We start from the raw sequence: 144179 nt of genomic DNA on the forward strand, positions 1-144179 counted from the left end.
CCGCGATGCGGCAGCCACGAGTGCTGCACTAGAACTCCAGTACTAGAGATAGTTTACGGATTTATAGTTTTAGCTTGACGATGTCCACTATAGACAAACAATAGATTCTGTTATTCTGAGGAAAGTTGGGTTATCCTGACAGAAACCCAGGTAAATTATAGGTAAACGGTGCAACTGAGGCTGTTCATAATTAAAATTAATATTTATACAGTTGCTGACAGGCCGCGAAATGTTGAAGATATTTATACTCCTTGATTGGTCAGGGGTGCACTACACACAGAAAGCAGCTACGCCGGTAGCAGGGTACTTGTGGGAGGCCCATTCTCTTCCTTATGGACTACGAGGTAGTTTGGGGTCCTCTGATGAACGCTCGCTAGTAGATAAGCAAGAGCGAAATCAAATCGCGTACAAAGTAAAGACATTTCGAATGTCAAGACTTCAATAGTAAACTGACAAATCGTTCTTAACGAAGTCCCTGAATTCACCACCCTCCAGAAAAACTGTCGCGCTCACATTATACTCGGAACAGAGAACTGAATGAAACACGAAGTAGAAAGCTCCAAACCATTTAGTGACATATTCTCGACATATGTCTCGTGTCGAGGAGGCAGGTGCGGCGTGATGGGAGGAGAAGTGTTCATTGCAACATACAAAAATACCGAGGTCGAAAATGAGACTGACCCCGCAGTTATTTCAAGGCGAGTAAAAGGCCTAACTGAACTCTAGACAATCATCGGATGTTTCTACAGTCTCACACCGACGTAACAGTTGTAGAATCATTCAAAGAAAATCTATGATCAGTAGTGTGGATGTACCCAGGTCGTCCAGTATGAGTTGGAGGCGACTTTAATCTCCCGGGTATTAAACTGGGACGTCTGCAAATTCATTGCAGTTGGTTTGGGCAGTCAATAATTCCAAACACTTCTTCCGCAAATGCTCCTGAGCACCTGGTTCGACAACGCAAACGCAACGGCAATATTTTAGACCTTGTAGCTACAAACAGGCCTATCGTTATTGACAGTATCAGCACAAAGTCAGGGATTAGTGATTATAACGTCAACATAGTTAAAAAATCTATCATAGCGAGAGGAGTTTCTATGCTGGAAAGAGCAGATAAGTAATAGTTCAAATCCTGCTGAGAAAACCGAGCGAGGTGGCGCAGTGGCTAACACACTGGACTCGCATTCGGGAGGACGACGGTTCAATCCCTCGTCCAGCCATCCTGATTTAGGTTTTCCGTGATTTCCATAAATCGCTCCAGGCAAATGCCGGGACGGTTCCTTTGAAAGGGCACAGCTGACTTCCTTCCCCATCATTACCTAATCCAATGAGACCAATGGCCTCACTGTCTCGTCTCCTCCCCCAAGCAACCCAACTCCTGCTGAGAAAAATGAATGGAAATAATGTAGTTCCGGTATGATGACGAAGAGAAATTATAGGCAAAGTTCCAAGTGATTGTAAGAGTTGGAGATGGAGCTCAGTGTGCGTAGGTTTTGTAGTGGACTGACAAGACAGCCAGTCCACAGTGACGGGTAACCGAAAGGCACGCGTTTACACACGCCGGCTGGTGTTAGGTCTGAAACAGGATACGTAATGAATGCTATAAAGAAAAGTACGTAGCTGCTGGAATACTTAACTTTAATCCATCATTTGTATACAGCATTCTTGATGATACAAGTGAGACTCTCTCTAGAAATGGTTAATGGCGCCTGGCTAGGTCATAGCCATGGACTTAGCTGAAGGCTATTCTAACTGTCTCTCGGCAAATGAGAGAAAGGCTTCGTCAGTGTAGTCGCTAGCAAAGTCGTCGTACAACTGGGGCGAGTCCTAGTACGTCTCTCTAGACCTGCCGTGTGGTGGCGCTCGGTCTGCAATTACTGACAGTGGCGACCCGCGGGTCCGACATGTACTAATGGACCGCGGCCGATTTAAAGCTACCACCGAGCATACGCACTAAACCTGTGGTGTCACCACCAGACACCACACTTGCTAGGTGGTAGCTTTAAATCGGCCGCGGTCCATTAGTACATGTCGGACCCGCGTGTCGCCACTATCAGTAATTGCAGACCGAGCGCCACCACACGGCAGGTCTAGAGAGACGTACTAGGACTCGTCCCAGTTGTAAGGACGACTTGCTAGCGACTACACTGACGAAGCCTTTCTCTCATTAGCCGAGAGATAGTTAGAATAGCCTTCAGCTAAGTCCATGGCTACGACCTAGCAAGGCGCCATGAACCATTTCTAGAGAGAGTCTCACTTGTATCATCCAGGATGCTGTATACAAATGATGGATTAAAGTATTCCAGCAGCTACGTACTTTTCTTTATAGCATTCATTACGTATCCTGTTTCAGACTAAACGCATGCCGGCGTGTGTAAACGCGTGCCTTTCGGTTACCCGTCATTGTGGACTGGCTGTCTTGTCAGTCCACTACACTCGGACCTGGGTACCCGTCCGTTCTCTTGAATATTATGCACACAATGGAAACAACTCTGCAGAACACCAGGAAGTACACCATGAAGAAGTCACGTCGAGAAAACATCAGGGGCTAAAGTAGCGGCGTCACATGTATACAGCGCCATATAGCGATCATTTGTGAACACGGAAGACTTGCACCAGGACCAGCTGAGTGCGTAGGCGGCGTGTGTGTGTATGTGTGTGTGTGTGTTTGTGTGTGAGCTGTGTCACGGGCCATTGTGCCGCTCACACGATCCGATCGCAGCCGCTCGTTGCATAAACAGCTGTGCGCGGGTCAGCGGCCGGCGGACCGGCCACCCGATCCGCCGCTGCCGGCCCCGGCCAGTGCCAGCTGCGGCGTTCGGTGTAATGCGAACCCGGGACCGCAGCGCGGGGCGCCCGCTCGCCGTTACGACACCGAGCGACCGGGGCAGCGCCTTCCGCATCGCCAACCGCCTCCCGCCTCCCCATCCCTCGCCTCGCAGGTTTTCATTTGTCACAAACCTGCAGCTGGCGGTGCCTGAGGTGTGTCGTTGCCCCGCAGATGTTGCCGAGTGAGCATTCGACAAGGTAATAACCGCGAAGTGAAATTCTTAGCGCTGCAGCGGAGGTTGTGCTCCTGTACACATTCCTGAAAACTGGTAGAAGGCGACTTCGGGGAAGATCAGTTTGGATTCCGTAGAAATGTAGGAACATGCGATGCAATACGGACCATTCGAGCCGGCTGTGGTGGTCTAGCGGTTCTAGGCGCTCAGTCTGGAGCCGCGCGACTGTTACGGTCGCAGGGTCGAATCCTGCCTCGGGCATGGATGTGTGTGATGTCCTTAGGTTAGTTAGGTTTAAGTAGTTCTAAGTTCTAGGGGTCTGATGACCATAGACGTTAAGTCCCATAGTGCTCAGAGCCATTTGAACCATTTTGATCCTTCGACTTAATCTTACAAGCTGAGTTAAGGAAAGGCAAACCAACATTTACAGCATTTGTAAACTTAGAGAAAGCTTTTGACAATGTTGACTGGAATATTCTCTTTCAATTTCTGAAGGTGGCAGGGGTAAAACACAGGGAGCGATAGGCTACTTGCAATTTGTACAGGAACCAGAAGGCAGTTATGAGAGTCGAGGGGCACGAAAGAGAAGCAGTGGTTGAAAAGGGAGTGAGACAGGGCTGTAGCCTATCCCAGACGTTACTTAACGTGTACATTGAACAAGCAGTAAAGGAAACCAAAGAAAAATTTGGAGTAGGAATTAAAATCTGGGGACAAGAAATAAAAGATTTGATGTTTGCCGATGACATTGTAACTCTGTCAGAGACAGCAAAGACCAGGAAGGGCAGTTGAACGGAATGGACAGTGTCTTGAAATGAAGATATAAGATGAACAGCAACAAAAGCAAAACGAGGATAATGGAATGTAGTCGAATTAAATCAGGTCATGCTGAGGGAATTAGATTAGGAAATGACACACTTAAAGCAGTTGATGAGTTTTGCTATTTGGGAAGCAAAATAGATAATCTTCGAGGCAGAGTGGATATAAAATGTAGACTGGCAATGGCAAGGAAAGCGTTTCTGAAGAAGAGGAATTTGCTAACCTGGAGTATACATTTAAGTGTCAGGGAGTATTTTCTGAAAGTGTTTGCATGGAGTGTAGCCATGTATGGAAGTGAAATACGGAGGATAAATAGTTTAGACAAGAGTGCAATGGAAGCTCTTGATGTTGAGTCTTCCCCAGTCGTCTCGATTAGGATGCCTACGGGATTCTGCGTTCTCGAAATGCTATACACCAATTCGACAAATAGCATTAATAGATTTATTTCAATAAAGCAAAGTGACAATACTTAACTTTGGAGTTACATCAGTGTCGCAAGTAACATGCAAACAGTAATGTTCGTCGCTATAGACAAAGTGCAAACAAGCAACTGATAAGGATCACAACTAGCTGTTCTTGCAGCACTCTCTGTTAGGCCGAGCTATGCTCCGCGAATATACTCCACTAATGTCCGGCCGAGGCTGGAAGGAGCGGCGCAAGGTTCATGAGTAAGTTATGTACCTCAATCCTACAGTTTGAAAATATATGGCACATAGTTGTAATATATAAAAGGAGTGGGCTAATTTTCACATTTTATAGGAGATGCTATGAAATCAAAGTAATGTCTATTTTTTAATGCAAGTGGATCATTCGACAAATCTTTTGAATTTACGTGAGAATATTTTTACATTTCAGATTCTTATGAAAGGTTCACTTTATAGCCTTTGCGAACTGTATGCAAAATTTCTTTGTTGAGCTAATGCCCAGGAAAGCGGATCTTAAATGCTCTCATTGCCCCTCCTATATAAAAGCTCGAACATATACCGCACTGTAGTTTATATAACGCAGATTTGAGAAATTTGTCAGTTCGAGGTTTTGTATAAAGAGCAACTTCGTGACCTTATTGGTGGCAAAGGACACAGTATCTCTTAATTGGTTGGTTTTATTTTTATGAAGTTTTTGTACGGGGCTTGCTTGATATGAGTTATTTCTGTAGGCTGCTGAAGATGACAAACTAATTTATCGAAAACGGGAAAGCGAAATAAAAATATATCTCCAACTGAGGACTGAATTTTATTCCGAAAGATGAGGAAGCATTGATGGTTATCCACGGTACCTGTTCCGTTCACCGCTACCACCTGTCGTCATGACGCACATGATCTGAAGATGGTCGCTACTTGATCGAAACCGCTTGACACTTTTATAAATGTTCTATTGCTATCCAGACCGTTTTAATTTTAATTTTAAAATATTCCATTAAGATCGCTGTTTTGTTCTCTAAAAACGATTTCGAAAATTACAACTTCAAAGGCGTCTATGGTGGACAGAAGCTCGACAGGGTATGGACAGGGCAGAGATACCAGACCAAGAAAAAAAGAATTCGAAGATTTCGAGCTGGGAAGAAGACGTCCTGTGAGGTATGATTGTTAGTTAAAGCGGCCTTTCATGGCCATTACGGAATAATAAAGAAAACACTTTAAGGCATCGAGGTGACAAAAGTCATAGGATAGCGATATGCACACGTACAGATGGCGGTAGTATCACGACGCAAGATATAAAAGGGCAGTACTTTGGTGGATCTGTCATTTGTACTCACAAGGGAACCTCCCCATCGCACCCCTCGCAGATTTAGTTATAAGTTGGCCCAGGGATAGGCCTTGAAAAACTGAACACAGATCAGGAAGAAGTTGCGTGGAACTATGAAAAAAATAAGCAAAATATACAAACTGAGTAGTCCATGTGCAAGATATGCAACATCAAGGAGAGCGTAAGCTTACGAGCGCCGTGGTCCCGTGGTTAGCGTGAACAGCGGCGAAACGAGAGGTCCTTGGTTCAAGCCTTCACTCCAGTGAAAAGTTTAATTTTTTATTTTCAGACAATTATCAAAGTTCAGGCACTCACACATAATCAACTTCGGTCTCCAAAACTCCAGGACATGTTCAGATTTGCTTGGACATACGCAGGATTTGACGGTCTACACACGGAAACATTTGAAAACGTAAAGAAACGTTTTGACAGAGCACAGGGAAAACTGTGCGACTGTGAAACTGTTGCATTTATTTGTTGCAGTTTATGTGACAAACTCTTATGTTTTCATCACTTTTTTGGGAGTGTTTATCACATCCAAAAGAAAACCTAAATCGGGCAAGGTAGAAGAATCTTTTTACCCATTCGCCAAGTGTGCAAGTTAGGTGGGTCGACAACATATTCCTGTCATGTGACGCACATGCCGTCACCAGTGTCCTATAGAATATATCAGACGTGGTTTCCTGTGGAGGAATCGGTTGACCTATGACCTTGCGATCAAATGTTTTCGGTTCCTATTGGAGAGGCACGTCCTTTCGTCTACTAATCGCACGGTTTTGCGGTGCGGTCGCAAAACACAGACAGTAAACTTATTACAGTGAACAGAGACGTCAATGAATGAACGGACAGATCGTAATTTTGCAAAAGTAAAGAAAGTAAAATTTTCACTCGAGGGAGGACTCGAACCAAGGACCTCTGGCTGCGCGGCTTCTCACTCTAACCACGGGACCACGGCGCCCCTCAGCTCAAGTTGTCCATAATGTTGCTTATGTTGCGCATGGACTACTCAGTTTGTATATTTTGCTTATATTTTCATAGATCCCTACAACTTCTTCCTGTTTTCTCGATTGATCTGTGTTCAGTTTTTCAAGCCTATTCACTGTGTCAATTTATAACTAAATCTGAGGGAGGTATGATGGGGAGGTTCCCTTGTCAGGTGATTCATGTGAAAAGGCTTCTGATGGCAGCACAACCGGAATTAACAGACTCTGAACGCAGAATGGTAATTGGAGCTAGAGACATGGGACATTCCATTTCGGAAATCGTTAGGGAGTTTAATATTCCGAGATTCAGAGTGTCAAGAGTGCGCCGGAATCGCAAACTTCAGGCAGGGTCTCTCACCACGGACAACGCTGTGACTTAACGACCGACAGCAGCGGCTGTGCGTAGAGCTGTCAGTGCTATCAGACAAGCAACACTGCGCGAAATAACCGCAGAAATCAATGTGCAACGTAGGACGAACTTATCCTTTAGGACAGTGTGGCGAAATTTGGCGTTAAAGGGGTATGGCAGCAGAAGACCGACGAGAGTGCCTTTGCCAACAGCCCTTCGCCTGCAGCGCCTCTCGTTGGCTCGGAACCATATCGGTTGGACCGTAGACGGTTATGTTCGGCTACTTGGATACCATTTTCAGTCGTTCATGGACTATCGAATTTTTATTGATGACAATGCGCCATGTCATCAGGCCATAAGTTTTCGCGATTCGTTTGAAAAATATTTTGGACAATTCGAGCGAATGACTTGGCCAGCCAAATCGCCTGACATGAATCACATCTAACATTTATGGGACGCAATCTAATGGTCGGTTCGTTTACAAAATTTTCCATCGACAACACTACTGAATATGTGGAGGGCTATGGAGACAGTTTGGCTCAGTATTTCTGCAGGGGCTTTCAACGAGTTGTTGAGTCCATGCCACGTGGATTTGCTGCACTGCGGAGGGCAAAATGAGCTCCAACACCATATTAGGAGGTACCCCATGACCTTTGTCTCCTCATTGTATATCCCAAATAGCAAAACTTCTCAACTAGCTGTAATATCCCATTTCATAAACTAGTTTCCTTAGCAACACCTGGTTTAATTTATCGCCATTCCTCTACTCTTGTTTTATTTTAATTGACAGTCCGTGTAGCGTTTGTGACAGAATTACACTATCATCAGCAAAAGACAAAATTTTATTTTCAGTATCCAGATCAAGTAACGTCGGGGACGGGCTACTATGTCGGTCTCTGTAGCCGAGGGGTGCCGCTTCTGATTCTCATGCTGAGGACCCTGGTTCAGGTCCAGGTGAAACCAGGTATATCTCCGTGGTGGGAGGACTGGACGGGGTTCACTTAGCTTCGTGATGTCAATTCGGAAACTACTTGATTGAGAAGCAGCGGCTTCAAGCTCAAGGAAGCCTACAAAGGCGCTCCATAACGCATTTGTATGACGCCACATGTCGGAGGATGACATCGAGTGATCTTCAGGAGATTTTTGAATGGGCTACCGCCCTTGTCTGATTCCATTCTCAAGTACTGCTTCCCTTTTCGTTGTTCGACTCTTCTGACTACAATTTGGTAACGATACAGTTTGTATACAATCTTCTGCTCCCCTTATTTCATCTCCCCCATCGCCTTATTTTCAAACAGTGTATTATAGTCAACATTGTCGAAACCTGTCTCTATGTCTACAATTGCTGCAAACGCAAATTTGCCATTCTTCAGCCTATCTTCTGGACAAGTCGTGCTATTCCATTTCTCCGGAACCAAAATGATCTTCCCCAAGTTTGGATTCTATTAATCTTCCCGTTCTTCTGCAAATACTACGTGTCACTATTGGACAACCATGACTTATCAAAATTGATCGTTCCGTTATACGCCTACCAGCACCTGCCATCTTTGGAACTGGAATCATTACGTCGTTCTTCAAATCTTGGCGTATTTTATATGTCTCACATATCATTCATGCCAGTTGAAATACTTCTGTCATGATTTTTTATCCAATAAACCTAATAATTCGTTGAAAAGCCCGACTGCTCCAGGTGCCTTGTTTCAACTTTAGGTGTTACAGTGCACTGTCAATTTTTTCTCCCACTGTTATACCTCCAATCACATATTCATCGACTTCCTCTTATTTTTCCATAGTAATATGTTCACGATCATTTCTTATGCACAGTCCTTCTACATATTCATTCCAGCCTTCAGCCCTGCCTTCGTGCGTAGTGCTGTATTGCCCTGATATTCATACAGGTACTGTCCAAAGCTCTCTCCAGTTTTCCTACTTGCAATATCTATGTTGTCACAGTCATTAATTATTCTAAGTTTTGCATTTCTCGTATAGCCATTTGTGCTTCACTAGTTTGTCCTTTTTGTCAATTTAATTTTTTTGTATGCTACACTTACTGTATTTCTTCTATTTTGTCCTTTCATTGATTAAATTCGGTATCTCGTGAGTTGTCCAAGGGTTTCCACAAGGCCTTGTCTTTTTGTTTATTTGATTCTTAAACCAAGAGTTAACAGTGACAAAATCGTGCTCTGTGTAATATTCTACACATCCTTTCATCATCGCATCTCGTGGTCGTGCGGTAGCGTTCTCGCTTCCCACGCCCGGGTTCCCGTGTTCGATTCCCGGCGGGGTCAGGGATTTTCTCTGCCTCGTGATGGCTGGGTGTTGTGTGCTGTCTTTAGGTTAGTTAGGTTTAAGTAGTTCTACGTTCTAGGGGACTGATGACCATAGATGTTAAGTCCCATAGTGCTCAGAGCCATTCACATCCTTTCATCCCTTTCCCTCAGTCAATGTTCTCCTATCAGTTTCCCTTGTCTTCCTTTTCCTACTTTGAACTCCAGTTTCCTCCATGATTAAATATTCATTTCACTTAAATATCTGAAGAAATTCTTTTATCTCATCAAAGAGTCTTTCAATCTCCTCAGCTCAGAATATTGTAGGCATAAAAACTAGTGCTGCTGTGGTGGATCCTGGCTTTGTTCCTATGTTGACGACGTCCACTATGTGCTTCGCACTAGCCATTATTAAATCTCAACATTATATACTGCGTTCTACTTCGGACTGTGTGTTTCCCATACTCGATATTATTCCACTTCAAGCAGCAAAAGGCTAGTCATACGAAGGCTATCCGGATGGTGACCTCCGTTTCCAAGTGGCATGGGAAGCAGTGAAGGGAGCAGAAAGTCACCACACTGACTCTCGTAGAAGGTCAGCGTGCTTATGAGCTACGATAGTGTCGAAGTCTCGTCGCTTCTCTTTCGGAGGCAGTAGCCGCTCGAAATCAAATATGTAAGTAAAACTCCCGCCAAATGTAAAATACATCGGGACATTTGTGCTGTGTACGGACCGACTGTGATGAGTGAAGGTACTGTAAGCCAATGTCGTTCACCCTTTAGATAAGTGTAAAAAGACGAATGTCCATGATGACAGCAGTGGACGTCCAGATGTAGTCAACAAGGAACCGTCTAAGAAATGTGTCTAAACAGACATCTTAACTTGCTGTTAACTTTCCACCCTAGAATAGCACAAGTTCTGTGCTCTTTTGTTTCCGAAACCTGTGAGAGAAATTTATGAAGAGGGAATTTACTAACTCGTTAAGAGATATGATAAACGCTGAATTGCTGTTACGAGAGGGACTAATTCAAAGACACCGTCCACAAATTTTTTCCTATAAATTTCCTTGAACTATTCCAGTATTTGTACCCTATGGGAGGCTATTTTTCCGAATAGCTCTCGTAGCGTAACATACTGTTGATGGCAAGGTCGCCAGAGACTGCACAACTAGATAAGATAGAGGAGCCGGGAAAAAAATCATGTTGGTAATCATCCGAGCATTCATACAATCACGTTCGGATAACGAACAGAAATGTTATTGCTATTGTTGAACCGCTGTCAGTATCTAACGTGAGATCATTGCCCTAACCGTCGCTCTTTTTCTTCAGGTGAAATGCCGTGTAGACAAAACGAATAGCATTAGGTTAGACCACTGTTTCCCAAATTGTGCTCTGCGGAACTCCTGTGTTCTGTGGTAAGTAAATAAGGGCTCCACAAAGAATTGTTGATGACATGACGTTTTCCTCGATTTTTGATTATAGTAATTACCTGTTTTAATTTTATTATGGCTGCTGAGTTACTAGTCACTGAATAAAACAAGTTTTCTCATTTTTTAAAATTTTATCATCATTCAAAATCTACAAGGTGTTCCACTAAAGTGCCAGTGGTCCGCTAGAGGGAAAGCTTCGGAACTCCTGGTTTATTTGAAAGAGTCTCCCTTGAAGGCCACATGCTTTTGCATTCACTTCTTTTTTCTTTTTGCCTCGCTATAACGCCGAGTAGGTAACAGAGACCGTTGTTATGGAGTACTTGTTTAGTTCTGCTAAGGATGGGTGAAGGATTCGTACTTTGCAGTATACGAGTGTTTGTTTGAATGATTTATGGAAACAGTTAAAATCGGATGGGAATTTTACGATTCCAGCATTTAACTCCCACCTCACACCATTGTGTTCCGCCGTTACTCTTGCAACGACTGGATTTTACGGCGAGGAAGGGTACCGCCTCACTGATGCAGTACTGAGATACATGAAACGATTCGCATCTTCCCACTGCTAACAGTGCGCGCTCGATCTCGTGTTACATAACGATTTGGTTATCATAACGAAACATGTTTCGACAGCTATGAGTCATATTCCGGGGTGTAAGTTATTTATGACTTTCGTTGCATTAACTTAATGTTCAGCTGTGCATGGAGGCCTGCTGTTACGCGTTTTCTGGACCATATAGCATGTACATTGTTTGTTGATATTGTTCATCCTTTGTAGTTGCTTTTAGATTGGAAGATCTGCGTTAGACTTGGCCACTGTTTCTATGTTTCGATACAGTGTATCGATACCTGAAACTGTTTCAGTGTTTCGGAACGGCTATGGTTCACTGTTTCGAAACAATGGTGTTTCATTCCGCCCCTGTCTAGGATCTCGAGCCAGACACAGAAACTGTATCGTTGTTTCAAAATAAGACTGTTTCAGTCCATCTGCGCCTGGAACGGACTGTTCGTATCGAAACAGTGATGTTTCGTTCCGCTCTGTGTCGGACGAGATTCGGGCTCGGCACAGGTACTGAAACACAACATACCACTTCATGAAACACTTTCAAGAGTGTCGAAATCTTTTGACAAGCAATAGCATGAAGCTCAAGATATCCGAAAATAAAGCTTCGTTTCTAGCTGACTGTCCTATTCCGAAATGGCGTTACATCTGCTTTATAAACACTAACCAAACAATAAAACAACGCATACTATTCGCATTCAAAATAATAAATATGTGAAAATCATTCAGTTAAATTACACTTTTTTTTTATAACATACGCTTCTCTGCTCATGTACAGTAATCATATTAAGAAACGCAAGTAAGACTACAACATTTTAAATAAAAAAAGGCGTGTAGAGTGACAGTTATTAGACATGTATATAAATTTGATGTAGGTATAATTCCAAGCAATCTGTTTGACATATCACTGATAGTGTAATGGTGAACGGGAAGCATCGTAAATTCATAGTAACGGTTCGAAACACCTTGAAACACAATATTTTCTGTTATATTTTGTTATTTATTCGAATTATTTGGCGTTATTTGTGAGTCTATAGTCACTGTGTCTATTATCCACAATGATTCCCTTTGTGTGCATGGAAATTAGCAGGATGGGTATATTAGCCATACTAATGGAATGTGGAAATCCCAGTAGCATATCTGTTGTTTCTGCAGTTTGCTCCCACCTCCAGTTCCGTTCGTGGTGGTTCTTCTGTCTTCAGCTAAGGCTTTCCTCAGCCAATTGAAAAGTATGAAAGTCACATGACACAAAAGCAGCGCTTTTGCTGCAGGAAATACGAAACTGCCAAGACGCCTAAGTGATAGTTTCATACTTTCTGCGATATGATTAGCGCTCTCGCACCTCATTTGTGTTTATATGGACATACTTATACAGTAGACATTCAAGATGATAAAATGTGTAGGTTTATTAGATTACAAAACACAAACTGTTTCGAAACACCGTATCGAAACATTACATAGTACTGTTTCATATGTTTCGAAACATTTACGTGTTTCAGTTTGCCCATCTCTAATCTGCATATTGTTTTTAAGAGTTTTTATTGTTACCTGTTGTCGTAGTTCTAATTTGCAAAGTTTTACCAACTCCACTCGCCGAGAGATGGTACGTAACTGTCCGAATCAGAGACACTTGAGTGCACCGTTGACCGAATGTGACTGCGAGTTGATGTACGAGGGTTGGCCAGAAAGTAATACCTGTTTTTCTTTTTTTTTTTTTTTGCAGCCGAAAAGAACGCTACGAATGCGAAACGTTACGTATGTATTATCTGAAGTCTCCTGAGTGAGCACGCCATGTTTCCGTCACTTCCGACAGCTGCAGGACAGTTTCAAAACGGCGTCTATAGGTGATGTACGTTACAAGCAATGTGCTGTCATTGCATTTCTTACGGACAACCTAAACCTATATGGCCACGTGATGGTTTGAACGTCTTCTCCTCTCAAATGCGTGTCCCGCGTCTCCTTACCCACTCCACTAGAGGAAAGAGGAGTCGGCAAGAAAAACATTCCGGCTTAACGAGCCGTCTACGAGAAGGTCGCTATAGTTGATAAGAAAGGTAAGTCTGAGCAAGGGTGAGACAGAGAATCAGCTATTAACTTCTTTAAGAAACTTCACCGGCTTTACGTTCAAGTAGTTTAGAGAAACCACAGAAGCCCTCACTCAACATGGCCAGCCGCGGTTCATCATTCCACTGTCTGAGCCACTGCTCCAAAAAAAAGATGAAGGTATACCCCATATTCCAGCAAAAAATCCAGCAGGTCAGTATAGCCACGTTACCCATCGCGCAGTTCATACTGGGTCTAATGAAAAAGCATCGCAAATTTTCTGGACACAAGGATCACATAAAGAAGAACATACGATGTTATTTGCATAGATGTCCGGAGAAACTTCATTTTAATGTTGGAATTCACGTCTCACAACTCTTCATATTACATTAACAAATGCATGAACAGATGAACTTCAACATTCATTTTCACGAAATCGGTAGATGGGATGTACGTGATCAGACAAACAAATGAACAAATGATTACAATTTCAGAAAATCTGGGTGATTTATTGAAGAGGAAGAGCTCCACAAATTGAGCAAGTCAATAACACGTCAGTCCACTCCTGGGCCTTGTGCAAGCAGTTATTCGGGTTGGCACTGAATCACACAGTTGTTTGATGCCTCCTGATGGATATACTGCAAAATTCTGTGCAACTGGCGTGTTAGATCGTCAAAATCACGAGACGGTTTGACGGTCCTCCCTGTAATGCACCAAACGTTCCCATTGGGGAAGAGATCGGGTGAACTTGCTAGTCAAGGTTGTGTGCGGCAATTCCGAAGAGAAACGGTAGAAACTCTTACCGCGTGCGGGCGGGTATTATCTTCCCGAAATGTAAGCCGAGGATGGCTTCCCATGAAGGGCAGCAAAACGGGGCGTACAACATCGTCGACGTACCTTTATGTTGTAAGGGTGCCACTGATGAGAACCAAATGGGTCCCGCTGTGGTTGTCGTGCCATATGGCGGACGACCCCTTCCTGATCATCTCGAACTGCGTCGCAGTCAGAAGTGCTTTCAGCCACCAACTGGACATTTCACTAGGACCTAGTCACATGTACCTATGGCTCCGCATTTGCAGCCGGTTTTTTTTCCCCTCTGTTCCACACAAATAATTCATGGCCTGTCAGATAGCACAAAACACCAGTAGCTGGTTCAACGTGGATCATATAGAGTAAACCCGCTTCTGCCACAAATCCATAATGCGCTCTCTGATGGACATACGATGCTACTGATGAATCGCGAGTATTTCATGTCCAGTATGTGGCCTGTTTTTCCTCGTCCAGTAGACGCCTTACGCTGACATGGGAATCAGGAGGAACATGAAGTGTCACATTAAAGTCTTTCTTACAGAAATGTTCAAAATGCTCTCGCACTGATACATACGAGTGTTGCCCAGAAAGTAGCGCACTGCGATATTTTTTTCTTTAACAGTCTTTTATTGAACGTCATCTGAGTTACACACACGAAAGAATTGTGTTTTATCTTACATACCCTATTTTTCCACGTAATCTCCATCCCGTCCTATGGCCTTCATCCAGCACGAAACAAGGGCGTGTATGCCCTGTCGGCACCAATCCTTGTCCTACTGGTGGAGCCAGTACTTCACTGTGTGAATCACCTCCTCATCGTCCTCAAAATGTCTTCTACGGATGGCGTCCTTTAATGACCCAAACAAGTGGAAGTCCGAGGGGGCTAGGTCAGGGCTGTAGGGTGGATGGGGTAACACTGTCCAACCCCGTTTTGCGATGTGTTCAGCGGTCCTCAGAATAGTGTGCGGCCGAGTGTCGTGATGTTGCAGAAAAACGTCTCCTGGTTTTCTGTCGCGCAGATGTCGCCTGAAGCGCGTCTCGACTTTTGTTAATGTGTTGATATACCCTTCTGAATTAATGGTGCCGCCTCTTGGCATCACATAAATGAGAATCACAGTCCCAGAAACACAGTGATAATGACCTTACTGGCGGAAGCAGTTGCTCAGAATTTTTTCTCCGGTGGGCAGTGGGAATGAAGCCATTTCATTTGTTTCGGGCTCAAAATGGTGAATCCAGGTTTCATCACCTGTCACAGTTCGGGACAAGATGGCCTCTCCCTCAGAACCAAACGTTGCAACATATCAGGACAAATACAGAGCTATTACAAATGATTGAAGCGATTTCATAAATTCACTGTAGCTCCATTCATTGACATATGGTCACGACACACTACAGATACGTAGAAAAACTCATAAAGTTTTGTTCGGCTGAAGCCGCACTTCAGGTTTCTGCCGCCAGAGTGCTCGAGAGCGCAGTGAGACAAAATGGCGACAGCAGCCGAGAAAGCGTATGTCGTGCTTGAAATGCACTCTCATCAGTCAGTCATAACAGTGCAACGACACTTCAGGACGAAGTTCAACAAAGATCGATCAACTGCTAACTCCATTCGGCGATGGTATGCGCAATTTAAAGCTTCTGGATGCCTCTGTAAGGGGAAATCAACGGGTCGGCCTGCAGTGAGCGAAGAAACGGTTGAACGCGAGCGAGCAAGTTTCACGCGTAGCCCGCGGAAGTCGACGAATAAAGCAAGCAGGGAGCTAAACGTACCACAGCCGACGGTTTGGAAAATCTTACGGAAAAGGCTAAAGCAGAAGCCTTACCGTTTACGATTGCTACAAGCCCTTACACCCGATGACAAAGTCAAACGCTTTGAATTTTCGGCACGGTTGCAACAGCTCATGGAAGAGGATGCGTTCAGTGCGAAACTTTTCTTAATGGTGAAGTGAACAGACACAATGTGCGAATCTGGGCGGTAGAGAACCCTCACGCATTCGTGCAGCAAATTCGCAATGCACCATAAGTTAATGTGTTTTGTGCAATCTCACGGTTTAAAGTTTACGGCCCATTTTTCTTCTGCAAAAAAAAAAAAAACGTTACAGGACACGTGTATCTGGACATGCTGGAAAATTGGCTCATGCCACAACTGGAGACCGACAGCGCCGACTTCATCTTTCAACAGGATGGTGCTCCACCGCACTTCCATCATGATGTTCGGCATTTCTTAAACAGGAGATTGGAAAACCGATGGATCGGTCGTGGTGGAGGTCATGATCAGCAATTCATGTCATGGCCTCCACGCTCTCCCGACTTAACCCCATGCGATTTCTTTCTGTGGGGTTATGTGAAAGATTCACTGTTTAAACCTCCTCTACCAAGAAACGTGCCAGAACTGCGAGCTCGCATCAACGATGCTTTCGAACTCATTGATGGGGACATGCTGCGCCGAGTGTGGGAGAAACTTGATTATCGGCTTGATGTCTGCAGAATCACTAAAGGGGCACATATCGAACATTTGTGAATGCCTAAAAAAACTTTTTGAGTTTTTGTATGTGTGTGCAAAGCATTGTGAAAATATCTCAAATAATAAAGTTATTGTAGAGCTGTGAAATCGCTTCAATCATTTGTAATAACCCTGTATTTTTTCTTTGCGATTTGTGATCCAGCGTTAGACACAGCAGGCAGATGAGTCCAGAAACGCGAATATTGGTTGACGAAGGAAGTATCCCAATTCCCTCATCTGTCCCTGTCGGATATCGATAAAAAGTTGCACTTCTCTCCTACACAGTTTGAAAGCATGCAGCAACTAGATTATCTGCGTCCGTCGTTTGAATGTCTTGGGTAGCTTGCCGGTCTTATTTCACGTTTGCAACGGCCGTATGATGCGACATAGTCTGTTGTTCTGCCTGCAGACAGGTGAACTGTTTCTTCGGTAGCGAGAAACACAACGGCCGTCCAACGACCAGAGGGGCCACGGTGGCGGGGGTTCGATTCCAAGGAGACGGGCCCGCCACTCGAATACTGGTACGCACTGCATGGATCCCGGTGGCAGAGGGACCAATCACAAAAGTGGTGTCTTGTTTCCAAAACAAGTCTGGAAGGATACCAAGCAGAAAAGCGCCAAAAACTGTAGCAATTTCGTTGTGGGGAGAGGGAACTTTAGCAAGCAATGTGCCTCCAGTGCTTGAGCTCAAGTCTTCACAGAGCTGAGTCGTTTTGCCCTTTTTCTAGCGTGCTTGAAACGTGAGAAATGGGATACATAGGACACGACCAGCTCGAAGTACTAGACGTCGAGCACATTCATGTCGTCACGACCTAGTTCAGTTAAGCTGTGAACGTCCAGCTCCAAGATACACATTTCAGAAATAGGCATAGATTGACTTGCACGTGAAGAAGTAATTACTACGCGTGCGACTTCAGGTGTAACGATAATTTATAAACCCTTCAGGCAACAAATGAGAAAACTGATAAACAGTGCGAGTACTCATTGAAAAACGGAAATTATCACTTATTTAATTTGGTCATTAGTGTATTGAAATAAATATGGAAACAATGAAACTTAAGTTCAAGGTCTAGTATGTCATTAAGTTGATTTTAAATTGAAACCTTTTTGTATTTTCTTTCTTCAGGGCTCCAAAATTATGGAAATCGCTTGGGTAGAGACTGGGACTGTATGGAGGATGTGTAAGGACTTCCAGACGAAACTTCTGCAGCGTACTCAATCTTGGCAACGTGTGGGGCCGCCCACAAGCTGCCAAGGTTGTTTCGCTGGGAAGCCCTTACACGTCATTCCCCATACGGTTTCCATATTTTTGGAGCCTTGAAGAAAGACATTAATGGCCTTTGGTTTGCTCCGGACAGAGAGGTGCACGCTAGGGAATGCTCATGGTTCTGTAGGCAGCCGCAAATATTAATTCATGAAAGCATTGGCTCATATTGGTTTAAATGTATTAACAGTATGCTTTTGTAGTAATACACAATTTACTTACTTTTTTCCATCTGTCTCGTTTTCATTTGACTACTCCTTGAAGCACAAGCCACATATGTGCCTCCTACAAGAGGTGCAGTGAATTTTCCCCCGAACAACGTGTGTGGTGAATCATGAAACACAGCGGAAGTACACCATACAACAATAAATAAAGCTGGCGAGTTAAAAGTTCTTTCCCACGGAGAAAAGCAATGTCGAACTATCTTTCAAACAGGACGTAGAACTGACACTTCTCAGCGACAAAGCCACGGTACATACCTAGTGATTTCTTTTTCCAAAAGTGTTGTTGTATTTATGAGGCGTACAGATATTATTCACACGAACCTCAGCAATCAAAGACTGCGGATGATAATGTAAACACACCGTGGTAGAAATGATCTGACTTATCTGAGCGTTGCGTTAGCTAATATGTGAGGAGAATTAATCTATGACAGATCGCAGTATAACGATTAAAATAGATATCTTAATCTTCTGAGAGAGCACACGAGTTTTGGGACAGACACAGTGTCTGGCATCGAGAGGAGATTGTCGAAAGGGGTGTCCCTCGTGAGGCATCTGATATGCATCTGACCTTCTGCGGAGATGGCGGAAGGGAAGATTCTCGGCCACGACTCGACGTTGCGGAATTTCCAGATCGCAGCATATCAAACAGCGGCGTGTTACGAAAGCAGGCGGCTGCTTTTTATTTCTGCACGTGCTCCGCGCCTCTTGCCTGCCTTCTCCTCAAGACCGGAGCGGCGCTGGCTGTGTTGTCTGAAGTGATGTCCACTGACGTCACCTGGGTACCAATGGCTGTCCAAAGTGATCACCTTGTGTGAACGCAATAATAGAGACATTTATGGAGACTTCAAAGTGCGGTTGGTAAACTTACATGCAGTATACACAGAATAACTTACTGAAGAGCCAAAGAAACTGCTACACCTGCCCAATATCGTGTAGGGCCCCGCGAGCACGCAAAAGTGCCGCAACACGACGTGGCATGGACTCGACTAATGTCTGAAGTAATGCTGGAGCAAATTGACACCATGATTCCTGTAAGGCAACGAGAACGAGGAGTGCAGATCTCTTCTGAACAGCACTTTGCAAGGCGTCCCAGGTACACTCAATAATGTTCATGGCTGCCGATTTTGTTGGCCAGCGGAAATGTTTAAAGTCAGAAGAGTGTTCCTGGAGCCACTTAGTAGCAATTCTGGACATGTGCGGCGCCGCCTCGTCCTTCGGGAATTTCCCCAAGTCCGTCGGATTGCACACTGGACATGAATGGATGCAGGTGATCGGACGGGATGCTTACGTACGTGTCACCTGTCACAGTCGTGTCTAGACGTATCAGGGGTCCCATATAACTTCAACTGCGCACGCCCCACACCATTACAGAGCCTCCAGCAGTTTGAACAGTCCCGTGCTGATATGCAGGGTCCTTGGAATCATGAGGTTGTCTCCATGCTCGTACTCGTCATTCCACTCGATACAATTTGAAATGAAACTTGTCCGACCAGGCAACATGTTTCCAGTCATCAACAGTCCAATTTCAGCCAGTCATCAAGGATAGACCAGTGGGCCTTCGGCTCCGAAAGCCCATATCGATGATGTTTCGTTGAATGGTTTACACGCTGACACTTGTTGATGGCCCAACATTGAAACATACAGCAATTTGCGGAAGGGCTCACTTCTGTCACACTGAACGATTCTCTTCAGTCGTCGTTGGTCCCGTTCTTACAGAATCTTTTTCATGCCGCAGTGATGTCGCGGATTCGATGTTTAACCGAATCCCTGATATTCACAGTACACTCGTAAGTGGTCGTACTGGAGAATCCACACTTCGTCACTATCTTGTAGATGCTGTGTCCCATCGCTCGTGCGCCAACTGTAACACCTCGTTCAGACTCACTTAAATCTTGATAATCTGCTATTGTAGCAGCAATAATCGATCTAACAACTGCGTCAGACACTTGTTGTTTTAGATAGGCGCTGCCGACCGCAGCGCCGTATTCTGCCGGTTTACATACCTTTCTATTTGAAAACGCATGCCTATACCAGTTTCTTTGGTGCTTCAGTGGAGTGGAAGCTAGAAATCTGAACTGTGTAAATCAGAAATAGTGGGGAACGTTAGAACCAATTCTTTCTCTCTGTGTGTTCACTTTGGGGAACTGTTAAATATGTTATAACATGTATGAGAAATTGTCATCGTAAGCAACCCCAGTTCCCGTCTCGTCCGTCTTCCATTCTGCCGCAGGAGCTCTCCAAGGCTCCATCCTTCCTCCCCTCCGCTACTGAATGTTCTACTCGCTGATGGTAGTCCACGTTACCACTCCCTGTCCATTTCCTGCAGTAGATTACTTTCTCGGCTCTCCACCCCACCCTCAAGAAATTCCTAATGTCTCTCCGGCTCCAACTGAACAAGTCCACTTACTGTTGCGGCCGGTCGCGCATCAAGACAAAACCATTCAAAATCTAGGCAATAAGAACAGGACGAACCGCTCACAACTTCTGGTACCACAATTCTTTTCTAACCATTTGACCCTCCTATCCAATTAAGTAACACATTAAATACTTCAAACTAGCCCTCAACTTCAAACTAAATGGAAGTGCCTGCTGTTAACCCTCCAATAGAAAGTCAACTACAGTCTGAAACTACTAACCAGCCACACAAGGGGAGTGCATCCCTCCACGATGTTCCAATCCTCCAACACCTTAATCTTCCCTAGCCAACGAAGTCTGGACATCCGCTTCGCGGAACTGTGAAATACCAGCAGAATAGAAACGGTGAACCGTCCAAGAACAAGAATTGCAATATAGAGCAACAGGGCAGAGAAATACCGTCGTGGTTACGTGCTAGCCGGCACGGTACCTCAGCGTGTTCGGTCAGAGAGCTGGATGGCATCTGTAATAAAAAGTGAGTGCAGGGATGAACAACGAACTAGTTGATGTCATGTTACGCACGCTACGACCATATACAACGAACAATAACGAATAAAATGCAAAAAAAGTGGTCATGGTGCTAAGACTGCCGAGAGGACGAACCGTGTTCAAACCTCCCTCTCGGCGATAACTCCTTAGTGATTTAAATGTTAATGCGTAGTATTGATACTAGTTCATTTTCATATTGCCATTTCAATGATAACTTTCTTTTTCTTTGTTAGACATGAATAAAGAAAGTGAATGTTGTTGAAGGTTTGGCAGTGCGTCATGTATGGCAGTGCCCAGAGTCTGTTCGTATTTAGCTAGGTGTAGGCCACAGTACAGATGTCGAAGCATGGCTGGCATTTTTGGAATTACTTGAGAATCTGCAAGAATTTGAGCTTGTAATAGTTTTAATCATTATACAATGAAGTGCCAAAGAAACTGGTGTAGGCATGCGTATTCGGATACAGAGACATGAAAACAGATAGAATACGTCGCTGCGATCGGCACCGCCTGTATAAGACAACAAGGTCTGGCGCCGCTGTTACATCGGTTACTGTTGCTACAATGACAGGTTATCAAGATTTAAGTGAGTTTGGACGTGGTGTTGTAGGCAGCTCACGAGCGATGGGACACAGCATCTCCGAGGCAGCGATGAAGTCGGGATTTTCCCGTACGTGTACCGTGAATATCAGGAATCCGGAAAACATCAAATATTCGACATCGCTGCAGTCGGAAATACAGGGTGATTCAAAAAGAATACCACAACTTTAAAAATGTGTATTTAATGAAAGAAACATAATATAACCTTCTCTTATACATCATTACAAAGAGTATTTAAAAAGGTTTTTTTTCACTCAAAAACAAGTTCAGAGATGTTCAATATGGCCCCCTCCAGACACTCGAGCAATATCAACCCGATACTCCAACTCGTTCCACACTCTCTGTAGCATATCAGGCGTAACAGTTTGGATAGCTGCTGTTATTTCTCGTTTCAAATCATCAATGGTGGCTGGGAGAGGTGGCCGAAACACCATATCCTTAACATACCCCCATAAGAAAAAATCTCAGGGGGTAAGATCAGGGCTTCTTGGAGGCCAGTGATGAAGTGCTCTGTCTCGGGCTGCCTGGCGGCCGATCCATCGCCTCGGGTAGTTGACGTGCAGGTAGTTACGGACAGATAAGTGCCAATGTGGTGGCGCTCCATCCTGCTGAAATATGAATTGTTGTGCTTCTTGTTCGAGCTGAGGGAACAGCCAATTCTCTAACATCTCCAGATACTGTAGTCCAGTTACAGTAGCACCTTCGAAGAAAAAGGGACCAAAAACTTTATTGGCTGAAATGGCACAGAAAACGTTCACCTTAGGCGAGTCACGTTCATAGTGAGTTGTTTCCCGCGGATTCTCAGTGCACGCTGAACAATTGTCGTCGTTTCACTTCTGCCGTACTCAATAACACAAAAAGCTTTCTGTAGAGCGGTCGCCATCTTAGCATCAACTGACGCTGACGCCTAGTCAACAGCGCCTCAAGCGATCAAATGTACAACTAAATGAAACTTTATAGCTCCCTTAATTCGCCGACAGATAGTGCTTAGCTCTGCCTTTTGTCGTTGCAGAGTTTTAAATTCCTAAAGTTGTGGTATTCTTTTTGAATCAACCTGTATATCCTGCAGCAACGGGACCAACGACGACTGAAGAGAATCGCTCAGCGTGAGACAAGTGCAACCATTCCGCAAATTGCTGCAGATTTCAATGCTGGTCCATCAACAAGAGTAGCGTGCGAAACATTCAACGAAACATCATCAATTCTGCTTTTGGATCCGAAGACCCACTCGTGTACACTTGATGAATGCGCGGTACAAAGCCTTACGCCTCGCCTGGACCCGTCAACACCAGTGTTGGACTGTTGACTGGAAACATGTTGCCTGGTCGGACGAGTCTCGTTTCATATTGTATCGAGTGGATGGGTGTGTACGGGTATCGAGACAACCTCATGAATCCATGGACCATGCATGTCAGCATCGGACTGTTCAAACTGGTGGAAGCTCCGTAATGGTGTGATGCGTGTGCAGTTGGAGCGATATGGAACTCTTGATATGTCTAGATACGGGTCTGACAGGTGACACGTACGTAAGCATTCTGTCTGATCACCTGCATCCATTCATACCCATTCTGCATTTCGAGGGACTTCGACAATTCCAGCAGGACAATGTGACACTACACACGTCCAGAATTGCTACAGAGTGGCTCCAGAAACACTCTTCTGAGTTCCGCTGGCCGTGAAACTCCGCAGCCATGAAGATTATTGAGCATACCTGGGATGCCTTGCAATCTGCTGTTCAGAAATGATCGCCACTGCTTCGTACTCTTACGGATTTGTGGACAGCTCTGCCGTATTCATGGTGTCAGTTCCCTGCAGTACTATTTCCAACATTAGTCGAGTCCATGCGACGTCGTGTTGCAGAACTTCTGCAAGTTCGCGGGGGCCCTACACCATATTAGGCAGGTGTACCAGTATGTTTGGCTCTTGAGTGTATTAAGCTACATGTATAAAATGTTATCTCACATTGTTGTTTGCCATTTTGATTTTAATGGTAACAGACGAAAACTTCATTAAACAAAATACTCTTCAACCTGGTGTTTTCGAAAATAAATGTGTAATGAAAAGTGCACTCCGTATATAGTCTAGCCCAAGCCACTCCGATATTTCTCCCAAGTACGTTATTGATGCCGTTAATTTTTCCACCCCTAGGACGAGTGGGGAGAGATGTAGGTAGGGCTCACGACGCGCCATTCGTGAGTGGAACAGGAAGAGGGGAGGGGGTGAGTGGCAGAGAGACCAGGAGTACTTTGCGCAACACACTATAAGCTTGCCTGCGGGATTTAGATGTGTAGATGTACGGCAGATGCATATAAACATTTGCTAATGCGTCAGTTGGAAGTGTTCTCGAGGATATTTTTGTTCTGTCATCGCAACTACAAAAATGAGTGACCTTTTTTTCACAAGACGCGTTTCGCATTATTGAGGTAAAGCATTATCAGTCGTCTGTAATTAAGTTATTTACATACTGATTTGCTTTAAGGGGCTCCGGAACGTCCTATACTTGCAATGTTAAAATAACGCTTATAAATTACATCTTTCCTCACAAAGTATTTGAGGTAGGAAGTTGAACTTTTTACAGATTATTTATTGGAATATGGGCTACAACTTAACACAGGGATTTTACAAAATTTTAGTTCAGTCATTAAAGATGATTTTTTTTCAATTGTAATGAAAATTCACAACATTTTTTTGCAATTTTTTATTTATATATTCAAAAATATAGTTTTTTTGGAAAAAGGCTGTGTTAAATTATGCAGAAGGTACTGTGTAACATTTACTGAAAGTTTTAAACAAATATGTTTGGGAGATCCTTAGAAAACATGTAATTAGTATGAGAAAATAAAAGTTTTGGGAATCGAGCGACAAAGATTGGATTAACTTTTTAGTGCATTCCAGGTCCATAGGATGGATTATCTTCATCCTCTGCAAACTCCTCCTCCAGCTTCCTCTTGTTCCTCCTCCTGTTTACACTTGCTTGTATTTCTAGACTCTTTACAGCCCTGTCAGCAGCCCGAAGGCGTTCCTTGTCTAAAGCAAGCATCGCTCGTACCATGTTAGAACCTATCTTCATTCCCATATTTCTAAATACCTTGCACCTTACAATGTTGCCATCATTGAAAGTCGCAACAGCAACTTTACTTTTATTCATTATTATACTTCAACAAAACAGAGACTCAAGAAACAGAATTAATTACGAATATTTTCGAGATAACGACAGAGTAAATAAACATGAAACAATCGACAATCACACCAGCGATATATATTGAACCATCACAGGTTAGCCCCAACACATACTTTATCTCACATCACTAAAATGTACCTGATGAACACGGACGTTAATAATAACACCATTTGACAGTAGTTTAACAGCGCCACAGTGGGTCACGCCCATGTAGAACACATTTCAAAAAAAAAAAAAAAAATTTAAAATAGTTGTAGTCTTCGGAATTGAATAAATTATATATCTATTAAAAGGTATTAGTCTGCAGATTCAGAAAACGCAAAAAAGTAAAAATTGAACTTTTCATGATTTTGAGCCTTTCCGGAGCCCCTTAAGATCGAAAAACAGTTCGTTAAGAATATGTTGATTTGTGCTTGCGGCGATTTTCGCTTGATTTATCACAAAATCGACATATTCTTAACGAACAGTTTTTCGATCTTAAAGCAAATGAAAATGTAAATAATTTAATTACAGACCAGTGATGATGCTTTACCTCAATAAAGCGAAACGCGCCTAGTGAAAAAAAAGTCGCAGATTTTTTTAGTTGCAACGACAGAATAAAAATACCCTCAATAAATGTAAAGTAACTGCGGATAATATGGCAACACAAATGAAGAATTTAATTGGAAGTGTTCTCGTTTTAAAACACGAGGTGCAGTTCAATTTACACATTACGTGCAGGAGAAAATTTACATCTCAAAGGTTCTTGTTTGTCTGTCGTAAGAAACAGTCGTACCTGTGCGAGACTTAAGTCTAAGTGGCACATAATCACCACGAGGTGGATACGAGAGGATGAGTGGAGCGTACCGTAGTCTGGAGAATGTGCGTGTAGCGTTACCACGAGGGAAGGGACAGGGCCCAGGCAGAATGGGAAAGTACAGGCCTGCTCACGCAACCACACCGCAGTTCCCGGGTTACATAGGAGGAACCGCGGTCTCCTGAACCAGTCCCGCATTCTGGCTGCCACTCACTCGGAACTCTTGAGTGTTAACAGGTCTTTCGAAAGCAAACACTGGTTGGGTAGGGTCCAGCACGACACTAACGACCCGTAAATTCGGCTCCATTCCGTAACATCACACTACAGTACCAAAGTTCACGCATCAGGCTTTCTTCAGACAGTTAGGCAGTAGGGTGGATGGTGTTCTACTTTTCTCCATCTCTGTTTTCGTTTGTAGATGTCGGCGTTCTGAATAGTCTGATGCTGTTCTCCAGAACCTCGCTATCAAATGCAAACCGTTCCAGATCCGTGCAGGCGCACCTTCTCGATTAACCTGCCTCACATTCAGTACCTTTGCCATTTCCATTTGTTTTCTGCATCTATTAGTATTTTATGGCACTGACGCTGGGTGGCAAACCGGAGAGGGTTGGGTTGATTTGGGGGGGGGGGGGGAGGGGGAGGAGACCAAACTGCGAGGTCATCGGTCTCATCGGATTAAGGAAGGATGGGGAAGGAAATCGGCCGCGCCCTTTCATCCCGGCAGCCTGAAGCTATTTACGGAAATCACGGAAGACCTAAATCAGGATGGCCGGACGCGAGACTGAACCGTCGTCTCCCCGAATGCCAGTCCAGTGTGCTAGCAACTGCGCCACCTCGCTCGGTAAACCGGAGAGAAATGTGGTTTAGGGGTGCGTAAGGCTAAAGAAGGAAAGTAGCTTCTGCGTGATGTATGACTGACGAGTAATATAGCTCGATGAAACGTAGACCATGTAAGTAGGCTGTTTATGTTTTCTTGTTGGCAACGTTACATAGCGCTCTGTACGAAAATCACTGGCTGTGCTGTGTGCAGTCTGTGGCTAGTTTGCATTGTTGTCTGCCATTGTAGTGTTGGGCAGCTGGATGTGAACAGCGCGTAGCGTTGCGCAGTTGGAGGTGAGCCGCCAGCAGTGGTGGATGTGGGGAGAGAGATGGCGGAGTTTCGAAATTTGTAAGACTGGATGTCATGAACTGCTATATATATTATGACTATTAAGGTAAATACATTGTTTGTTCTCTATGAAAATCTTTCATTTGCTAACTATCCCTATCAGTAGTTAGTGCCTTCCGTAGTTTGAATCTTTTATTTAGCTGGCAGTAGTGGCGCTCGCTGTGTTGCAGTAGTTCGAGTAATGAAGATTTTTGTGAGGTAAGTGATTTGTGAAGGGTATAGGTTAATGTTAGTCAGGGCCATTCTTTTGTAGGGATTTTTGAAAGTCAGATTGCGTTGCGCTAAAAATATTGTGTGTCAGTTTAAGCACAGTCCTATATAATTGTTCAAAGGGGACGTTTTCCACCATACACACACACACACACACACACACACACACACACACACACAGACAGACAATGCTGGACGTACCCTTATACGGTGAGGACACGTTTTGCACGCAGGAACACTGTCGAACGTGATTGTTTTAGTGGTGCGGGTGTTACGGTGTGGGGAGCCATAACGTTGCACAGGCGTACTGACCTCCAAATCTTTTGAGCACGGCACACCCACCGGTCAACATTATTGTGACACTTGAATCCCATCGAGCACGTGTGGGATGCCTAAGGGGGACGTACTGCATCAGTTCCACATGCGCCAATGAACATCGAGCAATTGGCAACTGCTCTGGTAGAGGGACGAAACTCGCTACCGCAAGAACTACTTACCAACAACGTGGCCAGCACGGGAGTACGTTGCAGAGCATGCATTGACATACCCGCTGATGACACAACATATTAAGAGCCATGCACCGCCTATTGTAATGTCCAGGGCACCATCATGAACCTCGGCTATTCCACTGTAATTATTTTCTTTGAATAAAAGTATCATTTTCTCTCAATGCGTATTTCTTCCATTTACCTTCTGTACTGTACTATGCTGTACTCTGCTCCACTGCACTACCGTAGCAATTCTTTCTATGTATGGTCAAAGTTTGATTGAGCTGTGTTACGTGACAGCCACACATCATGCGGAACTTACTTTCGTCCCTACGTTTCGGACACCTGTGTATTTATGCACATGCATACTTATTGTTAAGAGTCAGAATTTGATGACAATATACATCAACATGTTTTTTCCATGTACTTTTTTTCTACGTAGTCGCCTTCACGTTCTATGGCCGTACGCCAGCGTTCTGCAAGAGCATTTATTCCCTGCTGCTGAAAACTGTTCTCCTGTAGCCGTAGCCATGTTCTCACTGCATGATTGACACTCTCGTCATCTTCAATGTGTGTTCCCCGCAGTGAATCTTTAAGCGGCTCAAAGAGATGGAAGTCCGAGGGTTGAATGGATGAGACAATGATGTCCAATCCCATTTGGCGATGTGTCCTCGGGTTTTCAGACTTGTATGTGGTCGTGCATTATCGTGTTGGAGCTAGATTTCTGCAGGAGTCTTGTCCGATCGAATACGTCTGAAATGGTTCTTGAGGTTATTCAATCTTTACGTATGCCTCTGAACTGATGGTTGACCCTCTTGGCATCAAATCCACCAGAATGACGCCATTACAATCCCAGAAGACCATTGCCATGACTTTTCCGGCAGACGGGGTTGTCTTGAATTTCTTCTTTTGTGGTGAATGAGGATGATGCCACTCCATGGGCTGCCTTTTTGTTTTCGGCGCAAAGTGGTCCGGTACATCGAGCTTTCGTCCCCCGTAGCGATCCGTGACAGAAAGGCGTCTCCGTCGGTCTCAAAAGGCTCCAACAATCCTGATGAAATGGTCTTTTTTTGAATCGTGTGGTCCGCTGTGAGCATTCGTGGAACCCATCTGAGCACCTCTTTGAATATCCAAGAGTCTCGATAATTCCAGACGCACATCCAGTGCTGACCGACAACTGTACTGACAATTGTCGGGATGTGATGCGCCAGTCGGCACGAATGATGACATCCGCACGATTCAAAATGTATCGAGCATGTAAGAATTTGGTTACGATATAGATAAACAGGTCTTGTCCACGTCCTATTTTTCTACGTAGTCTCCATCACGTTTTGTGGCCGTACGCCAATGTCGTGGAAGAACATGCATTCCTTGCTGGTAAAAGCTCTCGTCCTGTAGGTGCGGTCATGTTTTCAATGCATTATTGACACTCTCGCCATCTTCGAAGCCATCTGTAAGCGGCCCAAAGATATGGAAGTCCGAGGGTGCCAGGTATGGGCTATAGGGTGATGAGGACAGGACGTTCCGAGCGTGGCTGGTCATGCAGCTCTGTTTCTCTATTTCCTGAGGCTGTAAATTTCTTTACCCATCGCCCAACTGTACTCTTATCAACTGCAGTATCGCCATACACTGCACACAAACGTTTATTGATGTTGACCACAGCTTCTTTTTCTGCACACAAGAATTCAATAACATCACGCTGCCTGTAACGTGAGTCGTATGTAGACGCCATTTTGACGCTATACTAACGCTCTGCCATCTGCCAGAACGGTTCGAAATTTCGCCGACACACAGAAGAGACATTAAATGCGAAGCACCAACGAGGACGTTTGTCTACGTACATAAAAGACTTTCTTTTTTAATGTGGGGCATTACTTATTGAACGACCCTCGTAACACCGTCCCAACAGCCTTTACTTAGATTGTTTTATGAGGCAACCAGTTCCAATCACGTCATCTTCAAGCTTTTCGCATGACTGACACCAAGTACCACTCGTGCATGTTTAAGACAAGTTACTAGTAATCGTGTCTGGTTCCGTAGATATCCGAACTTCATGAGCACCAGATGAATATTGGTGCCTTCTCTTACGCATGCACGAGCGGTACTTGATGTCATTCATGTGACAAGCCTGAAAGTGACGCGATTGCAATGTGGACACTGATTGCCTACTAAAACAATCACAATTACTGCTGTTGGTACAGTATTATTACATTTAATCGACAGCCGCTGCCCCAAGCTTCTGAATCCAAGAGCTCCTGCACCCAACATGGGGTACGTTTATTTCGTCATTTGCTCATTTCTTTCCCTTCCACACTCTGGGGCGCCGACTCCTTTGTAGCGCAGTGGTGCCCGTCGGCGTCCCCAGAGCTGTATCCAGTCGGCAGGTGCGATGTTTTTGCAGGCCCCACCGCAGCTGAACGAGAGGATCAAGCCCGGAGGTTTCTCTTTTGGGCGTGACTCGGTGGTAGCGACCTCCAACCGAGCTACAGTATGCTAACGGCCGCGCCGCGCCGCGCCTCTCCACACTGACACAGCGGGCGCACGATGCAGGGTCGCTGATCCCTGCAGCGTACGGCGGTACTGCACACAGTGGCCCTCCAGTTGTTTCACGCCGTGCTGCAAAATATACTGAGGTGACAAAAGTCGCAGGACACCTCCTGATATCGTGTCGGACCTCCTTTTGCACGGCATAGTTCGGCCAGACTCAACGAATCGGGAAGCCAGACTCAACAAGTCGCTGGAAGTCCACTGCAGAAATATTGAGCCTTGCTGCCTCTTAACCGTCCATCAATGTGGAAGTGTTGCCGGTGCAGGCGTCTGTGCACGAACTGACCGCTCCATTACCTTCCACAAATTTTCGCTGGGATTAATGTAGGTCGATCTGGGTGGCCAAATCATTCACTCGAACTGTTCGGAATGTTCTTCTGACCATCCGTCGTTGTTTGGGAACGTGAAGTCCGTGAGTGGCTCCAAATGGTCTCGGTTGCTTCAGATGGACAAGAGCACACAGTACATTCCGTATAGACACAGCCTACACCGTTATGGAGCCACCACTAGCTTGCACAGTGTTTTGCTGACAACTTGGATCCACGGCTTTGTCCCTTACATCAGCTCTTACCGACTACAACCGGGACCAGGCTACTGTTTTCCAGTCGTCTAGGGTCCAACCGATATGGTCACCAGTCCAGGACAAGCGCTGCAGGCGATGTAGTGCTGCTGGCGAAGGCACTCGCGTCTCGCCGTAGCCCATTAACGCCAGATTTCGCCGCACTGTCCTAAAGGATACGTCGTACGTACTACACTGATTTTTGCTGTTATTTCACGCATAGTTGCTCGTCTAGTAGCAGTAACAACTCTACGCAAACGCCGCTGCTCTCGGTCGTCAAGTGAAGGCCGTCACCCACTGTGTTGTCCGTGGTGGGAGGTAATGCCTGAAGTGTGGCTACTGTCGGCACGCTCTTGTCACTGTGTATCTCGGAGTATTGAATACCCTAACGATTTCCAAAGTGGAATATCCCATGTGTCTAGCTTCCGCGTTCAGAGTCTATTAATTATCGTCGTGCGGCCGTAATCACGTCGGAAACCTTTTCACGTGAATCACCCGAGTACAAATAACAGCTCCGCCAATGCGCTGCCCTTGAATACCTTGCGTTAGCGATACTACCACCATCTGTAAAGGTGCATATCGCTGTCCCGTGAGTTTTGGCACCTGAGTAGATTTACCTTGGGTGGGGGGGGGGGGGGGGTGGGAACAGAATGGCGTCCTCCCGTTTGTTGATGTCCTAATGAAACGGCAACCAGACGAGAAACTGTGACGCAGTATGTACAGAAAAGCTACGCACGCTGATGTATATCTACACCTATTCAGTTGTCACAAGTCCCAACGTAAAGCCATTTTACGCACACTTGTTGACAGGGTGCGATCCATCTGCCACCGAGCCTTCCAACTGAGCTGAAGCACTTGCAGGCCATATTCCCGAAGGAATGCATATAGCAACAAGCACATAGGGCTTGCGTTTAGATAGGTTGTACGTAGGCAATAGCTGCAATAGAGGAGCATGATTCACTATGTAAGTAGGCTGTTTTGATTTTTATGTTGGTAACGGCACGTAGCGCTCTATATGAATATCACTGACTGTGCTGTGTGCAGTCTGTGCATGGTTTGCATTGTTGGAATATTTGCTATTGTAGTGTTATGTTGGTAACGCCACGTAGCGCTCTATGTGAAAATCGCTCACTGTGCTGTGTGCAGTGTGTGGATGGTTTGCATTGTGGAAATATTTCCTATTGTAGTGTTGGGCAGTTGGATGTGAACAGCGCGTAGCATTGCGCAATTGGAGGTGAGCCGCCAGCAGTGGTGGATGTGGGGAGATAGATGGCAGAGTTTTAAGAGCGGATGATCTGGACGTGTGTCCGTCAGAAAAACGAAATTTGTAAGACCGGATGTCATGAGCATATATATATAATGACTTTTGAACACTATTAAGGTAAATACATTGTTTCCAGAATGAGATTTTCACGCTGCAGCGGAGTGTGCGCTGATATGAAACTTCCTGGCAGATTAAAACTGTGTGCCCGACCGAGACTCGAACTCGGGACCTTTGCCTTTCGCGGGCAAGTGCTCTACCAACTGAGCTACCGAAGCACGACTCACGTCCGCTACTCACAGCTTTACTTCTTCCAGTACCTCGTCTCCTACCTTCCAAACTTTACAGAAGCTCTCCTGCGAACCTTGCAGAACTAGCACTCCTGAAAGAAAGGATATTGCGGAGACATGGCTTAGCCACAGCCTGGGGGATGTTTCCAGAATGAGATTTTCACTCTGCAGCGGAGTGTGCGCTGATATGAAACTTCCTGTCAGATTAAAACTGTGTGCCCGAGTTCGAGTCTCGGTCGGGCACACAGTTTTAATCTGCCAGGAAGTTTCAAATACATTGTTTGTTCTCCATCGAAATCTTTTGTTTCCTAACTAGCATATCAGTAGTAAGTGCCTTCAGTAGTTAGAATCTTTTATTTGATTGGCAGTATTGGCGCTCGCTGTATTGCAGTAGTTCGAGTAACGAAGATTTTTGTGAGCTAAGTCATTCATGAAAGGTATAGATTATTGTTAGTCAGGGCCATTCTTTTGTGGGGATTATTGAAAGTCAGATTGCGTTGCGGTGTGTCAGTTTAGTGTTGATCAGAATAAGTAAAGAGAGAAATGTCTGAGTATGTTCAGTTTTGCTCAGCTGTTTGAAAATCATATAACGTAAGAGGTTTACCTGCACAGTCATTTATAATTTTCCAAAGGGGACGTTTCAACTAGAATGCATCCACTTTGGAGGCAGTTCCTCCAGAATGTCAACAGAATCTTGAGGCAAAAGATTGTCAAATATGTACATCCCCATCTCCCAACACCTAGTTTCACTAAAGGATGGATGTAGAGCCTGGGAAACTGTGGTCTAACAAATCCCCTGCCAATGCGACAAGGCATCAAGGCATACATTGCGAGAACTGTATGCATGGTAGAAGAAAGATTTCGCGAATATAGATACCACAGTGAATGACACTACATCAAATCGTCCGTAGTCGGCCGTAATATACAAATCTCGTCACGATATGAGAAAAAGAGAACATGGGATCTTGCTCAATCCGATATTGCGTGGAAAAAGAGACCACTGAGATTACGACTAAAGACGTTTAGCGAAGGCAGCGGCCTACAACTAAGTCGGGCGTGGATCCTTGCACAGAGCCGAGAAAATGTGAAGTGTAGCCGTACAGTGAGGTCCGCACCCATCAGCGACAGCGCAGAGACTGGCGGCCGCAGTTCGAGTTCCACTGCCGCCACACCCCACTCCCCAACTCGGTGGCTGCACCGACTGTGGCAGGGACAGACTGATGGAGGGGGTAGTGGGCAGGCAGCCACGCACGACCTGAGCAGAACGGCAGTCATTAGGAACGCCTGAAGATGATAGAAAGCCTGTTTGCCGAAACACCGTGGAGAACTTAACAACATGACGTGAGCGGACACCTGACAGTTCTACATGTCGTAAAAATTATTATGCTACATGCGTCAGAAACGTGGAGAAACTTAAAGATGACAGAAATACGTTGGACATGAGAGAAATGTGAGAAAAGTTTTCATGTTAAATACTAGCGTGGTGAAATAACAGAGAATGTCAGAGGATGATACGAAAAGAAGAAGCACTATGGAGAAGATAGCTGTCCGGTAAATGAAAAGACCATCACTTTTATATTTTGGTGTCAAGTGAATCTTCGTGGAGACATATGATGCCTAAAGAAGATTTTGATATGTAAGAAAATGAGGAGGGCTGATTATAGACTAGGGGAATCACTGCAGAGATGAACAAGCCTATGAAGAGGAGCAAAAGAGGAATGCAGACAGACATCTCAAGAAAATGATGCGAAAGGTGTCCTAGGCAGCTGCATACGCTAGCTAATGAATATATACCATTTAGAGGGACGCGCAGTTATAGATACAAAAGACCTTTGAAATTTGATCTCTATTTAAATTTTGTCTGAGAAATTAATGGAATGTGTCAGAAACGAGAGTCTTGTGTTACGGTCCTATTTGGAGTCTTTCGATTGTTCTATGACGTCTTCCAGTTCTTAATTTCTTCCGCTAATGCTTTCATCTTTGCGTTCATTCGTGGTTCTTGGTAATCCGTTTTACATGCTCTAGTCTTGGACTATCTCTACAGTTTTCTCGTGCACCGCACCTCCTAAGATAAGGATTCCGTGGAAGGTGAGCTACTAATCTTTCACTTCGTCTTGTAACGGCTTAAAATACATCTTTTTTCGCCACTTAGCTACATCCTCTCCTCATTTTTCCGCTTCGTTCTGAACAATTTTGTATCAATACAACGTGTTAAATATTCCCTGTACTTTTTCTGTGGTTTTTGCACTGGATACACTCCACTTCCAAAAACTGCTATACACCCAGTAAAGAGATTCAGAATCTCCTTCGTCAGTTGTGTTAACGGTCTATTTAAGAAACCTTCCTTCATCTGCGCTAATCTGCTTCTGACTTCTTCCTAGATTCGGCCATCTCCTATATTCTTCCTTGCTTGGGAGTAAATGTGTTTCATTTTTTCTCAAGTGTTTCGTCAAGCATGATGCTAACTTGCACCTATGGTTCTAAGCTGGGCGACAATTTCACTAGTTTTCTTCATTTTCTTGTATTGCTAGTATATTCTTCATCCGAATTCTGTGACAAGTTGCCTGTTCTTTTTAAAGTTTCTTTACATTCAAAATGTCATAGCCATAGACTCTGCAGTACATTACTTAGTAAATTTTTGTGATAAAAAGAGTCGTAGCCGAATTGTTAAATTTCGTCTAGTGGATAAAGCAGTCCTTCACGGCGGACGTACATTCCGATTAGCGTGGTGCGTAGCTTAAATTAGACGCTTACATGATTATTAAACTGTTACACAAGATAATTTCAACTTTTGTTGTCTCGCGGCTATCAAATGCGTGTAGCGTTGACAACTTTCACGCTAGGTCCATTTATATACAACTGAATAAAACCAATTTTATCATGCCATCGTGAACTCAGAAATATGTTAAATCAGGCGACAGAGACTGAACATGTTCACTCTTTCACACTTGAAGAAATCCAATCAGCGCTCAAGAATATTACGCCATGGAAAGCATGAGGATTTGACGACATCAACCCCGAATTCCTAATAAACTGCGGAAAACATGCAAAGCCCTGTCTCGTCAGATTCTTCACCGACTTCATCCGAATTTGTAATCTACCCAGAGAGTTCAAACGAACAAAGATAACAGTCATCCTCAAACCAAGGAAAACAACAAACTAACCTGAAAGCCAGAGGCATATTGCATTACTGTCAGTAACATACAATTTACTTGAAAGGCTCATCTACAACAAGATGTCTGCGAAAATATTTCATGTAATACCAGTTGAACAGGCATGTTTCAGACCAAAACGAAGCTGTGCTGACAACGCTCTCTCGCTTATAACTTATATTGAAGTGGGATTTCAAAGAAAGCTTGAAAGTTCTGTCGAATTCATTGATTTATCAGCCGCTTACGTCACTGTCTGGTGAGAAGGCATGATCTGTAAATCACTTCGTCTGATCCGATGCAAACCAACAGCTCGTTTGCTAAATGACATGCTGGATGACAGAACATTTCAGGTTATCGTGGGGTCCAACGTAAGCTCACCACGAAAACTCAAAAACGGCCTACCATCGGTACTTGCACAACTGCTGTTCAGCCTACACATCACAGAATTTCCAGAGACGAGAACTAAAAACCGTGGCTACGCAGATGACTGAGTACTTGCAACAAGATGTAACTCATTTGAAGAATCAGAGGAGTTCCTTATAGCCGAATTGGAGAAGTTGGGAAGTTACCTCCGAAAATGGAGCCCCCAACCAAACGCCAGCAAAACAGAGGTTACATGCTTTCATCTGAAGAATAAATTTGCCAAAAGGGAGTTTAGATTACAGTTTGAGAACACATGTCTTAATCACAATAAAACACGAAAATATCTGGGTGTGAAGGTCGATAGAACTCTCACGTTTAGAGAGCACATAACACAAACCGCAGAGATATTAAAATCGGGGGAAAGTAGTAGACAAAAACCCTGTGGAACAAGACGGGGAGAATCGGCACCTGTCCTATGCTCAGCTGCTGTGACCCTTGTCAGCTAAACTGCTGAATACTCTGCGCCAGATAGGCTTAATAGTCCTCACATTCATAAAATTGACGCTCAGCTCAATAACACAATGAGAATGATCGTAGGAATAATCAAATCTACTACCATGGAATGGCTCCCAGTAATGAGCCACATACCACCGTCAAATTTGCGCCGTAAACGCACTCACGAGAGAGTACAAGAAGATCTTGAGCAACAATAACCTACCATTACATGAAGACACTGAATACGCCACCCATGGCCCCCTATCAAAATGGCAATTGCAGCCACAGAGGAAAAATTCAGCTTGAGTGAAGCCTGACATCAACAATGGACCACAAAGCAGAGTAACGAAATTCCATGTTATACCCAAAAGCCTTCGGGTTTTACCACGTAAAACCTGGTTAACTCTGCGCAGAAGAGCAGGGTAGATGTGTCTATATCCTGCGTAAGTGGGGTAAGAAACCGACGCCTTCAGCGAATGTGGTGAAATCCAAACCATAAAGCACATCGTAGAAGGATGCTCTCGGACAACTTATGAAGGGAAACATGAAGATTTTCTGATGGCTACTCCAGAAGCAATAACCTATATAAATATGTTAGAGGTTTGTTTATAACAATAATTATTTCGATGTAACTAATTGTATTGTCATTTGTGCCTTACTGACATGAATAAATCAATAAATAAATATCATGCCATATGCTTTTTGTCTTTATTTTTTGAAAGGCAAGTCTGGTACGGGATGCTGTTCTACATGCATGCTGGCTTTACTGATTTTAGGGCTGTTCTTCTGGTTTCGAGTTTTCGCTAGCACAGCATCTTAAACAGCAAGACAAGTCTCATTCGTAAAAATTGTCGACAGTAGAATATTTCAGTACATAAAACACTTTAACTGATTGATTTCACTTCCCACTGTTATAACGAACTAAACTGAGTTTTAGTTCGATTTTGAGAGCGATGTTTTAGGCGAAGCCCTTCGATAGTGTTATATTTCGTCAAGACTAGTGGACAGTACATTAAATCATGAACGCGTCCTTCGCAACGAAGAAGAATTTGCGAAAATATGATAAATAAAGCGAATGAGATTTAAATATCGGTATACACTGGAGCAAAATATTGTTTCTGGCTTGCAGAAGTTAACAACAAAATAATCAGTGTAGAAAGTTTGCCGGCCAGGGTGGCCAAGCGGTTCTAGGCGCTACAGTCTGGAACCGCGCGACCGTGACTGCCGCAGGTTCGAATCCTGCGTCGGGCATGAATGTGTGTGATGTCCTTATGTTAGTTGGGTTTAAGTAGTTCTACTCGTAAGTTCTAGGGGACTGATGACCTCAGAAGTTAAGTCCCATAGTGTTCAGAGCCATTTTTTGTAGAAAGGCTACGAAGCTGTGATTGATCCGCGCTTGTTACAATCTGATTAAGTATAGCAAACAACTGAATCTGATTGAGAAGCCAAAAGAATCGAAACATGTTGGTCGCACACTTACGTCTTTTCTTTGACCTCAGAGCAGAGATTCGCAGATATTTGATTCAAATGGCTCTGAGCACTATGGGACTTAACACCTGTGGTCATCAGTCCCCTAGAACTTAGAACTACTTAAACCTAAGGACATCACACACATCCATGCCCGAGGCAGGATTCGAACCTGCGACCGTAGCGGTCACGCGGTTCCAGACAAGCGTCTAGAACCGCACGGCCACACCGACCGGCTGCAAATATTTAATACCAATTACAATTAGCAGCTCACTTAAACATCACCGCGGTACAGTACGTTCATAACTTTCACTACATCATGAGGTAAGGTAACTGAGTACAAATGTTGTGTTACATACTTCTGATAAGCATGTTAGACACATATTTAAAAGATGTTATATCGAATGACTGCGAAATGATCTCGTGGAATATAGTAGTGCATTGATCTGCATTTACCTTGTGCCTCACAGATTCTGTACGAAAACTGAAAACTGTCAGTAGCAAAGAAGACGTATCAAATTTTGTTTTCGTTCTCCGCGACTTTCTTCACAGAAGGCACACGAAAGGGGGATTTCCCGCAAATGGCGAGTACGTGGCTACTGAAAATTTTCTTCGTGAACAAATAAATGAAAAATATTTTGTCTATCGATTATTCTGCAATGAACGAGCACGAATCTTTTGAAACGCAGTACGGTAAACGTCGAGCTTTATAATTCGTTCCCTCCCGAGAACAGCTTGGAGCACATTTAGTTGATTCGCATCAGTCTCGATGAGCCAGACTAGCTAAATTGTCGTTTGACGAACTTCGGCGAACTGTGAGCACAGCTCGTTTCGCAAGTTCGTCCTCGAATTGTGTGGTTGTGTGCGGTGGTGACGCATTTGCATGCCACCATATAAACTGCCTGTAATGGCTCAAACGACTCCTGTCGCTTTCACCGAGGATCCGGGAAGCGGACTTTTAGTGAAGCGCGGTATCCTTTCTTCATTCGACGATGCGAGTTGTCATTCGGAACGAATCTACGACATGGAGGCGTGGTCCACGCAGCTGGGAAAGCAGGTGGGTGTTTCTTGCGCTTTACGACTCTCATAATCACGGCCTCGCCAGGTTTCTTTTTTAAAACTAGAAGACGTCCATTTGTTGGACAGAGGACTTCGAGAGGAGGACACGTACAAGAGTTGAACAATAGATATGGAAACACGGCGAGAGAGGCGCGCTTGAACACAAATGCGGCTGCCACGCTAGCCACGCCTGCTGGATGCGCTGATGCTGTTTTTTTTTATATTTAAAAAAATATATTTGGTGGGACATCACATATCACAGAGGTAGAGTTATTCATAAATTTTGAATTTTGTCAACAGAGGTGTCACATTGAACTTGATATCACGACAGTAAGGCCTGCGTAAAACTCCCGCTGCATGTGTAAGTTGTAGTGGACAATCTGGATGGGTGCCTCCAGGGAGTAGAGTGCACTCCCTCTCGAATATTGCTGCTAAACCATCCACAAGCTCAATGAATCCAAATGATATTGCAGCTCTTTTCAACCTGTTTAACTCCTCATAAAACTGCTGTGTTTTGTCTGGAAGTTTGCGAGCATGCCGCAAGATCTTTTGTATATCAGACTGTAATCCTGCCTGCCTTATCCAAACCACACAATTTTGTGAGTAACTTCTTTTTTCTAGAGGACGAACTGGAAACTGCGGTGGCGGATCTTCCTCACCATTCACTGCGCGGAAAATTTCCAAAGAACCTAAGTTATTTAAATTTCCCAGCCATGGCACAATATTCGTTCCAGATTCCAACACATTAAATTTGATTTCTTCTTGCTGTCAGCCCAAGAGTAAACAAAGCCAAACCAGTCCTCGGCTAAAAGACACAAGGCAGCCGTATTTTCCGCTTAAACTGCACCAAGAAGTAGTACACAAAATGAGGCGACTTTTCCTTCATCTACACCTGAATCATCATCAGAGTCTCCTTCTGACTTCATCACAGAGGAAATACCATCTGCCTCCTCCAATTTCCCTGAACCAGGGGGTAGCACCAGATGACGTGAAATAGCCAGAGGGCTTCCAACAGCAGTAGCTTTGTTGAAAAACTGAGGGGCAGGTGAGAGAATAATGCGGGAGCCCAAATTTCCACACTTTAGTGTGCCCTGAAAGGATGCAAAATTTGCCTCTGCCAGTTTCTGGAACATTGTAGTAAGTGCTGCTTCAGGTACGTGAACACAGCTATCAAGACATGCCAGTTCAACAAGACGACTAGGTAGCTCAGTGTCCTCAGTATATCGCGAGTGTCAGCAGTGGTGAGAACAGTTTTGTGTGTAGCTGGCAGTCGTAGCTAAATGAATTCGATTGCGGGCAAATTATTTGTGCTCCGTAAACGAGGTAGCCAAAGTTCCTGGTGATTCAAGACGTACCGAATCGAATATTTATACCGCAATAAAGAGAAAGCGGAATAAGATCGCCCACTAAGCAAAACGCGGACGAAAATAAGTGTTGAGTGATGCTGACACACCGTCATTGAATGGGATTTTGGCTAAAAAATAAGAGGACGACAGTTGCGAAAGTCACTGCAGAAATGAGTGTCATACATGCGAACCAAGACATGGGGAGCTCCATAAGCAGGGAATTTGAGGACGAGCTGGAGTCCGTAAACCGCACGTCGGTGATAACAGGTAAACGTGGTGCCGGCGGCATAAAACCTTAGTGAGTCTACGAGGGTGGTTTAAAAAGTGCCCGGAATCGTCACGAGAGGTAAGCGCTTGCGCAGCGAGTTGTTCACGTGATATTAATTGGACTGTTGACTGTAAACACGTGCCACGTCACAGCTCTTAGAAGAGAGCTGTGGCGGTGACGTGGCTCTGTTTTTGTTCCCCCGTAGTGATTTGCGAAGATGGAAAAAATCGAGATTCGAGAGTGATTAATTTCTTCATAAAGAAAGGTATGAAAGCAAAGAGTTTCCCCACAACACTTTCTACGTGTTCTTTCGAATTTAAGTTGTTCGTAATCGTAGTTCCTCGATATTTAGTGCCTGCCCCCACGCATGGATCCGCTGCGTGGGCCACGATTAGTATCACCAGGATTTGATTGATTCATCGTGTAACCGAAGATTAACGGATTCCGGTATATTGATAATTTTTACTTTTTGGACCGCCTGACTGCAACTGAATAAACACAACTTTCGTGCCACAAGATTTTCGCCCTTATTCTCTGCAAGGCATCTTCAGTGGTAGCTTAAGTACACGATTTTCTACATATTATGTTTCTGTTCCATTTTTGGTGCTGTTCCTCTTCTTCTAATTGCCACTTGTGGGTTTTTCTACATTTGAAAACACTTGTTTTGACACAATGATGCAAATATGGAGAAAATCGCCCACGCCACCTGCCACTGAGGGTGCCTAGCAGAGAATAAAGGCGAAACGCGTACGGCACGAAAATTCAGTTGTAGTAAGACGGTCCAAAAAGTAAAAATTGTCAAGGTACCGTAATATTACACGCAATTGAGGAAGACAGCACCACAAAAGTTGAAGATGTTAACGGATTCCTTTTAGCACTCCTGTGTATTACCTCACTCTTTTCATTATTTTGGGTCCATTTCCAATTTTCGCACCATACAGATATCTTTCTAAATCGTTTTGTAATTCGATTTGATCTTCTGATGACTTTACTAGACGATAAACGACAACATCATCTGCAAACAACCTAAGACGGCTGCTCACATTGCTCCTAAATCATTTATATGGATCGGGAAAAGCGGAAGGCCTATACACTACCTCGCGGAACGCCAGATATCACTTCTATTTTAATCGATGACTTTGTATCAGTTACTACGAACTGTGACCCTCTCACAGGAAATCACGAATCCAGTCACATAACTGAGACGATATTCCACAAGCAATCAGTTTTACCGCAACTCGGTTGGGTGGTACACTGTCAAAGCCTTCTGGATATCTAGAATAGAAATACGTGAACGGCACAGCAAGTGTATGACATCATTTTTAAGGGAGCACAGAGCTACGCAATATGTATGTAGGTAGCTTCTCTGTCCTTCTGAAGAAGTTCTTCATTATGTAGCAGGGTCAGTGACTGAATGGGTGGAGAATATTCTGGATTTACTTCGCGCTTGTAACAACCCTGCTTCTCCGGCTCGCTATGTCGGATGTCGCAGACCCTTAGGTTCAAAACTGTATAGTCGGTAGACAGCGAAAAACTGAGTATTCTGTGAAAAGGAACTAATACATCGTGCGATACGAGATCTTTAATTAGCAGTGCGCGTGAGGAAATTTTTTTGGTAACAGTTAAGGTCTGACGTTATCCTTGTGCTCTTGCAGTCCGCAACATGATCGACAATCGTCGTTGGCGATGTGATACGAGCGCGAACTACAGATTTTATCGCTGCAGACCTAATCGCTGCCGGACGCGGTTGTCTCGCGGTTCTAGGCGCTCAGTCCGGAGCCGCGCAACTGCTACGGTCGCAGGTTCGAATCCTGCCTCGGGCATGGATGTGTGTGATGTACTTAGGTCAGTGAGGTTTAAGTAGTTCTAAGTTCTAGGGGACTGATGACCTCAGCAGTTAAGTCACATAGTGCTCAGAGCCATTTGAACCATTTGAACCTAACCGCTGTCGCAGTCGGAAACTCCAGCTTTGTTCAAAGACGTCTCATCTATGAGGCACAAGCTCTCTACAAAGTCAGGTAACGCGGCACTGCTATGGTTAATACATCGACAGAATGGAACTTTGGATTACATATCAGCTGGTCTCATTGTTTGCGTACAATAGGTGCAACGGCTGCAGCACCACACTCCACGTCACCCTCTGTGGACAGGTCGGCAGGCACCTACTGACAAATCTTCTTCCACACCGCACGACATGGTCTCAAATACCACTGTGTGAACGGAACTGTGGACATGTCTCTGTGGCATTAACTGCTCCGCCTGCCGTCAGGTTGTACACACGGCGATAAATGTCTTACAATTTGAACGACGCCTGTTGCTATGCGTTCTTTCGGTTTTTTCCGGGCGCGGCAGAGTGTCGCCCCGTACATTAAATTCATGTCTACCGGTTCTTGTAATGCTCCATTGTCGAGAACCACTCATGAACCGTCAACAGCGGTAGACTCCACTGGGACTCATCACAGATGGTGTATTGTTTTTGAAGATGGCGCCGCCAACGTCGATGCAACAGGTATTTGATTTCTGTGAAACGTAAACTGTTTAGGAAACAGATGTGTCACATACATTGCTTATTCACGACGTCGCCCCGCCTGATTTAACAATGCTGAGTACGATCGGGAGAAATGTGTACATGTTCTGCGCTGGACTCCAGGCAACCTGTCGAGCAAACATCCCTGGAGTACTGGTAACCGAATCTGGGTCCCCTGCGCGGCAGTCAGACTCGCCTACGAGTCAGCTACTGAGACGGACAACTACGAGGGCAGTTCAATAAGTAATGCAACACATTTTTTTTCTGAAACAGGGGTTGTTTTATTCAGCATTGAAATACACCAGGTTATTCCCCAATCTTTTAGCTACACAACACTGTTTCTCAACGTAATCTCCATTCAATGCTACGGCCTTACGCCACCTTGAAATGAGGGCCTGTATGCCTGCACGGTACCATTCCACTGGTCGATGTCGGAGCCAACGTCGTACTGCATCAATAACTTCTTCATCATCCGCGTAGTGCCTCCCACGGATTGCGTCCTTCATTGGGCCAAACATATGGAAATCCGACGGTGCGAGATCGGGGCTGTAGGGTGCAATTCCGCACAGATGGTTCTCCTTTGCTCTTTATGGTGTTCGGTTAGACAACGAGGGACCCAGCGGGAACAAACCTTTGGATATCCCAACTGGTGAACAATTGTGACAGCACTACCAACAGAGATGTCAAGTTGAGCACTGAGTTGTTTGATGGTGATCCGTCGATCATCTCGAACGAGTGTGTTCGCACGCTCCCCCATTGCAGGAGTCACAGCTGTGCACGGCCGGCCCGCACGCGGGAGATCAGACAGTCTTGCTTGACCTTGCGGAGATGATGACACACGCTTTGCCCAACGACTCACCGTGCTTTTGTCCACTGCCAGATCACCGTAGACATTCTGCAAGCGCCTATGAATATCTGAGATGCCCTGGTTTTCCGCCAAAAGAAACTCGATCACTGCCCGTTGTTTGTAACGCACATCCGTTACAGACGCCATTTTAACAGCTCCGTACAGCGCTGCCAGCTGTCGGAAGTCAATGAAACTATACGAGACGAAGCGGGAATGTTTGAAAATATTCCACAAGAAATTTCCGGTTTTTTCAACCAAAACTGGCCGAGAAAAAAATGTGTTGCATTACTTATTGAACTGCCCTCGTACTACCACTGCTCGTCCACATCTCAGTAAACGTGTCCACCTCATTCCTCAACGTTTCGTATGTTACATTTAAGAGGGCATGGTGAAAATTCTGGTTTTGGCATCCAGCATCTAAGTTTTGTCAGGCCTATCCAAAATCAGTATAATGGCGTGACGGTACCGTCATCGCGATGACGCTCCGACCGACCTGGCGTCGACGCAGACGACTCGCTTCGCTCCGGCGCCCCTCCCTGCCTGCCAGTTCCGCCTCCCTGCCAGTGACAGGTGAACGGCTCTGACGGCGCCTGACGGTTGCGTGTATTAATTGCCTAACAATAGAACGCGCCATCCACTGTCACCTCGAAAGTGCCTCCAGCGTAAGCATCAGAAACGTACGGAAGAAAGGCGCGCTTACATTTGTCGCTGTGACTCAGCGAAAGCCGCCTTAACAGCGGTGCTCGTCCGTTCGGCGAAACTGAGCAGCGAGTCGCACAGGTGCGGCGGCTTTTTCACGAATGCTCACGCGTCAGTTCCGGCCGCAGAAAGTTTCCACGCCTCGTCAGCTGTTCAGCCGTCGGGCGCCTGCATGTCAAGAAGCGCGAGCGCGCGCGCGTGCATAACGCGGCGCGGCGGTGAAAGCGCGGTGCGTGTGTGGTGCGTGGTGGGCGTGGCGCCTGGCGGGACCCGCCTCCCCTGCGCGCATACGAGTGCCTCCAGTCAGGCAGTGGCGGCTTCCTCAGTAATATCAGAGACGTAGTAGTAAATAGCTTTTAGGGAATTTGGGAAAGCTTTTGACAATGTTGATGGAATATAGGTGGCAGCCGTGCATGATGACTGTGGCGCGCAAAGCGGCCATTGGGATTCTGGGGCCTACCAGGTGCTAGCACAGCGCGGGAAATGCTGTAACTTATTCTCCCTGGAGGATCGAGTCGCGCAAAGGCGTCTAACCTGTTAGCTGTGCCGCTCCTCAGAGTTATAATACGACTAGCCATTAAAACTGCTACACCACGAAGATGACGTGCTACAGACGCGAAATTTAACCGACAGGAAGAAGATGCTGTGATATCCAAATGATAAGCTTTTCAGAGCATTCACACAAGGTTGGCGCCGGCAGCGGCACCTACAACGTGCTGACATGAGCAAAGTTTCTAACCGATTTCTCATACACATACAGCAGCTGATCGGCGTTCCCTGGAGAAGAGTTGTTGTGATGCCTCGTGTAAGGAGGATAAATGCGTACCATCACGTTTCCGACTTTGATAAAGGTCGGATTGTAGCCTATCGCGATTACGCTTTATCGTATCGTCATATTGCTGCTCGCGTTGGTCGAGATCCAATGACTGTTAGCTGAATATGGAATCGGTGGGTTCAGGAGGGTAATACGGAACGCCGTGCTGCATCCCAACGGCCTCGTATCACTAGCAGTCGAGATGACAGGCATCTTATTCGCATGGCTGTAACGGATCGTGCAGCTACGTCTCGATCCCTGAGTCTATACGCTCTGAGCACTATGGGACTTAACATCTAAGGTCATCAGTCCCCTAGAAGTTTGAACTACTTAAACCTAACTAACCTAAGGACATCACACACATCCATGTCCGAGGCAGGATTCGAACCTGCGACTGTAGCGGTCGCGCGGTTCCAGACTGAAGCGCCCAGAACCGCTCGGCCAGCAGAGGCCGGCCGAGAGTCAACAGACGGGGACGTATGCATCTGCACGAACAGTTCGCCGACGTTTGCAGCAGCATGGACTATCAGCTCGGAGACCATAGTTGCGGTTGCCCTCGACGCTGCATCACAGACAGGAGCGCCTGCGATGGTGTACTCAACGACGAACCTGGGTGCACGAATGGCAAAACGGCATTTTTTCGGATGAATCCAGGTTCTGTTTCAGCATCATGATGGTCGCATTTGGCGAAATCGCGGTGAACACATTGGAAGCGTGTATTCGTCATCGCCATACTGGCGTATCACCCGGCGTGATGGCATGGGGTGCCATTGTTTACACGTCTCGGTCACCTCTTGTTCGCATTGACGGCACTTTGAACAGTGCACGTTACATTCCAGATGTGTTACGACCAGTGCCTCTACCCTTCATTCGATCCCTATGAAACCCTACATTTCAGCAGCATAATGCACGACCGCATGTTGCAGGTCCTGTACGGTCTGTTTTGGATACAGAAAACGTTCGACTGCTGCCCTGGCCAGCACATCCTCCAGATCTCTCACCAATTGAAAACGTCTGGTCAATGGTAGCCGACCAACTGGCTCGTCACAATACGCCAGTCACTACTCTTGATGAACTGTGGTATCGTGTTGAAGCTGCATGGGCAGCTGTACCTGTACACGCCATCCAAGCTCTGTTTGACTGAATGACCAGGCGTATCAAGGCCGACATTACGGCCAGAGGTGGTTGTTCTGGGTACTGATTTCTCAGGATCTATGCACCCAAATTGTGTGAAAATGTAATGACATGGCAGTTCTAATATAATATATTTGTGCAATGAATACCCGTTTATCAACTGTATTTCTTCTTGGCGTAGCTATTTTCATGGGCAGTAGTGTAATTTCTGTTGATTTCAGTTGTCCGTATGTAAGAAAAGTGGTCAGTTTGAAACTTGAACATTAATACTTCTTTGAAGAGTTGACCAATGATTCTGCTGTGGTGTGCAGAGAAAAGTTGTCGAGGGGAGTCGGAAGTGGTCGGGCGCAGGCTACGGTGGAGAACAGCCGCGTGGCATGAGAGGTCGCAGCCTGCCGTGATCGTGCTAGCAGCGCGGGGGGGGGGGGGGGGCGGTCTTTGCTGTTAATTGAGGAATTTTGGTAATGTGCCTTTTTGCTGCAAGTAGTATTGCTTACTTGTGCACTTGAGGGATTTTGTCAGATTAGTGTATGCATACACTCGGAGTAATATTCGTATCTTTCTTGTGGCCAGAGACGTGTTTATTGAGTACAGACATTGTGGAATAATTGAGATTTGTGTAAAGCTTGTCAGTGTTTAAATAACCTATCTTGCGAATATACTAAATTAAAGTCTTTATTGATCTCTTTCATTTTTTACACCGTTTAAGGCTACTTGGCGAAACCCCTCCTGATCATTCAATTCCTATATAAAACGAACATGGCAGAAGTTATTGCAATTCTTTCAATGTTTAGGGTTCAGTGCTCAGGCTGCGTTTCGTATCAGTGGAAAAATGTCCCTCTACAACGTAAGAGTGTGCCGAACACATCTACCACACACCTCAGTTGAGCTTGAGCGACACTGTACGCAATTTCACGCATTTTGCTGAAAATTTAAGTTTTCAGCTGGATGGAGCGTCATCCCCTGTGGCACCTACATGTAAGAGCATTTCTTAGCAGTGAGGCTGCATCCGTAAGGGGCGTATGGATCTATCACTGCACAATTGTCCTCGGAGGTCGCCTCATTTCTTTTTCTTAGTAAGTTCGTGATAGACTCTGTCTATGCGCTTGCCCCTCCAACAATTTATGTGAACTCCGACGGAGTATAACAACAACAGACAATGGAGTAACTGCAGACGGGCTTGTAAAACTTAGGAGAAGGACTACTTAGACGAGATCACTTATAAAAAAATTTATTGTAGGTAACCGGTTTCGGTAAAACTAAGTTGTCATCTTCAGATTCTCATAAAGTTTGTTCCAAATAACTTGTGACAGCTATACATAAAATCTTTCCGTTCAATTTCGAGGTAAATAAAACGTGAAATGAGCGACGCGTTGGCACGTGAAAATTAAAATTACTATGTACATCACAATTTGCCAAAATATCGTTGCCATAACGTAACACGTCATGCCTACCACTGACGTAGTAGCCTTTGTGGGGGATATCTGCAAAGCGTTATGCGACAGAAATGATCATCTTCATTTTCATATTTTATTACAAAAGACTTTTGAACCACATACGTCAGTCGAAGCACAATGTCAGAATAACTCGGTTCTGGTAAATAGTTTCATTTAACCGAGAAGCTGTAATTACTATTAATTAATTAAAACATTGCTAACTCTTGTAATACTTTTCTAGATAAAATTGATTTTCTGTTTCCTAATCCGTCGACCACACGGGATCGCTTGATAGCACATCAGGATAACGTTCTGTTTTTTGTATTGGCATTTTCTATTGATTTTTGTTTTGGTAGGTTTTTATCTTCTCCACCCCATTTCAACCCGATTCATCAACATATTAGAAACTCGATTTGTACACGAACATAACCAGAAATTTGTCAGTCAGCGCGAAAGTCATTTCGATTCGCTGAGTGATCCGTTTTATTTGCTATAAGTACACCTTAAAATTATATGAAGCTCAATTTGGATCACAAGAAATCTCTTAATTCGGACGCAAAACTTGTCTGACGGGGTGGGAATGGAGTGACGAACCACCAGAAGAGAACAGCCTGTACTGGAGATGGGCCATAATCACCTCGGTGATACAAAGGACCTATGAACCTCCAACCCTAATCAGCCAGCGTGACTATAACATACCGTGACTATTGGTGTAAAAATTTTATTTCAGAAACATCCATATTTAGTTGTTGTCACCGTTTATATACTGCTCTCCTCTGTTTCTACAACGCTCAGGCGAATTTGCCATAGACGGAAACCTCTGTGAACTCCTTGATGACGCGTGCCACTTTTTCTTTCACTTCCTCAGCGGTCTGAAGTCTTGTTCCTTTTAATGCAGATGCGACCTTGGGGGAGAGATAAAAGTCACACGGTGCTAGGTCAGGCGAATCAGGTGGGTGGTCTAACACTGGGATGCTGTACTGCGCTAGTATACTCTTAACAGACAGTGAGGTATGAGATGATGCGATCTCCTGATGCAGAACGTATGACTTGTTCTGCCACAATGCGGGTCTTTTTACTTTTTTTCTCACGGAGTTGAGCAAGAATCTCAAGGTAGTAATGCTGATTAATAGTCTGGCCTTCAGAAGCCCAGTGTAGATGTACAATTCCGTGAATATCGAAAAAGAGTCGTCATCGCTTTGGATCTCAATTTGTTCATTCTCGCTGGACCCGTCCAGTGTATGGAGTAGAGCTTAGTCTCGGGATCATAAGTGATGTTATCACTCTTCCCAAGAAATCAGGAACATTTTCAGTGTTATTCAAAAGGTCAGCATAAACAATTTAGCTAACTTCTTTTTGTTTGATCGTCAGACTTTTCGGCACCAGTTTCACACACATTTTTTATGCTAAATCGGTTATGAACAACTTGCCTGACGCATTTTTGTCAGTTCCTACAGTTTCATCGCCAAGGGCCACATCGAGTCGGATTACCTGCTGTTTTCATATTTTCATCTGTTGTTTTTGATATTGAATAGCGTCCCGGGCGTGAGTCATCATCAAAGTCTTTTCGACCATCTTGGAAATGCTTCAACCACACAAAAACTTTCGTGTGCGACAAACGGTCTTCACTATACGCTTCCTTGTGTGAAAGATAGATTTTATCAGTTTTTCCAAGTTTCATGTGAAACTTCACGACAGTTTGCTTTATTATTACACTTATCATTTTTCACGCAAACGAAAATCGCAGCTGGTACGCAAATGAAGGCGACGGTCACAATGATTTGTCTACAGATACATGAGATGCCGCATTCGACTGAGAAGACTTTCTGCTTCACAGCTGTTAGTCGTTCGTCTTTGGTGCATTCGTGGCATGGCAGCATCAGCCCCGTTATTTTATGGCCACGGGAGTTGTAGATTTGGCATTCTTCGCTATTGGTATGGGCTCGCATGAACACCATTTCAAATAAACTATAGGTACATTTCATTTTTTTTAAAATTTTTGAGTCTCAGTCTTCTGACTGGTTTGATGCGTACCGCCAAGAATTCCTTTCCTGTGGCAACCTCTTCGTCTCAGAGTAGCACTTGACTTGCAGCATAAGTCCTCAATTTTTGTTGGATGCATTCCAGTCTCTGTCTTCCTCTACAGATTTCGCCCTCTGCAGATCCCTCTAGTACCATGGAAGTCATTCCCCGATTCCCTGATGCCCTATCATCCTTCCCCTTCTCCCTGTCAGTGTTTTCCACGTATTCCTGTCCTCTCCGATTCTGCGCAGAATCAGTGCACCTAATTTTCAACATTCGTCTATAGCACCACATCTCAAATGCTGATTCTCTTGTGTTCCAGTTTTCCCGGAATCCACGCTTCACTACCATACAATGTTGTGCTTCAAACGTACGTTTTCTGAAATTTCTTCCTCACATTAAGGCCTATGTTTGACACCAGTATACTTGTCTTGTCCAGGAATGCCCTTTTTGCTAGTGCTGGTCTGCTTTTGATGGCCTCCTTGATTTTGCCGCCTGTGTAGTAGAACTCCTTAACTTCATCTACTTCGTGATCACCAGCCGTGATACGTTTCTCACTGTCCTCTTTTCTGCTGCTATTTATTACTTTCGTCTTTCTTCGTTTTACTCTCAGTCGATATTCTGTACTCATTAGCCTGTTCATTCCATACAGCACGTCATGTAATTCTTCTTCACTTTCAGTCAGGATAGCAATGTCATCAGCGAATCTTATCATTGATATCCTTTCACCTAGAATTTTAATTCTGCTGCTGAACCTTTCCTTTATTTCCATAATTGCTTCTTCGATGTAAAGATTGAACAGTAGGGGGGGAAAGACTACATCTCTGTCTTACACCGTTTTTGATCCGAGCGCTTCGTTCTTGTATGTCCACTCTTGGCTCTTGTACATATTGTACATTACCCGTCTCTGTCTATAGCTTATCCCTATTCTTCTCAGAATTTCGAACATCTTGCACCATTCTGAACTGAACTGGAAGCGAGGTGTAGCAAAGCTAATGCAGTGAGTGCTCAGCTACGATCTACTCTCTTCTGCAAGAAGGAAGTCAGTACCAAGACCAAGTTATCTGTGCACCGTTCAATCTTTCGACCAACTCTGTTGTATGGGAGCGAAAGCTGGGTGGATTCAGGTTACCTTATCAAGAAGGTTGAGGTTACGGATATGAAAGTAGCTAGGATGATTGCAGGTACTAGTAGATGGGAACAATGGCAGGAGGGTGTCCACAATGAGGAAATCAAAGAAAAACTGGGAATGAACTCTATAGATGTAGCAGTCAGGGCGAACAGGCTTAGATGGTGGGGTCATGTTACACGCATGGGAGAAGCAAAGTTACCCAAGAGACTCATGGATTCAGCAGTAGAGGGTAGGAGGAGTCGGGGCAGACCGAGGAGAAGGTACCTGGATTCGGTTAAGAATGATTTTGAAGTAATAGGTTTAACATCAGAAGAGGCACCAATGTTAGCACTGAATAGGGGATCATGGAGGAACTGTATAAGGGGGGGGGGGGGGGGGGGCTATGCTCCAGACTGAACGCTGAAAGGCATAATCAGTCTTAAATGATGATGATGATGATGATGATGATGCACCATTCTGCAGTCTCGAACGCTTTTCAGAGATCGACAAATTCTATGAACGTGTCTTGATTTTTCTTTAGTCTTGCTTCTATTATCAATCGAAACGTCAGTGTGGTGTCACCGCCAGACACCACACTTCCTAGGTGGTAGCCTTTAAATCGGCGGCCGCGGTCCGTTAGTATACGACGGACCCGCGTGTCGCCACTGTCAGTGAGTGCAGACCGAGCGCCGCCACACGGCAGGTCTAGAGAGACTTCCTAGCACTCGCCCCAGTTGTACAGCCGACTTTGCTAGCGATGGTTCACTGACAAATTACGCTCTCATTTGCCGAGACGATAGTTAGCATAGCCTTCAGCTACGTCATTTGCTACGACCTAGCAAGGCGCCATTACTAGTTACTATTGATGCTGTAAAACATGTACCGTCAAGAGCGATGTTCACCAATTATGGATTAAAGTATTGCAGCAGCTACGTACGTTTTTGGCTATTCTCATTTCCGTGTCCTGTTCCAGACCTCACGCCAGCCTGCGTGAGTTTAAACGCGTGCCTTTCGGCTTCTTCATAGTGGATTGGCTGTCTTGCCAATCCACAACAGTCAGAATTCTCTCTCTGGTGCCTTTATCTTTCCTAAAGCCAAACTGATCATCATGTAACGCATCCTCAATTTTCTTTTCCATTCTTCTGTATGTTATTCTTGTGAGCAACGTGGACGCATAAGCTGTTAAGATGGTAATTCTCGCACTTGTCAGCTCTTGCAGTCTTCGGAATTGTGTGGATACTTTTTCCAAAAGTCTGATGGTATGCCGCCAGACTCATAATTTCGACACACGCCAACGTGGATAGTCATTTTGTTGCCACTTCCCCAATGATTTTAGAAATTCTCAAGGAATATTATCCATCTCTTCTGCCTTACTTGATTTTAAGTCCTCCAAAGCTCTCTTAAATTCTGATTGTAATACTGGATCCCGTTTCCCTTGTAAGTCGATTCCTGTTTCTTCTTCTATCTACACCGTAAAAGCACTTTGACTGAAGGTACCCCATTCTGTCAACAATTACTTCCGCGTTAATACCACAGCAGAATATTTTATCATTTCATAGTCACCTCTATTAACAGAACACGGAAGATCGTCGTAGGCTAAGCAACAGAAGCAAATAGTTGCTGTATAGTGTGGCGCTTGAGTCGCGACAAGTGTTATTAGTTTCGAGAAGTCGTGTGTGTGTTGGAGAAAGGAGGAAGTGACGGACTGAGACTTGCAGATGCGGGAGGGTGCGGCATGCCCGCCTCCCCACACCACACCGTGAGGCGAGCGGCGGAGATGCGCCGGCGAGGGACAGGTTTCCATGGTGAGCGGTGCCTTACGAGCCCACCTCGTCGCCGAGGAGCGCTCACCTGCGGCGCTGCCGCAGCCGGCACGTCAGACACCGGCTGACGTCACTTGCATTGACGGAGGTCCAGGTACCCTGGGCTACAGAACTAGAGACTGCTGCGGACGTCAGTCACTTCAGGCTGGTAACTGCGGGCCCCAGCTGAGCGTGGCAAGGCTTCGGAAATGCCACAGAAGTGTTTCGAAGCAATGTCTAGTCAGTGGGCTCTCGAGGCCGGCGAAAGCTCGCAGAAATCAGTCGCAGCAGTGTGCAGCGCACACGCAGGCGACTGCGCGAATAATAAAAGCACTCTGATGCGGACACCTCATTTATGGAGCATGTTTTCTGGCATGGCCGAAACACATACTTTGTAAAACACACATACACACACACACTTGTGACGCGGTAATGAAACTACAGAATCGGTGCGGACAGGCATGGGGAGTGACTCCAGAGACGATGCAGACCGCAAGAGGGGAAGTCGACTGACACTGGCGAATTCGACAGATTACCAGAATGAGATTTTCACTCTGCAGCTGAGCGTACGCTGATATGAAACCTCCTGGCAGATTAAAACTGTGCGTTCGATGGACACTCGAAGTCTGGACCTCTGCCTTTCGCCAGCAAGTTGAACTGTGTTGGGGAAACAGACCAAACAGCGAGGTCATCGGTCTCATCGGATTAGGGAAGAACGGGGAAGAAAATCGGCCGCGCCCTTACGAAGGAACCATCCCGGCATTTTCCTGGAGCGATTTAGGGAGATCGCGGAAAACCCAAATCAAGATGTCCGGACGCGGGATTGAACCGTCGTCCTCCCGAATACGAGCTCAGTGTGCTAACCATTATGCCACCTCGCTCGGTCCGCCGGCAAGTGCTCTACCGTCTGAGCTACCCAAGCACGACACAGAATCCGTCCTCACAATTCTAATTCTGTCAGTACCTCGTCTCCTACCCTCGCAACTTCACAGAAGCTCTCCTGCGTACCTTTCAGAACTAGCACTCCTGGACGAAAGGATATTGCAGAAACTTGGCTTAGCCACAGCTTGGGGGATGTTTTCAGAATGAAATTTTTGACTCTGTAGCGGAGTGCAGGAGAGTTCCTGTCAAGGGTGCGAGGCAGAAGATGAGTTACTGGTGGAAGAGAAGGTCTAAGGAGGCTCAAGAGTCGTGATCGGGTAGCTCATTTGGTGAGCATTTGCTCCTCGGAGGGCAAAGGTCCTGAGGTCGAGTATCGGTCCGGCAAACAGTTTTTATCTTCGGAAAATTTCAAAGGGCAGATGGCTACGGCCCTGCGCCTGTCATCTAGCACATCACAAAAGGCGAAGCTATTCGTCTGTTCGCGCACTGGAGTCGTGAGCATCCATGGAAAGTGTTTGAGGACGGGGAACTACAAGTAGGGGACAAAATGTTCAACGCACAACGAGAAAATCAGATTAAATGTGTGCCTCTGGCAGAGCGGTTCTAGGCGCTTCAGTCTGGAACCGCGTTGCTGCTACGGTCGCAGGCTCGAATCCTGCCTCGCGAATGGATGTGTGTGATACCCTTAGGTTAGTTAGGTTTAAGTAGTTGTATGTTCTAGGGGACTGATGACCTCAGATGTCAAGTCCCATAGTGCTCAGAGCCATTTGAACCATTTTTGTGTGCCTTTGCAGCAGACGGGCCCTATGTTGACGTTTGGAGTGGGCACTGGACGATCGACATTGGAATGTTGATCAATGGAAAGGTGTCTCCTGATCGAATGAACCACATTTCTCGTTGCACCTCGTTCAGGTGATGGATCGTTTCCGCGAAAAATGAACCGCGCCACGAACGCAGTCCGCCGGGGACAGTATTATCCGTGGGGAGCTATAAAACTGGAGTAGATGAGCCCTGTCCACTCCCCAAGACCTGTGACTGAGGCGATTCAGGATATTAAGCGTTTTGTGGGTTCTCGCCCTCAGATCCTTTAGGTGTAACCACGACAGTTTATCCAGAATTAGATTTGTGTTAAATGCTGCAAGCCCGTCTGTCACAGAATGGACTGCGTTTCCAAACGTCGAGACTGTAGGCGGCGTCATGGCGGTCTGACCACGAGATATTTGTCGGCCCAGCTCACTGGTAGGTATCGCTCCTTTCACAGCAACCGCTACTCGCGTATGGTTTTCTTCCAGTTCCCAGAAGGGTTCAATGTTAGCCACGTGCCATTGCAAAACTTCGTGAGCTCACCTTAATCAAGTATTTGTATGGCATTAGAGGAAATTACTTGGGATATTGGAGTGTAAATAATGGTGGTAACAGATATTGTAAGGAGGCCGAAGTAACGAGAAAAGTACCTTTGCTAGAAAGTCTAAAACAGAGTGAAAACGATTTTGAAACAGAGAGAAGTCTAAAACAGAGTGAAAACGATTTTGAAACAGAGAGAAGTATGTGTTGTACCACTCGCCGAAAATTAAATCTGGTTTGTGAAGAACTTTATCGCCTGCACCTGAAGATGTCTGTGGTGATACCCTATGATTCTTGGAATTGGATTGATGGTACAACTTGGGCCAAATTAGACTGGATTCGTGAGGTGGACACATCCAGACAGACTGCAAAATTTAGTCGATTTAAGACGACATCGCAGCGAGAAACTGTTATTCGACACCCTGTCATTAATATGACAGGCAGAGATCTGAACGAGGCTACGATGATGGTCTTGAGTAAGGGACTGAATTTTGCACCCACGCCACAGGTTCTGCCATTACCTTCGTTTATTAGTGCCATTGAAGAAGCAATTAGACCACTTCCCTTGGATTCAGCAGAGGAAATAAGACGTGAAACATTCCGTGCAATTATGAAGGCTCGCCCACAGACGAGCAATTTATCTGTCGCAAAGAAGGCTGCACTACGTAAGCTTTGTAAGTAGGCTGTTTATGTTTTCTTTATGTAAGTAGGCTGTTTATGTTTTCTTATTGGCAACGTTACGTAGCGCTCTATATGAAAATCACTGGCTGTGCTGTGTGCAGTCTGTGGCTAGTTTGCATTGTTGTCTGCCATTGTAGTGTTGGGCAGCGGCAGCTGGATATGAACAGCGCGCAGCGTTGCGCAGTTGGAGGTGAGCCGCCAGTAGTGGTGGATGTGGGGAGAGACATGGCGGAGTTTTGTAATTTGTCATGAACTGCTATATATATTATGACTATTAAGGTAAATACATTGTTTGTTCTCTATTAATATCTTTCATTTGCTAACTATCCCTATCAGTAGTTAGTGCCTTCCGTAGTTTGAATCTTTTATTTAGCTGGCAGTAGTGGCGCTCGCTGTATTGCAGTAGTTCGAGTAACGAAGATTTTTGTGAGGTAAGTGATTTCTGAAAGGTATAGTTTAATGTTACTCAGGGCCATTCTTTTGCAGGGATCTTTGATAGTCAGATTGCGTTGCGCTAAAAATATTGTGTGTCAGTTTAAGCACAGTCTTGTATAATTGTTCTAAGGGGACGTTTCAGCTTCGCCTGCATACTCAGACGGTGGTACTCCCAGCGGATAAAGGTAATGCTATGGTTTTATTGTCACGGGACGAATACCATGGTAAAATGTACAATTTATTGAGTGACAGCATGTACCGGATAATCAGCAGGGATCCCACTAATCGAGTGGCGAAGAAAACTGCTTCGCTTCTGAATGACTCTCCCTTCCCATGACAGGTTGTGACGAAATTGAAATCAAGTGGAGCGGTGCCTCCTAGATTTTATGGACTTTGAAAGGTTCACAAGAAAGATATTCCTCTCCGCCCCATAGTGAGTAACATAGGATCTCAGACCTATGACGTTGCTAAACACCTGGCATGGTTGTTGAGGCCTCTTGTGGGAAAATGTGTTCACCACATAAGAAACTCTGCTGATTTCATTAGTAAACTGAAATCATTGAAAATGAACCTTTCTGATATATTACACTACTGGCCAATAAACTTGCTACATCACGGAGATGACGTGCTACAGACGTGAAATTTAACCGACAGGAAGAAAATGCTGTGATATGCAAATGATTAGCTTTTCAGAGCATTCACACAAGGTTGGCACCGGTGGCGACACCTACAACGTGCTGACATGAGGAAAGTTTCCAACCGATTTGTCATACACAAATAGCAGTTGACCGGCGTTGCCTGGAGAAACGTTGTTGTGATGCCTCGTGTAGGGAGGAGAAATGCGTACCATCACGTTTCCGACTTTGATAAAGGACGGATTGTAGCCTATCGCTATTGAGGTTTATCGTATCGCGGCATTGTTGCTCGCGTTGGTCGAGATCCAATGACAGTTAGCAGAATATGGAATCGGTGGGTTCAGGAGGGTAATACGGAACGCCGTGGTCTAACCCAACGGCCTCGTATCACTAGCAGTCGAGATGACAGGCATCTTATCCGCATGGCTGTAACGGATCGTGCAGCCACGTCTCGGTCCGTGAGTCAACACATGGGGACGTTTGCAAGACAACAACCATCTGCACGAACAGTTCGACGACGTTTGCACCAGCATGACTATCAGCTCGGAGACCGTGGCTGCGGTTACCCTTGACGCTGCATCACAAACAGGAGTGCCTGCGATGGTGTACTCAACGACGAACCTGGGTGCACGAATGGGAAAATGTCATTTTTTCGGATGAATACAGGTTCTGTTTCCAGCATCATGATGGCCGCATCCGTGTTAGGCGGCATCGCGCTGAACGCACATTGGAAGCGAGTATTCGTCATCGCCATACTGGTGTATCACCCGGCGTGATGGAATGGGGTGCCTTGGTTACACGTCTCGGTCACCTCTTGTTCGCATTGACGGCACTTTCAACAGTGGACGTTACATTTGAGATTTGTTACGTCCCGTGGCTCTACCTTTCATTCGATCCCTGCGAAACCCTACATTTCAGCAGGATAATGGACGACCGTATGTTGCAGGTCCTGTACGGGCCTTTCTGGATACAGAAAGTGTTCGACTGCTGCCCTGGCCAGCACATTCTCCAGATCTCTCAACAATTGGAAACATCTGGTCAATGGTGGCAGAGCAACTGGCTCGTCACAATATGCCAGTCACTACTCTTGATGAACTGTGGTATCGTGTTGAAGCTGCATGGGCAGCTGCACCTGTACACGCCATCCAAGCTCTGTTTGACTCAATGCCCAGGTGTATCAAGGCCGTTATTACGGCCAGAGGTGGTTGTTCTTGGTACTGATTTCTCAGGATCTATGCTCCCAAATTGCGTGAAAATGTAATCACATGTCAGTTCTAGTATAATATATTTGTCCAATGAATACTCGTTTATCATCTGCATTTCTTCTTGGTGTAGCAATTTTAATGGCCAGTAGTGTAGTTAGTTTCGATGTGGTGTCTTCATTCACAAAGTTTCTCATTCCAGAATCTCTACAACTTACTGAAAGAAGTTTTGACAAAGAGATTTCAACTTTATTCAAACATGTTCTGACCTCTACATACTTCTTATTTAACAACGGATTTTTTGAACAGACGGACGGAGTCGCCATGGGTAGTCCCTTATCCCCTCAGGTGGCCAATTTATTTATGGAAGACTTCGAGGAGAAGGCGCTTGAATCTGCTGACTTGAAACCCACGGTATTCTGGAGGTATGTTGATGACACCTTTGTAGTTTGGCCCCATGGTGAAGACAACTTGCAAGACTTCTTAAGACATCTGAACTCCCTCCACGATCAAATAAAGTTCACAATGGAAATCGAAAAGGAGGGATGCCTTCCATTCTTGGATGTTCTGGTTCGTCGCAGAGAGGATGGCACTTTGGGACATGAAGTGTATCGGAAGCCGACGCACATGGATTTGTATTTACGTGCAAATAGCTGCCACCATCCTGCCCAGACGATGAGTGTTCTCCGAACTTTGACCCACAGAGCGCATATTATTTCTGACGAAAGCAGTCTGCAAGATGAACTTTCCCACTTACAAAGAGTGTTTGAAGACAATGGGTACTCCCCACAGCAAATACAGAAGGCACTGAAAATGAAACCCAAAGAGACCACAACGAAATCAGAAGAAGACGAAGAAACCTTTAAATCTATGGCTTTCCTGCCATATGTAGTTAGCCTCTCATCAAAAATAGGGTGGATTCTCAGCAGACACAAAGTAAAAGTGATTTTTCGTCCTCCACCCAAGACAGCTGTACTCGTGGGCTCCGTCAAAGATGATTTGCTGCTCCGAAAATCTGGAGTTTACAAAATTCCATGTGAATGTGGCCTTTATTACATTGGACAAACGACTCGTACTGTCCCAGAAAGATGTACAGAACACCGGAGGTACACACGACTTTTACAACCTGACAAGTCAGCAGTGGCAGAACACTGTATTGACACTGGTCACAGTATGTTGTATGACAACGTCGAAATTTTGGCAACTACATCATCTTTTTGGGACTAGATAGTCAAGGAGGCAATTGAAATTCGCTTGACGCCGAATTTAATTAATAGGCATAGTGATTTCAACCTTGATAAATCATGGAATCCGGCACTGGCTGTAATAATCTCGCAAAGACGCCGTCACAGTGCAGCTCACAATGATATATCGACATGCCAACACAGATCGACTGCGGAGTCATAGATGTACTCGCGCTTTGTGCACGTCTCTGCCACCAACCAACGTCTGTGGCGCATTTGCATCTGTGGCCGCATGGCAGTTGCGCGGTACACGAGTATAAAGGGACGCAGCGAGCGCTGGAGTGGCAGTCTTTCGGCTCACTCTGAAGATGGCTGAGCGTTATACGGCCGAAATATTAGAAGAAGAAGGAGAATTCTTGCGGCTGCACACCCTAACCTCACTGGAACAGTCTTTGAGCATCCAAAACCTGAAGATTCACATCAAGGTACTTTATCTGTGAAACTCTGTATTTGAGTACAATCGATGTTCGAATGTTATTATGTGGTACTAAGTTAAACGTCTGCTTGAACCAACATACATTAACAGATGTATTACGTACAGAGTCATACTCCCGAAAGTAGAAGTGTAATTGTGAAATTTCAGTGAAGTAATTAGGAGGGTCAAACGGAAAGTAATGACCCCTATTATTTTATTTTTATTTTAAAAGTAAAGTAAATGGCACATACATAGAATAGCAAGAACAATATTCACGATTGATTTGTCACTTTCCAATATAATTGCCATCTTTCTCGACAGTTTTTTCTTTTTTCTAACTTGAAACAAGAGCATGTGTACCTATCCGGTAAAAATCGAGGGCCTGCTTCCTCAGTTACTGATCTCAGATTTTTTTTTTCGAGGTCTGCCCGTCTTCAAAAGGTGTATGCCGCATGGGGCAAGGCTTTCCTACCAATTTTTGCAATTTCGCGAGTGCTGAAGTGACTGGTGTGTGGTCTGATGCATTGTCGAGCAAAAACAGAAAATTCGCAGCAACTTTTCGAGAACGAACTCGCTGAAGACGAGCTTTTAACTTCTAGAGGGTTTTCACGTGTTGGACAATTCGTTGTGCACCCTGTCTCCAAAACAATAACCAGAATCGGATTCTACGAACGTCACCGGCCGGTCCGCCCTCCATCAGCCGACTGCGTTCGCCCGTCAGCTTCTGCACAGCGGCGAACGCATCGTCTAACGCAGCATTTCCACGCACCTTCTTCAGCCATTCATGAATGCCATTGGGCGTTTCACTTTCTACGATAACAGAGCGCTGTCTTATACGTACTTCGATGTCGGGGGTTTTCTAAACTTATAGACTGCCGCCATCTGATGATGCAGGGCGCTTTTACAGCAGTGGGGTGTACAAGGAGCATTCATGATTACTACATTACTAACTTAACAGAAGGAGAAAAAAAGTAGTATGCGTTACTTTCTGACTCGACCTGTAAACCACGACGCAATGAAACAATAAAGTAGTTGAAATGAGCATAGCGGCTCAGATATTTGTAGAAAAATTAACATTGTCGGCTGGGATAAGTGTTTACGGCGTGTATGTAATTGTATGGGAACCAGCAAACTGACAAGCGCTGTCAAGCGGCATCGCATTTGATGTCAGTAGTACAGTGTATAAAAAGTCATCAACGATATGGGTGGTAGAGGGTGGAACTCGGTTTAAAGGCAGTCGGTTCTGTGTGGTGTTAGTGTGTGCGTAAGTGCCTGTACCGCTGACAGGAAGTAGAAACCATTAGTGAGACAGTGCGTGTTGCACTGCTAAGCGGAAAACAGTTATCTCGTGATGAAAATACAAAAAATCTGTGCGTACAAAGAGATGGGACTCTCTGCTCGTCAAATTGCTAAGAATCTGAATTGTTCAGCTACAGTGATAGATAACTGCGTTAGACTGGGTGCACCATATGGACAGAACGTAAAATATGGGCAAAGTAGAAAATTATCTCAGGCATCTTTCGCGGAGCTAGGGCCACAAATCGTTATCCTTTTCCACTTGTTGTTGATTTACAGTGGCCAGAAGCTGCTAGACGAGTACGACGAATTTTGTCAGATGACAAACTTGTCGAATTGAAGAAACGACAGCAGAAACGTGCTCTAACACCCTAACATAAACAGGCTAGACTGGAGTTTGCTCAAAAACATATGTCATGGACTTGGGAATAGGATGAAGTGACCTTCAGTAATGCGAAGTAGTTTAGATGGTCCGAATGGATTTCAATATCATTGACCTCAGAACTGACCTGACATGTAAGAATGAGCAGAAATTTTGGTGCTGGAAGTTTTATAATTTGGGCAACCGGCTGCGCCAAAGTTGAATCACGAACTGTTTGGCTAAGCTCTAGAATGAACTCTAACATGCACAGTGAGACATTATAGTGATATAACCGATTAAAATGCTGAGACCCTAGAGGACGAAAGTCTAATCTTTCAACAAGATAATGCATTTTTGCGCGTTTCTGTCATAAGATATAAAGATATCGATTTCTTGCCCTGGCCTGTACTTAGATGGGACTTGAATCCCGTCGAAATCCTTTTCTGGAATACGTGAAAGGTGTGTTTATCGCAATGGAAGGCAATTTGAGGCCGTCTGTGAGCTGAAAAGAGCGATGCGAGAAGAATGGGCGACAGGTTTGGTGGAACAACTGCAAATTCTTACAAAATCAATGCTGAAGAGAATTTTTGAGGTAATTAGGAAGAACGGAGGCTGGTAAAAGTATGAGGTTCTTTCAAATGAAACATGGTCAGTGTGTCTACCTTTGCCTTACACGTGAGGTGGCGCCACGTAACTGCTGGTATGATAGCGCCATCTATTGGCAGAGAGACCGACGCGTGTGCACTGTTTGATGTTGGATAGCGCCAGTGTGATTTCACGCCGAAGAGAAGGCGATTACGCAAGTTATCGTCCAATACCGAACATGCAGGCAAGCAAGCAGGAACAACGAGGAGTGATTCGACTTTTGGTGGCGGAGTTAGTTGGAGGTCGTGAAATGTATCGACGGATGAAGGCAGTGTGTCCTTCAAGTGGAATGGTGCAAACGATTCTTTGAGGGGCGCGAGTGAGTGGAAGACGATGTTCGTACTGGGCAGGCTCATCGTGTCATCACACAGGTAATGGTTGCTGAGGTGAATGTTTTAGTCTTGGACAACCGCAGAATCACCGTGGACGAGATCCACTGGTTACTCGGTACTTGAAGTGTTGAAAAATCTGTGCGCAGTGGGTTTCCCACCAACTGACCACCGAACAGCGCAATACTCGAACGGCGCTGTCTTTGAGTCATCTGCAGCGTTATCATGAGGAGAAATACAGCTTTCTGTCGCGTATTGTCACAGGTGACGTTAGAGGTGTCACCATACTGAACCGAAAAGCAAGCGTCAGAGCAAGCAGTTGAAACATGCGACCTCACCACCTCCAAAGAAATCAAAGGCCGTTCACACCAGTTCTAGTAAGGTCATTATATCGTTCTTTTTTTTACCAAAAGGCCCACTGATTGTCGAGGTCCTGGAACGAGGAACCACCACCAACGCTCAGCGTTAACAAGCCATTTTACAGAAACTTAGACGAGCCATCAAATCGAAACGCAGAGGCATGTTGTCCAATGGCGTTATCCTCTTGCATGATAACACTGACCCACACACGGCCAATGCGGCGAAGGCGACATTAGAGCAGTTTCGGTGGGAAACGCTGGATCATCCTCCGTACAGTCCCGACCTTTCACTGTATGACTTTCATGTGTTTGGACCTCTAAAACAAACTATTCACGGACATCGATTCGCAACGAACGACGAATTGTGTGCATGGGTCCAGGACTGGATCCGACAGCAGTCTTCTAGCTTCTTCGAGGATGGAATCGACCGGTTAGTGTCACTATGGGATGAATCTGCCAACAGTTTTGGCGACAATTTTTGTGTATGTGTACTGTGTATAACTACATTTTTGAGTTAATAACATCGTTACCGTTACTTCACACTAGTGACCGGGTTTCATTTGAATGCCCCTCATACTAACAATGCAATAACACAACAGGACAGTGGGTAAGTTTATACCAGTTTCCATCTAGGAAATGCGCGCGCCTTTTTGTGTTAGGAAAGGAGCTACCGGTATCTATCATTTTCATAGGAGCGCTGCCTTTACACTGGTCTCCACTACCGTACACACAGTTGACAATGGCGGTGTGTGGGCTCGCTACCTCAGTATCGGTGTGTCCCTACTACAGTACGGAAACCCTAAATGGCCGCGCAGTGGTCAGCACACTGGACTCGCATTCGGGAGGACGACGGTTCAATCCCGCGTGCGGCCATCCTGATTTAGGTTTTCCGTGATTTTTCCTAAATCGCTCCAGGCAAATGCCGACATGGTTCCTGCGAAAGGGCACGGCCGACTTCCTTCCCCGTCCTTCCCTAATCCGATGACACCCATGATCTCGCTGTCTGGTCTCCTTCCCCAAAAACAACCCAACCCAACCTAAATGGCCACGCTGCCACGCACTGGTCTGATCGGCCCGTATAGCGCCGTCCCCGCAGCTGCCAGGCGCTCGTCCGCAGCTCTGCGGCGTTGCCCAAGCGCACGGCCGCGTTACCACCTCGTGCGGCCGTCGACGGGCCGTTTTCTGTGTCGCACTCTCAATTTGCCGACAGCGTGGAAGCGGCTCCGGTAATGCCAGCGGTAGGACTGCATCAGGCGCAACCCGCTGAGCGGGCGGCACACTGGAGTGAAGGCGGAGCCGCCGTCGTCCAGAGTGCTGGACAGCGGTCGCCTCGGCGGTGGTACGCCCTCGCCTTCTCCAACCAGAGACGCGGCTCCTCCGACCAATACTAAGACGGCAGATGTACAGTTTAGTCCGAGATCCTAAGTGTGCAGCAAGCGAAAGAATTAAGGGAAAATCCTAGAACGCTCCCATCTGTGCTACTACAAATATAAAGATAAGTCGTTGCTTAACATTAGTACCAAAAATCTCGAAAAGTTCTCCACCTATTTACTTCAAATATTTACACGGTGCTCTAATAAACAGTTGGACAGACATAAGCTGTACATTGTAATATACAGGGTTATTACAAATGATTGAAGCGATTTCACAGCTCTACAATAACTTTATTATTTGAGATATTTTCACAATGCTTTGCACACACATACAAAAACTCAAAAAGTTTTTTTAGGCATTCACAAATGTTCGATATGTGCCCTTTTAGTGATTCGGCCGAACATCAAGCCGATAATCAAGTTCCTCCCACACTGGGCGCAGCATGTCCCCATCAATGAGTTCGAAAGCATCGTTGATGCGAGCTCGCAGTTCTGGCACGTTTCTTGGTAGAGGAGGTTTAAACACTGAATCTTTCACATAACCCCACAGAAAGAAATCGCATGGGGTTAAGTCGGGAGAGCGTGGAGGCCATGAAATGAATTGCTGATCATGATCTCCACCACGACCGATCCATCGGTTTTCCAATCTCCTGTTTAAGAAACCGGAAGTGCGGCTTCAGCCGAACAAAACTTTATGAGTTTTTCTACGTATCTGTAGTGTGTCGTGACCATATGTCAATGAATGGAGCTACAGTGAATTTATGAAATCGCTTCAATCATTTGTAATAGCCCTGTATACGAGGGTAATCCCAAAAGTAAGGTCTCCTATTTTTTTATAAGTACATAGAACTGTTTATGTCTGCAATTGTTTACATCAGTTTACAGCTTGAACATTTAGCTATTTTTCGACATAATCACCATTCCTGTCGATGCATTTTTGTAGACGCTGAGGCAGTTTTTGTATGCCCATGTCATACCAGCTCGCCGCCATGCTGTTCAGAAAGTTACGAACTTCTTCTTTCACCTCGTCGTCGGAGCTGAATCGCTGGGACCACAATTAAGGCTGACAGGTACTGTGAGACTCTGAGAAAACTCAAACGGGCAATTCAGAACCGGAGAAGAGGAATGCTGAGCAATGGCGTACACATTCTCCGTGACAACACTCGCCCACACATCGCCCGGCAAACAGTTTCAGTGGAACATAATCACCCACCCACCCTATAGTCCTGAATTAGCTCCCAGTGACTATCACCTGTTCCCTAGGTTAAAAGAACATTTGGCCGAAATTTTAACCCTGGATGCCGCACGCTCGGTGGTAGCGCGCCAGCCTTTCACTCTGGCGTCGAATCCATCGCGGTCCCGACACATGCATTGTAGTTTCATGATAAGACGTACCGGGATCAAATCCGTCTACAACTGTTAGTGCGCGTACAGGAAGTCTTTTACAAATTGTGGCGGCCCTGAAAAGGGCCACCATTTACTTAAAGCAGGTGCTTGAACTGGCGACGCTCTGACGCGACACAAGCTCGGTAACGTTGGATGGTGTTTTGCCGAACTCTTTCAAAGCCACCTGGCATTGCTGCGATGTGATTGGCGGCATGTTGAACGCGATCCATTAATTCCTCTTCGTTTCTAGGTGGTTCGCGTCCGGGTCGATAGACTAGAACCTTGAAGAATCCCCACAGGAAAAAGTCAGGTGGCGTCAGGTCTGGAGATCGCGGGGGTCACGTCCTACGAGCACCTCTGCAAATTACCCGGCCTTCGAAGAGTTCATTTAAGTATCCGCCTACAGCACGACTGTCATGTGCGCGCGCCCCATCATGCTGCAACTACAGGGTGTTTCAAAAATGACCGGTATATTTGAAACGGCAATACAAACTAAACGAGCAGCGATAGAAATACACCGTTTGTTGCAGTATGCTTGGGACACCAGTACATTTTCAGGCGGACAAACTTTCGAAATTACAGTAGTAACAATTTTCAACAGTAGATGGCACTGCGGTCTGGGAAACTCTATAGTACGATATTTTCCACATATCCACCATGCGTAGCAATAATATGGCGTAGTCTCTGAATGAAATTACCCGAAACCTTTGACAACGTGTCTGGCGGAATGGCTTCACATGCAGATGAGATGTACTGCTTCAGCTGTTCAATTGTTTCTGGATTCTGGCGGTACACCTGGTCTTTCACGTGTCCCCACAGAAAGAAGTCACAGGGGTTCATGTCTGGCGAATAGGGAGGCCAATCCACGCCGCCTCCTGTATGTTTCGGATAGCCCAAAGCAATCACACGATCATCGAAATATTCATTCAGGAAATTAAAGACGTCGGCCGTGCGATGTGGCCGGGCACCATCTTGCATAAACCACGAGGTGTTCGCAGTGTCGTCTAAGGCAGTTTGTACCGCCACAAATTCACGAAGAATGTCCAGATAGCGTGATGCAGTAATCGTTTCGGATCTGAAAAATGGGCCAATGATTCCTTTGGAAGAAATGGCGGCCCAGACCAGTACTTTTTGAGGATGCAGGGACGATGGGACTGCAACATGGGGCTTTTCGGTTCCCCATATGCGCCAGTTCTGTTTATTGACGAAGCCGTCCAGGTAAAAATAAGCTTCGTCAGTAAACCAAATGCTGCCCACATGCATATCGCCGTCATCAATCCTGTGCACTATATCGTTAGCGAATGTCTCTCGTGCAGCAATGGTAGCGGCGCTGAGGGGTTGCCGCGTTTGAATTTTGTATGGATAGAGGTGTAAACTCTGGCGCATGAGACTATACGTGGACGTTGGCGTCATTTGGACCGCAGCTGCAACACGGCGAACGGAAACCCGAGGCAGCTGTTGGATCACCTGCTGCACTAGCTGCGTGTTGCCCTCTGCGGTTGCCGTACGCGGTCGCCCTACCTTTCCAGCACGTTCATCCATCACGTTCCCAGTCCGTTGAAATTTTTCAAACAGATCCTTTATTGTATCGCTTTTCGGTCCTTTGGTTACATTAAACCTACGTTGAAAACGTCGTCTTGTTGCAACAACACTGTGTTCTAGGCGGTGGAATTCCAACACCAGAAAAATCCTCTGTTCTAAGGAATAAACCATGTTGTCTACAGCACACTTGCACGTTGTGAACAGCACACTCTTACAGCAGAAAGACGACGTACAGAATGGCGCACCCAAGACTGCGTTGTCTTCTATATCTTTCACATCACTTGCAGCGCCATCTGTTGTTGAAAATTGTAACTACTGTAATTTCGAAAGTTTGTCCGCCTGAAAATGTACTGTTGTCCCAAGCATATTGCAACAAACGGTGTATTTCTATCTCTGCTCGTTTAGTTTTTATTGCCATTTCAAATATACTGGTCATTTTTGAAACACCCTGTATATATTACGTTGTTGTTATCGCCTTCAGTCCGAGGACTGGTTTGATCCAGCTCTCCATGCCATTCTATCCTGTGCAAGCCTCTTCATCTCCAAATAACTACTGCAACCTACAGTCTTCTGAATCTGTTTACAGTATTCATCTCTTGGTCTCCCTCTACAATTTTTACCCCCACCCCTACACTTCCCTCAAAGACTAAATTGGTGATCACTTGATGTCTCAGAATCTGTCCTATCAACCGATGCCTTTTTCTAGTCTGGTTCTGCCACAAATTTCTTTTCTCCCCAGTTCTATTCAGCATTTCCCCATTAGTTATTTGAACTACACGTCTAATCTTCTGAATTCTTCTGCAGCACCCCATTTCCAAAGTTTCTGTTCTTTCTTGTCTAAACTATCTGTCGTGCATGTTTTACTTCTATACATGGATACATTCCATAAAAATACTTTCAGAAAATACTTACTAACAGTTAAATCTCTATTCGGTATTAACAAATTTCTTTTCTTCAGAAACGCTTTTCTTGCCATTACCATTCTACATTTTATTTCCTCTCTACGAGGGCTGTTCGGAAAGTAAGCACCCATTGGGCGCGAAACGGAAACCATAGTGAAGAGCCAATGAAAATTTGCACAGATGTGTTGGGCAGTGCCTCTAGTACGCTCGCCGATCGCGTCACGTCTCTCTTTTCTGTTCTGAGCGCACAGTGAGCACCTAAAGATGCTTAGAAAATAGTGTGGGGCCCTGGTGAGAGATTTCGCCTGTTGTTATGCAGCCCACATAACATAACTGTTATGCATTTCTTTCTTTATGACAGTGATCGGCCGCACTCTGCAGGGGCAATGAAGAAGCTCGTGCACCGTTTTCTATAGGAAGTGTTTGATCACCCACAATACAGACCGTAACTGACTTCCCCTAAGTTTCGTCTCTGCTCACATGAATCGCTGGCTTTGAAGACGACATTTTGGCACAGACAACGACCTGTAGAATAGAGTAGGGAATTGCCGGAAAGCAGAGGCAGCTGCCTTCTGTGATGAGGGTACTGGAAAGTTGATACAGTGCTGCGACAAATGTCTAAGTCTGAGAGGCGACTATGTAGACAAATATCTGGAAGGTTTACATAACTGTTGAAAATAAATTTTTTTTTATATTCACAGTGGTTTCCATTTCGCAACCGATGGGATCTTACTTTCCGAATAGGCCTCATACTTCAGCCATCATCAGTTATTTTGTTACCAAAGAGAAAACTCATCTACTACTTTAAGTGTTTCATTTCCTAATCTAATTCCCTCGGCATCATCCGATTTAATACAGGGAGGAGCGAATAACAGCGGCCTGTAGAACAGAGACCAGGGTAGAAAGAAACATAGTAGAGGGATGGGGAAGCAGCACTAACCTGGCTATAGTAAATGTTCTAAGTCACCACCATTCATCTCTTGCCACTTTTGGGCTCTGGTCAGCTAGATGGATTGCTGGAATTGCTGCAGTCTCATCCAATATGTACTGCTGCAGTTCTTGCAGACTATGAGGGTTGTTACCACAGTAGATAACCACTCACAAAACTGGAGGCGCTGAGTAACATGGTTTTAATGCATGAACAACAGACTTTCGGTAGGGATGCATGTGCAGGTCCAGTTGGAGTATCTACCTGTATGATGGACGTGACATGCCGGTCTCTTACCACAGGCGTCAGGTTTCTGTGGTACGACTGTGAAGCATTTTCTGGTGAACTGCAGCCACATTTCCTGGTGTGCGGTCACGTTTAGGAATGTTTTTTCACTTGTTGAGAACAGATCCTGTCTGACATGATTTTCGGACTAAGCGCTACACGGCACTCTTCTCTGGCACTTTTACACCATTACACTTCTCAGCAAAGAACTGACCACACCGTTTCCACGACTTAGTTGTCACGTAACTTTCCACAACGAACGCCCGCTGCTCCACTGTGAGTACCATCGTCGCCACTCCCATTATGCGCTGGTGCTGCTGCTCGCAGTGTGGTTTCAGTTGCCTGGGACTGCAGGCGTGTGTGTGAGTTGCGTTCGCGTGAGTGTATGTGTGTGTGTATGTGTGTCTGTCGTCTATGGTTCACGAAGGCCTTAGTGGGCAAAAGCTTTAATTGTGAGAGTCTCTTTGTTGTGCCTATCTGCAAGTCAGAATATCTGCTATGTGGTGAACAGCAACTTTCATTTTCATAATATTTATTCCATCCGGGATTTTCCATTGTTTGATTTGTTAAGAGTAGATACGTTTTGTACGTAGTTGCTGCTTGTAGTATATGGGAGCACATGGAAATAATTTTTGTCATCCAATTTTTTGATGTATTTAAGAACACAGAAGGTAAAAGTATAAATATTTGTTATTGCGGAGACAGTGATCCATCGATCTTTTACACTTATGTAAAATTTCAGACTTTTTCGTACAGAGAAATCTGGATACAACAATCACACTCCTGAGACAATGAACACAACATATAAAACAAACTAACTACCAAATATAAAAAACTATTTAATGTGAATATGTTCACTTTTAAAATTCTGTAAATTGGCACACATCTGTAGTTCGATTTGCCAGGGGTGGTTGACCTTTATTGGGTAGTTTGGTGGAGGAGACCAAACAGCGAGGTCATCGGTCTCATCGGATTAGGGAAGGACGGAGAAGGAAATCGGCTGTGCCCTTTCAAAGAGACCATCCCAGCAATTGCCTGGAGCGATTTAGGAAAATCACGGAAAACCTATATCGGGATGGCCGGACGCGGGATTGAACCGTCGTCCTCCCGAATGTGAGTACAGTGTGCTGACCACTGCGGACCTTTATTGAAAGCAGCATGCCGGCCGGTGTGGCCGTGCGGTTCTAGGCGCGTCAGTTTGGAACCGCGTGACCGCTATGGTCGCAGGTTCGAATCCTGCCTCGGGCATGGATGTGCGTGATGTCCTTAGGTTAGGTAGGTTTAAGTAGTTCTAAGTTCAAGGGGACTGATGACCTCAGTAATAAAGTCCCATAGTGCTCAGGGCCATTTGAATCATTTTTTGAAAGCAGCATGTTGCACCATTGAGGCACCAAGGCATTCTTTGGTATATGATCCCTCTGCCTCACAATCTCCCAGGACAACAAAACGCAACCAAAGAGATTATTGCAAATACACTGACGAAAAACAGTCGGAACGCCAAAAATATTGATGTAGAGTAATGAAATTTCGGAAATACTTTTGTGTAGCTAACATATTAAAGTTATCAACATTGCAAACTCACAGTTTAGTGAAAGCGCGAGATAAGCCATTGCAAATATGAAATGCTGGTACATTAATAGATGGTGTAACCGCCAGTATGTTGCGTGCAAGCATAAAAACGTTCACGTGTCAGATGTCAGTTTGTAGGATGGAATTCCATGCCTGTAGCACTTGGTCGCTCAATACAGAGACGATTAATGCTAGACCGAAGACAGATCTGATGATCAGGCAGGTCAAGGGAACACTTCGACACTTCATAGACTATGCTGGGTTAGAACTAGAGATGGGCAAAACTGTTCTTTTCAGAGATCGGATCAGAACTGTTCACGCCCTGAAATGAATTAGCTCTTTTTCATGACTCACCACTCATTTACAATAGAAAATAAATGGAAGGCACATTGCCCTTTAAACTTGGTTTATTCCAGTACTATACCTGTATTTTGATCTTATTTGATCCTATTTTGAAGTAAAACAGATAATGAGTAAGAATTTTGTATTGTTTATTGAAATTTCCACGATATGACAAAGTTTTTGATTATTGATTTATTTTGCACTATCATGGTTTTTTGGGTGATCGGAAAATGTTGTAACTTGAGATTTACATTAACAATATATTTGGCTATAATGTATTAAAATTTCATTAACCTCATACAAATACATCGCAAGCCATATATTTTTAAAGAGAATGTTTCCTTCCGAAGACGCCTAAAATCGCAAAATCCGTTCCAGAATAAGAAAAAAAAATATAAATTTGACTGTAAAACGAAAGTGCTGCATATAGCCTTACACAGAATAAAACAAGGAAAATATTGGTGTATCACATTTTGCGATACGTTTATCGGTTCGCTTGTAATTAAAGCGTAAATTCAAGTGTCCATAATAAAAATCCTGTAGTAAGAGGAGTCGTCAGGAACCTAATCTGATCAGTTTAAACAAATAAAAATAAAATAAAAACAAATGATGTATACATAACATAATAATGTAATATACATAGCGGTATTACTACGAAGAACAATATCCAGTAGAGACGAACTCTGATGCAGAAGCACTGAATCGAGCAGGTTGAGCCGCGAGCTGTATTACTGCGTGAGCTAAAACCGCACAGAGCAGAGTGACACCTGAGTTGCTTTGCTCAACGCTCTGGCTAGAGTCGAGAATGGTGGGGTGAGCGTTGAGCGGGCGAGTTCCGAGGGTGGCTCCGAGACAAATCGTCCGTTCCCTTGCGAGCAGGTTGTTGCAAGTAGTTCCTATGTTATCCGCTAGGTGGCTCTCTGTCCTGTTGCTCGCATCAACTGCCCAGAGGGCAGGATGTGCGACTGAAACGATCGCCGACAGAGTGCGATGCGAAGTTAAGCTGCGCCAGACACTGCACGCGGCAGACGACGCACAGAGACAGCACGGCATATGTGAAACACAAAATCCAATGGGGCACTGCACAATGCAGGCAGCCAAGGTAGAAGCAGGGCAGAGGCCGGCGCTGGCTGTGTTGTGTGGCGTGCACTGTGCTGTGACCAGCAGAGGCGCTGCTGATATGCTCTGTCTCTCTCTCTCTCTCTCTGCTGTGGGAAACGTTTGGAGCTACCGTTCTTTTTTTCTGAATCACTGATTGTTCACTCCTTTGAAAGATTCAACTCTATGAATCAGTTCGAGAGCAGATCCCCCATCTCGAGTTAGAACAGCGGTATGGGGGCGAGCGTTATCCTGTTGGAAAACACCCACTGGAATGCTGTTTATGAACGGCAGCTGAACTCGTCGAATCACCAGACTGACGTACAGTTTTGCTGTCAGCATGCGTGAGATAACCACTGCTCCTGCTGTCATACAAAATCGCACCCCAGACCATAGCTCCAGATGCAGGTGCGGTGTGTCTAACCCACAGCCAGGATGGTTGGAGGCGCTCACCTGTCCTCCAAAACCTCGCATAGCCATCACTGGCAACGAGGCAGAACCAGCTTTCATCAGAAAACACAACAGACCTCCACTCTGCCCTTCAATGAGTTCTCGCTCGACACCACTGAACTCGCAAACGGCGGTGGTTTGTCTTCAGTGGATGCACCTTACAGGGCATGTCACACGGACCTGTCCCTGAAGTAAGCCATTTGTAACAGTTCGTTGTGCCACTGTGGTGCCGACTGCTGTTCAGATTGCTGCCGCAGATGCAGTATGGTCCCAAGAGCCATACATCGAACACGAGGGTCTTCCTTATCGGTAGTGCCATGTGGCCGCCCGAAGCACCGTCTTCTTGCGGCCTTACGTTCTTGTGACCACCGCTGACAACAGTCAAGTACAGTGACTACATTTCTGCCAATGCGCTCTGCAGTAACCAAGAAAGAGCTGGTTTAGTCCTGTTACAAGATCTCTTCAAACTCAGCGATGTGTCCATAATGGGGTCTGTCACCTTAAGGGGGTAGGACGCCAAACAGGCCTTCTTGTAGCAGACGAGGCACCACAGGACATTTTAATTTTCACTGTCTATACTTTTACAGATAAATTCATAAAACTTTGTCAGCACGACCAGTAAGGATTCAGGGTTCACTCTCACAGCAGTGGAAGTTCAAACACATAACAAAATAATTTTTTTTTACTTGTGAAGAAATTTCATCACTTTTTCACTTACTACTGGCTGCATTTGTTGCTATAGGTAGACTTTTCTTTATAAGTAAGAGAGAGAGAGATATTCAATCACAGCATACAAACCATACTTAAAGGTGTATGAAACTCTAGAGTTTTCTAAATCTATTGAAAACTGTGGTAAAAATTGAGATAATTAACATTTTACATAAATTATATAAATTCTAGAGTTTCATGCAGATGTAAGTATTGTTTGTATGCTTGTAACGCTACTGCCCGCTCGGGCGTACGTTAGCTCTTTAAAGCCTGTACTGTAATAAGTTCACGGGCTTTACCTTATAAACAAGGATTTTAGTACTTAATTTGACCGCGTGTACCCCAAATGGAAGCAATTCGGACTTATACCCAGTCGGTAACTACAGTGATGCGTCAAGCAAATGTAAAGTATAATTACTCGTTCGCATGGACAAGAAGTACACACAGTAGATACTACCAATGGTTAATGGTACGGTCGCCAGCCTAATTAGGCATTGAGTGAGTTTTTTCCTTGTACAAGTGGGTGCATGTACAAGCATAATAACACGTAGTAATGTTGCGTTTTATGGCAAAGTTTGGAACCGGAAAAATCCACTGAACTAAAGTTTTCTCCTTTTGTACTAATTTGAACGAGCTATAAATACACAACACCACACTGCAATGATTACTACGAACTGCATTTTGTATATTGATCAGACTGAAATCGGGCATAGATTACCCTAGAATTAGCAATCTTGAAAGTACACATACAATGTCACTATTAAGGATGGATAAACACTAATACACTTAAGTTTAATATGGAACTTAACTTTGCTGGTCAAATCTGATCAGTACACTTCAAGGTTTGAAAGAATGGACAAGAGAAGGGGGGGCCCTGAAACTGTTATGGTCGTTATACTGAAACTATTAAGTACTGAAGGTAAATTAACACTCAGAATTATTGACCTATGGATTACTACTCTTTTGTCTCACTTCTGGATTATTTAACTATCATTCTTTCTGTCTCAAATTAATTAAGTGTCATTGCTAGCTCAATTCAAAAAATTATCTTCCAATTTAATCAAATTGTTGTTCTTTACTAACACTTGCATTAACACACAGAACTTTAAACTTCTTTATAGCATAGATTTGTCTGCTGATAATTCCCATTAACACTAACTTTAAACTTTCAGTTCGGGATACTCGGGTTGCACAATATGTGGTAAGGACCCTGTCTAGGTCAGTGACAAGGATGATTAATTGTTAGGGCAATTCTGGTAAAAGTCACATTATTATTGAACAGTTAGAAACATTTTCGACACTGGTCCACACAGATACAATTCTAAAGATGAATTAAATGTTTGACCTGTGCAAGTCGGTGCGGCGGATGGCGGGCAGCGAGATAGCGAGAAGCACAGCACACATGCAAGCACGGCTAAGGCTCTCACTGCATCGGCACTTTCCTTCTTCTTAGCGTCGTAATCTTTCCAATTTTGTGCCTAAGAATATAGCCATGCCATGTAGTCGTCGGAATCAGCACATCCGAGGCTCAATGGAATCCACTTTTCCTGGATAGCCTCCTCGATACGGTACGTGTTCCTCTGACCGATGCCCAACTCCGACTGTTATACTGAGCCCGTTGTGCCGAACCGCGCCAGTGTGTGTTTTCCCGCGCTCGCCTGCCTCCACCTTTTCCCACTCCCCTACAGGTAGGGTATTCACCACAGGTTTTCTACTACACATATATTAATACCTTTCCTACGTATGGACCAAGCGTATAAATACAATTTTCACATCTTACGTTAGTTTTAACATTAAATACACTTCCCTTAGATTACCACATTACTTGAAATCTAACATAAATAATAATATTCATTTCGAAAGTTGCTCACAGTTTCTTTAACATGACACGAAAAGAAAAAGAAATTCAAAAAATTGCTTACATTAATTTATCAACATTCAGAAAGAAAAAAACATTTATCATATGTGCAGTTGTTGTTATTACATGCTGTGCAAAATTCATCGAAGAATCTTTCTTACTTATGAAGGAAAGTGTACCTATAGCAACAAATGCAGCCAATACTAAGTGAAAAAATGATGGGATTTCACATGTAAAAAAAAAATTCTTTTTTATGTTTTTGAACTTCCACTGCTATGAGTGTGAATCATGAATCCTTTCTGGTCATGCTGACAAAGTATTATGAATTTATTTGTGAAAGTACAGACAGTGGAAATTAAAATGTCCTGTGGTGCCTCTCCTGCTCAAAGTCGGCCCGTTTGACGTCCTACCCCACTTAAAGGCATTCTTGGCTAACGTCAACTCACCACTTCGTTCTCAAAGGTAACTACGACTCGACTGCAACAGCGTGTACTTAAAGCAAACCTGATTTGCATCCTCATAGTGACGGCACTAGCGCCATTCTTATACTACTGGTGCTTAATCTGAATAGATATCTTGCAGATGGAGAAACATAGGGCATTATAAAAGAACAAAACATCGGTCCTAAATGGAAAGGGAGGGACAGATGTGAGCGAAACTTCCGGGTCCTGATTTTCAACTGTTGGTTTGAAATCCAATAATTTGTGGTTTGGAAAGTAGGGAATAGATCGCAGTTTGTGTTTCATTAAAGATCAGTAACTCAGTGACCGGATTCATTACAGAATGGAACTCCCAAGTGTAAAACAGCTTCAAATGTCTGATGGTTTAAGTTGTTAAATATTTGTCAATAATCGTGTAGAAACTATATGACTGACGACGCAAACCGATACAGAGAACTATTTACATTTTCGTGAAAAGCTGCTTTTTCTCCTAAACTATGTACCGAAAAGTGATATAATACCGCAGTATCTTCGGTGTTATAGGTAAGTACTGTCTGCGAAATCTGTAGCAAAAGGAGGTCGTAGTAAAAATACGATAAGTGACAACGTCGTGCATGATGCTTAAGTTTTACGGCATAAACAACGAACTGTTAATAAGTGGTGAAGTGTTTCCTTGTAGTTATTTTGTGGGGCTGTAAGCGAGAAAAAATTTAGAAAAATTTTTGTTTGAGGTCGCTAAATGCTCTTATTATCAAAACACTGGATGAGTATGGTCTAGGTAATTTGCGCTCGGTTCTAGTAAAAGCCACGGTTACGTGCAGATCAGTGTTTATGACGTCATATTCCCTAAACTGTGTGTCGTACAGTGATATAATTTTCTAGGTAAATTCATTGGTATATGTGGATTCTGTTTGCAAAGTATGTTGCTAGGTTTAGTAGTAAGGAAGTTGTTGTTGTTGTTGTGGTCTTCAGTCCTGAGACTGGTTTGATGCAGCTCTCCATGCTACTCTACTATCCTGTGCAAGCTTCTTCATCTCCCAGTACCTACTGCAGCCTACATCCTTCTGAATCTGCTTAGTGTATTCATCTCTTTGTCTCCCTCTACGATTTTTACCCTCCACTCTGCCCTCCAATACTAAATTGTTGATATCTTGATGCCTCAGAACATGTCCTACCAACCGATCCCTTCTTCTAGTCAAGTTGTGCCACAAACTCCACTTCTCCCCAATCCTATTCAGTACCTCCTCATTAGTTATGTGATCTACCTATCTAATCTTCAGCATTCTTCTGTAGCAACACATTTCGAAAACTTCTATTCTCTTCTTGTCCAAACTATTTATCGTCCATGTTTCACTTCCATACATGGCTACAATCCATACAAATACTTTCAGAAACGACTTCCTGACACTTAAATCTATACTTGACGTTAACAAATTTCTCTTCTTCAGAAACGCTTTCCTTGCCATTGCCAGTCTACATTTTATATCCTCTTTACTTCGACCATCATCAGTTGTTTTGCTCCCCAAATAGCAAAACTCCTTTACTACTTTAAGTGTCTCATTTCCTAATCTAATTCCCTCAGCATCACCCGATTTAGTTCGACTACATTCCATTATCCTCGTTTTGCTTTTGTTGATGTTCATCTTATATCCTCCTTTCAAGACACTGTCCATTCCGTTCAACTGCTCTTCCAAGTCCTTTGCTGTCTCTGACAGAATTACAATGTCATCAGCGAACCTCAAAGTTTTTATTTCTTCGCCATGGATTTTAATACCTCCTCTAAATTTTTCTTTTGTATCCTTTACTGCTTGCTCAATATACAGATTGAATAACATCGGGGAAAGGCTACAACCCTGTCTCACTCCCTTCCCAACCACTGCTTCCCTTTCATGTCCCTCAACTCTTATAACTGCCATCTGCTTTCTGTACAAATTGTAAATAGCATTTCGCTCCCTGTATTTTACACCTGCCACCTTCAGAATTTGACAGAGAGTATTCCAGTCAACATTGTCAAAAGCTTTCTCTAAGTCTACAAATGCTAGAAATGTAGGTTTGCCTTTTCTTAATCTAGCTTCTAAAATAAGTCGTAGGGTCAGTATTGCCTCACGTGTTCCCATATTTCTACGGAATCCAAACTGATCTTCCCCGAGGTCGACTTCTACCAGTTTTTCCATTCGTCTGTAAAGAATTCGCGTTAGTATTTTGCAGCCGAGACTTATTAAACTGATAGTTCGGTAATTTTCACATATGTCAACGCCTGCTTTCTTTAGGGTTGGAATTATTATATTCTTCTTGAAGTCTGAAGGTATTTCGCCTGTCTCATACATTTGCTCACCAGATGGTAGAGTTTTGTCAGGACTGGCTCTCCCAAGGCTGTCAGTAGTTCTAATGGAATGTTGTCTACTCCCGGGGCCTTGTTTAGATTTAGGTCTTTCAATGCTCTATCAAACTCTTCACGCAGTATGATATCTCCCATTTCATCTTCATCTACATCCTCTTCCATTTCTATAACATTGCCCTTAAGTACATCTCCCTTGTATAGTCCCTCTATATACTCCTTCCACCTTTCTGCTTTCCCTTCTTTGCTTAGAACTGGGTTTCCATCTGAGTTCTTGATATTCATACAAGTGGTTCTCTTTTCTCCAAAGCTCTCTTTAATTTTCCTGTAGGCAGTATCTATCTTACCCCTAGTGAGATAAGCCTCTACATCCTTACATTTGTTCTCTAGCCACGCCTGCTTAGCCATCTTGCACTTCCTGTCAATCTCATTTTTGAGACGTTTGTATTCCTTTTTGCCTGCTTCATTTACTGCATTTTTATATTTTCTCCTTTCGTCAATTAAATTCAATGTTTCTTCTGTCACCCAAGGATTTCTACTAGCCCTCGTCTTTTTACCTACTTGATCCTCTGCTGCCTTCACTACTTCATCCCTCAAAGCTACCCATTCTTCTTCTACTGTATTTCTTTCCCCCATTCTTGTCAACTGTTCCCTTGTGCTCTCCCTGAAACTCTGTGCAACCTCTGGTTTAGTCAGTTTATCCAGGTCCCATCTCCTTAGATTCCCACCTTTTTGCAGTTTCTTCAGTTTTAATCTGCAGTTCATAACCAATAGATTGTGGTCAGAGTCCACATCTGCCCCTGGAAATGTCTTATAATTTAAAACCAGGTTCCTAAATCTCTGTTTTACCATTATATAATCTATCTGAAACCTGTCAGTATCTCCAGGCTTCTTCCATGTATACAACCTTCTTTTACGATTCTTGAACCAAGTGTTAGCTATGATTAAGTTATGCTCTGTACAAAATTCCACCAGGCGACTTCCTATTTCATTTCTTAACCTCAATCCATATTCACCTACTACGTTTCCTTCTCTTCCTTTTCCTACTATCGAATTCCAGTCACCCATGACTATTAAATTTTCGTCTCCCTTCACTATCTGAATAATTTCTTTTATCTCATCATACATTTCTTCCATTTCTTCGTCATCTGCAGAGCTAGTAGGCATATAGACTTGTACTACTGTCGTAGGCGTGGGCTTCGTATCTATCTTGGTCACAACAATGCTGTCGCTGTGATGTTTGTAGTAGCTTACCCGCATTCCTATTGCTTTATTCATTATTAAACCTAGTCCTGCATCACCCCTATTTGATTTTGTATTTATAAACCTGTATTCACCTGACCAAAAGTCTTGTTCCTCCTGCCACCGAACTTCACTAATTCCCACTACATCCAACTTTAACCCATCCATTTCCCTTTTTAAATTTTCTAACCTACCTGCCCTATTAAGGGATTTTACATTCCACGCTCCAACCCGTAGAACGCCAGTTTTCTTTCTCCTGATAACGACGTCCTCCTGAGTAGTCCCCGCCCGGAGATCCGAATGGGGGACTATTTTACCTCCGGAATATTTTACCCAAGAGGACGCCATCATCATTTATCCATACAGTAAAGCTGCATGCCCTCGGGAAAAAATTACGGCCGTAGTTTCCCCTTGCTTTCAGCCGTTCGCAGTACCAGCACAGCAAGGCCGTTTTGGTTAGTGTTACAAGGCCAGATCAGTCAATCATCCAGACTGTTGCCCCTGCAACTACTGGGAAGGCTGCTGCCTCTCTTCAGGAACCATACGTTTGTCTGGCCTCTCAACAGATACCCCTCCGTTGAGGTTGCACCTACGGTACGGCTATTTGTATCGCTGAGGCACGCAAGCCTCCCCATCAATGCCAATGTCTATGGTTCATGGGGGGAGGAGTAAGGAAGTAACAAATTAAATAGTCATACCTGATGCTGAATTTTACTGCATGATTTGAGATGTGATGAACTTTATTTCTTTGTGGTTTTGTGGAGGGTGTCAGCGAGAAAAAGTTTGTAATAGGTTTCAAATTGTGCTTAGACGTTTAGCGGAAGACATCAAGTGCTTTCATTCTCAGATACTGGGTGAGTATAGTGTGGGTAATTTGTGCGCGAGAGTTAACGGGTACTTCAAGACGTGCACGCAGTGTCGACTTCAATACTTGATTTACCGTGTTAAACATTTGACGTACGCTTATACCCCTTAATGGGTATAGAGAGTTTAAAATTTATAAACTGGTCAATAATTGTAAGTTCTTCTTCCCCTTGAAAGCGACTGGGACTCGTTTACTAGGTGAGTCAGGCCTTCAGCACTACACATGTATGTGGGAGAAATGAAATGTAATAATGAGAGTGTGATACCGTAGTGCTGTACACAGTACGACGTAAACAATGGACAGGGCCAGCACCAGAGACTTATTGTTACATTCAATGGCTGCTGGCTCGTCTAGTTCAAAACCTACTGTATCTAATGTTGATCAGCCAACGGAAGAATCAGAAATGCATCACCCTCTCTATTACCCGTCTTGCATATTATGTGTGCATAGTTCTGAGTTTTTTTAAAGAAATAAAGACAGAAGTCCAAAAATATTCTATACTGATTATACTGATATACTTAGACGAACATTTCCCTTTAGAGTACAAATTTATGGCTGCTGAAGTCATAGATTATGAAAAAATTCGCGAGTGATTGAAGATCTGAGTTTATGAACAGGAATTTGAGCAGTTAATTGATGCCGAGTCTCTGAAATGCGCTGATCTGTTGTTGGAATTCGCGGGGCAACATTTGATGGACTATATTATGAAATAATAAGCAACCAGTTGCTTAAAAAATTTAATTTCTTGACCAGAACGACATGAACATGGCATTGTGCTGTATACACTGTATTATTAACACTCGCAAATAATGCGACAGGCATAACCTTCTGAAGAAGGACACTAAGTGTCCAAAACTACTCAGAAATTAAATTTCTTATATGCAGCTGGTTGCTTATTATTTATTTATATAATATTACAGTTCTAAAGATGGACAAAATATTAAATTTCTTTTACTATGCCGGGCGGAGTGGCCGAGCGGTTCTAGGCGCTACAGAATGGAACCGCGCGACCGCTACAGTCGCAGGTTCGAATCCTGCCTCGGGCATGGATGTGTGTGATGCTTTTAGGTTAGTTAGGTTTAAGTAGTTCTAATTTCTAGGGGATTGATGACCAAAGAAGTTAAGTCCCATAGTGCTCAGAGCCATTTGAACCATTTTTGTTTTACTATACCGATATTTTGGCTCTCCAAAAAATGAGAACCCTCGCCTGAAGAAAAAAATGTATTATGAACAGAAATAATAAAAAAATCGACCGTTATTCTCCGCAGGTAAAATGAAAGCAAGCGATACGAATTTTAAATGTAATTCTGTAAACAAGCTGTCAATTTCCGACGAGTAACGCGTAAGTGATGCGGTGGTTTCTCGATTGTGATATCTCTGTCTTTTGTAAATAGGCTTTGCTGTAAATAGTAAAAATAAAATACATTTTGTCCCATTGATGATCAAGAGTTGCGTGTTCTGACTCGGATGATAGACTAAAATACTGCACGAACACTACTCGAATCCGGATCTTTGCCTTTAGTACTTAGTGCTCTTCCAACGCAGCTGTACGAAGAGATCTCGCACTTTCAATCGGCTAGTGCTGTTATCCTCGAAACAAGTCTCGGAACATCGTTTAGTCAGATTTGTGAACATGGGCTAACACTCCACCAAACAGTTGAAATTATAGAGCTTTATGTATTTACTAATCTCATTTTTTGCATAAAACTCTCGAGAAAAGAATGAAGTTGAGCTCTCTATGTGCTATTACTCAAATGTGTTAGTAAACGTCGAAGTCATGTTGCAATTAGAGATACTTGTTGAAATCTGTTGTCTGTTGTTATATTTTAGCTTCAAAGCATGTACAATCGTAATCCTTTGCACATTTTATCGGTAATTATTAAGCGGTAGTACATATTCCTTCTATACAACGTTATAGCGTCTACTGTTCGGTGGGTACTATACATGTTGTTAAAGTGTTGGAATGAGTTAAGTATCGGTAATACAGTAACGGGTTTGAATTAAACAGGATTAAGAAGCCTATCTCAAATAATGGTGCTTAAGTTTAACGCAATATGCACCAAACTGTAGTATTCACAGTTATGCAGTCACAAGACAAAATTTCTGCAGCATCTTACAGCATTACTCATGTGGCACTTTACGTTAGCAAGTTTATTGGAAAAATAAACCATTACGTCTTTTGAATCTTCAGCACAAAGAAGGGTAGCAAGCAAACTTCTTGCACCTTGCACACTACGGAAAAAGTAAAGAAGGTCAATAACGGTTTTTCTGACGACCAGCTCTAAATACTTCTGACTTGGAAGGCACCCAAGTCTCTAATATCTCCCGTGTGGCATGAGAACCTAGTGAAAGTGAAGAACAGGTCGCTGTGGACGAGCGGTTCTAGGCGCCTCTGCTACGGTCGCAGGTTCGAATCCTGCCTCGGTCAGGGATGTGTGTGATGTCCTTAGGTTAGTTAGGTTTAAGTAGTTCTAAGTCTAGGGGACTGATGACCTCAGATGTTAAAAGTCCCATAGTGCTCAGAGCCATTTGAACCGTTTTTTGAAAGTTATGAAGTAAAGATGTATTTTCCATTATTCGCTAGAAACTTACATATACAGTGTGGTCAGAAAATATCTGAAACGCTTATAAGGGGGTTGCAGGGAAGCTCTACGTTGCGACATTTCCCAGTCATTCAGCATTGAAATTAGCCTATCGGGACTTAGTGCGCTCACATTACAGCGGTCTGCCAGGGGCGGCGTTGCCCAACGAGTGCTTTCTTTGTTTAGCTGAAACTTGAACTTACGCGCGCGACGACCTGATTGGCTGACTTCAGTGCTGAATAATTCGGAAACGGCACTACGTACGGGATCTTTTTTCGTAACATTTATGTCTCAGTACAACCTGCCGTGCAACGTCCCTAAAATCATTTCAGACATTTTCTGATCACCCTACAGATGAAATGTGTTGAATCCTGCCTTGACGACAAATATGTGGGGTCTAGGAAGCCTGCTTTCTCGTATCGATAGACAACATTCAAACAAATTGTATTAATGAGTTTTATTAGGGAATGAACGATGACAATACTTGACTTTCAAAATAACATCGAAGTGTTGCAAGCAAAGGGCGACGTGCTAATAAGAAATCTCTTCAGTATATACAGTTCCTAATACAAGTGATGTAATACAGTCGACTCTTCAATTCATGCCGCCAGTCGTAAATCTTCTGTAGAACTGGACCGCGGCCACTCGGGCGCGGCTCTTACGTTCTCTTCAAACGACACTTACATTCACGTAACAAAAATAGCACCGGTAGGTATTTCCTGTGACCTATCCAAAGCTTTTGATTGTGTGGTTCATAATATACTCCTTGATAAATTGAAATTTTATGGGGTTGATGGTATAGCCAACCAATGGATCATGTCATATCTAACAAAAAGAATGCAGGAAGTTGTAATTAGTAGTAGTTCAACCAACAGAATCTAGGAACATAATTCTGACAGGGGAGAAATCAATCGTAGGTCCACTACTGTTTCTCATATATGTAAATGATCTACCGTCTAATGCACAACAAGCAGAACTGGATCTTTTGTGCAGGTGACATCAGTATTGTAATCACTCCCAGTATACATATAGAAATGGAAGAAATGGTGAACAAAGTTCTCAAAAGTGCCATTCAATGGTTTTCTGCGAATGGTCTCAAACTAAATTTCACAAAGACACATCATATTCAGTTAGGGGTACTGCACCAGAGGTAAGTGTAACACATGGTGATGAAATAATACATGGGGTGGAAACTTCAAAATTCTTAGGCGCCCATATTGATGAGAATTTAAATTGGAAGAAACACATTTTGGAACTCCGGAAACAACTTAGTTCAACTACATTTGCGCTTATAATCATAGCAAATTTTGGGGAGAGAGAAATCAGTAAGTTGGCATATTTTGCATATTTTCATTCAGTAATGTCATATGGAATAATGTTCTGGGGTAACTCATCTTTAAGAAAGAAGGTCTTCATTGCCCAAAACCTGCTGTAAGAATAATATGTGGTGCTCACCCCGATCATTTTGTAGACATCTGTTTAAGCAGTGTGGCATTCTAACTACTGCTTCACAGTATATTTACTCCCTCATGAAGTTTGTTGAAAAATAATCCACTACAGTTCAAAAGGAACAATACTATAAGAAAGAAGGTAAAATTTGAAAGTAAATTGAAAAAAGTTTCTCCTTGACAGCTCCTTCTAATCCGTAGAAGAATTTCTATGTTTGTAATGTGTCGAAAGTGGTAGGTAGGAATTGCTAACTCAATCTGCATATCTTGTTTTCATTTCCGGAAAAAAATAATTATAAGGTGATGTTTAGAGTACAGACAGGAGTACAAAATAATTTGCAATATGAATCTAAAATGACTCGTTCCACATCATGACGATTTATCGTGCAAAATTATCCATAGAACATGAAAGTAAGTAACTGACTAACCAACTAGCTAACTTCGCATAGAGGCCTCTGCTGTGGCGTTGTCGTCCTGGAGAGTAGTCGGTCAGAGTGCAATGGGCTGACATCGCCTCCACAGCCCTGTCTGCTCTCTCGTTACCGACTGGCTTGCCGGCGCTTGGCTTTATGCCGTAACAAAATCCATACCATACAATTTCAGCAGAAGTCTAAACAAGCTTTGGTACTTCCCATAAATCATAATAAAACGCACAAATGAAAGTATACTTATTAGTTATTTATTATTATTTATTGTGAATCTCTAGCCAATAGCCACCCAAAACGAAATCCACAGTAAAATGAAACTACTAGAACCACTGACTGGCCATTAATGCAACTACTAGCATCCTCACACACAATATATTCACTCACCTACTATTCATCAATGTAACTGTTTCATGAGCATTCATTTTTCCCCAACTCTACGATACTTTCCAAAGGACCTTCTCGTTTTTCGTATAATGTTACTCTCGCCCACTTGTACCTTTCAAATTTCGCACAACTTCTTAAACACCGAGAGCGTCTTGGGAATTCCTACTGTAAAGATGAATACCTGTACTCCACCGTATCATCCATCATTGATGCCCTGCCCTTCAGCCACGTCGGTATCAATACTTCATCCACAAACATTCCACATACTATCCCAAAGTAATTTTCGTTTTATACCTTCCCAGATCAAAAAGTCGCATATTTACCTTGTCAGTCACAAAGTGTCCTTCCCAAACTGCAGACCACCTTTCTCCAATTGCCACCGTTCTTCTAACCCCTACATCCCATCCATCAGCTCTTTCTCACAGATTCGCAGATGTATAGCGAATATTATCTCCAATTTCACATTTGAATTCAAATCAATACCTTCAAAATGGAACTTGAAAGCCTCGCCATCATCATCCGCATCTTCAATATTACGACATGCAACTCGTCGACGTTTTTTTTCTCTTAATCAGACAGGGTTTATTATCCTTTTAATTGTTATTATCCAAAGACTGTATACTGATAACCTGGCTGGTGCCCAGTCCAGGAAAACTAAAAGGTAAAGATCATTGAGGGTGGCAACGAAGACTGTCTCATGTCAGAGGGTACACGTTTGACTTCACTGCCATAGCAGTAAGACTAAAGAGGCTTCGTGCAACAATTCACAGCACTTAGCTGCAGAATGCGCCAACTTTAGTTCACACTTTGCAATCAGGTTGGAAGTACAAATATGATAATAACACTACGTGGCTCATAAGTTTCAGCCAGACATTTCGGTGGTTTTTGTAGCATGTCTCTGTTTATTAAACCAAGTAACGTCGTTGTTGAACTGAGGGGATCACGTTACACAGCTTTGTATTAAAAAAAGTGTGATTGCCGCGATTTGTTAGAAGGATCTTCACACCAATAACAGCAACACCAAGTATTAAACTATGTAAATAATCAACTCTAATGCCCTGCTGAAAAGCAGAGACAACAATTAAAGAATTAAAATTAAAACTTCAAAAGATGAGTAAAATAGCAGCTGGTGCTCATCCTGTGATTCGCAGATTATACGCAGGACGAAAGCGAACGTAGGGGAATTGAAAGTTATTCAATATTGTGTAGCATGTTTACCATGAAATTGGAGGTTGAAAAAAAACTTAAAATATCACGAAAACATAGTAGAAGTAGTGAAATAATTTTCCTGTGAAGGAAATAACATGGTCGTATACATGACGATTTACGGAGGTTGTTGGCAAGAGCAAACGAACTCTAATTAAACAGAAGAGACTTTTGTTTTTAGTTTGGTAGGATTTTACAAATTAAGAGTGCAGAACTGAAGACTTATTAGGTAGAATCGTCAAATAAAGCTTCGATGAAGAACTTTTAACGGGTGAGGAGACAGATTGCTGTGTTGTGGGGACACGTGTAATGGATTAGCTACTGTACCACCGCAAGGAGCAGCCGATGTAATAAACTATAGACGACGAAAGAGAGAGAGAGAGAGTACCGAAGTTAGATAGCGCAGCAGGTTTTAAAGTCCAGAAATGGAAAGAGGCAGACGGCGGCATCTGATTATTCATAAGAATGACCAGACTGCTCGGACCAGCCCAACGAACTAAGCTGACGCCATTGCTGGGAACTCGTTGTACGCGAGTCACATAAGTCGTTGCACTGTTTCTCACTCGTTTATACGAATGCCTAGATACTCCCTAACATTTTCGAAGCTTACCCTACGATGTTATCGTTTCAGTGAGAAATTAATGTATTTCCATAGTTGAAACTCCAAAAGTTTAAATATCAAGTTCGTCCACAACTATTTGTCCCGTAGAGGGAGAAGACCAAATACATACGATTGTTCGGAAAAGACAGGAAGACGCGGTGGCTCATGTACTGTACAACGGTTGTACCTTTCTCGTGGACAACCAGATTCCGACAAGCTACGCGAACGGAAACGAGGCTATATTGTAAAGGACACAAATATCAATAAGTGGGACATCCAAAATTAAACTTGTTACATCTACTAAATCGATCGGTGGTGTATCATTCAGACATAAACTGCTTTAAGCACTGAATTAATTCGTCTTCTTGATAATGAATGTTTAAGGAATTTTTGGAGTATATGTGTGTCGCATCTTCCAGGACGTAAGCTGTAATATTTACTGTTATTAAGAGCAAGATAGGCAAGAACAACTGTGTGTTACATGTGCACACTATTTCTGATTTCAAATTACGTATGCATGCGCTTTCCTGGGATCATTCACGGAATTATTTATATTCGTTGCTATGCTTTTATTTCACCATCCACGTTTATTACGCACATCTTCAATTATATATTAATTTGGAGAGCAAATTATTGACTCAATGTAGTCTGCTATCTAATTTTTAAATTCTCGATTTATTGGTGTGAATCTGACGTACATCGCAATAAAGCACAGAGTACCCTCCGCCTCAGGCCGTAAGGTGTCCACTATTTTTGTCACTTGTCTCCTGGCTGGTCTGTTGCGGCCTGCCACGCATCTATCTCTTCTTCTCAGAGTAGCACTTGCATCCGACGTTCTCAGTTATATATTCCAGTTTTTGCCTTTCCTTATAGTTACCCTCTAGTACCATAGAAGTTACTCCGTGATGTTTTAACACATGTCCTATCATCCTGTTAATTCTTCTTGTCCGTGTTTGCCCATATATTTCTTTCGTAGCCTATTCTATTATTGATCTTCATACAATACTGTGCCACAAACGTACGTTCTTAGAAATTTCTTTCTCAAACTGAGGCCTTTGTTAGATATTGCTGCTGCTGTTTGTGTGTTTAAGGAGACCATCAGTCTCTTATTCAGTTAATTGCATGAGTGTTACCGGTATACATCAATGTAACGTTATAGAATGTAGATCTAAAGGTGAACATGACATTCGAAACGAATCTCACGAAATAAAAATTATTTCAATGAAATATTTCTTTTGAAATTTGATTATAGATAAGTATCTTACAATTTAGCCACTTACTTGACATTACATCTCTTCTGTTTTCGATTTTCTTGTTCTAAATTGTCGGTATAGCAACACGTAATATTCTAAATTCGTTTGGCCTCACGTAATATTGTGAGCAGAGCATCATACCTGAATCGATATTCTTCGAGATTCATATCTATGCGTAGCGAGTAGTTTCGTATCACAGGGTGATAAGACAGATGTAACAGTCATAATAAGGGATGTAGTACTTTCCAGGTACATAGCCTTTGTTGGGTAGATTATAGATCTTCAAACACAAATCGTAACACAAATGAGTCATTATTCACGCAGAGTCGATGCAACAGGAAAAAAAAGATCGACTCGCCACTAATGGCACTTTGCTTTTTTGGATTTTAACATGCTGGAAGAGCATAGATATAGAATCATGTTTAACGATAAGGAACGACGTAGTTGATTGTTGTTTGTACGTTTCCTACTGCGTCGGTTTTATCACACCCTATCCTTGTTGCGAGCAGACCTTCTTGAGATGTTGCAGTTGTAGTTTTGAGAGTACAGAGTAATTTCCGACTAATTTGCTCGTTGGCAGAGCGGCCGGTACTCACCGGCGGCATGTCAGCGCGGTCTCGCGGTTGGCGGCGGTTGCGGCGGGGGCGGCTGCGTCTGGGTCGGGCGGCGGTCGGCGTCGCACTGTGGCTCCCAGAGGCACGACGCCCCCGGCTCCGCCTCCGCCTTCGCCGTGCTGGCGCACGCCCTAGCGGTGGCTTCCCGAACCAGGGGGCGCCTGCTGGATAGACAACCTGGGCAGCCACCTGTTGAAAGGAGTGCTTACACCTGACGGCCTTGTTTGATTCATTTCATAATCAGTGGCGGCTCGTGAGTAAACATTCTGGGTGTTCACAGATTTTTAGATTCAGATATATTTGAGAGTGCGAAATTAATAGCATCTGCTGTATAACAGTTATGCTTGTGAACAAATTTATACAATTAAGGCCACTGGCAATAATAATAATAATAATAATAATAATAATAATAATAGTAATAATAATATGAGTTAATTGTCAGAAAAAAGAAAGAAATGTTTTTTATGAAATTTTGTTGCTTTTTACACACTTAAATGCAGGACAAGAGCGCAATAATGCGTAAGCTTTCGCTACCTCTGGTTCACGTTGTTGTGTAAGTGAGATTTTTCGTGCTTTTTTATTTTTTCGGACCTAACATCTGTATTAGTCCAGGAACTAACTTCTTGGCTGAAAATCAGACAATCTTAAATTGCACTCGCAGAACAACTTACGATTATTGTACACTTCTTTGTTAAATATTCGCTTGTAGTTACACTTATTTGTTTTCATCTCTTTCTGAGTCAACGGATCTGGTCTGTGCAGCCTTAGCTCATTTGTGGCCAACTCCTCCTGGTAATTTACTTACCTGTTAGCACCTAAAATAGATACAACAGAGGGTATGTTGGCACTGAACACGAAAGTCGATCCCTATGCAGTAGACAACCAGTACCAACATAAACTGCCGTGCGTGGAAACGATTAAATTCAAGTGGTAATGTCTACCAATAAGGACACTTGACTAGAATACAAATGAGGCGCTGAGAACCATAAGGGTCAAAAGCACACAGTCATCGATCAACCCACATTAAAGTTATTATCGGAGGAACCAGTGAGATAGCTTTTCGTGAATGTTCACGTATACGTACGATGTGGGCCAACAGCACAGATAAACCTGACCCACAGTAAGATCAACAGACGCCAGAATCATGAATAAATGCTACAGTCTCACAATCGACAATGATATACTTTATGGTTCTCAGAGCCTCAAATGGATTACTGTATGATAAAATCCTAGATATACTGTAACTCATTCAGAAACCCATAAAATAGGGTTTGTATAACTGTAGCATATACTGACGTCCTTTTAAATTTACTATATTGTAAGTGAACCGTCATATCTGAGGAGTGTCCTACCGTCTAACGGGATTTTTGGCAAGCTAATGTAGATAAAAGTCTGCTACAGTATTCTACCACCTGGTGGCATTGACGTAAAATTGTAGTTGAGTGATAGGGGCTAGCAGTGCGTGCTATGAACGGTGCACGTTGTTCACCCGTATCTCAAGCTAGTTGCGGATGCACGAAAGCTCCTTAACCGTTCAGACCCTCTGGATACAATTGTGTACATTAATATTTAGTATGTATTAGGTGCAACAGAAATATTTTTCCTCAGTAGAAATCTCATGTACACTTCTGTGAATGTTCAATCTTTCCGTTATGCACAAGTGCTCCCACCTTTTGGGCATCACTGAAAAAATATCAACAAGTGAATGCAGCAGTGCGCAGCAGCTTGTGATCGCCAGAATACACGGAAGTTGTTGATTAGTTATCTTTCACTGTACAACTGAATATAGCTATTGCTATTTTGCTTGGAAATTATTGAATTATTAGTTTATTCATTGCAACAGTGAATATTTAAAAGTTATTTATTTTCGCCCATAAAAAGAAGCCAAATGTTCGAAGCGTGTATTGGAAAGGGCACAAATATTTGTACAAATTATGCATCTACAATCATTAAGAAATCACTTAAGGGCAGTGGAACATCAAGAAAAATGTTCCTTCCACCAGAAAAAAAAATTATATCTAAAAGAGTTAAAACGTGCACCACTGAAAATGTGCTCGAGGCCCTGATGCCAAGTTTCACGGAGTCTAGCGGAGTTGTAATGTAGCTTACCTCAGTAGATTTGGTGCCGTCTCTATATTACATTTAACTGCACTCAAAGGAAGATAACTAATAAATGAGCAGAGTGTCAAAAGTTTGGATGTTCATGTGCTCTTGTTCTCTTACACAACAGTCGCCACTGTCCACTTTGAGCTCATATTCCGGTTACACTGCATGACGAACATCGGTGTGTTGTACTTTGCTGGAATCTTGGAATGTTTACGTTTATTTTAATTGAAAAGGGAGCAATACACGCGGTAATATTTAAGAGAAAGCGAGTGTTTTGAGCATATTTTTTTTTCAAAGACTCAACTTTGAGGGCTCACAGAAATTAGACCGTGATTATGGCAAAAATTTTCTTTTCACAGTTTAAACATACGACCAGGCTCTTTTTACAGGCGAATTTTCGTGGCTTTGCGATAACTCGATTTGTCTTAATAATGGTGGATGTTCAAAAATGGCTCCGAGCACTATGGGACTTAACTTCTGAGGTCATCAGACCCCTAGGACTTAGAACTACTTAAACCTAACTAACCTAAGGACATCACACAAACCCATGGTCGCGGCAGGATTCGAACCTGCGTCCGTAGCGGTCGCGCGGTTCCAGACTGTAGCGCCTAGAACCGCTCGGCCACTCCGGCCGGCTAATGGTGGATGTAGATAGCCCTAGTTCTCCTAATGGTGATACGTATAAACAAGACGAAAAGTCTATGTGTAAGCTCTGTTGTTGCCTTTCACAGCTATTACGCTTTTATGCACATAAATCTATATAAAGCGCTAATATCAAACAATGCAAAATCCAGGATGGAATGTAGCAAGATAATAAAAAGGATTGTTGCTACTCACCATATAGCGGAGATGCTGAGTCGCAGAAAGGCAGAGCAAAAAGATTGTCGGAAAGTTAGCTTGCGGCCAACAAGGCCTTTGTCAAAAGCAGGAAACGTACACATACGGACACACTCAGGCAAACGCATGACCACAGTCTCTGGCAGCTGTTGCCAGACTCCGAGACTCTGCATTTCCTCTGTTTGGTGAGTAGCAACTATCCTTTTCATTACAAAGTGCTAATATCACATCTTCAGTTTGTTTGCTTACGAGTCTTCATGCGCAATGTAAAGGAAGATCGGGTTTAACGTCCCGTCGACATCGAGGTCATTAGAGACGGAGCATAAGCTCAGATTGTATCAAGGGTGGGGAAAAAAGCGGCCGTGCCCTTCCAAGGGAATCATCCCGGTATTTGCCTGGAGCGGTTTAGGAGAATCACGGAAAATCTAAACCTGGATGGCAGGCCGCGAGTTTGAATCGTCGTCTTCCTGAATGCGAGTCTAGTGTGCTAACCACTGCGCCACCTTTTCGGTATAAGCGCCTCGTAGTCGCCTATGCTACGTTGGCGGATCTCTGAACAGTATTTCAGAGTAATTGTTCACGTTTGCAGTGTTTGCATCGGGGCATCACGTCAGATAGTAAACAATCTTGCTCCCATTCGTCGTTGTGTGTTCATGTGAGACAGTCCCCGTGACATAATTACCTAGGCGCATTGTTCCTGTGCAAAACCGTTCATCATATGGGGTGTCGTGAAAACACCATGGTGATCAGAGCACGTGGTTATTTTGAGGCTAGGTGTGAACGGTTCCGCATCATGGCCAGGGGAGAGAACTGAATGATATTAGTGAAAGTCAAGTGAAGCGGACTTCGAGAGAATGTAGAGAAACGTCGTGTCTGGTATTACCAAAGAAGGTCATGGCAAGCGACAGAAGTTTGCATGCGACGAAGGAGTCATAAAAGGATAATCCACCACTTCTACGCGAAAAATCAGTTCCCAACAGTAGCAGCCAGGTAGGAAAAGTTGAAGACTGATGTGGAAGACTTTCCTGATACGAATTAAACAACCCTTTGCCGTACTATTCAGAAACTGGTCTTGAGATACAAAAATGTCAGCAAAGAACCTGTACTCAAAGAAAATAACCGAGTAGCAGAAAAAAAGAGACACGTTCTTGCGGAAAAAAAGACATTTGCGAAACATTGTATGGACTATTTAATACACTGAAGAAACTTTGCGTGGTGCAAATCATTACAGAGATTTTGGATGGCAGCAATAAAGAATACCTTATGCATCGGAGGAGGAAGTGTTGAAGAATATAATGGCTGAAAAGAAGGAATTGAAACATCACCCAGTTCTGGAAAAAATAAATATAATACCTCACACGGTTTGGTACAAAATGTTGGCTTATGACCTATTGAGCAAAAAGGCGATATGGCCTTTCGGGGCCCCTGGCCCACTCGTGTACCCTTGATGACTGCACGACTGAAAGCTTTACGCTTTGGACTGTTGATGACTGGAAACATGTTGCCTGGTCGGACGAGTGTCGTTTCAAATTGTATCGAGCGGATGGACGTGTACGGGTATGGAGACAGCATCATGAATCCATGGACCCTGCATGTCATTCTAAGGTGAATGCCAGGGACTAGAAACGTTTTCGAAAAATTACCAAACAGATCGAGTGTCTTGGATCGGGCTTCGTGCAGCACGATGAAAAAATCAATATCAAAAAATCCATTTATGAAATGGAGAAAGGAATTTAGTACCTCGTGGATGAAAAGGAATAATGTAGAGCTTCCATCTAATATATATATTGTTGTGTTTTGGCAGGAGCCAATTCACGGAGTTTGGAGGAAGCCGAAAGGCACGCGATTAAGCTCACGCAGGCTGGCGTGAGGTCTGGAACAGGTCAGAGAAATAAGACTAGCAAAACAAGAGTAACTGGTAGAATACTAAACTTTAATCCACAATTGTAGAACATCGCTCTTGTTACTGTACAGGCTTCACAATATTAATTATCAAATGCTATGGCGCCTTGCTAGGTCGTAGCAAATGACGTAGCTGAAGGCTATGCTAACTATCGTCTCGGCAAATGAGAGCGTATTTGTCAATGTAGCATCGCTAGCAAAGTCGGCTGTCCAACTGGGGCGAGTGCTAGTACGTCTCACTAGACCTGCCGTGTGGCGGCGCTCGGTCTGCCATCACTGACAGTGGCGACACGCGAGTCCGTCGTATACTAGCGGACCGCGGCCGATTTAAAAGCTACCACCTAGCAAGTGTGGTGTCTGGCGGTGACACCACATATATAATATGTGGATTTTGCTAGAGCTGGCCTACTGGAACACGCACGACAACACGTCAGGCTACAAGAATACCTTTCGGAAAGTGTCTTGCGCTCAGCGGTCTAGGAACTTAAACTGCTGTGGTTGTCTGTAGCGCACTGCGAATTCAACGCCATTGAAATTACTTGAGAATTTATCAAGAGTAAGGTAGAAAATGAAAACGAGAGTTTTAAGATAAATGATTTTTCGTTGAGTTGCACCGCTCTGGAAAATCTTCCCTACAGAGTCATGAGGAATTCAGTGAGTAATGTGCACAAACATGGAAACAGTTATGCTCAAAGAACCGACTGTCTTGACATAGCAAAAGAACTGTTGCTGATGCAAGAAGACGACTGCAATAATAGCAGCGAGATCTCCGGCACCAGCGGAAGCGATTAAGGTAAGTTTCGTTTCATTCACAGTTCTTTCCTGCAAAATTTATTCTAGACAACCGATTCTTCAGTTAGTTATTGTTAAAAATCTACATTATGTCTCACTATTCGTTTACTGAGAGATGCGTGTAAACTGAAGAGCCATAGAAACTGGTACACCTGCCTAATATGGTGTAGGGCCCCCTTGAGCACGCACAAATGCCTTAAAAGGACGTGGCATGGACTCGACTAGTGTCTGAAGTGGTCCTGAAGGGAACTGACATCATGAATCCTGCAGGGCTGTCCATAAATCCGTAACAGTACGAGGAGGTGGAGATCTCTTGTGAACAGCACATTCCAAGGCATCCCAAAGCACTCCGTCTTCAGGCCACGAGTGGCCTACCGGGACCATCCGACCGCCGTGTCATCCTCAGTGGAGGATGCGGATAGGAGGGGCGTGGGGTCAGCACACGGTTCTCTCGCTCGTTATGATGGTATTCGTGACCGAAGCCGCTACTATTCGGTCGAGTAGGTCCTCAATTGACATCACGAGGCTGAGTGCACCCCGAAAAACGCCAACAGCGCATGGCAGCCTGGATGGCCACCCATCTAAGTGCCGACCACGACCGACAGCGCTTAACTTGGGTGATCTCACGGGAACCGGTGTATCCACTGCGGCAAGGCCGTTGCCAAAGGCATCCAAGATATACTCAATAATGTTCATATCTGCGGAGCTTGGACGCCAGCAGAAGTGTTTAAAGTCAGAAGAGTGTTCCTGGGGCCACTCTGTAGCAATTCTGGACGTGTGGGGTGTCGCATTGTCCTACACCATTACAGAGCCTCCACCAGCTTAAACAGTCCCCTGCTGACATGCAGGGTCCATGGATTCATGACGCTGTCTCCATACCCGTACACGTCCATCATCTCGATACAATTTTATACGAGACTCGTCTGACCAGGCAACATGTTTCCCGTTATCAACAGGCTACAGCGTAAGGCTTTGAGTCGTGCAGTCATCAAGGGTACACGAGTGGGCCTTGAATGGTTCGCACGCTAACACTTGATCAACGCCCAGCATTGAAATATGCAGCAATTTGTGGAAGGGTTGCACTTGTGTCACGATGAACGGTTCTCTTCAGTCGTCGTTGGTCCCGTTCTTGTAGGAACTTTTTCCGGCCACAGCGACGTCGGAGATTTGATGTTTTACCGTAATTCTGATATTCATGGTACACTCGTGAAATGGTCGTAGTGGAAAATCCCCACTTCGTCGCTACCTCGGACATGTTGTGTCCCATCGCTCGTGCACCGGCTATAACACCAATTTCAAACTCACTTAAATCTTGATAACCTGTAATTGTAGCAGCAGTAACCGATCTAACAACAGCACCAGACACTTTTTGTTTTACATAGGCTGTAACCTCCCAGCAAAAATAGTAAAAAAGTAAATGATAATGAAAATTTTTCCAGAATGGTAACTTCCCTACAAAATTAAAGAATGATGATTGATCATAAACCCACAATAATATTAATTAAATAATGAATCATGATCTGAATGTGACATCTGAACAGAAATAATTAAACCTGATAAATTTTATAAGGACAGCAGCGCTGACCTTCGTCCCTGTATTCAGAACAAAAAAAAAGCAAAATTCTTACCTCAATAAAAAACTGCATCTATATATGTGCTCTTATTTATCCACTCTTCTACACAGCTTCGTGCAATGCTGGCCCATATTTAATTTTGATTCTTGGAGGAAATGCATAGGAAATATTCTTTAAATTGAAATGAATCTTTTTCTTTAAGAAAGTTACTTTATAAAAAATTATTATTGGGGCATTTTTTTTAACAAATTAATTACAATTAACATACATTATTAGATTTGCGCAATGCTGCTTCATTACCTTCTATAACAATATACATCGTCCCGAACCGTGACCAGAGTCGCGAGAAGAGCACGCCGTCGACGCATGCCGACGCCCGCTCAGTACAATCGTCCACTCGCTACTACTGTCGACTGACTACTACCTCTCCCGACTCGCTACATATAACAACTGTTCCTGCCGACTCGCTACGTGCTACTCCTGCCGACTCACTACACGCTACTGCTCCTGCCGACTCACTACATGCAACTGTCGTCTCGCGCGGTCAAGCGCAGACTAGCAACGATAAATAACTCTCTGGTCAGAGATTCTGTCATGCCTCGCCATCGCTGGTAATGAATACATACGTGTTTCAAGGCTTTGCCGACTGCAGCGCCGTATTCTGCCGATTTGTGTACTGTATCTCTGCATTTGAAAAGGCATGCCTATACCAGTTTCTTTGGCGCTTCATTGTTTATCCAGTATTCAGTTGCAATGTCCCACATTATTGACCTCTCTTCGCAACAACAACTTAATGCGGCAGTGCTGTATTGGAAAAATGTTCAGATATGTGTGAATTCCTAACGGACCAAACTGCTGAGTTCGTCGGTCCCTAGACTTACGCACTACTTAAACCAACCTATGCTAAGAACAACACACACACCAATGCCCGAGGGAGGACTCGAACCTCCGGCGGGAGGGACCGCGCAGTCCGTGACACGGTGCCTGTGACCGCTCGGCCACCTCGCTCGGCGGCGTATTGGAAAGTGACTACGAAGTTGCCATTACTCGCTGAGGAATAGGGGCTTACCGCCCATTGCAGCAGACTTAACTGACAAACATGGGTTATTCGTCAGTAAAGACACACGATAAAACCAATAAAAGTGCAGGCTTTACACACGCGCTTTCTCCGCCGCAATAGCTACAAAGTTAAATTCAGTCGTAGGGTCTTGCGTTTGACATTATGACGATGAAACGACTATTAAGAAAATAATGAAAATCCGCCTGCAAATAGGACAAGACTGTATCTTAAGGGGCTCCGGAAAGGCTCAAAATCATGAAAAGTTCAATTTTTACTTTTTTGCGTTTTCTGAATCTGCAGACTATTACCTTTTAATAGATATATAATTTATTCAATTCCGAAGACTACAACTATTTTTAAATTTTTTTTTGAAATGTGTTCTACATGGGCGTGACCCACTGTTGCGCTGTTAAACTGCTGTCAAATGGTGTTATTATTAACGTCCGTGTTCATCAGGTACATTTTAGTGATGTGAGATAAAGTATGTGTTGTGGCTAACCTGTGATGGTTCAATACACATCGCTGGTGTGATTGTCGATTGTTTCATGTTTATTTACTCTGTCGTTATCTCGAAAATATTCGTAATTAATTCTGTTTCTTGAGTCTATGTTTTTTGTAGTATAATAATGAGTAAAAGTAAAGTTGCTGTTGCGACTTTCAATGATGGCAACATTGTAAGGTGCAAGGTATTTAGAAATATGGGAATGAAGATAGGTTCTAACATGGTACGAGCGATGCTTGCTTTAGACAAGGAACGCCTTCGGGCTGCAGACAGGGCTGTAAAGAGTCTAGAAATACAAGCAAGAGTAAACAGGAGGAGGAACAAGAGGAAGCTGGAGGAGGAGTTTGCAGAGGATGAAGATAATCCATCCTATGGACCTGGAATGCACTAAAAAGTTAATCCAATCTTTGTCGCTCGATTCCCAAAACTTTTATTTTCTCATACTAATTACATGTTTTCTAAGGATCTTCCAAACATATTTGTTTCAAACTTTCAGTAAATGTTACACAGTACCTTCTGCATAATTTAACACAGCCTTTTTCCAAAAAACTGTATATTTTTGAATATATAAATAAAAAATTGCAAAAAAATGTTGTGAATTTTCATTACAATTGAAAAAAAATCATCTTTAATAACTGAACTAAAATTTTGTAAAATCCCTGTGTTAAGTTGTAGCCCATATTCCAATAAATAACCTGTAAAAAGTTCAACTTCCTACCTCCAATACTTTGTGAGGAAAGATGTAATTTATAAGCGTTATTTTAACATTGCAAGTATAGGGCGTTCCGGAGCCCCTTGAAGCTGTAAGAAGGAAATTTTATTCCTAATTACGGTCAGATTTCAGTGAGTCGTCAAGGCTGACACTCGACAAACAGTTCTTGAGAAAGCACGTTTTCTCTTAAATATTAGCCCGTACGACGCTCCGTTTCCAACTAAAATGTAGTATTCATACACTAAATAGAAGCAGACATTTCCACGGTTCCGGCAAGCTACAAGCCATCGATTTTCGTTATGTGATCATAGGTCGATCATTATGAAATGGATGAGACAACATTGGCGCAAAGGTTAGCTCTGACGCTTCCAAATGCTGTTGTCAGAGATAGTTACACTTTGAAGTTCTGCTTCGAGGCATCTACTACAACGAAATCTAACATCATCACCGATAATCATTTTGCCCTCGAAGCGGTTTTCCTGTCCACTTTTGCTTCCTAATATGTTCTGAGGAACCACATTTTCTTACTACACATCATCGCAGAATGTTTGCCAGAGTCAGATGAAATCGTCAGAAAACGGGTGTTTGATGTTGAACACTAACAGTCAAAAGTCGAAGAATATGTGAATAAGTGTTTATTTCTGAACAAGCAACACTCTAGAGATATAAGGAGCGGAAATGCTGAAAGGATAACACATGTCCATTCACATTTCCATAAATCTAAGTCTAATGACATCAGTGTTTATCTCTCTCTCTCTCTCTCTCTCTGTGTGCATGTGTGTGTGTGTGTGTGAGTGTGTATGTGTATCAGGGAATGTGAGAGGAATCTTATTTTTTCAAACGCGTTATTTACATTATGCATACCACTCGTGGAGAGGGAATGTTTTCATTGCGATTTACAGTTTATACATAAATTTTATGTTTCCGGCTTCCAGTTAATTTTACCACAGTTCTGTACTGCTCTGTTCAATATGTTCCTTTACAACTCTAAATGAGCTTCCAACATTCTCTATGTAACTTTCTATGTAATGCTTTTTTCATATTGAATGTAAATCACTAATTCAGATTGTCAAAGGGCGGGATAGTGGGCCCCGCTTTCTTCTCCCCGTCAACAGATGACAGTACTTTTGCTTCCACCCTTCGTGTACGCCCTACGCCCATTGGTGATACACCGCGTCCTGTACTCGCCCACTAAGGCGCTCGGGGTCAAAGAGCAGAGTTTAAGTGTCCTGAAGTTCATTGCGAATTTCTTTAGCCCGGCAGTTGTCCTTAATATTGTCTGGTGTCATTTTGCCATTGACTTAGGTTTTGACAGCACCTACTCCGACCGCTCGTTTCTGAAATGTTACATGGAACTTCTGTTTTGCTTTTTTATGTGCACGACCTCGGGGAAGATCAGTTTGGATTCCGTAGAAATACTGGAACACGTGAGGCAATACTGACCTTACGACTTATCTGAGAAGAAAGATTAAGGAAAGGCAAACCTACGTTTCTAGCATTTGTAGACTTAGAGAAAGCTTTTGACAATGTTGACTGGAATACTCTCTTTCAAATTCTAAAGGTGGCAGGGGTAAAATACCGGGAGCGAAAGGCTATTTACAATTTGTACAGAAAGCAGATGGCAGTTATAAGAGTCGAGGGACATGAAAGGGAGGCAGTGGTTGGGAAGGGAGAGAGACAGGGTTGTAGCCTCTCCCCGATGCTATTCAATCTGTATATTGAGCAAGCAGTAAAGGAAACAAAAGAAAAGTTCGGAGTAGGTATTAAAATCCATAGAGAAGAAATAAAAACTTTGAGGTTCGCCGATGAAATTGTAATTCTGTCAGAGACAGCAAAGGACTTGGAAAAGCAGTTGAACGGAATGGACAGTGTCTTCAAAGGAGGATATAAGATGACCATCAACAAAAGCAAAACGAGGATAATGGAATGTAGTCGAATTAAGTCGGGTGATGCTGAGGGAATCAGATTAGGAAATGAGACACTTAAAGTAGTAAAGGAGTTTTGCTATTTGGGGAGCAAAATAACTGACGATGGTCGAAGTAGAGAGGATATAAAATGTAGACTGGCAATGGCAAGGAAAGCGTTTCTGAAGAAGAGAAATTTGTTAACATCGAGTATAGATTTAAGTGTCAGGAAGTCATTTCTGAAAGTATTTGTATGGAGTGTAGCCATGTATGGAAGTGAAACATGGACGATAAATAGTTTGGACAAGAAGAGAATAGAAGCTTTCGAAATGTGGTGCTACAGAAGAATGCTGAAGATTAGATCGGTAGATCGCATAACTAATGAGGAGGTACTGAATAGGATTATGGAGAAGAGGAGTTTGTGGCACAACTTGACCAGAAGAAGGGATCGTTTGGTAGGACATGTTCTGAGGCATCAAGGGATCACCAATTTAGTATTGGAGGGCAGCGTGGAGGGTAAAAATCGTAGGGGGAGACCAAGAGATGAATACACTAAGCAGATTCAGAAGGATGTAGGTTGCAGTAGGTACTGGGAGATGAAGAAGCTTGCACAGGATAGAGTAGCATGGAGAGCTGCATCAAACCAGTTTCAGGACTGAAGATCACAACAACAACAACATGTGCACTACTGCTTGAAAAAACTATTATTAGCTCCGGTCCCTAGTTTCAACGTAACACCTGACGATGGGCATATGAGAGCCCGAAACCAGTCGTGTTTTAAATAAAAAGAACCCTACAACTTAAGCGGTATTTTCAACCTCTGATTTAATGATCAGTTGAAGATGTTCATTCAGTCGAATTGCTTGTAAATTACTGAATTTTTTTTCTACTTTTCCCCTCAAAACTCTAGAGAAGACTGGTTTGATGTTATGCGAGATTTTGAACCGAGGTGGAATTTTCCGCTCTTTTTTTCTGGGGCTTTGCTCGGCTAACGTGTGGTCTTGCAGCAAATGTACAACAGTAGAAGCAGCTACTTCAATTAAAAGCACGGTTTCAATGTTCTTTTAATTGCTGCCGTCACACTAAAGTGTTTATGAATCATAGTAGCTCGTTAAGGCACCATACAGGTTTCAGCCTAGGAACAACTCCAGAATCTCTCCTCTTCTTGAACATGTATTCGCCGGGAGAAATAGCGATGGCTTTTTATTTTGTTTGTTTTTGTGTATGTTGTTCCCAGGTAGTAATGGTTTGTGAGGTACTGGAGGGAGTCATTTCTTTACACCCTGTTCTTTATAATCTGTGGAGTTACCCAACGGTAAACCAGTAAATGAATGATAATACTCATGAAATATCATCCCTCGTTACACCAGTGGGTTGTAGCGCTAACCCAAAGGCAGATTTGAGTGTGTGCGAATAACTATCGCTATCAAATGTACAGTTCGGCATTAGAAGTGTTTTAACAACTTAAAAAGATGTATTCTCTTTTCCCTGTGATGTACTAGATGGATTAAACCAAAGGTTTCAAACGCTAGGCATTTTTTTTGTTTAATTAAGGCATTTGATTGTGTTGACCACAAAATATTGCTCCAGAAGTTAGACCATTATGGAATAGGGAGAGTAGCTCATAATTGGTTCACCTCTTACTTTAACAACAAATAGCAAAAAGTCAGTATTCAAAGTGTCGAGTACGGCTGTGATGTGGGGTCTGAGTGGGGTGTAGTCAAATACGGGCTACCCCAGGGATGAGTGTTGGCGCCACTCATGTCCCTTATTTATATAAATGCTCAAATGTGTGCGAACTTCTAAGGGACGAAGCCACTGAGGTCGTCGGCCCCTAGACTTACACACTACTTGAACTGACTTATGCTAAGAACAACACACACAGACACCCAGAGGGGCTATCTGTATAAATGATATGCCCTCCAGTATTACAGTAATTGTAAAATTCTATTCGCTGATGAGACCAGCTTGGTAATAAAGGATATTGGGTCCAACATTGGCTATATTTCAAATAGTGCAGGCACGACATAATGTCATGGCTTGTAGAAAATAAACTAACGCTAAATCAGACTAAGACTTAGTTTTTACAGTTTTTGACACACAATTCAACAAAACCCGACGTTTTAATTTCACAGAATGTGCATATGATTAGTGAAGCTGAACAGTTCAAATTTCTACGTATTCACATAGGTAGTAATTTTGTGTTAGCAGAAGAGCCAACACCGTATTACGAGTGGAGGCCGAAATGCACGCGTTTTAACTCACGCAGGTTGGCATGAGGAGGGAAGAACTATACTGACGTGAGGTCTGGAACATGACAAAGAATGAGAATTCAGAAAGCGGACATAATTAGTTTGATACTTAACTTTAATCCATTAATGATGAACGTCACTCTTGACGGTACATGAGTCACAATACATTCTTGAAGATAGTACTTATATTAACCGAATATGGCGCCTTGCTAGGTCGTAGCAAATGACGAAGCTGAAGGCTATGCTAAACTGTCGTCTCTGCAAATGAGAGCGTATGTAGACAGTGAACCATCGTTAGCAAAGTCGGCTGTACAACTGGGGCGAGTGCTAGGGAGTCTCTCTAGACTAGACCTGCCGTGTGGCGGCGCTCGGTCTGCAATCACTGATAGTGGCGACACGCTGGTCCGACGTATACTAACGGACCGCGGCCGATTTAAAGGCTACCACCTAGCAAGTGTGGTGTCTGGCGGTGACACCACAAGTAAACTGTCGTAGAAAGCCCACGTTCAGAATCTTGTTCAGAGACTTAATGCTACTATTTTTACTATTCTAACGGTATCTGAGGCAAGTGATCGTTCGACGCGAAAATTAGTCTACTTTGCTAATTTCCATTTGCTTATGTCATACAGTATTCCGTTTCAGGGTATCTCTTCCCATTCTCAAAGGATATTTTTGGCTCAGAAACGGGTGGTTCGGGCAATAAGTGGTGTAACTTAACAAATCTCTTGTCGACCCCTGTTCACTAGTTGGGTATTCTGATTCTGACATTGGCCCCTCTCTCTCTCTCTCTCTCTCTCTCTCTCTCTCTCTCTATATATATATATATATATATATATATATATATATATATATATATATATATTCCTTACTGTTGTTTCTTGTTAAAAATATCAGCTTGTTCTCAAGAACTAACAGCTTTCACTCAGTTAATACTCGGCAGGAATCCAATCTTAATTTGGATCGCCCTTCCTTAACTCTTGTGCAGAAAGGTGTGCAGTATACTGCTGCATCCATTTTCAATAATCTACCAGAAGAATTCAAAAATCTTAACAGTAATTCACCCTCTTTCAATTCGAAACTGAAGTGTTTCCTCGTGGGTCATTCCTTCTATTCTGTAGAGGAGTTCATTGAAAAATTATGCTGTTTCCTATGTTATATTGTTGACTGCATTTACTTAAACTTATAGCTTAACTTTTTTGGATTCAAAAACATTTTATTTTATCTGTTATTATTTTTTATTGTAGTTTCATGTACTGACACATTCCATGATCTTGGAGAATTGTTCCTCAGTTTGGTCCTACGGAACTAGACGTGTGAACAAAAATAAAACTAACTGAATCTTTGAACGGTGAGGAAGCAAAACAGAGCAGGAAACGGACAGAGCCGCGGTCAGGACCACAGCTGCTACCAATACAGACGCTTGGCACCGGTGTGCCTCCTTGCCCCTTTGGTCAACAGCCACTGGTGAGCAATTTTTTTATAACTCTATTAAATTCTATACTTCTTCCCGATTAGTTTGATATACAGGGTGTTCACAAACTCCCGTTATAAACTTGAAGGACTTGCAGAGGGGAATAAGTACATCATATTTTGAGCCTCAACCAATGTCCAGAAACGTACCATTTCCGTGTTAGAGCGGTTCGAAAACATGTTTGCTAGGTACGTATGCAACAGTCTTGTCATGGTGGAGGGTGTTTACGTCGAATCGGCTGATGTCATTTATCGTCTGTATTGCCTCTCTGACTTGGCTCGAGGCTCCTTCACGTCTCTGTAAGAGTTAGAGCAACGTGGTTGAAAACACGTTTGCACAATACACTGACATGATCCCTCTGAATGACGAATCTCGCCGTAATGAAGAAGCTGCTCGTCGCCTTTTCTCAAGATCGTTCTCCACAACGTCGACTCCTTCGTATGCTCTTTTCGCCACGATTACGCAACGACTTCGAGAAAGGGTAGCTTCACCGTCAGCAAGCGTGACTGTTGTGCTCCAAGCAGACGCCGCGCACACGAATTGTAAGAGGCTGTACTGCATCACGTTGAAGGGAACCCGCCAACGAGTACACAAGCAATTTCTTTGGCTGTTACTGAGTGGAACCGTAAAAGAAATGATGCACTGGGTCACGCCTAATCATTTACTTGTGGAAAGGGTCGTGTTAGCAGCATGTTTTCCAGTGGCTGTACCACAGAAACAGTACATTTCTGGACATTCAAAATATTATCTAGTCACTCCCCTCTACAAGTCCAAGAAGTTTGTAACGGAAATTTCAGAACATCCTGTATGGTCAGGCTTTCGAAAGCACCATAGTACAGCAACTGCATTAATCAAAGTAACTGATGACATTAAACATGCTATGGACAGACGTGAAGCTACCATCCTAACACTGCTTGACTTTAGCAAGGCTTTTGATACAGTTGACTTTGATATATTACTAATTAAAATGGAGCAGCTGAATTTCTCAAACAGCGCAATACACTGGTTCGACAGCTACCTCAAAAACAGAAGTCAACAAGTCATTTGTGTGTCGGAAAAGTCATCATGGAAAAACGTGCGCTCTCCTTGGTCCATTACTCTTCTCACTGTACATTAATGATATTTCTTCAGTGATTCACTCCTGCAACTACCATCTATATGCCGACGACATCCAACTGTACATAAGTGCAAGCCCCAAGAACATTGCTGACGCAGTAGCGAGTATGAACGCAGATCTTTGCTCTGTTTCTCGATGGGCACAGAACCTAGGTCTGAAACTAAACCCCAAGAAATCCCAGGTCATACTTATATCTCATCCAAAGTTAATCAGTCGGTACTTTCGCGAAACAGTTCCTCAAATACTCCTCAATGGTACCCAACTACCATACCAAAAAACAGTAAAAGACCTTGGAATAATCTTGGATGAACACCTACACTGGGAAGAACAAACAGTCACACCTTGCCGGAAATCGCTCTCCTCCCTATATGCAATTCAAAAATTTAGAAAAATATTTCCAACCCATGTTAAACAAAAATTAGTCCAAACACTAGTTTTGCCTAATCTTTACTACTGTGATGTAGTTCAACACGGCACAAATAGTGAAAATTCGAGATGCTTCGAGCTAGTGATGAATGCTTGCATTAGATACATATGCAATATACGGTTGTATGATCATATCAGTCCTTCATACTCCCAGCTAGGTTGGATACGCCCACATAAGGCACGCGATCTCCACACGATGTGCTTACTTCATCGATTTCTTAGCCACTGGTGCCCACAATACTTATCTTCTCACATTAAACACCTATCATCATTCCACAACCGCAATACGAGATCGAATACGTCTAGCATCTTGGCTGTACCTTTAAATAACACAAAATCTTTCTCCGTGTCTTTCTCCATCTCAGCCATACGACTATGGAACGCGCTCCCCTGTGATCTGCGTCTTATCCAGAACCACTCATCATTCAAGAGGGTCCTCAAGACTTACATATTAGGGACGGTATAGCCACCATTGTTGTGCCCCTCTCATCTTTTTCTTTCTCCTCTCCATCATAGCTTCGAATTTTACCATTCTATTTCTCTTCCTCTAACCTATCTACCTCTTCTATATCTCTTTCACCCCATTCTATCGTCTTATGTCTCTGCTTGATGAGAATAACTCACAAGTTGCAAGAATATAACGAGAAAATTCCCAACTAGCAATAGGACTGACATTCATAAAAGAAAAATGTTTACTTTCATATACATAGTCATTATTATTATTATCATTATTATTATTATTATTCTTGATTGTTATAACCATTTTTTGATTGTTATAATTATCATTGCACTACTTTTATAATCTCTATTTTTTTTCTTTAACATTAATACTGTATAACATGTTATATATCCTTAATGTTCTGTAGAAACTGAAATTTGTTGAATCTGAGTATGCCTGGTTAGGTGTAAGAGAGGGCCTGAAGGCCCTAATCTTGCCAGGTAAAATAAATGCATAAATAAATAAATAAAAAATATACTTCAATAGCTTCAGGATGAAAAATGACAGCTATACAGGGTGTTACAAAAAGGTACGGCCAAACTTTCAGGAAACATTCGTCACACACAAAGAAAGAAAATATGTTATGTGTACATGTGTCCGGAAACGCTTACTTTCCATGTTAGAGCTTATTTTATTACTTCTCTTCAAATCACATTAATGATGGAATGGAAACACACAGCAACAGAACGTACCAGCGCCTCATCCGTAGAGAGAACATTTGCACTGAAACGAGGATTGACACATTGTTGGATGAACCATTCGCAGAAGTGTACCCGTGGAGGCCAATCAGCTGCTGATAGTGCCTGCACACGCTGTACATGGTACGGGAACAACTGGTTCTCCCGTAGCACTCTCCATACAGTGACGTGGTCGACGTTACCTTGTACAGCAGCAACTTCTCTGACGCTGACATTAGGGTTATCGTCAACTGCACGAAGAATTGCCTCGTCCAGTGCAGGTGTCCTCGTCGTTCTAGGTCTTACCCATGTAATGTCTCTTGCAGCGGTCTCTCCGCGATATTTTCAGAAATTTTATAAATTATATAACTCAGTACATATCTCGAAATATCTCTTCTTATCTTACCGATTCCTAAACTTTAATATACGATGATTATCAATGCAAAGTAGTTTCAAGCCCTATTATTCCTTGGAGCGTCCATTTACTCCATGGAATAGCTTCTCTGCTACCCATGTTTTCTCTTATGAAAAGAATGAGGGAGATCTTGCCGATTAGCCGTGAAAGAAGGAGGATGTATATATATGTATTGTTGAGCTAGTCGCCATCTTGGTGAGATTCTGTATGAGAAGGAATTTAATACATGAACTAAACAAAAGTAAGTGTGTTCGCGTATTATTTAACTGATTATTATTGACAGTGTCTGCTTACTACGCTGTGTTGCACGGGATCAGTGGGGAACGTCTGATTTACACTGGACGAACCTGCCGTTTTGTATGCTCAAGATATCCAGTTTATTACTATAAATAGGCTAACACGGTCTTACCAGCAGATCTCCGGTCTTCCCCATGTGATCACCGAAAGTTAATAATTATTACAAATGTTTTCAGGAGATCGACTGTCAATTTTCGTCGCACCGAGACTTCGAAATTGCTTCACTGCCTTATGGAATTTAAGTTAAGCTCAATTTAATCAGGATAGAACAGTATTGAACTGTGTGAATGTGATAATCCTGCTTTGTGAATGAAAATTCCCTTAATATACGCATGTTTTTACTATCCTGATCAGTGAAGCTAAATCAGGCAGGTGTGAGAGAGGTTTTCTAAATTTCAGATCCCACAAAAAAATATTAAACCCAATCACGAGTCATAGGCTGGAATGTTCCGTGCACCCTAAGACGCCTATCAATTGCTTCTAACGTCTTCCTTTCGGGACACCTTCGTTCTGGAAATCTGTCTCGATACAAACGTACCGCGCCACGGCTATTGCCCCGTGCAAATCCATACATCAAATGGGCATCTGCCAACTCCGCATTTGTAAACATTGCACTGACTGCAAAACCACGTTCGTGATGAACACTAACCTGTTGATGCTACGTACTGATGTGCTTGATGCTAGTACTGTAGAGCAATGAGTCGCATGTCAACACAAGCACCGAAGTCAACATTACCTTCCTGCAATTGGGCCAACTTCCGGTGAATCGAGGAAGTACAGTACATACTGACGAAACTAAAATGAGCTCTAACATGGAAATTAAGCGTTTCCGGACACATGTCCACATAACATCTTTTCTTTCTTTGTGTGTGAGGAATGTTTCCTGAATGTTTGGCCGTACCTTTCTGTAACACCCTGTATAGTGAGTTTTAGAGTTAGTGTCACGTACGCTACGCGACTTGTTTATTTCAAATGTTGAATACTATTAGTATTTCGTAAAACAACGGAAAAATTTTTTGCTTCTAAAGATTCTGCTTGGGACATATTTTCTCTGCTGGTAACACTACCCACCGTCTGCAAATCATCACCTTTGCTTCCGCTTTTTTTTTAATTGTCTTACGTGGATAGGTGTCATGTGTAATTTTGGTGTCTCAATCGATTGTGAGCGAGCAGCGATGTTGTAAAGCGATATCGCAGAAGTTAGGTTATTATCTTTGGTGTGCGCGAAGGCGCAGTGTTCAGATAATATTACGCTGTGTTGGAATGAGGGAGCAATTGTAATGTTATGTTTCAAATGTAAAGTCTCAATTTATCAATGTGTTCAACGAACATGATTATATTAAGATTGTAACCGAAACTGATTTGTGAAGGAGGAAGTTTAATGGAACTAAGTGTGTACCAGAAGCTTAATGTCAGAGGTAACTATTATAATGATGTTACTTTTTTGTCACTGTTTCTGCGACATCGGACTATCTTGGTTATTGTACTGAGGGTTGCTGGATTTGAAAGATATTAAAGTATATTATCTGGATGTTAAGACGCTCATTAAATTTAAAATCAGCAATGAGCACTTTTTCACAGTATACAAAAAAGGTTAGTGTTGTTTGTGCACATATGTCATTTTTCACTTACCTTTCGCTTACAATTTTTAATTGATTATGGTTTTCTTTCCAGAGTGACAGAGAACTCACTGCACCTCAGGAATGTCTCTGTGTAGATGCAGTAATTTGCAGCTTTACTACAGCGGTGCGCAAGGCAGAGCAGTACTGCAACGCGTTATCCAGATTTGCGCAGAATAGAGGTAAGGACTAAATATTTTGATGTTTCTTTATTTATTCAATCAGGGCCAACTTATGTCATTAATAGACAGTTTTTGTGATCAGTTTTCCAAATCGAATTATCGTAGGTTTTGTGCCAAAGTTCATTATTCAGGCAGTTTATAGTATTCAAAATTCTTGCAGTCAGATTGTTAAATTTTATAGTATGAAATGCTTCCCTTTTCATTACACGAATTAATTTTTACAGTACAGCTTTGCCTTCACGTAACGACAATACTAGTTTTATTATGACAATTCATTTAGTATTACAGGTCAGATCTTAGAATCAGAAACAGTACGTCAGTCATATTTTTATTATTTAAATAGAACTTTCACCATCCTACTCAACTGCCTAAATGCTACAGATTTGAAGATAGACAGCTTCTCAGTTAAGATGACATTTGTAAAAACTTTATTTACGGTTACCATCATCTGCTCTCAGAACAGGCTAATACATGTGGTCAATCTGTGCCATAAATGTACCCCATATCTTAATTAGCTGGATGGTTGACATAAGATACATTGGCATACTAAAGTTGAAGCCAGTATATACAATATGTGCAAAGTTAAAACCAGGATCTACAAAATGTTTCGCCACGCGCAACTGTCCCATATCAAAGATCACCGAATACATAATTGACGAAAGAGCGCCGCTGAACCGTCGGTTGGCCTTTCTTTAACCTGTCTTCTAAGATAAGTTATGGGGTCAGTATTGCCTCGCGTGTTTCTTCACTTCTTAGGAACCCCAACAGAACTTCCGAACTTCTGATACTACCAGTTTCTCCGTTCTTCTATAAATAATTCGTATCAGTTTTGTGTTGTATTGTGTACCCTGCCCCTGTGTCAAAACACTCACTAACCTCTGCTTCTTTCAACTTACAGAGATCCTTTCTGCTGGAGACGTTCATCTACTCGGTTGCTACACACCTCACTAGTGAAACAAACACATCTACCACAATTCACCCTCAGACAGCTTTGTTCTCGCAGCTTCTTAAACTAACAAAAAAAAAAATTAATGCTTTGCATGGAACATCGACGAGTGCTAAATGCTCAAAGAATAGACCTCCGTGGATGTCTTCTTAATATCCACGGGGGTAATGGGTGTAGACGGCAAGAAGACGCATGAATTGCACGGTCTCGGAAGATGAGGATGCCGTTGAATTTCTTGTTTGATATACTTTCACCTAACGATAAAAATCTCCTCTTCATGCGTAACAAACGTTTCGATAACTTGGTCAGGGCTACATTCATTGTGACTCGAATCTGATTTCCTGCCACACTTCTTCCTCGGACAGAACGGACTCTTCAAAGGTGATGAGGTGAGCTTCGCGATTGGATCCGCCCCTGCTAGAAATGTATCCGAATTACCGTCCGTTCTCACGATTTCCATCGCAAGAATCCACGCAAATCGTTTTGCTATAATGTAACGATCAAGGCTGTAACAGAACCACTGCTTAATCCTCTAAGCACCTAAGACTAAATTAGAGATCTGTATTCGCCGTAGCTGTTGTAATCGCAGTACTGTGTGCTATGAAGTTATATGGTTAACCGCTACAGTTGACTGAGATCACGACTTCTTTACCAGCTATTCACTACTGAAACCAGAGTGGACGAGCAAGTACAGCAGTCGACGGGGTTAATCGGAATCTGGTTGACGAACTCGTCGTAGAAAATCGTCGGATAACACAGATACAGCTCTCAGGTCAGTATGGCGCATCACGAGAGCGTGCAGAGCCCATCATTGCAGAGGTGCTGTACGCAAAACTGTGAGCACGGCGGGTGTGTCGGATGCTCGCTGCTGACGTGAAGCAGAAGAGGCTGGACACCTGGAAACAACGTCTCTTGCGTTTTCAGCCTGAGGCTGATGGCATCCGTTGTGACTAAACGAAACTACCTTCGTCCAGCCGTAACTATGGGTTCTTCGATTGCTCTGAGACAAGGTTCATCAGACTAGAACACATGAAATATTAGTTCATTTATTACGTAAATGAATAACAGATATCCTTATCTTTGACAGACTTCTTTGACACAATAGTACTGGAGAATTTACAACTGTCATATGAAGGGCTTATTTCAATAGTGGCACAAGTCCACTTTTGTTCATTCTGAGATATAGAGTCCTAAAGTTAAATGAGCGCTGAAAAATCTGCAGTTGAGATACCAGAAATATTCAAGCATATAGCTTCTTGCTAGAGATGAACCTTTCTTTCTGTTTGTTTGGACCACTAATGTCAGAGGCATTATAGACAGAAAAGTGGAAGCAATGGACTTATACCACTATTGAAATAAGCCCTTCATATATTAACTTTTGTTCCTTAGGGCCCTTAGTGCAAAATATGTTTTTTAATGACATGATTGTTACGAATATCAGCCAGATACACTGCTCTTTAAATGGTTTTTATATAATAAATCATTCACGATGGGCCCATTTCGGCATTTTGCCATAATCAGGTGCGATGGTCTTAGTATAATGGTCTGTAACTATGACCAGAAAAGTTATAATAAATCTTTAGGTGTTTTTGCCTTACATGTAATATTATTGCTGCCATGTCCTGTCTTTTTTTAGAATTATTAGTTTCTCTTTAGATGTACACTGGAGATATATATCTAATTTTACTTGGTTTTTAGGTACGCTATTTTTCTCTTGACAGTTTGGATGACAGTGGATCACAGATATTGCATGTTTACATAGTTCCAATTATAAATAAGTGATTTGTCGAAATTCTGTTTTTTTTATTATTTTCATAGGTTTGGTTCTAATTACGGTTTTGTCTGGAATTTGTTTTAATTTTATTTGAGATTATTATTTTATATTCTTATTTTTTCGTAATAATTTTGTCTTTGTTTATGATGTATGTTGGTTTTGTGACTTTGTATGATTCCCTTCATGTTGCTATCGCTGTTACTATGGACACGTGTTATTTAGCGTCTTTCATTTATTACTTTACCCGTTTTCTTGATTTTTAATGGGAATAAGCTTTCTGTGTACTTTTTGTGCGTTAGGTCGGTTTGTTAGCTCAGTAAATTTATAGGGTTGCTGGATGTATGTGAATATATCTCTGTTTCCTTAAGGACGTTCATTAGTGCTCCCTTCTGCGTAATATGGAGGATTTCTAGTGCTTTGTTTGTGGGTTTTACGTCGTGTTTTTTTTCCAGCTGTTGAAAAATGTGAATGGATTGTTTTCATTTTTTTCTGGTGTGCTCTTTATATCTAATTTTGAAGTTTCTACCGCTTTGTCCTACGTGGAATTTGTAGCATGTGTTATATGAAATTTTATAAATGCCGCGGACTTGCGTTTTTGGATTTCGTGTTTGGGGCTGTATGTGTTTTGATATGGAAAGGCGATCTCGGTTTTATTGAATAATCTGTTAATTTTGCTTGAGACGTTTCCTAGATAGGTAGAAGTGACGTATGTTGTTTTCTTCTCCTTCGTTGTGTGTATACTTAGTGTTATTTCTTTATGTATATTGTGCCCTTCTGGTGGTGGTTTATTGTAGTATAATTGTGGCATCACAATCATTTTGTTGGGCTATATATTCAAAGATTTTTATTTTCTTCTGAACTGCTTCGTCTTCTAGCGGCAAAATTCATTAATCTGTTAAGCATTTGTGGAAGAATGCGAGTTTTTGGGCTGTCGGATGACATGAGTGTGCGTCGATAATACAATCTGTTGTGTTAGGCTTTGTGTAAACTTTGAATCAACGTTTATTGTTAGTGTTCTTAATAGTTTGGTCGAGAAAGTTAATCGTTTTGTTAGATTAGCAAATGGTCACTTGATGCACTAGTTCACAAACTTGTCTCTTGAGTTGTAACAGTACATCTCAAGCTGTAACTACTCATTGGTCCTACACTATGATGTCGATTGCTGCAGCTGTCTGCAACTGGGGCAGGGCACTTCAGTGCTGGGGTCTAAATTGATCTCCAGTGGGAGGGCGCTGCTGTACGAGAGGGGAGGCGGGGTCTCCAGGAGCGCCTCCCGTATGTCACTGCAGATGGCAGTGTGTCCTCCATAACGTTGCTGATATCGGTTCACTTTGCAGACTTTGGTGTGGCACTGCGACCTATGGATGGCGCCCTCCCCCCCCCCCCCCCCCCCCGCGCCCCTCCATCCAAACCTCCGCACCATCGTCATATAGGGTGGATGCATGGACGACGGTGGCAAGGAGGAGGGAGGGGGGAGGAGAGATGATTAGTCAGGGAGCGGATCTGTGGCTGATGGCACCTCCCTACCCGTACTCTCGAATTTTTTGGTGACGCCACAGCAGCCCAGCAGAACCGCTGATAACCTATGAGGAGCATCCAATTGCTTTGGTAATAACTCCACACTCTCAACGCTGTTGCTTGAGAAAGCTTTTGCAGAAGACTTCATCCTGCGGCGGATACTTCGTCCGACCTGGTGGAATATTCTGTTTCCGAGGCGGCTGCAAGAGATGTAACAAGGTACTGTGCCTATAACTGTGTAACAATTCTGCCGGCGATTTCCTGCCGTGTGGCAAGGATTGGTAAGAGGACAGAAATTTTTTTAATGTCTGGTCCCACGTGTGGGAGAAATGGAATTTAGCCACCTGTCTTTTCGACGTCTGAACGAATAGTTGAGCTCCACCGTTGGACTGTGGCTGAAAAGGTGCACTGGTCACACAGTGTATGTCGTTGGTGGCATAAGACAGTTGGAAATCGGCTGACGCAAATTGTGGACCAGTGTCCGAGACAAAGACCTCAGGAAGACCTTTAAGACAAAAGATCGAAAATTAAGTCGATACCTTACTTGTAATAGTTATGGATATCATGGGGAAAACGAAAGGAAACTTACTGTAAGCATCAGTCAGTAACAACTATCTCGTGTTTGAGAATGCACCCACGAGATCAATATAAATGCATAGCCATGGTCCGGATGGGTGTAGCCACTGATTTTCCTGATAAACTTTGCATCAAGCGATCATCTCCTCAGTCTGAGCGACCATGCCCTGTACAATGACAGCGGATGAGTTGCTTCGTGCGAACTATTACACAATGGTTCAAATGGCTCTGAGCACTATGGGACTTAACTTCTATGGTCATCAGTCTCCTAGAACTTAGAACTACTTAAACCTAACTAACCTAAGGACATCACACACATCCATGCCCGAGGCAGGATTCGAACCTGCGACCGTAGCAGTCCCGCGGTTCCGGACTGCGCGCCTAGAACCACTAGACCACCGCGGCCGGCTATTACACAATGACCTTGGCGCAATACAGACAGAACAGCCCGCACATCGCCGTTCTCTGTGTCTAAGAGCAGAACATCTGATTGCCTAGAAAGTGTGTGACGACGCGGAAAATGATATCGCGCCGCTGGGTGCGGAATTTCTTTCAGAGTTCGTGGCCACCCATGGCACTTGTATCGCAAAACTACCTGGAGGTCTGTGTCGAAGCAGTTGCTGTGGCAGCATGATGAAAGTCGAGAGGAAAATTATGAAGATTGAAATTACAATGAAATCCAGACCTTTAGCTGCTTATAGGCGTTGATAAATATCACCGGGGACCGTTGTAAATGTGTGCCCCGACCGGGACTTGAACCCGGCTTCTCCTGCTTACATGCTTACATGGCAGACACTCTATCCGTCTGAGACATCGAGGACACAGAGGATAGTGCGACTGCAGGGACTTATCTCTGGCACGCACCCCGTGAGACCCACATATCCAACTTAGTCTCTACGCACCACATTTGTAGTGTGCCCCTGCCCACTATACTCATTACTCGCGGAAGTCAATCTACCGATTCCCGTAAGAGTTCGGGCAATGTGAGTGCATCCGCACTGAAGAAGATCATTGGACGGTAAGCCTTATCTATCTACACCTCTGGAAATGGAAAAAAGAACACATTGACACCGGTGTGTCCGACCCACCATACTTGCTCCGGACACTGCGAGAGGGCTGTACAAGCAATGATCACACCCACGGCAAAGCGGACACACCAGGAACCGCGGTGTTGGCCGTCGAATGGCGCTAGCTGCGCAGCATTTGTGCACCGCCGCCGTCAGTGTCAGCCAGTTTGCCGTGGCATACGGAGCTCCATCGCAGTCTTTAACACTGGTAGCATGCCGCGACAGCGTGGACGTGAACCGTATGTGCAGTTGACGGACTTTGAGCGAGGGCGTATAGTGGGCATGCGGGAGGCCGGGTGGACGTACCGCCGAATTGCTCAACACGTGGGGCGTGAGGTCTCCACAGTACATCGATGTTGTCGCCAGTGGTCGGCGGAAGGTGCACGTGCCCGTCGACCTGGGACCGGACCGCAGCGACGCACGGATGCACGCCAAGACCGTAGGATCCTACGCAGTGCCGTAGGGGACCGCACCGCCACTTCCCAGCAAATTAGGGACACTGTTGCTCCTGGGGTATCGGCGAGGACCATTCGCAACCGTCTCCATGAAGCTGGGCTACGGTCCCGCACACCGTTAGGCCGTCTTCCGCTCACGCCCCAACATCGTGCAGCCCGCCTCCAGTGGTGTCGCGACAGGCGTGAATGGAGGGACGAATGGAGACGTGTCGTCTTCAGCGATGAGAGTCGCTTCTGCCTTGGTGCCAATGATGGTCGTATGCGTGTTTGGCGCCGTGCAGGTGAGCGCCACAATCAGGACTGCATACGACCGAGGCACACAGGGCCAACACCCGGCATCATGGTGTGGGGAGCGATCTCCTACACTGGCCGTACACCACTGGTGATCGTCGAGGGGACACTGAATAGTGCACGGTACATCCAAACCGTCATCGAACCCATCGTTCTACCATTCCTAGACCGGCAAGGGAACTTGCTGTTCCAACAGGACAATGCACGTCCGCATGTATCCCGTGCCACCCAACGTGCTCTAGAAGGTTTTTTTTTATTATTTTTTTAATTTTCATTCCTCACCCTGAGGGGGTGAGGCGGGCACATGGAGAGCCTATTGCTCTTTGGTTCCTTATATTAACTTAAAGTATGCTGTGGTGGCACTTTTTATTTTCAGAAGTGGGGTTTGGGTTTCCTAGTCTTGTTCTGACTCTCTCGTCTCATAACTTATTGCTTTCTGTCGCGTGGGAGGGTATTGAGATCCTGGCATTTGCCCGTGTGCTGAGGGAAACCTCCCTAAAACCTCAGCAAGGATCTGTTGAAAGTTCTCTTTCTTGTGATTTGTTGTTTTCTCTTCTTTGTTGTCTTGTTAGTGTGTCGTCGTAATTTTCGTACTCTTTTTATGTGTCGTCTTCCTCTTCTGATTCTTCGTCTTGTAGGTGTTTTATCATGTCCTGTTGTATGTCGTCGTCAGTAAAGTTTGTTGCTGAATGCGCATCAATTGCCTTAATGCTTGTTTTGATTACTATTGGCGGATAGGGGTATTTTGTTTGCGGGTATCTCAGTACGGTGTAATTTCTTAGGAGAATGTCTGTTGTGGCTGTTCTGTTGCGTAATCTGTTGGTGCCGATTTTAGCGGTTAATTCTAGCCATCTCTTCTTTAGGGGGTACACTTGTGCGTTCCTGTATACTACTTCGTTGCGTGTCCTGGGGTTCATCTGGCCTGTTGTCCTTAATATTTTTCTTTCTGTTGCCATTAGCCTCCTAGTCACTGTTTTGTTCGCCATCCATACCGGAGCGGCATATTCCAGTATGGGGCGGATAAAAGCTTTGTAGGTGTATATCATTGTATCCCTTTTGGCTCCGTTTGTTCTGCCTCTGAGTAGGCGGAGTAGGTTGAGTCTTGTTTTAGCTTTTATCGTGATGTCTCTTGAGTGTGCCTCCCATGACATATATTTGTCGAGTGTAATGCCCAGGTATCTTGCGGTGTCTTTCGCTTTTATAGTTTGTCCCCATAGTTGTAACTTGCAGTCTTCTTGGTTCTGTTTGCGCGTGCGGGTTCGTTTGTGTTTGAACAGAATAAGTTGTGTCTTATTTGCGTTAGGCTTAATTTTCCATTGGCTGAGCCAGCTTTCTAGTAGGGATAGGTAGTTTTGAGTTTGTCTGTTGATGTCTTGTGTTGTTGGTGTATGGCACCAGTACGCTGTGTCGTCAGCGTACAGTGTCAGACCCTCGTTCCATTTGTTGGGTAGTGGGATGTCTGCCGTGTACAGTGTATATAGCAGGGGAGATATGATGGCTCCCTGTGGGACTCCCGCTTTTGGCGTAAATGGGTCTGATTCCGCATCGTTGACGACGACTTTGGATGGGCGATTTTCGAGGATGTTCGACAAGAGTGTGGTGATTTTCGGTGGTACTCCCATTTTTAGGAGCTTGTAATATAGGCCCTTGTGCCACACTTTGTCGAACGCCCTTTCAATGTCTAGAAATATGGCAGCAGCACAGTCCAGGAGGTTTAGGCCTCTTGCGACGCCGCTACATAGCTGTACTATTGGGTCTATGGTGGCGTGGTTTTTTCTGAATCCTGATTGGCAGTCAGGTATTAGGTGGTTTGTATCTGTAAAGGCGATTAGTCTGTTCTTGATTATTGTCTCGAAAGCTTTTCCTATTACAGGAAGTAGGGTGATGGGCCGATAAGATCTCGGGTCATTCGGTGGTTTCCCTGGTTTAGGGAGCATTACTATTTTCGCTTGTTTCCAGTGTATTGGGATGTTGCCCATTTTCAAGGTCGCATTGTATAAGGTCTTTAGACAGGTTATTATTTTTTCTCTAGGGGCCAATCGTATCAAAACTACCTATCCCTACTAGAAAGCTGGCTCAGCCAATGGAAAATTAAGCCTAATGCCATCTTTTCCTGGGGCGCTGTTTTTTCGTTTTAGGATGGCTTCCTCCACTTCTGAGTCTGAAATTTCCGCCGTTAGCGCTGCTTCGGCTTCTGTCGGTGTAATGACGGTTTTTTGCAGTTTATCTAACTCGAGGGTGATCTCCCTTTCGTGTCTTAGGTCGAATTTTGGGTCGGTTGGAAAGCTGTGTATTTCGTCTAGAACTTCTCTAAATATATTAGCTTTTTGTGTGTCGTCTGTTATAATATTTCCTTTATGGTAAAGGGGTGGATCTGTTTTGTGGTGGATTCCTGTTACTTTTCTAAAGGCTTGCCAGTATCTATTTGTTTGCTTGTGATCTAGGTTCTTGCTTATTTCTGCCCACTTGTCTGCTCTGAACTCTTTTAGCTGCTGCCTGACCAAATTGTTTAATCTATTCCATTCCCTTTTATATTCGCAGTCAGCTGTTTGTTTGAAGAGCTTGTAGATGCGTCTTTTTTCTTTGATTGTACTTAGTATTCTCTGCGGTATTCTGTCTGCATTGGGTTTAATTACTTTGATCGGCGCGTTGTTTGTTGTCGCATTCGTGATTGCCTGTATGATGTTATTGTTATATTGTTCCAGCTCTTCAACGCTTGCAATTTCTTTCGCTGGTGGTAGGCTCTCCTTGAGTTCCTCTTCGTATTTTTGAACGTTTAGCTGTTTAATGTCGATTATGGTTTTTCTGTTTTTGTTGTTAAGTGGTGAGTGCATTAGGTGCGTTCGTGTTATTAGCGGCAGATGATCTGACCCCTTGCTGTCCCCTGCCCATGGAGGGCTGAAGTGCGTATATATAGATTTTGCGCAAATGAAGTGGTCCGGAATGGAAGTTCCCTGGTGGTTGATAAATGTTGGTTTGTTGTAGGGCAGTCTTGCCCCGTTTTCGATATCTTCGAGGTGCGTTGTTAATGCTCTTCCGTTCCTGTTGTTGTTGGTGTCTCCAAATGCTTCCGACCTTGCGTTGAAATCCCCCATGATTATAAAGTCGCCTAAGTTCCTGATGTATAGAAGGAATTCAGTTGGGATTTCGTCGCCAGGTGGGATATATACGGTAATTAGGTGTAGGAATTTCCTTACACGTGTTTGTAGCTGTAGGTGGATTGCTTGGACATGGGAGAACTGTGGCGGTAATTCGACCCTTATAGCTGGGGTTTTCTTGTTGTGGAAAACCGCCACGCCGCCTTTGGGAGCGCTTTTGGGTACGGGAATGGCTTTCAGTTCGTGTGTGACGAAGTCAAGTAATCGTAGAGGGTAGTTCGTTGTCCTCGTTTCAAGGACCCCTAGGATGGTTAGTTTCTCTTTGGTGGCTAGCATTTCCAGCATTGGGTGCTTCGTCCTGAAGCCATTGGCGTTGACGAAGCCAATGTTTATGTCGTCTTCGTGTGTGTCCTCCATCCTGAGTGTGTCTTCTGTCTAGTGTGTGTCCTGGTTACAGTTATGACGGCCTCGGTATGTGCGCTGGCGCTTCTTGCACGGAAAGAGACAATTGATGGCTGTCTGAGCTGTGTGTTGTATGTTCTTGCGTTGTTGATTCACTATTGCGAGTGGCTGGGGTCGTGGCTTCCTTTATTGCAGGTGGTTGTGTTCTGCTTTGTGTTGATGTGCTTGGCGCCTCTTCAACTGGCCCGTTGTGGCGGGAATCTGATGTCGTCTTCGTGGGCTGCAGATGGAAGTGTATTTTGTTTCCTACTGGGACTGTCTCGAGCTTTCTGCCAAAGAAAGTTTTAGATACCTCTTTCATTGCTTCCACTACCTTTGATTTCCTGTCTGGTACGATGTTGATCATTGCTGTTGTGATCGCCCTTATTAGGTCGTCTGTTTTGACGTACTGGTCGTTCGCGGGTGTTTGCGACTCTTCTTGTGCCGGTTTGTCCATGCACTTTATTGTAAGAGTAGTTTCTAGGGTAGTGGGTGCTGTTGGCCTTTTCGGGCATTTGAGGTCCATGGGGTGATGGTCGCCTTCACAGTTCGCGCATTTAACTCTTTCCTCTTTCGAGTTGCATTCGCTTGCGAAATGTGCCCCTGCGCATCTGGCGCACTTTGGCGACTGGTTGCATTTGTCGGCTGTGTGTTCATAGCTGAAACACTTAGCACAGTGTGCTGGTTGTGGAGGAGGCAGGTGTGGCGGTTCTACTTTATACGATCGCATATGAATTCTAAAGTGCTCGGTCAGAAGTTTGTCCACCGTATTTTGCTCCCTGGTCAGTACCCTAATGTTGGGTGTGAGCTCCGACGTGTTTCGTGATCTTATGCGTACCGCGCGCACGAAACTGTACCCCAGTGTGGTGAGTTCTTCTTAGATCTCTGCCGTGGTAACATCGAAATCGATGTTTTTAATTACCACGCACATGCATGGTTTAGAGTTGGCCTTTTGGCCTTTCGGCGTGCGGTATTCTCTCATAGTGCAGCTGGCTTCTGGGCGGTGGTGAGACAGGAACTTGTCGATTTTGTTTTTAATATCGTGGTGTGTGCTATGTATAGTGGCGGACCTGTTGCGATGTACCACTACGTCGGTTATGTACTGTGCTACGTTTAACGCCTTTAGTGCATAGCAAAAGGATTTTTGGGTTTCTTCTGCTGCAAGATTCTGCACCGTCAGAGAAAGGCTTTTTCCGTGGTAAGGCTCGGTTTTGTTCTCTTGCTTTGCGAGTTCCTCTGATTTGGGAGGCTTTACTTCGGTCACGACGATATTCGTGCCGTTTGGCGTAAGTGTTGCTTCATATTTCGGTGTTTCGGCTCGTGGTGTAGCCGTTACATCGGAATATGATTTTTCTGTCGTTGAAGATTGCGTGATCGGCACTTTGGGCGCTGTTGCAACTTTTGCACGTGTTCTGGGTTTCGCTGTCTTAGTTCCTTTGTCCATGGCTGGACCGGAAGTGAAGATGTTTGGTGAACAAAGGCGGCCCAGGGAAGGGCGCGCAATGTGCGCCGTATATAGGTGCTGTGTGATCGAGTGCGTAATTTCCTCTTCGCGGGTGTACTGATCTGTCCCTGCTCCTTTGTCTTTGCCTCTGCGAGCGCGGGCTGATCCGACGTGAACGGGGCCCTGGTTCGCGTATGCCCTATCTAACCGCCCTATTTCCGGCTGTCCGGAATACTGACCTATCCCTGACTCGCCCTAACGGACATGACAATTTGCTTTTTAGATAGACAAGGTAAACTTGTCGAATATGCTGTGCGCGTGCGCGCTTGTCGTGAGCGTGACTGTAACACAACCTGCTCGTCAGCGCTCACTCAGCGTGGACGTGAACCGTATGTGCAGCTGACGGACTTTGAGCGAGGGCGTATAGTGGGCATGCGGGAGGCCGGGTGGACGTACCGCCGAATTGCTCAACACGTGGGGCGTGAGGTCTCCACAGTACATCGATGTTGTCGCCAGTGGTCGGCGGAAGGTGCACGTGCCCGTCGACCTGGGACCGGACCGCAGCGACGCACGGATGCACGCCAAGACCGTAGGATCCTACGCAGTGCCGTAGGGGACCGCACCGCCACTTCCCAGCAAATTAGGGACACTGTTGCTCCTGGGGTATCGGCGAGGACCATTCGCAACCGTCTCCATGAAGCTGGGCTACGGTCCCGCACACCGTTAGGCCGTCTTCCGCTCACGCCCCAACATCGTGCAGCCCGCCTCCAGTGGTGTCGCGACAGGCGTGAATGGAGGGACGAATGGAGACGTGTCGTCTTCAGCGATCAGAGTCGCTTCTGCCTTGGTGCCAATGATGGTCGTATGCGTGTTTGGCGCCGTGCAGGTGAGCGCCACAATCAGGACTGCATACGACCGAGGCACACAGGGCCAACACCCGGCATCATGGTGTGGGGAGCGATCTCCTACACTGGCCGTACACCACTGGTGATCGTCGAGGGGACACTGAATAGTGCACGGTACATCCAAACCGTCATCGAACCCATCGTTCTACCATTCCTGGACCGGCAAGGGAACTTGCTGTTCCAACAGGACAATGCACGTCCGCATGTATCCCGTGCCACCCAACGTGCTCTAGAAGGTGTAAGTCAACTACCCTGGCCAGCAAGATCTCCGGGTCTGTCCCCCATTGAGCATGTTTGGGACTGGATGAAGCGTCGTCTCACGCGGTCTGCACGTCCAGCACGAACGCTGGTCCAACTGAGGCGCCAGGTGGAAATGGCATGGCAAGCCGTTCCACAGGACTACATCCAGCATCTCTACGATCGTCTCCATGGGAGAATAGCAGCCTGCATTGCTGCGAAAGGTGGATATACACTGTACTAGTGCCGACATTGTGCATGCTCTGTTGCCTGTGTCTATGTGCCTGTGGTTCTGTCAGTGTGATCATGTCATGAATCTGACCCCAGGAATGTGTCAATAAAGTTTCCCCTTCCTGGGACAATGAATTCACGGTGTTCTTATTTCAATTTCCAGGAGTGTATATGAAGATGCTATCTGTTCTTTCGGACATGTCATAACCTAAATCCGAATATCTGTAGTAACGTTTACGTGTTGAACAAAGTGAGTGCACACTCTAGTTTGTAACTAATTTACGTTTTTTTCATGTATGAATTTTTTTCGCTGTCCAAGGTGGGACAGGCTTGGCAGGATTGAACAAGGCTGTTAAAGGCCAATGACCTGTTAGCAAATAGAACTGTAGTTGCACTGCACTTTTTTGAGTTTTCGAGGTAAACCAATAGCAGTATTAGCTGAACCAATTTTATGGGATAGTACCATCCGACCCCATAAGTAAGTGCATCCACAGCTAACACGACAGGTTAGCTGGATCAAAGTGAATCAGACATACGACTTAACAATGTCTCTTGCAGTTGCTGAGAAGTGTTCTGGCATTCTTTCGACCACCACACGAAACGAAATTTTTTTCCGGCGCAGACGTGTTAAGCGAAGCTACAATTTGTACAGCATTAGGAATAAACCTGATATAATAGGCGAGCTTCACCGTGACTGATTGGAGCTTCGTAGTTCGTACGAGGAGGGACTTTCGCTCTTAACTGTTCGAGTAACCGTCGAAAAACTGCACGAGCTGAAGCCCTTCCAAATGGTATTCTTTGAAACAATAAACATAAATGAATGCTTATCAGAAAGTATTGCCTGGTCTTTTTGTCCCGTAGTAACTGTATAAATGTCTCTCGCATCTCTGTCTTTGAAAGATAGCCCTGTCCCAGACTGGGCAATTCCACCGGGACGTGGAAAAGAATCTGCTGCAGTTTGTGGATTTACAGTTGCTTTAAAGTCAGCATAGAAAGATAAACCACCAGAAAACTTCTTCACCATGGGTGATGCCGATTGTCGTGTGGAAAGGGGTTTGATAGCCTTATTGTTTTGCCGTTTTTGCAGTTTGTGAGCTGCTTGTTCAAGTATTGCTTGGGAGACTGGCCATCTTTTAGAGAAGTTCGGAATTTGCCACGGACTTCAATGCGAGATGATTGTAATACTTTCCACAACTAAACTTTGTCCCGAAACCTGGCAGACTATCCTAAGACATTCTGGTCGTATATAAAGTATGCTAGCGGCAAAACACAATCAATGCCTTCTCTGCGCTATAGCAATGGAAGTACTATAGACGACAGTGCTGCCAAAGCAGAGTTACTAAACACAGCTTTCCGAAATTCCTTCACCAAAAGGCGAAGTAAATATTCCAAAAACCGTATCACGAACAGCTGCCCACATAAGTAACTTAGAAGTAGCAATACTCGGATAGTGAACCAACTTAAATCACTTAATAAAAGCAAGTCTTCCGGTCCTGTCTGTATACCAATTAGATTCGTTTCAGAGTATGTCGATGCAATAGCTCCATACTTATCAATCGTATACATTCGCTCGCTCGGCGAAAGATCCGTATACAAAGACTGGAGAGTTGCGCAGGTCACACCAATATTCAAGAAAGGTAGCAGGACTAATCCTCTAAATTACAGGTCCATTTCATTAACGTCGATATGCAGCAGTATTTTGTAATTTATAGTGTGTTCGAACATTATGAATTACCTCGAAGACAACGATCTACTGACACACAGTCAACGCGGATTCAGAAAACATCTTTCTTGTGAAACACATCTTGCTCTTAGTCACACGAAGTGGTGATTGCTATTGACAAGGGATTCCAAATTGATTCCTCATTTCTAGATTTCCAGAAGACTTATGACACAAGCGTCTTGTAGTGAAATTACATGCTTATGGAAGATCGTCTCAGTTATGTGCCTGGATTCGTTATTTCCTGTCAGAGAGGTCACAGTTCGCAGTAACTGACGGAAAGCCATCGAGTAAAACAAAAGTGATTTCTGGCGTTGCCCGAGGTAGTGTTATATGTCCTCTGCTGTTCTTTATCTAAATAAATGATTTAGGAGACAATCCGAGCAAATTACTTTTGAATACATTATGGGAGTGACAGTGATCAATGTGTTACAAATATTTACTATCAAAAACAGTCTTGATCACAATTTATTTATTACGGTGACCGGTTTCGACCACTACTGCGGTCATCTTCAGACCAATGAGTAAGAACCTCCTTCTGCTGGAGAATAACTACTGAGTAGTGATTCTCCAACAGAAGGAGGTTCTTACTCACTGGTCTGAAGATGCCCGCAGTTTATTCACGCACACACTGTCAGCCATACAACTGAGTCACCATGAAAACCGGAAAGGACCTCATCTGATTTGTTACTGCGCGAATTACAGTTAATTTCTGTTGTTACTACCTCATGTCTATGTTGTTTTCGTTTTTATGCTGTGTGTATGTTCTAGAGTTTCTAGCTGAATAAACGCACCGAATGATGTGTGGGCGTAGCTCGAGCTAGCTCCGTCTGTTGACGTCTTTACTTACCAGATTTATCTGTTGTAGGTCTTCCAACTGTGATTGATATTAAACTTCCTGGCAGATTAAAACTGCGTGCCGGATCGAGACTCGAACTGCCAGGAAGTTCCATATCAGCACACACTCCACTTCAGAGAGAAAATTTCATTCTGTGATTGACATTGTCCATTATAATTCTGCTAAAACCTTTTTAAAGGTGATGTCGTTACGAAGAAAATAACTTGCAAGTTACAGATTTATTAAATCATTTAATAATCTCAGTTATTTTTTTCATTATGGCATCTATTAAACGTTTTATACTGGTTTTTGCCGTTTATTTTGTCATTATTAAAATGTTGGTGTGGCAAATAAATGTTGTGAAGAGTCCCTCAGTTTTCTGATTCACCACGTTCACACTCCTAGCTCCATTCTCACTACAGTTTGACATACATTCATTACCATGTGGGATATTTTTGTCAGTAAAGATATTTAGTTATAAGCTGGATGTGAGTAAGTGTGAACGTATTAAGGTACCCGTAGCAGGAAACTTTCTTTGCTGATCTGTGCTCTTCAAGTAACAAAAATGCCTTTTGTTGACTGGTAACAATTATTTTACTGCGTCTCGTGGTACACTGTTCAGACTTTGACAAGATGATCAGCCTAACTTTCTTTCGTTCTTTTCTAGGTGACGGAGACTAGTGGGCACATCCTTATTCCACAGTTAAATTGTTTACATTTTACCTCAGAATCATCAGTTGACCTGTAAGATATCCGTAACTAATTCGCACCCTGGAGAGCTGTGAGACATTGGGGAACTGAAAGGGAGACGCTAAGGTAAAAAGGAAGATGGGACTGTGGAGGAGAATAAGCAGCTGATCCGTGTAACCCCGCACTCGGCGAAGCATGCCAGAATATCCGAATAACCCCACAGCTTGTCAGAACGACGGCCTTTGGGCAGTAGGTTACACCTCATCGTGTAGTCTCGGACACACCCATATCTTACCATCGGCATGGGGCAACGCGTATATTGGTCGGTCAGTCTGTGTGATCTTTTTTTTTTCTGCGCTCGGTGAACACAGTGCCGATATTCTTGAACACCAGGCACTCTATGTGGTGTGGGTGACGCGCCAGATGCAGAGAAGCCCCTGGGGATAGGGGTGGGGGGAGGGGGAGGCCTTATGCGCTACTTAGTCAAGACGTGCTCTGCTGCGCCTCCGTCGGACGTTATTTCCAGAAGGCGCCACACACCGGTCGGTATTAACGTGGCGCCTCGCGTATAATACGGTTTGTCGCCTAGTAGTTGGCACTCGTACCAAAAACTACGGGGCAGTTATTATTGAACTTTCGCTACTTGAGAGTGTCCCACGAACATCGACTCATCGTAAGACAATCAAGCTTTGTGGAAACATTTTTAAGGACATTCGCAAGATAAATGGCGAACAAACTACCGAAAGAAACTCATTTTAATTTTCACATGAGAGGACAATGTTTGTTAATTGCATGCCATGTATATGTTCCAGGTCAGGAACGTTGTTGAAGGTGACGACTATCTGCATCCACGACACCCTGGAACTGCACTAGAGAAGAAACAATTTCACAATTGTTGGCAGCACTTTTCGAAAGCTCGACCTTGGAATGTTCAGCTGTTGTATCACAACTCGTACACTGCTTGAAATTCGCACATTGCGTCTAGTATTCTCAGTCATGCCAACAGCAACTTCAACCATTTGTGGCGCAGTTGGCCGACGGCCTCTCCCAGGAGCAGATCCCAGTTCGCCAGTTAATCGCCATACCAGTAAAGGCGCCTAGAGGCATGTCACAATACTAACACCATTAACAACACAAATGCTGCATCATTTTTATAAAATTGGGTACACATATGGTAAATAGTTTACCCTCTACACCCGTGGTTCCCAACCTGGGGTTAATTACCCGCTGAGGGTAAAATGAAAGTTTATGAGGTGTAAAAACTTGAGAGGTTCCATGCCTTCTTTTGCATGTCGCCCCTCATTTTCATCATTTTTATTAATGTTTTATATCATTTCACTGTGGGAACGGGCCAGAGAAGGTTATTCTGATGAGAGTATTTGTACTAAGAGCTCAAATAACTTTTCACTTGATTGCTATGGATTTTGGGAACTGTATGTTGTCTTGCTTTTAGTTTTCTCTGTTACTTCCCTGAGTGGTTTGTTGCGAGGTGAGCACCGGAGTATGCGACACACTGTGTTTTCGTGGGGGAGGGGTTTTGCACTTCCGCGAATACGGAGAGGGTTGTACATCAGTGGGCCGACTGACCTCGGCGAGTTTTGCCTACTGTATGGAGGGCGAAACGACCTGCGAGCCGTCTGAGTGTCAGCAACAGCTTGCACTGTACGTGCTTGAGCATTGTCCTGCAAAATGATGGTCAGGCTCTGCAGAAAGTGTCATCAATTCTGTGTCTATGCTGTTCATTTTTGGAACACAGCCTACGACCATCTTAGAGACAGTAGTGATGGCACTTTCTGCATAACCTGACCACCATTTTGCAGGACAATTCTCAAGCACAGACAGTGCAAGCTGTTACTGATTTGTTTGACTGATGGGGCTGCTAAGTGCTATACCACCTACGGCACACCCCAGACTTAAGCCCTCGTAAGTTCAACTCGATTACAGTTCACGGTATTCGCTGGTTGGTTGGTTGGTTTTGGGGAAGGAGACCAGACAGCGTGGTCATCGGTCTCATCGGATTAGGGAAGGATGGGGAAGGAAGTCGGCCGTGCCCTTTCAGAGGAACCATCCCGGCATTGGCCTGGAGTGATTTAGGGAAATCACGGAAAACCTAAATCAGGATGGCCGGACGCGGGATTGAACCGTCGTCCTCCCGAATGCGAGTCCACTGTCTAACCACTGCGCCACCTCGCTCGGTACGGTATTCGCTTCAGAACTGCTACAAATTCGTCGGGCAATAGATCGTGCCGCTGGCACTGCTAAGAGTATCCTACGACTTCCACATCACTGGCAACGGGTTATACACATTGCTGGTAACTACTTTGAACGTCAGTAAGACCTTGGAACATGTATCTATTTTGTACGAGCTGTAAATAAATATTTGCCACTACTAAAGTTCCAACCCTCATATATGTTACCAATAACTACTTTTTCTCAGTTAGTAGCATTAATGCAGTGGAGGTTACAGGTTCCTCACATAATCCACCCACTACACCCACATGCTGTGCCTTGGTCCCATACGTCGCTGGTGATGGAAGTGAGACGTACACGTAACAGAATGCTAAATATCTCAAGAAAATGTCTTCTGCAAGCTGTAGATAGTACCTGCAGTAGTCCAGAAATTAGTTCGTTACTCGTTTCGAAACAGACAAGTGAATTAATTGACAGCACGACACAGCAGTAACTACATCAAGGCTACTGTGGTGCAGCACACAGTGTTATTATTATCACCTTTAGTGACTGTAGTCTGACACAAGGCTTTAACAGCCCGAAGTCTTCCGGTTTCTGCCAGTGCAGAAGTAAGGAGTGCAGCACTCAAGTGATTCACTAACGGTAAGAACAACATGCATTTTTTAACTTGGCTAGTTTTTAATGGGGTTTGCAGTGTGCAGGTCAAGCAAACGCCGCAATGGAGAGGAGTAGTGTGGCGGAAGTATGTTTTGTAACAAGTCTTTACCCTCACTGTGGAAAAGTTAGTTTTCTGATCTGAGAGGGAGTTGCGGGTGGCACTTGCGATGCACCACGAATTGCTTCGTCATCCATTTTGACACCCTGACACCTTCGCTCCCCCCCCCCCCCCCTCCTCGCCGCACGCACACAACAACTAAACAACTAAATGTCACTCATCTTGCAACACTTTAAAAATAAATGAGTTCCAAGAAAAGTCTACCATTCTACAGTTTAGTTAGGTACCAAAGTTGGTGATAATGTGGAGGAGGGGGGGGAGGCGGCAACAGACGGCAGCGGATTTCATCTGCCAGTAGTTACGTCTGCCGGCACAGAGAGCGCTGAAACCCGGAACTATTTGATGCATCCTCCAAATAGTTCGCAGGATGACATTCATACGCCGAGCGAATGATACGAGCGACGCTCGGCCAGTTCCTGCAGTTCCACGCCAGTTCCCGCAGGTCCCATCAGTTCCTGCAGCCACAGTTGTTCACTGTTACAGTTCACTACGAGCTATGTACAGTGCTGGCCATTCTGGTCCTCAGAGCATTCACTCTGACTGTAGAACAATAATCAAACTGACGGTCTGAGAGGCTGAATTTAAAGTCTCTAAACTGCATCCCGTACTGAACTTTAATTAGATTTGTTAGTAATTATCTATTGCGTCAGGTCAGATTATCTTCAGAACTTTACACCAGTTCCACGCCTTCCATTGAAGCAAAACCTAAGTGTATTTTGATACACGTTGTTTGGATAAGTGATTGGTTTTGTTTCTTACGTTTTGCATAATTGCTTTCTTTTAAAGGTTTCGCGCACTGTGAAGAGTTTGTAGCTAGCATTCAAGCATGCTGGGGCCATTTCCATTCAGCTATGGATATCGGTAACTGGGATTCGTTTCCTGCTATGCCTTCCCTACCTTTATGTTGGGCAGTTACCTTCGGTGAACACAGCACGCAATCTAACACTAAGGGCATCACTCCCAACGACTTCCGGTGCGTGAGGAGACCAGTATGGATTGTACTTTATCTTCCTTTTTAATCTTTGTATCCCCTGAGTTGAGCGTGCTGTTCGAGATCCGGCTCTATTTAGCCAATTTTCAGACAACTTGCTAGTGGAGCAAATGGGCGATCACATCATCGTCATCATCATCATCATTTAAGATTGATTATGCCTTTCAGCGTTCAGTCTGGAGCATAGCCCCCCTTATACAGTTCCTCCATGATCCCCTATTCAGTGCTAACATTGGTGCCTCTTCTGCTGTTAAACCTATTACTTCAAAATCATTCTTAACCGAATCCAGGTACCTTCTCCTTGGTCTGCCCTGACTCCTCCTACCCTCTACTGCTGAACCCATGAGTCTCTCATGCGTGTAACATGATCCCACCATCTAAGCCTGTTCGCCCTGACTGCTACATCTATAGAGTTCATTCCCAGTTTTTCTTTGATTTCCTCATTGTGGACACCCTCATGCCATTGTTCCCATCTACTAGTACCTGCAATCATCCTAGCTACTTTCATATCCGTAACCTCAACCTTGTTGATAAGGTAACCTGAATCCACCCAGCTTCCGCTCCCATACAACAAAGTTGGTCGAAAGATTGAACGATGCACAGATAACTTAGTCTTGGTACTGACTTCCTTCTTGCAGAAGAGAGTAGATCGTAGCTGAGCGCTCACTGCATTAGCTTTGCTACGCCTCGCTTCCAGTTCTTTCACTATGTTGCCATCCTATGAGAATATGCATCCTAAGTACTTGAAACCGTCCACCTGTTCTAACTTTGTTCCTCCTATTTGGCACTCAATCCGTTTATATTTCTTTCCAACTGACATTACTTTCGTTTTGGAGATGCTAATCTTCATACCATAGTCCTTACATTTCTGATCTAGCTCTGAAATATTACTTTGCAAACTTTCAAACGAATCTGCCATCACAACTAAGTCATCCACATATGCAAGACTGCTTATTTTGTGTTCACATATCTTAATCTCACCCAGCCAGTCTATTGTTTTCAACATATGATCCATAAATAATATGAACAACAGTGGAGACAGGTTGCAGCCTTGTCTTACCCCTGAAACTACTCTGAACCATGAACTCAAATTACCGTCAACTCTAACTGCTGCCTGACTATCCATGTAAAGACCTTTAATTGCTTGCAAAAGTTTGCCTCCTATTCCATAATCTTGTAGAACAGACAATAACTTCCTCCTAGGAACCCGGTCATATGCCTTTTCTAGATCTATAAAGCATAGATACAATTCCCTGTTCCACTCATAACACTTGTCCATTATTTGCCGTACGCTAAAGATCTGGTCCTGACAACCTCTAAGAGGCCTAAACCCACACTGATTTTCATCCAATTGGTCCTCAACTAACACTCGCACTTTCCTTTCAACAATACCTGCGAAGATTTTACCCACAACGCTGATTAAAGAGATACCTCTGTAGTTGTTATAATCTTTTCTGTATCCATGTTTAAAGATTGGTGTGATTACCAATCTTTAAACATGGAAACAGAAAAGATTGTAACAACTACAGAGGTATCACAGTTTACAATAAATGGTACGGCTTACCCGCTCCAGCATTCGCATTACAACCAAGGAAGACGTCTAGAAATTCTTGATCGGGACCGGAGGATTCTAACCATGTTTCTGGGACATCATCCTTCGTTGGAGAAGTTGTCACAATCAATAGACAAATGTTGTGTATATAAACTGTGACAAAAGTCGTAGGATACCTCCTAAAGTGTCCTTTTGCACAGCGTAGTGCAACAGCTCGATGTGGTATGGACTCAAAAAGTCTTTGGCAGTCCCCTGCGGAAATACTGAGTCGCGCTGTCGCTATAGCCGTTCATAGTTGCGGAACTGCTGCCGGTGCAGGATTCTGTGCACGAACTGACCTCTCGATTATGTCCTACAAATGTTCGATCCTAATCGTGTTGGGCGATCTGGGTGGCCAAATCATTCGCTCGAATTGTCCAGAATGTTCTTCAAAACCACTGACGAACAACTGGGGCCTGCTGATATTGTCATCAGTAAAAATTCCATCGTTGTTTGGGAGCGTGAAGCCGTCTCCAAGCAGCCGAACATAACGATTTCCAGTCAGTGACCGGTTCGGTTAGACCAGAGGAACCAGTCCATTCGACGTAAACACAGTCGACACCATTATGGAACCACCACGATCTTGCAGAGTGCCTTGTTGACAACTTGGGTCCATGGCTTCGTGGGGTCTGCTCCAGACTCCAATCCTACCATTAGATCTTACCAGATGAAATCGGGACTCATCTGACCAGGAGGCGGTTTCCACTCGGCTAGGGTGTAAGCGGTATGGTCACGAACCCAGGACAGTCGCTGCAGCCGACGCCATGTTGTCAGCAGAGACACAAACTTCGGTCGTCTGCTGCCACAGCCCTTTCATGCCATATTTCGCCACACTATCCTAATGGATACGATCGTCACACGTCCGACATTGATTTCTGAGGTTATGTCATGCAGTGTTGCTTGTCTATTAGCACTTACAACTCTATGCAGAAGCCGCTGTCCTCGATCGGTAAGTGAAAGCCGTCAGCTATTGCGTCGTCCGTGGTGAGAGGTAATGCCTGAAATTTGGTTTTCTCGGCACACTCTCCCCTAACGACTTCCGGAATGAAACGTCCCAAGCGTCTACCTCCAACTACCATTCCGCGTTTAGTGTGTGTTAATTCCCGTCGTGCGGCCATAATCACGTCGGACACCTTTTCACATGAATCAGCTGAGTACAAATGACAGCTCCACCAATGAACTGCCCATTTACAGCTTGTATACGAGATACTACCCCCATCTGTACATGTGCATATCGCTATCTCATGATTTCTGTCACCTCAATGTGTGTACGTGTGTGTGTGTGTGTGTGTCTGTGTGTGTGTGTGTGTGTGTGTGTGTGTGTGTGTGTTTCTGTTGCTGAAGGAGTCAAATGTTGTCTAGTCAGATTGAACTCTATTATTTCATATTAAGTTATTGACCGATTCGACAAGAGGCTACGACGATCTCACCTAAATTCACGATTATCCTCTCCTAGAGCTATCGCACAGAGCTTTCCAAACTGTGTGTTCTGACACCCTTGTGCGTCGAGTAGTACCACCAAGAATGTTTGAGACCAGTAATTTCAGAATATATAGCAAATGGCAAACTTGCGAAAAAGTGTGTTTTGAAAAGGCGTTTAATGTATTATTATACTGTACTTAGAAACGAAATAAAAAATTAACATTTCTTTATAATATAATTTCTTACGACAGAGTTAATTAGTGAAAAAAATGTCTCGCGGAACTATTTGTATTACGAGGAGGTCTCCATGAGGAAAAGTTTGGAATGTTCTACTGTAGGTCGTTCGATGCACCAAATGTTCGAAAAAGCCACGCAAAAATACTAATTTTTCAGGGGTTCATATCTCGGGTTCTATTAGTCACAGAGATAAGAGATCAAATCTTCAGTCTAGGCCGTCGTCTACTGATCATGTGTATACCTATCGGATGTGGACGAAGTCATGGGTAAAATGTTCCTCAGAAATCCCTCGAATCGATTTAAATCCCCGGAATTGATTACAAACAAACACGGTACACATATTAACAGATGGACAGACAGAGAGGGGGAGGGCTGAGATGGGCAGTGAGGAGGTGGGGAGGAGGAGGACAGAAAGAGGCAGTGTTGATGGACAGAGGGGGGGAGAGGGGGACAAGGAGGAGATGGATTAATAGAAGATGGGAATAAATCTTTACCTGGGCAACACCAGGTACTCAGCTAGTGGTTTCTTCTTTCTTCTTGCGTTACGGCCTCTTCATTCTTTCTCTTCTGCTCTTCTTCCGAGATCTTCAGTTTCCGTTTCTCCTGGCGACTCTACTGGTGACATTCTAATCTTTTCCTGTATTCTTCTCTGTCATTGATCTCCGGCATATTTGTCGGCGTATATTTGTTCCTCCAGTTTCCCTTTCCTTCGACCTTCATCCCCAATTCCAACCAGTCCTTCCGAAGTTCAACAATCCACTTGGTTCCTGTCTTTCCCCTTGTCCTCCCTGTTGTTTCCCACACTCTCTTCATGATTCTGTCCATACTCATCCTAACTACATGCCCAGAAAACCTTGCCCTTTATTGTTCTCATGTTCCCGTACAATTCTTCCCTAGGTCTTCGCATCCACCTCTCTCCACCTCTTTTGGGACCTATTATTTTTCTCAGTATTTTCCTCTCTTCTTTCTCTAGTTGCTCTGCTCCATTTCTTCCTAGTGTCATCGTCTCAGCAGCATATAATACGGCATTCCTCATTGTTGCTTTGTAGTGGCTTATCTTTGCCTCTGTGGATATATGCTTTTTATTGTATACCTCTCTCGTCATGTAGAAGGCTGACCTCATCTTCTTTATCCTCTCTGTTATACCCTCCTTGCTCCTGTTCCTTCCTGTTATAAATTCTCCCAGGTATTTAAGTTTGTCCACCATTTACACAGTGCCTTCCGGTGTTTCCCAGTTTGCAGTGGTGTTTCAGCTAGTGGTTTCTACATAGTACTTCACTTTTTACTTAAAACGCAATCTCAAAATGTGTAAACGGCAAGTTCTTATCAATAGTAAAAACTCAGTGGCTATGTTACTCATCTTCACCTGTATCTAGTAGTAACCAACAAAACCAAACTTACAAAGTTAAATGATCATCTAAGTACTCATTAAGGTTCAAATACTTCTCAAACTAAGATCGCAAGAAATGGTTCAGATGACTGTAAGCACTATGGGACTTAACATCTGAGGTCATCCGTTCCCTAGACTTAAAACTACTTAAACATAACTGACCTACGGACATCACACACATCCATGCCCGAGGCAGGATTCGAACCTGCGACCATCGCAGCAGCGCGGTTCCGGACTGAAGCGCCTAGAACCGCTTTGTCACAGCGGCCGGCCTAAGATCGCAGGCCATCATACGTTTTTGTACGTTCAGTTGGGCAGAAAAACTCGTTTTAAGTACAAACTAGGAATGATTAAATGTGTTATATTTTCGTTGCTTAAATCCCCATTTAGCAAAACACCTCTTAAATGCGCTGTAACAACTCAGAAGTTTCTTTACTTCAGCCCAACCTTTAGAGAATGATTTTAAAAACACTGCTGCTGAGGACCTGCTAGATCCTACGTAGCAAATTTGTGTGACCTTTAATTGACCTCCTTCAGTCGTTACTACCTTAACCACTCGTTTAACTCGTTTAAACATGCTAGATTCTACTGGAGTCATCGGTTCACTTAACATCATTCTCCCATGTAATTCCGTTTTGTGTCAATGCTGAAGATATTTTGCGGTGTCTCTAGTTGCCATTGTAACATAGTCATAGCATTTATTACAACCTCTACATCTACATGCATCAGGTCTGTTGCTGCTGTTAATAATGGCAAACCACTAATCCACAAATATCTGGTAGTGATAGTAACAGATGTGCCATTCCGGCTACTTCAGTCAGTTACTTTCTTAGGGACCACTGCTAAAAAAAATGCTTTCTACTTACAGTTTTAATGACAATTACTTACTATTTGTAGCCTAATATCTTCAATATATTTTGTTAATTTAGCACTCTAGTACTTTATGTCTCGTCTTAATAGAATAGTTTTAAATTTAAATTACCTTCTTCATTGACTGGTTTCAAATTTTTAAACAGATTTTAATTCTCTATAATTAGTACTCATTTACCAACTGTAAGAGTGTAATTTGACATTTAGTTCTCTAAACATTTCTCGGAACGCAGTGGGACAACGTGCAGCTTTCTCCTCTCCCAAGTTACTGTTCTCCATGTTGACTACTGCTTAATGAATGTCTCTAAACTCATCTTAATACACACCGCTATGCCGCTGTGGTACAGCTGCTGTATAGATGGGTGGTAGTCAGTAAAGTGAATGATGCCGTTGGAGGCGTGCGAGATGTATAGGAGGTGGTCGAAAATATGGAAATAGCGAAAACATTGCCATGTCTAACATGGAGTAAGAAACCCGTAGGCATTTAAAACAGCTTCCAGTCATCTCATTATGCATAATTATAGGCCATGTGTGGTTGTAAAGGGACTCTGAATCCATTCTTCGTGCGTAATAGTGCCAAGTCCAGGTAACGATCAAGCACCCTCGCACCCTTCTCTCTAAAGCAGACCACAAAGGGTCAGTAATATTGAGATAGAACAATTCATCCTCGAGCTCACAAACCAGCCCTGGAAAAAGACAGCTCTGTAAGCGGGGAACCTGTCGTCTTGATCACAGCATCGTCATTGGGGAACAAATACAAGGTGTAGAAATTCAAATGGCTCTGCGCACTATAGGACTTAACATCTATGGTCATCAGTCCCCTAGAACTTAGAACTACTTAAACCTAACCAACGTAAGGACAGCACACAACACCCAGTCATCACGTGGTAGAGAAAATCCCTGACCCCGCCGGGAAAGGTGTAGAAGTATGAAACCGGAATTTAGTTGCAATAATTACACGTCTGTTGTTTGAAACTGATAAACAATGTTTTATTCAAAATAATGTCCATTGCTATTCATACGGCCGACCGCTGTGGGCGAGCGGTTGTTGGCGCTTCAGTCAGGAACCGCGCTGCTGCTACGGCCGCAGGTTCGAATCATGCCTCGGGCGTGTTTGTGATGACCTCTGATTAGTTAGGTTTAAGTACTTCTAAGTCTAGGGGACTGATGACCTCAGATGTTAATTCCCATAGAGATTAGGACCATTTGAATAATTTTTGAGCTATTCATACATTTCACCCATCTCTCGGGCAGGCTACGAATGCCACGACAAGAAAACAGTTCTTCTTTTGAAGGGAACTAGTTCGTAAATTTTCGTACGAATTGGAACGTCGTTCAGCGAGAGCGTGTCCTAGTGATGCAAATAGATGATAATCGGACGGAGCCAAGTCTGGAGAATAAGCCGCATGCCCTAGTATTTCCCAACTGAGCGCCTCTATCGTTTCCCTGACCTGTTTTGCTGCGTGTGATAGGGCGTTATCATGGAGCAATATGACTTTGTGTTGTCTTTTTCCTCATTCCGGTTATTTTTCACGTAATGCTCGATTTAAATCGATCATTTGCTGTTGGTAGCGGCTTCACCAGATTTTAGCAGAGCATTGTCTCCTTTCCAAAGCGATTTGGTCTTGCAGTGGTTGTCGATGGTTTGCCTGGATTCACCCATGATTTATGTCGCTTAGGATTCTCAACATATATCAATTTTTCATCGCCTGTCTCTATTCGATGGAGCAATGACTTTCTTTTGTATCTGGCGAGCAGCATTTCACCAGTCGTCTTTCGACTTACTTGCTCTTTCATCAGTTCATGCAGAACCCATTTGCCCGCTCTCTGCACCTTTCCCATAGTTTTCAACCGAAGACAAACGGCTTTTTGCGTCACATTCAGTTGTTCCGCAAGTTCCAGTAAGCCCTGTAATCCGTTGTCTTCGAACTTTCTCGGTCGCTTCCCGCGCTCGTCGTTTCTCACGTCAGAATCATGACTTTTGAATTTTTTGAACTACTCGGAACACTATCTTTTCCCAAGAGCATGTTCGCCGAAAGCTTCGACAAACATTCGATGCGATACAGCAGCAGTTTTCTTCAAATAACAACAGAACAGCAATGCTGCTCGCTAATTGTAGGTCGTAGTCACAAAACTCAACATGTTTGCGGGTTTGAAGGAGATACCGATGTCCGGAACTTGGGTTGCTGTGTGTTGACATTAGTCGTCAGCCATTAAAAGAAACAGATGGCACGGTAGACGCGGTCTCACAGTCCCTACACAGACGGCTAGCACCATCTACAGGGAAATTCCGATTTCATACTTCTACACCTGGTATTGTACCGTGGGATGGACGTGATCAGCCAAAATGGTCACACAATCCTTAGCAGTAATCCGACCTTGCAGAGTACCCATGATGCCCATTGAATACGACGGTATGGTTTTGCACGTCATCACCGAAACCCGGCCATGTTCCACTCTTGCGACGTAAACTCGGCCACAGTTTGGAAGCAGTACGAAACAAGACTCATTCGACCGAACTGTCTTTCTACGTCTACATCTACATTTATACTCCGCAAGCCACCCAACGGTGTGTGGCGGAGGGCACTTTACGTGCCATTGTCATTACCTCCCTTTCCTGTTCCAGTCGCGTATGGTTCGCGGGAAGAACGACTGTCTGAAAGCCTCCGTGCGCGCTCTAATCTCTCTAATTTTACATTCGTGATCTCCTCGGGAGGTATAAGTAGGGGGAAGCAATATATTCGATACCTCACCCAGAAACGCACCCTCTCGAAACCTGGCGAGCAAGCTACACCGCGATGCAGAGCGCCTCTCTTGCAGAGTCTGCCACTTGAGTTTGTTAAACATTTCCGTAACGCTATCACGGTTACCAAATAACCCTGTGACGAAACGCGCCGCTCTTCTTTGGATCTTCTCTATCTCCTCCGTCAACCCGTTCTGGTACGGATCCCACACTGATGCGCAATACTCAAGTATAGGTCGAACGAGTGTTTTGTAAGCCACCACTTTTGTTGATGGACTACATTTTCTAAGGACTCTCCCAATGAGTCTCAACCTGGTACCCGCCTTACCAACAGCCTGCATCTCGTGGTCGTGCGGTAGCGTTCTCGCTTCCCACGCCCGGGTTCCCGGGTTCGATTCCCGGCGGGGTCAGGGATTTTCTCTGCGTCGTGACGGCTGGATGTTGTGTGCTGTCCTTAGGTTAGTTAGGTTTAAGTAGTTCTAAGTTCTAGGGGACTGATGACCATAGATGTTAAGTCCCATAGTACTCAGAGCCATTTTGAGCCTTACCAACAATTAATTTTATATGATCATTCCACTTCAAATCGTTCCGCATGCATACTCCCAGATATTTTACAGAAGTAACTGCTACCAGTGTTTGTTCTGCTATCATATAATCATACAATAAAGGATCCATCTTTCTATGTATTCGCAATACATTACATTTGTCTATGTTAAGGGTCAGTTGCCACTCCCTGCACCAAGTGCCTATTCGCTGCAGATCTTCCTGCATTTCGCTACAATTTTCTAATGCTGCAACTTCTCTGTATACTACAGCATCATCCGCGAAAAGCCGCATGGAACTTCCGAAACTGTCTACTAGGTCATTTATATATATTGTGAAAAGCAATGGTCCCATAACACTCCCCTGTGGCACGCCAGAAGTTACTTTAACGTCTGTAGACGTCTCTCCATTGACAACAACATGCTGTGTTCTGTTTGCTAAAAACTCTTCTATCCTTAATTGCACTATTGTCCATTGTTCATGGATTCGACACAACATTTTCCTGCTACGGGAGTATACATCACTGATTAGTGGTTCTGCAATTCTAACTCGCCCTGCAATTCCCAGGTTATGGAGCTCCATTCCTGTTACTTGTGTGCTGACAGCGTTCGCGAACGGCACGTTCAGTTGTGCAGTGACTTTGGCAAGTGTCATCCTCTCATTTTTCGTCAGAATTCTCTTCACGACCGTCTCTCACGATGAATCAACACACACTTTTAGTCCGCGCTCTGACTCAGCGGCTGATGTTTTTCCGCTTTCCATGCATGCGGTATGAGTCTTGGACGCAGTGCCTCTTGAAACACCGAACACTTCCGCTACGTTGCTTACTGAAGCCCCCACCACCCCAGCACCAGCAGTTTTCCCGCGTTTAAATTGACTTGGTTCCGACACAGTCCGCTCTCAACTACACAGAACACCGTGGCGACTGCTACTGCTACTTGCGTCGTAGGGCTACTCAGGACGTTGCTAAAGCCGTCGGCACACGGACCGTGCTGTCGAACGTTAACGTTGAGCGTGACAAGTTCAACGTGCTGCAGAACGCTCAGGAACGATGCGACTCGTGCATACGGTACGTGGGCCCCAACGTGTTATACGCGATCGCAACACACTCCACCGGCAGTTGAGGGGTGTTTCTAGTTCGTAAAAAACACTGTTTACTCAACGGGCGCGCGTAAAATTCCCACATTAGCGCTGTTTAAACGCACATTTCCTCCATCGTCCACGAAAAGGAAAGTTCTATGTCCAATCAATAAGGACACAGGTTTATAAAAGTTCCATTACAAACAGTGCGGTACAAATTTGGAATACTTCTGCGCATAATATAAACATTATTTCATCATTCCCACATTTTAGTAAGACCCCAAGGTCAGTCTTACTTGATCAGTGTTCCTACCCAGTAGCAGAATCTTTGCAACACGTGAATTACGAAGCGAAAAAGAAAAAGGAGGAAAATATCTTTATACAAGTAGCGCAAGCTGTCCTGTAGATTAAGCCAATCGAACAAAGCCACCCCTCAAAAAAAGGTGAACTTATATTTACATAACATCAAATATTATAGTATATACTTATATTAAACTAATAATAAAGTATCAGAACCCAATAAAAAGACGAATGTTAGGAAAAAAATTTGGAAGTGGCAAGACACGAACCACCGCCCCATCAAAATAAACTTCAAGGCAGTGACTCTAGTCACTACGCTACAGCAACAACGTGCTTCTGATGTCTAATCATAGTATCTTAGCACGTGCAGAAAACCTTAATCGTAGATACGTCACTAACTGAAGTTTAATTATAACAAATTGTACCAATAACAATGCCTTTTGGGTATATCTTGTGTGTGTCGCTGGCTTCAAATAGCCTACTCTCATAATACGCAAGTTACAACAATTCTTTTCCAACGAATATGATTTTTCTCATTATTTTATTGGAATGAATCACACAGTTAACAACGGTTTTTTTTAGTGATTCTCAATTTGCTGTTGCTCAGAAACGGCATATATACATTCAGGTTTGAAATGAATGCCAATATGGCGCCTCACAACTCTGTACTGAAGGGAGATGGCGTATGTGTGACGTAGGTGGCGTTGTGCCATCTCATTGGCCAACGCTCAGACACACGCTCAGAATATCTGACATGCCAAATATTGCTCTGCACGTTCGGAAAGACTCCCGAACGTGCTATTCCACGCTATGACGTCAGAAACTCGGCACGCTCAACGCTCAACGTTCGGATGCACGGTCCGTGTGCCGACGGCTTAAGGTGCCTCTCGTTGTTCGATACACCAGTGGAACCAGCGGGCTTAGCTAGCGTCTGCATTTATACTGAAGCATGCGTTTCTCGCAATGCTTGCATATTTTTGTCCAACACCTGCAGCTGCAAGGAATACGCAGTAAGACCAACAGAAATAATTATGCTGAAGTCATCGAACTTCATGATGCCCATCTAAACATTATAAAAAGTTGGGAATGTTCCTTAACAGGGCTTGTGATTATAACGGACGGAGTTCATGCTCTAGAAGGTGCTTCCATACTGGCCACAGGGTTGGTAACGACTTCGTGTGCTAGGGGCTTCTCCGAGGGTCGTTCAATAAGTAATGCCCCACTTTTTTTAAAAGCTATTAATATTCCAGAATGAGATTTTCACTCTGCAGCGGAGTGTGCGCTTATATCAAACTTCCTGGCACAAAGTTTTAATTTGCCAGGAAGTTTCATATCAGCGCACACTCCGCTGCAGAGTGAAAATCTCATTCTGGAAACATTCCCCAGGCTGTGGCTAAGCCATGTCTCCGCAATATCCTCTTCTTTCAGGAGTGCTAACTCTGCAAGGTTCGTAGGAGAGCTTCTGTTTGGAAGGGAGGAGACGACGTACTGGCAGAAGTGAAGCTGTGAGGACGAGGAGTGAGTCGTGCTTGGGTAGCTCAGATGGTAGAGCCCTTGCCCGCGAAAGGCAAAGGTCTGGAGTTCGAGTCTCGGTCCGACACACAGTTTTAATCTTCCAGGAAGTTTCACTATTAATATTCATAGACAAACGTCCTTCTTGGTGCTTCACATTTGATGTTTTTTCTGTGTTCCAGTGAAGTTTCGAACCGTACTGCCTCGTGGCAAAGCCGTATACAGCGTCAAAATGGCACCTGCATAGGGCTCACGTTACAAGCAGCGTGTTGTTATTGAATTCTTGTGTGCAGGAAAAGAAACCGTGGTGAACATCCATAAACGTTTGTGTGTATGGCAGCCGGCCACTGGGGCCGAGCGGTTGTGGGCGCTTCAGTCAGCAACCGCACTGCTGCTACGGTTGCAGATTCGAATCCAGCGTCGGGCAGGGATGTCTGTGATGTCCTTAGGTTAGTTGGGTTTAAGTAGTTCTAAGTATAACAGACTGATGACCTCAGATGTTAAGTCCCATTGTGGTTAGAGCCATTTGAACCATTTTTTTGTGTGTGTATGGCGATGGTGCAGTTGAGAGGAGTACAGTTGGGCGATGGGTAAAGAAAGTTACAGCTTCAGGAAATGCAGGAACAGAGCTCCATGATCAGCCAAGCACGAGACGTCCTGTCACAGCCACTGCTCCAGACATGCTGAATCGCGCGGATGCCATTATTCGTGTCGACTGACGCATTACAATTCGACAGTTGACTCTACAGTTGTCGGTCAGCATTTGATGTGCGTCTGGAATGATCGAGACTCTTGGATATTCAAAGAGGTGCTCACGATTGGTTCCACGAATGCTCACAGTGAACCACAAGATTAAAAAAAAAAGGCCGTTTCATCTGGATTGCTGGGGCGTTTTGAGACCGACGGAGATACCTTTCTGTCACGGATTGTTACGGGGGACGAAGGCTCGCGAGAAATGAAGAGGCATTCCATGGAGTGGCATCGTGCTCATTCACCACAAAGTAAGAAATTCAAGACAACCCCATCTGCCGGAAAATTCGTGGCGACAGACGTCTGGGATTGTGATACCAAGAGGGTCAACCATCAATTCAGAGGTATACGTGAAGACTCTGAATAAACTCAAGAACCGTTTCCGACGTGTTCGATCGGACAAGAATCTAGCAGAAATCTTGCCCCAACTCGGTAATGCACGCCCACACACAAGTCTGAGAACCCGGGAACACATCGCCAAATCGGGTTAGACATCCACCCTACAGTCCAGACCTGGTACCCTCGGACATCCATTTCTTTGGGTCGCTTAAAGACTCTCTACAGGGAACACGCTTTGAAGGTGACGAGAGTTTCAGTCATGCAGTGAAAACAGCACAAGAGCTTTTACCAGCAGGGAATACCGGGTGATCAAAAAATCAGTATAAATTTGAAAACTGAATAAATCATGGAATAATGTAGATAGAGAGGTACAAATTGACACACATGCTTGGAATGACATGGGGTTTTATTAGAACCAAAACAGTACAAAAGTTCAAAAAATGTTCGACAGATGGCGCTTCATCTGATCAGAATATCAATAATTAGCATATAAGAAAGTAAGACAAAGTAAAGACGATGTTCTTTACAGGGAATGCTCAATATGTCTACCATCATTCCTCAACAATAGCTGTAGTCGAGGAATAATGTTGTGAACAGCACTGTATAGCATGTCCGGAGTTATGGTCAGGCATTGGCGTCGGATGTTGTCTTTCAGCATCCCTAGAGATGTCGGTCGATCACAATACACTTGCGACTTCAGGTAACCCCAAAGCCAATAATCGCACGGACTGAGGTCTGGGGACCTGGGAGGCCAAGCATGACGAAAGAGGCGGCTGAGCACACGATCATCACCAAACGACGCGCATCTGTCGGACATTTTGTGAACTTTGTTTCTCTTTTCGGTTCTAATAAAACCCCATGTCATTCCAGGCATGTGTGTCAATTTTTACCTCTCTATCTACATTATTCCGTGGTTTATTAAGTTTTCAAATTTATACTGACTTTTTGATCACCCGGTACATGCTCTTCCACAAAGTTGACTACATCGATAGAACGTGATCTATCTAGAAAAATAGGACATGGACAAGACATATCGATGTGTATTGTGACCAGATTCTGACTCTTAACAATAACTATGTTCTGATAAAAAAAAATTTGGGACATTACTTATTGAACGACCCTCGTATCTTTCCATCAGTGCGGTTGACAGGTTCTCGATGGTCTTTAGTGCGTGTGGACGTACTCCCGAACGCTTCCAAAACGCATCCCACACGTGCTCGATGATATTTAAGTCGGAGGAACGGGAAAGACAGTCGATTCACGAACATCCTCTCGTTCCAAAAGCTCCTCCACCTATGCTGTTCCATGTGGTTCGCATGTCATCCATACAAATGAAATCAGCGCCGAATGCCATCTTCGACAATGTTCTTGAGTGCATTATGTGTTCCCGCACTGTCGAACACAATCGTTTTGGTGGTCCAGGTGTGATGGTGTGGTAGGCATAATACTGTATCTTTGGGCGTGGTACGCTCACGAGAGAGCGTTATTATCACACTGAACTCTTTCACTCGCTGAACATCCTCTCGCCCAACGGGGTTCTATGCGCTGCTAGATGCGGTCCCACATTGTCATTCATAAAACAGCCCGAATGCACCTCTGAAGAGACGCACATGGGGAAGCAGTACACTGTCACAATAACTTTCTACATCTACATGGATACTCTGCAAACTGTCACTCTGCACCATCGCAGCTGGACCACCAAAACGAGCATGCTCGACAATGGTGGACTTATCACATGGCGAGACGCGGAACACATAATGCGCTCAGGATCACTGATGGCATTCGGCTCTGATTTCGTTTGTATGGATGACACACGCGACCACATGGAACAGCATAGGTGGAGGAGCTTTTTGAACGAGAGGATGTTCGGCGAATGGAAGGGCTTGCCCGTTCCGTTAAATATCATCGAGCATGTGTGGGATGCGTTTTGGAGACGTTCTGCAACGCGTTCTCATGATGTAAAGACCGCCCAACAGTAATCAGCTGCGCTGGTGAAGCAGTCGAACAGCCCACCACAAGACCTCCTTAGCAGCATGAGAGCACGTTGCGGAGTACACATTGCGGCCGTTCACTGCTGTCGTCACACACCTCATGAAACCATGACGCGCCTTTTATAATGTACTGCGGACCATTATGTTCAAATGTTCAAATGTGTGTGAAATCCTATGGGATTTAACGGCTAAGGTCATCAGTCCCTAAGCTTACACACTACTTAACCTAAATTAGCCTAAGGACGAACGCACACACCCATACCCGAGGGAGGACTCGAACCTCCGCCGAGATCAGCCGCACAGTCCATGACTGCAGCGCCTGAGACAGCTAGGCTAATCCCGCGTGGACCATTATGATCGTGGCGACTCCAGTCTAATTATTACCTTGGAATAAAAGTGTCAGTTCTATTCGTCGCATCGCGTATTTAGTTATATTTCCTAGGGTACCGTACAATACTATAGGAGTTCGTTCTATGTATGGTCCAGGTTCCATCGAGCTACGTTTACTCGGCAGCGACACGTCATGCGGAAGTCACAGTCGCCGTTCAGTCTTGGACACATTTGTATTTCACGAATGTGTGTATCAGCTGCATGGAGAATTCGTGCCCTTCTTTCTGCGAAGTGTCGCTCAAAGAGAGAGAGACTGTTGGTGGGCCAGGTCTGTGAATGGCCCG

General features: G+C 44.0%; 1 pseudogene; it reads right to left on the reverse strand.

Annotated features, from left to right (window-relative positions):
- Positions 1–38761: 38761 nt before the first annotated feature.
- On the reverse strand, positions 38762–96493 carry LOC126176657 (integrator complex subunit 14-like; annotated as a pseudogene).
- Between the last annotated feature and the right edge of the window lie 47686 nt (positions 96494–144179).

Source organism: Schistocerca cancellata, chromosome 3, assembly GCF_023864275.1.
Source record: "Schistocerca cancellata isolate TAMUIC-IGC-003103 chromosome 3, iqSchCanc2.1, whole genome shotgun sequence".
NCBI classification, from domain to species: Eukaryota; Metazoa; Arthropoda; class Insecta; order Orthoptera; family Acrididae; genus Schistocerca; species Schistocerca cancellata.